Raw genomic sequence first — 142,651 nt, forward strand, 5'->3', positions numbered from 1 at the left:
GGCTGCGTTTTTATGTTGACAAATGAGGGCCTGTGTATAAATGTTGTATTAAAGAGTTGTAAATGCTGTCTTTTCTGTTGCATTTAGAAACAAAATGGTGGAAAGGACGAACTGGAGGCTACGTCATCGCCTCACCTGCGGCTCAAATTTCGATAGGTAAACAAAGGGCCATTAGGCTACACCATCAGGGTGTAAGTGTGTGAGAGCTATGAAATCTACTCTAAACCTACATCACACACACATACATACATACACTCACGGGAGTGAATGGACTGAAGTCAATACAATAGGCCAGTAGGTGTGTGTTGTATAACTGAGATGTCATGTGTGTTATCCTGATAAGAGTCTTAATCTCACATAATTGGCAATTTTCAGCCACTCTGATTACACACACACACACACAGCCCATTTCTAGATAATGTAAGTGTATTTGAGTGTTTCACCCTACATACTCTCTGTGTCTCAACGTTGTCCCGGTGCACTCTGGGTAGTGGCTAGTTTGGATCTCACTACAATTGTGCACAACAAGTGCACAAATGCTGCATCCCAATTCTCCACACTTCTCTGAAAGCATGCACTTGCACACTCCCATCGTGGATTTAAAACCATTGGATTGGTCTAAGTATTGACTGGAGGGAGTTTCCACCATTGATAAATCCATGACGGAGATACACGTGCACACTTTGAGAGAAGGGTAGAGAATCAGGATTTAGCCTACGTAAGGCTATGGTCAGACCAGCGAGGTCAGGGGTTAGGGGTCAGTTAAGCCCATACTCTCTCAGACCAGAGAGATTTTGGGTTTAGGTGTTGTATGTGGTATTATGGCTTGGTCTGTATGTACTGTACAGAGAGCGTGGGGAGACTGGGAGAAGAGGGAGAGAGACTAGAGGAGGAGGGGTGAGAGAAAGAGCGAGAACAAGAGTAAACCTATTTTCCATCATAGAGCTCTTCAAACAAACTTGATTAAATATTGAAAAGTGCATGTGGCTACTGGGGCGTGGATACAATTCACTTCCAACTGAACACTGGAGAAAAACGAGTATAGAGAGGAGGAAAAAGGAGAAGGAGAGGACAGAAGAAGGAATGGAGAGCAGTGGGGAGGAAAACAGGATAGAGGAGAGAGCAGTGGAGAGGAGAGAGCAGTGGAGAGGAGAAGAGAGAGCAGTGGAGAGGAGAATAGGGAGCAGTAGAGAGGAGAGGAAAACAGAGAGGAGGAGAGAGCAGTGGAGAGAATAGAGAGCAGGGTAAAGGAGAGGAGAAGAGCAGTGGAGAAGATAGAGCAGTGGAGAGGAGAAGAGAGAGCAGTGGAGAGGAGGAGAAGAGAGAGCAGTGGAGAGGAGGAGAAGAGAGAGCAGCGGAGAGGAGAAGAGAGAGCAGTGGAGAGGAGGAGAAGAGAGAGCAGCTGAGAGGAGAGGTTAGAGCAGTGGAGAGGAGAAGAGAGGGTAGTGGAGAGGAGAAGAGAGCAGCTGAGAGGAGAGGTTAGAGCAGTGGAGAGGAGAAGAGAGAGCAGTGGAGAGGAGAAGAGAGAGCAGTGGAGAGGAGAAGAGAGAGCAGTGGAGAGGAGAAGAGAGAGCAGTGGAGAGGAGAAGAGAGCAGTGGAGAGGAGAAGAGAGAGCAGTGGAGAGGAAGAAAGAGCAGTGGAGAGGAGAATAGAGAGCAGTGGAGAGGAGAGGTTAGAGCAGTGGAGAGGAGAAGAGAGAGCAGTAGAGAGGAAGAAAGAGCAGTGGAGAGGAGAATAGCGAGCAGTAGAGAGGAGAAGAGAGAGCAGTAGAGAGGAGAAGAGAAATCAGTGGAGAGGAGAAGAGAAAGCAGTGGAGAAGAGAGAGCAGGGGAAAGTAGAGGAGAAGAGCAGTGGAGAGGAGAAGAGCAGTGGGGAGAAGAAGAGAGAGCAGTGGAGAGGAGAGGAGAGGATAGAGCAGTGGAGAGAAGAGAGAGCAGTGGAGAGAAGAGAGAGCAGTGGAGAGGAAGAAAGAGCAGTGGAGAGGAGAAGAGAGAGCAGTGGAGAGGAAGAGAAGAGAGAGCAGCTGAGAGGAGAGGTTAGAGCAGTGGAGAGGAGAAGAGAGAGCAGCTGAGAGGAGAGGTTAGAGCAGTGGAGAGGAGAAGAGAGAGCAGTGGAGAGGAGAATAGAAAGAAGTAGAGAGGAAGAAAGAGCAGTGGAGAGGAGAAGAGAGAGCAGTGGAGAGGAGAAGAGAAAGCAGTGGAGAGGAGAAGAGAGAGCAGTGGAGAGGAGAAGAGAGAGCAGTGGGAGGAGAAGAGAAAGCAGTGGAGAGGAGAAGAGAGATCAGTGGAGAAGAGAAAGCAGTGGAGAGGAGAAGAGAGAGCAGTGGAGAGGAGAAGAGAGAGCAGTGGAGAGGAGAAGAGAGAGCAGTGGAGAGGATAGAGCAGTGGAGAGGAGAAGAGAGATCAGTGGAGAGGAGAAGAGAGAGCAGTGGAGAGGAGAAGAGAGAGCAGTGGAGAGGAGAAGAGAGAGCAGTGGAGAGGATAGAGCAGTGGAGAGGAGAAGAGAGAGCAGTGGAGAGGATAGAGCAGTGGAGAGGAGAAGAGAGAGCAGTGGAGAGGAGAAGAGAGAGCAGTGGAGAGGAGAAGAGAGAGCAGTGGAGAGGAGAAGAGAGAGCAGTGGAGAGGAGAAGAGAAAGCAGTGGAGAGGAGAAGAGAAAGCAGTGGAGAGGATAGAGCAGTGGAGAGGAGACGATAGAGCAGTGGAGAGGAGAAGAGAAAGCAGTGGAGTGGAGAGGATAGAGCAGTGGAGTGGAGAGGATAGAGCAGTGGAGTGGAGAGGATAGAGCAGTGGAGAGGAGAAGAGAGAGCAGTGGAGAGGAGAAGAGAGAGCAGTGGAGAGGAGAAGAGAGAGCAGTGGAGAGGAGAAGAGAGAGCAGTGGAGAGGAGAAGAGAAAGCAGTGGAGAGGAGAAGAGAGAGCAGTGGAGAGGAGAAGAGAGAGCAGTGGAGAGGAGAAGAGAAAGCAGTGGAGAGGAGAAGAGAAAGCAGTGGAGAAGAGAGCAGTGGAGAGGAGAAGAGAAAGCAGTGGAGAGGATAGAGCAGTGGAGAGGAGAAGAGAAAGCAGTGGAGAAGAGAGCAGTGGAGAGGAGAAGAGAAAGCAGTGGAGAGGAGAAAAGAGAGCAGTGAGGAGGAGAAGAGCCTTAAGCTTCTGATGGAACACATGAAGATTCTAAAAATGGAACAGACTGAAATGTTGACCCATTCTAGAAGACACACTATAAACCATTATCTATTAACCATAAATATTTCCCTCATTGTTCCACACACACACACACACACACATCAAAGTTTATTGGTTACATACACAGTTTAGCAGATGTTAAAAGCATGTGCAGCCAAATGCTTGTGTTACTATCTCCACACACACACACTCCTCTCAGGTCTTGGGGTCAGTTCTGCTGTGGTGGGTGCAGAGCTGCAGTCTATCTCTTTGACCAGTAGATGTCCCTGCTCGACTGTAGAGGTTGAGGTCATGTATGGTTATCATTTATTTCGGTGAAATGCTTCATTGCCCTCTAGCGATCACTACTGGAAGACACTTATCTCACCAAATAGTGCAGCAGTGGTATGCACCCAGACAGACCTTTTATGTGTCTGTGACTAGTAGCGTCTCAGAGTAGGAGTGCTGATCTAGGATCAGGTCCCCTCTGTCAATGCAATTGTATTTATTGTGATCTAACAGGCTAAACTGATCCTAGATCACTCCTACTGAGACGCTTCATGAAAACAAGCGCTATGATCTAGCATGGCATCCCTCCTACAGTATCTCTCGCTTCCCTATTAAAGCATTCTTTCTCTGCATCCCTCAATTTCGCCATCTCTCGATCACAGCAACTCCCTCTGATTAACTCTAGTTATTATAAACTGCTGACTATGACAATAGTTTTCCTCTCCTAACTTTTACCCAGTCACACTCACCCTCTACTTACTGAAACAGTGTACTACTAATATTGTATTACAACTAGTCCACCACTAACTACTCTTACTCCTAGTCTACTACTAACTAGTCCTAGTCTACCACTAACTTCTCCTAGTAGGGACTATGGGAAATGCCTAGTGCCTAGGGAAGTGTTAATTGCGTAGGGGCTGTTTCTGGATAAGGGCCTACATCTCCCCTCTGTAGACACAGTCAGTGTTCAACTACTTAGCACAGAATCTCTGAGTTGAGTTTTTACACAGAGTCATGAATTGGAAGAGCAATACAATGGGGGGCAGAGAGGGGGGAAAAACATATTCTGAGAAAGAGATACTGTATAAATCAAAGAGGATTTCATTAAGTGATTACGCAAGCTTCTTGACACAAGCCTAGTAGTTCTGTGGAATCGGAGCCCGTCACAGACTGCCAGAGTTTTCCGAGAATACGTAAATAGAGAGAAAAAAAACTGAGAATAGAGAGTTTGTAAGAGCATGAGAGGACAGGAAATAATGTAGATAAGGAAAGTGCAACTGGCTGACAAAGTTTATCAGAATATGCAGTCATAAATACAATTGCAACTTATGTGATGACTTATATCCCCACCATTACACACATACTTTGATCTAGCAAAATTGGGGCCTTAATTGTTCAGCTCTTCAGGAGAAGTGTCTGCATTCTAGGAGGGGGGGAGACATGTGTTTCACTTTGACTCAGGGTCTCAGCCCCACAAGTAGACACTAACGCTACAATTTAATACAAACAAAACTAACCACAGGAATGCTTTAATAACATAACAAACCTGAACTAATAGTGTTACATTAGTGTGGATATGAATGTGTCCTCGTAATAGGGTCAGTGTCAATTCCATTTAAATTCCAGTCAGTTTGGCATACTTTCTGAATTGACTGGAACTGTGAAATCTAACCAGGGCAGATCCTAATAGTGAATTGTTGCTTTGAGAATGACACTTGAACCCGCAACCCAGCCGATTCCCAGGAAAGAATTCTTCAAACATTTAGCCTGACTAAGTCTCATCCTGAGAGAGAAGATGTCAGGGAAGTCCAATCGTCCCCTCAAACACTGACAAATTGACATCATAGACACTGGACCTTGGACTTTCAATTGCCATGTGCATGGACATTTCTTATAGGACATCATGTTTAGGACAACCAGTGTGTGTGTGTCAAAAGCAGAATACTAGAATCACACAGCAAACCGCCACAGATGCAGGCCAAAGAAGAAACAAAGATTCCATATAAATTCAGCTTTTAAAACTATAGGCCAAATACAAGCACCGTGGCAAACTAACACAGCAGTTGATTCACTCACAGAGCGGTGGCCAATGTTCGTTCGGCTCTACCTGAGCAGGGTTCATTAGGCTCTATACTACCTGCCCTGAGCCTGCCTGCTGTTTTGTACCTTGTCACACCACCCTGGATTACTGACCTCTGCCTGCCCTGAGCCTGCATGCTGTTCTGTACCTTGTCACACCACCCTGGATTACTGACCTCTGCCTGCCCTGAGCCTGCATGCTGTTCTGTACCTTTTGGACTCTGCTCTGGATTTCTGACCTCTGCTTGCCCTGTTGTTTGCCTGCCACCCTGTTTTTGCAATAAACTTTTGTTACTTTGAAATAGTCTGCATCTAGGTCTTCTCATGAGCCTTGACAGTACGAACTGGCCATGACGGACGTAGCAGACTCGGACCAGCTCCGCAATGCCGTGTGAGCGGACCAAGTACTTTGAGGTTGCTCTAAAGCGAAAAGGTGGAATAAACAATTCGAGAGCAGGTTTTCTTACATTGAACAAAGTTCTCTATTGAGGTATTTCTTTCTTCTCAAACAATCCCACACAATCAAGGATTGGAAAACACAAATCTTCTTTACAGGAACAAGGAACACAAGTAACTTTTAACTATAACATAAATTACGGGTGTGTCACCGCCTTAAATATCCGTTTGAGGAGAGCTCCCTTTGGGTGGTGGTGCGGATCCATGGTTGCCATTCCCAAGAGGTAGTTTGTCCTCTTCTCCCTTCTGTCCGGTAAGTCCTCTCCTTTGGAGAAGCAATCATTCTTTTTTTATCCCTTTTCCCCCACTGCCGGTTCCCTCCTCTCTCTTGTAGTGGGAAGAGAATAGGTCATTGGTACCGTCAGCTGTGCTTAATTGCCTCTGATCACCTTGACTCACATGCCGGGCTGGGCTACAATCCGCGGGACCAGCCTGCCCCCTTGTGGTCCTTCCACAGCCGTCTCCTTGCAAGGAGCCACCATTGGAAGGCACGAGGAGTTGCTTCGTGGTCTTACGGAAGGGTTCCAGACCTTGATCGAACGCCATGACCAGGTGTTGAACACATTGCTGGAGCAATTCTGCGGGTTGTCTGTCAGGCAGCCTACCACAACGGTAACCCGGCTGTTAGCAGCGGGGCCACCCCGGTTTCCCGGGAACCCTGCTTACCTCCCCCGGAACGCTTCACTGGAGAGTTGGGAACCTGTCGGCGTTTCTCACGCACCGTTCTCTCATCATCGAGCTGCAGCCCTCCTCCTTCCCCTCGGTCTGCTCGAAGATAGCGTACTTCATCACGCTGATGTCCGGGAGGGCTCTCACGTAGGCTACGGCCGTGTGGGAACAACAGTCTGGATGCTTCAGTCTGGTATGCTTCAGTCTGGAGGAGTTTGTGGCGCAGGTGAAGGTTTTTGATTCTCCATTGTCCGGGAGAGAGGTAAGACTCCCACAGTGTGGCAGACTATGCAGTGGTTTTCCGCCCGTTGGCAGCTCAGAGTGCCTGGAACCCGGAATCACTGTTCGACACGTTCCTGCACGGATTATCAGAGGAAGTGAAGGACGAGCTAGCAGCCCAGGAACTACCCAAGGATCTTGACTCACTCATTGCCTTGACCATCCGGATCGATGGGCGGCTACGGTAACGTAGGAAGGAGAGAGGAGGTCCAATTCCACTCACTCGCCCAAGGATTCCACCTCGCCTCCAAGGCATCCCGGAAGTCCCTGATGTCTCCGTGGCCAAGAGGACCCGAGGCTACCCGAGTTTCCCCAAGAGTCTCCGAAGTCTGCCAGTTCTCCTCTTCCTGAGCCGATGCAACTAGACAGAGCTAGGCTGTCCCCAGCTGAACGTCTACACCGGATTTACACAAAGAGTTGCCTGTGTTGAGGGACTACTGGTAATTTTGTGTCCTCCTGTCCACTAAAGACCAGGCTCACCGGTAGGGACGAGTACTCTGGTGGGCCATACAGAGAACATTTCCTCTCCCCTTACTCGCACCCCTTTCCATGCCATCTTGCTGTGGGGGAACCAGTTGAAATCTCTCTGGGTACTCATCAACTCTGGGGCCGATGAGAGTTTTTTGGACCCTACCCTGGCGTCCGAGCTGGGCATCCCCACTCAGCCCCTCTCCATTCCCATGGACGTTAGAGCGCTGGACGGACGCTCTATAGGTCGGGTCACCCACAATACCACTCCCATCACCCTACCAGTGTCAGGGAACCACAGCGAGGCTATCATATTTATGCTAATTAAGTCTCCTCAGGTTCCCGTGATATAGGGATTCTCTTGGCTCCAGCGACACAATACCCTCATAGATTGGACTGCTGGTGCCATCATGGACTGGAGCCCATTCTGCCACACCCATTGTCTGGGTGTTTCTGCCACACCCATTCCTGTGGCCTCAGAAGTTTCCCCGGATCTCGCCGCCATTCCCGCGGAGTACGAGGAGGTGTCCAGGAGGTGTTCAGTGAGGCCCGGGCCACTTCACTTCCTCTGCACTGATCCTATGACTTTGTGATTGACCTTCTCCCAGGCACCACACCGCCCCGGGGACGACTGTACTCTCTGTCGTGTCCGGAGACCAAGACTATGGAGACCTACATTGAGGACTCCCTAGCTGCAGGGTGTATCCGTCCTTCTCCCTCCCCCGCTGGCGCAGGGTGCTTCTTTGTGGAGAAGAAGGACAAAACCCTGCGCCCATGCATCAACTATCGGGGCCTCAATGACATCATCACCTCAGCCTTCGAGCCGCTCCAGGGGGCCACTGTTTTCTCCAAGTTGGACCTGCGGTACGCCTACCACCTGGTGCGGATACAGGAAGGGGATGAGTGGAAGACTGCCTTCAACACGGCCAGTGGTCACTACGAATACTTGGCATTACCAACGCCCAAGCTGTGTTCCAGGCCCTGGTTAATGACGTTCTCCGCAACATGTTGAACCGGTTTGTCTTCATGTACCTCGACGACATCCTCATTTTCTCCCACTCAGCCCAAGAACACGTTCTCCACGTCTTACAGCGCCTCCTGGAGAACCACCTTTTTGTGAAAGCGAAGAAATGCAAATTCCATCCCCTTCCTTGGTTACATCATTGCTGCAGGGAATGTACAGATGGATCCCGGGACGGTGAGAGCGGCCCCAGCCTACGTCCAGAGTGCAGCTGCAACGTTTCCTGGGATTTGTCAACTTATATTGCCTCTTTATCCGGGGTTACAGCACCCTGGATTCCTCCCTGTCTACTCTCACCTCTCCCAAGGTTCCGTTCACGTGGTCCCCTGCTGCTGACTGGGCGTTCTGGGACCTCAAGCACCGCTTCACCACTGCTCCCATATTGGTTCATCCTGACCCATCCCGTCAATTTGTGATGGAGGTCGATGCTTCGGATGTCGGAGTGGGGGTTGTCCTATCCCAGTGTTCTGCCCTGGACCTCAAGTTACATCCCTGTGCCTTCTCCCATCGCCTCAACACCAAGGAGAGGAATTACGATGTGGGAAATCGTGAGCTTCTCGTGGTGAAGATGGCGTTGGAGGAGTGGAGACACTGGTTGGAGGGGCGGAACATCCGTTCATTGTGTGGACGGATCACAAGAACCTGAAATATCTCCGCACCGCCAAGCGTCTCAATTCCAGGCAAGCTAGGTGGGCCCTGCTTTTCACCCAGTTTAACCTCTCCCTCTCCTACTGACTGGGATCCAAGAATATCAAGCCGGATGTGCTGTCATGCCGCTATAACCCCACTGCTACACCCTCGGACCCTGAGACCATCCTTCCCACCTCGTGCCTGGCAACAGCACTCAGCTGGGGAATAAGGAAGCAGGTCTGTGAGGCACAGCGTTCCCAGCCGAACCCCGGGGGGCACAGATAAATGGATGTTTGTTCCTGACGCTGTCCCCCCCTCGGTCCTGGAGTGGGCCCACTCCTCCAGGCTTACCTTCCACCCGGGCTCCCGACGGACCCTGGCCTTTGTGCGGCAACGCTTTTGGTGGCCTAACATGGTTCCGAATATCTCAGAGTTTGTCGCCGCCTGCATGATCTGTGCACAAAGCAAGACTCCTCTGCAAGCTCCGGCTGGTCTCCTTCAACCACTGCCTGTCCCTCACAGTCCCTGGACTTCTATCCCCCCGTCTGATGGCAACACCACCATCCTGACTGTAGTGGATCGGTTTTCCAAAGCCGCCCATTTCTTCCTTTCCCCAAGCTACCCTCTGCCAAAGAGACAGACCAGCTCATGGTGCAGCACGTCTTGCGGCTCCATGGACTCACGGTGGACATGGTCTCCAACCAGGGTCCTCAGTTCTCGTCCCTGTTCTGGAAGGCGTTCTGCACACTCATTGGGTCGTCAACCAGCCTGTCCACCGGGTTCCACCCTCAGTCCAACGGCCAGTTGGAGCGAGACAATCAAGACCTGGAGACGACTCTTCACTGCCTTGTCTCCGACAACCCCACCACCTGGAGCCAGCAACTCATGTGGGTTGAATACGCCCACAACACCCTCCTCTGTTCTGCCACCGGGCCCTCACCTTTCAAGCATTCCCTGGGTTATCAGCCCCCGTTCTTCCCGGAGCAAGAGGAAGACGTCGGCATATCCTCTGCCCAGATGTTTGTCCACCGCTGTCGCCATACCTGGAAGAGAGCCCGGTCGGCTCTTCTCAAGACTACCTCCAGGTATCGGCAACAAGCGGACTGCCATCCGACCCTGGCTTTGTGTTTGGCTGTCCACTCGAGATCTGCCCCTCTGGGTGGAGTCCCGCAGCTTTTCCCCCGTTTTATCAGCCCTTTCCCCATATCCAAGTTCATTACCCCCCCTGCTGTTCATCTTCTGTTGCCCCGTACCCTCCGTATACATCCCACTTTTCATGTCTAGAATTAAACCTATGTCCCACAGCCCACAGTTTCCTGTTTCCAGGCACACCCCTCTCCCCCGTCTCATCAAGGCCACTCCTGAATGTTCGACCGCGGGGCAGGGGATTCCAGTACCTGGAGGGTTATGGCCTGGAAGAGAGGTGCTGGGTCCCCGCTAGGGACATCCTGGACCCAGGCCTCATCGCTGAGTTCCAACGCCGGTACCCGGGGCAACCAGGTATGATGCCAGGTGTCGCCCCTAGAGGGGGGGTACTGTCACACCCTGATCTGTTTCACCTGTCTTTGTGCTTGTTTCCACCCCCCTCCAGGTGTCGCCCATCTTCCCCATTATCCCCAGTGTATTTATACCTGTGTTCTCTGTTGCCAGTTTGTTTTGTTTCATCAAGCCTAACCAGCGTTTTCCCCGTGCTTCTGTCTTTCTCTAGTTCCTGTTTTCTATTTTTCCCAGTTTTGACCATTCTGCCTGCACTGACCCTGAGCCTGTCTGCCGTTCTGTACCTTGTGACACTTCCCTGGATTACTGACCTCTGCCTGCCCTGACCCTGAGCCTGTCTGCCGTTCTGTACCTTTCGGGCTCTGGTCTGGATTACTGACCTCTGCCTGCCCTTGACCTGTCTTTTGCCTGCCCCCATTTGTGTAATAAACTTTTGTTACTTCGAAACTGTCTGCATCTGGGTCTTCTCCTGAGCCTTGACAACTAGAGAATGTACAGTGCATTCGGAAAGTATTCAAACCTAACATTTAGTTACGTTACAGCCATATTCTAAAATAGATTAAATAGTTTTTTCCCCTCATCCATCTACACACAATACCCCATAATGACAAAACAAAAACAGATTTACATATCACATGTATTCCGACCCTTTACTCAGTACTTTGTTTAAGCACCTTTGGCCATGTCACGATCGTTATATAAATAAATGGACCAAGGCGCAGCGTGAGTAGAGTTCCACATTTTTATTAAAGTGAAACTTCCCAAAACAACAAAGAATTAACGAACGTGCAAATACGTAGCGCACATAGGCACTATACAAAAACAATATCCCACATCGCAGGTGGGAAAAGGAACACACTAAGTATGATCCGCAATTAGAGGCAATGATTATCAGCTGCCTCCAATTGGGAACCATACACACACCAACACAGAAACACAACACCTAGAAAACCCCCCTAGTCACCCTCTGACCTATTACACCATAGACAACCCCGAGGGCTCTCTATGGTCAGGGCGTGACAGTACCCCCCCTGAATGCCGGAGGTGATAGGGAGTTGGCATGCTGTGATAGGGAATTGGCATTTTTTAAAAAGTAAAGAAAGAAAGCAAAGCAGACCTGAGCTTATAACTTTTTTCAAAAAGATGAGAATGTCTACATAGTCTGGTAAAGGGTCGACCTCTTTGCAGTCACTATGGCCCCTGCTGTGGAGAATACCCTCTTGCTTGTGTCCTTGCTCATAAAGGTCTCCCCAAAAAGCTCCTTCATGGCCAAATTATTTTGTGGAGGAGATGCCTCTGAGTCTGCTCCTGTTGGCTCTGTGGCTTGACCCTGCAGAAAAAAATGACTTGATCTATTAAACTAATTATTTATTTTCATATTTCATATAACTATAATTGTATAAATAACTTTTAATATGCCATTGTAATTCCACATTTAAAATGGATGATTCTAATAGCAATAGCATTGACTAAGATTAGACTGCAGTATATTTACTATTAATTCACTCTTATTTATTGTTTTACCTCTTCAGTGGCCACAATCTCAGTGGTGAGCTCACTGTATGTTTTCCAGCGTGGGGCAGGGTCTAGGTGAGACAGGGACTTGAACCTTGGATCCGGTGCAGTAAATCTATGAAGGTAGTCCTGTACATTAGGGGGGTATCTGGGGTTCAGGTCCTCTATAATGGCAGCCTTGGCATCTCTAGTGATGGTGCTGTCTTCCTCACTTGGGGCCATGGATTGTAGAATCCTTGTTTTCAGAGGTAGGATCATAGACACAGACAGTGCCGTTTCAGTGCTCAATTATGATATTTTCCTGTTCATAAAGATCTGGCACGATCTTCATACTGCAGTGGGTGCGCCAGGGGATTTCGTAGCGTGGCTCAAGCACTTTCACCGTATTTTAAGTTTTGTTTTCCACAACATAATATGGATTCATGTCTGCAGCGATAAACATCCCAATAGATTTGGTGATGGCTTTAGTTCGGTCTGATTCTGCAGCAAAGGACTGCTTAAATGTCGCAGTGAGAAGTTGTGTCTCTTGGCTGAGTTGGCTCCCGTCACTGACACACCAGGCTGATGACGCTTTAAATGTGTGGCCATGCTCGTGGCCATGATCATACCGCTTTCTCGTGGCACAATGCCTAAACACCGTAATGGTGTTGTCCACCACCTTTCTTCCGTCATCATATTTGACAGGGAAGCCAAAATGCTCCCATACATGATACTTGAATGAAGCGAGAGGCTTTTCCAGTTCTTCAGCTTCTCCGCTAGCCGTGGCTGTCACTGCTCTTTTTTCTTTGCAACGCGAGCATCCAGGATTGATTCGTTGGGATTCAACATGCCCCGTTCACGTGAACAGTACACGCAACTGCTTTAAAAAAAATATCAAATCAACCTTCAGGCGTCAGAGTAGAACACAGCACGCATCTATCTGTCTTGTCTTTATCTTTTCACTGCAACCCTGCATCGAGATTTAGGGAATTATTACTTTGAAAAGTAACAGCGGCTGTAAAACTGTAAGGATCACCCCCCACGGTTCGGCACCCATGTGAACCGCCGATCAATTGCAAAGTTTAACCATCATAGTGTGAAATACAGTTTTACGTAACGTGGGGGTTGATCCTTACGGATCACGGATCAACTACGGTCCGTTGCACCACTAGTCTGAATACTTATGTAAATGTGATATTTCCATGTTTTATTTTTAATATATTTGCAAAAATTTCGTAAAACCTGTTTTTACTTTCTCATTATGGGGCATTGTGTGTAGATTGATGGGGACAATGTTTTATTTAATCAATTTTAGAATAAAACTGTAACGTAACAAAATGTGGAAAAGGTGAAAGGGTCTGAATACTTTCCAAATGCACTGTATTAATGTCTTTCGAAAAGAGGGACACTTAGAGGGGTTTTCTGGGAATTTTCTTAGTGAAGTGAAACTTCCCCATGATGCTCTCAACCACTAGACAGCACAAAATAGCCCTATTAGATTATGAATAATTTGTGGGGCTGGGGTGCAGCCCCATATTACAAGACAACGGACACACCTTTATTCCTCTCTCCTCACTTCTCCTCTCTTTATCTTGTCTCTTCTTCCCTATCCTCACATCTCTTCTACCTCTCCTTGAGTTGCATAAATATACAGAATACAAGAATGAACGGAACTTAATTCTTGAATTTGATTAAACACATGCATTGAGAGAACTACCCCAACCCTGCATTCTAGATTATTAGGCTTGATTACCTGTCTGAGTGTTCCATGGTGCAGAGTAGAGACCTGGTGACATGTGTAACGTTACAGGTTATATGATGACAGAGTAATATCTCTCCATTAGAGACTTCCTGTAGTAATATTTTTGTAAGTTCTGTCCCAAATGGCACCCTATTCCCTTGTGCACTACTTTTGAACAGAGCCCTAGATAGTGCACTACTTTTGACCAGAGCCCTAGATAGTGCACTACTTTTGACCAAAGTCCTAGCCTTGGTCAAAACTAGTGCACTATGTAGGAGTGGAGTGTCATTTGGGACTAAGACAATATCTCTGACTGATAATGATGGAGTGATGATAAAAAAAGGAGAGGGGAGGGGTGAGGGGAAGGAGATGAGGAAACACTTGCAATGTGTAAGAATATAAATCCTTGCGCATGTAGCATCGGTCAGACAAACAAGTAGCCTACCAACTTCAGCATCTCTCAAGAGTCACTGGACACAGCACCGACAAACAATTAACTGGGACATGACTTCTACATACTGTAAGTCGGACGTCACACTATTCTACCGTTCTACCTGGTCAAATAAACTGGGTTGTGTTTTGTATTTTATCACTAACTCCTCTCTTGCTCTCCTCCTGCATTCAGACCTCTCACTCCTCTCCGTGCTCGTGGTGATGGTAGTTAACGGGAGTCCCGTGCCCAGCGCGCCAGGTTGGACCTCTGGAGAGGAGCTCGCGGTAGAATCGTTCTCCGGTGAACCGGGCGCGCCGCCGATATGGGAGAACGTGATCAAGGTGATCAAGCTGCTCGTTCAGGAAGTGATCAACTTCCGAGACCAACAGGTGAGTTGTTTTACATGTACTTTGTATTATATTGTAAATGGCTCTTCAAACGTTATAATTGAAAACAACAATACTAACTTTGAAAATAATAAATTCAACCAATCTGAAAAGTCTAACTTTTATTCCTCCTTGTGTTGTAGTTTGTGGAGGAGTTTCAGAAGCCAGTGGAAGAGATGTCATCATTCATACAGTACCAGGTCCCTTCCATCCCCACACACCTCTCCAAGACCCCCTGCTCCACCTCAAACTACAACAAGGTATAGATAAAGTTGAATGAATGGCTAAGACCTGTGTCTGGAATTAAGTCCAAATCATGAAGCCAAGCTATTCCTTTTGTGATCTAAATGAAAAATCCTAGAAATGAAACCTTGAGGCAGCATCATTTTGTGTCTGGTTTCTCTCCTTGTTTCTTCCTTCTAGATGAATCTAGGGAGTACTTTTTTATTTTTATTAATTTATTCAAAAGTATTTGTTGTCCCCTCCTATAGGAGGCATGTCTGCAGAAGATCAGTCATGGTCTGCAGGTGTACCATGTTCTTCTCCAGCATGTTAAGGCTGAATACCCACAATCCACCCTGCTCCCCTCTGTCATGCACCAGACTACTGTCTTGATAGGCCTGTTCAAAGACAAGGTATGTAATAGTTATATTATGTTATAGTACTACTTAAATACAATCATTATACTACTTCATTATACTACTTAAAGGTGCAATCTGCAGTTGAAACAATAACAAACCTCCTCACCGCCACTGTTTTGGTAAAGAGCTGAGGGATGGGCCTGGACAAATGTAACTATCAAATTCATAGACAGAGCTATGGATGCAAGGACTGACAATCCATGATATCAAAACTAAATGTAATTTTTATTGGATTTTTTATTTTACAAACATTGGAGTAAGAAATGACTACATATAATTTATTTATAGGTCCTAAAATGGATGTAGCAACTGCAGATTGCCCCTTTAAATACCCTTTAGAAAGTTGACTTTCATTGTGGGCAGATTTTCCCAGACTTGCTTTAGTTCCACCAGATACCTAGGATTTAGCAAAATCTTGTGGCACACAGATGACCTAATGTATCATCTCTTTCTCTAGATGAAGGCTGCTGAGGTAGTAGAGGACCTGTCTGCCAGTGAGAGGGAGCGTGTGCTGGGTGAGGTGTCTACAGGGATAGAGTGGGAGAGGAAGACCAGCGTTCACGCCATCCTTAGGGAACTACGTCACTTCCTGGTCGACACCAAGACAGCCCTCCGCGCATGGGGAAGAGGGGCGAAGGCTGCCAGTAACCATGACATCACGATGGTGGGCAGAGGTGTGTTAGATCAGGCTTGGAGTAAAAACCTGCACTGATGTCTTATTCTCTGAATCAGCTGTTTATTTTTATTTATTGAATGTAATACTTGATGGAACTTCAAAACAAAGTTATTTATATATTTATTCATGTATTTATGGTTGATGAAAAATGTATTGAATTTATTTAATCTGATTAATTTATTTGATCTTGAGCAGCTTTGTGCCTATTGTACCCAACTTTCGAGAAACTTGTAATAAAAATACATATTTATATATTTTTTTATAGCAAATAGTGTTATTTATTTTCACACAAATGGACTCAATGTATTTTTCTAATTATGACATGTTGGTGGATTTCAAGCACAGACTTAAATTTATCTCTAAGTGCCTTTACAGTACATTAGTGACTACATTGATTGTGACTCCTACTAGTTTGATCGTTGTAGCCTTCAATTGTCCAATTAACAACCAACCATATTAGCAAACTTATTTCATTTCAAACTTAACATTTCTCTAGTATAGGTTACTTATCGTAATGAACGACATCAGCAAAATGCCTGCGATAATTGATCAGTATGGTCGGTGTCGATAATTGTCAGTTCATCGTCCCAGCTCTAACTGTGACAAATGTTTTGGATATAAAAAGGAATAATAAATGGTATCTGAGAGAATAGAGAAATGTGTTGCTCATATGTTGCTCACCAAACATTGTTTCAACATGATGGTTATTTTCACATGTGGTCATCACAAAAAAAAAAAATCTATTTCCACTTATCGGTAGGTGTCATTCTGTCAGCAAGACGCATACATTAATTCAGGCGACAAGAATGTGTTGACTCAATGACAATCGCCAAATGTCATTACACTTTTTGGTATTTTTTAACAGATGCTTTTTTCCATTAATCAAACGGCACGAGTGCGTGGAATTATTTGAGCGTACGAACATGCGAAGGTAGCCTATTTTAAGTTATTTGTTTGACAGTAGCTAGGTTTCCATCCAACTGGAGAGATTTCGTTTTCCCACCAGTGGTGTTTTTCACTTAAGTTCTCATATACTGAATAAAAATCTAAAGTTCAATGTGTTTCCATCGCATTTTCAACTCTACCGATAGTTTTGTCACAAAAACTGTTGCGTTAAATAGCAAATGTGCCTACTCTGGTCTGGTGTCATGCGCTCTAGCCAAAAGCTCGCAGATACAGTGCGGGTAGGCTAGTCTACATGAGAAATTGATTACATTATTTAGGGGGGAAACTATCTACACACAATACCCCCATAATGACAGAAAATACAGGTTTTTAGATTTTTTTTCAAAATATTTTTATTTATTTATGCAGTATATCAAATTTACAGAAGTATTCAGACCCTTTACTCAGTACTTTGTTGAAGAACCTTTGGCAGCGATTACAGCCTTGAGACTTCTTGGGTATAACACTACAAGCTTGGCACACCTGTATTTGGGGAGCTTCTCCCATTCTTCTCTGCAAATCCTCTCAGGCTCTGTCAGGTTGGATGGGGAGCGACACTGCACAGCTATTTTCAGGTCTCTCCAGAGATGTTAGATTGGGTTCAAGTCCAGGCTCTGGCTGGCCCACTCAAGTACATTCAGAGACTTGTCCCGAAGTCACTCCTGTGTAGTCTTGGCTGTGTGCTTAGGGTCATTGTCCTGCTAGAAGGTGAACCTTCACCCCAGTGTGAGGTCCAGAGCGCTCTGGAGCAGGTTTTCATCAAGGATCTCTTTGTTCTTTGCTCCGTTCATCTTTCCCTCGATCCTTTCTTATCTCCCAGTCCCTGAAAAACATCCCCACAGCATGATGCTGCCACCACGCTTCACCGTGGGAATGGTGCCAGGTTTCCTCCAGAGGTGACGGTTGGCATTCAGGCCAAAAAGTTCAATCTTCGTTTCATCAGACCAGACAATCTTGTTTCTCATGGTCAGAGTTCTTTAGGTGCCTTTTGGCTAACTCCAAGCAGACTGTTGTGACTTTTACTGTAGAATGGCTTCCATCTGGCCACTTTACCATAAAGGCCTGATTGGTGGATTGCTGCAGAGATGGTTGTCCTTCTGGAAGGTTCTCCCATCTCCAGAGAGGAACTCTGGAGCTCTGTCAGTGACCATCGGGTTCTTGGTCATCTCCCTGACCAAGGCCCTTCTCCCCCGATTGCTCAGTTTGGCCGGACGGCCAGGTATAGGAAGAGTCTTGGTGGTTCCAAACGTCTTCCATTTAAGAATGATGGAAGCCACTGTGTTCTTGGGGACCTTCAATGCTACAGAATTATTTTGGTACCCTCCCCCAGATCTGTGCCTCAAGACAATCATGTCTCGGAGCTCTACGGACAATTCCTTCCACCTCATGGTTTTTGCTCTGACAATGCAGTCAACTGTGGGACCTTAAATAGACAGGCGTGTGCCTTTCGAAATCATGTTTAATCAATTGAATTTACCACAGGTGTTCTCCAATCTAGTTGTTGACACATCTAAAGAACGATCAATGGAAACAGGATGTACCGGAGCTCAAATTTCAAGTCTCATGGCAAAGGGTTTGAAAAATAAAAAATACAATTACATTTGCAAACATTTTTAAAAACTTGTTTTCGCTTGGTCATTATGGGGTAGTGTGTGTAGCTTGATGAGGGAAACAAATTATTTAATACATTTTAGAATAAGGCTGTAACTTAACAAAATGTGAAAAAAGTCAAGGGGTCTGAATACTTTCCAAATGTACTGTAAGTTATTTAATCTGTAGCCTAATAAAAATTCACATTTTCCCAAGTCGTAGTTGGAGGACCACACACCATAACATCCCGTGACTCCAAGTTTACTTCGATATGGGTTATCATATCAATATTTGCGCATAAAGGCGTTTCCACCACCATTTCTCACAAAATTAATTTTACAGACACAAAAAGATCACACTTTGTCTAGCGTAATTTGCTTTGTCGACATTTGGAAAGTTGACCGACAAATGTTCTGTTTCCATAAGGCCAGTCATGACATTTTTTGCCCGACATGTACTTTACCCCCATAAAAAGGTTGGTTGGAAAGATGGTTAATTAATAAGATGAAAACGTCATGACTGGTTGTGTTAATGAGAAATTGAAAAGATAAATGTTTGTTTTTTTACCGTTTAACGGATTGCTTTAGGCTACTATTAGGCCCATAAAAATGTATAAGTTCCATGAAAAAAATAGAATGTCACGGTATAAATCGAAAATCAAACCAAACAGTAATCTTCTCTCAAAAGGTGATTTATAGACCAACTCAGGTCCATTTTCAACCAACAGGCAACATTTTATACAGGATGATTTAAGGTAAATAGACAAACACAGATCCATGACCAAATGAAAAGACTAGGTTTTACATGTTTCCAAACTGACAGGAAACAAAATGAGAGAAAAATGGTCCGTCACCAAGCAGTAAAGGTGCAGTTTCAGAATAAGATGTCCATCCCGCCATTTGGTGTTTCAGAGTGAGAGGGAATTCAGCGCTTCAGGTCTCCGACCCAAACGTGAAGTGACAAAGAAAGTTCCAACCAGCCTAAAATATATGGGCCATATAGAAATTGTTGAGGGAAAGATGGCATCCACTTCTGTGGTGACAGCTGGGAGTCACATGACCATTGTGGGAGGAGGTGATTGGGTGGGTCAGGGTTGTCCTTAGCCCCACAGCAGACTGGAAGAGAGAAAACAAGGTCAGAGGTTACATTTGTCTTAATGGCATGGCCAGAGATGGTAGAGAAAGCAAGACACCCCACTCCCTCCTCTAGGGGGTGCCACAGGGTGAGACATCTCACTGGCAATTTTTTTCTGGCCGGGACAGGTGGGCACAATAAGTAGAGCAGAGCCATCTATTCCCGCTCTCGCGTGAGCATGCCAGATATTACTGAGGAACCATGAGATCAGGCAGGAAAAGCATGCTCACACGTAAGTAGAAATGCCCACTTAGACAGGAACCATGACCATTTCTTTCAATGGAAAACAGCCTGAGTAAACAATCTTATTTATGGTATTGCTACCTATTCCCTATATAAATGCACTACTTTGACCAGAACCATTGGCACACTATTCCTTATGTATTTAACTACTTTGACCAGCGTCATGATACCGTATTCAAATCAAATCAAACTTTGTCACACGCGAATACAACAAGTGTAGACCTTACCGTGAAATGCTTACTTACAAGCCCTTAACCAACAGTGCAGTTCAAGAAGAGTTAAGAAAATATTTACCAAATAAACTAAAGTAAAATAACACAAAGTAGAACAATAACGAGGCGAGCATAAAAGGAATTAAGCTCGTCTGGTAGGCTTGAGTCACTGGGCAGCTCGCGTCTGGGTTTCCCTTTGTAGTCCGTAATAGTTTTCAAGTCCTGCCACATCCAACGAGTGTCGGAGCCGGTGTAATAGGATTCAATCTTAATCGTGCATTGACGCTTTGGTTGTTTGATGGTTTGCAACATTATGTACAAAATAAGTTACAAAAAAAAGTTACAAACAAAAACAAACCAAATAGCACAACTGGTTACGGCATGTAAAACGTCAGCCAACTTAACATTCCCTGTATCAGACGGCCAAACCAAAAACAGACAGACACACACAGATGGACAGACACACACAGAGATGGACCGACAGACACAGCGCACCTCAGGATGTTGGGCTCCGGCATACCAGGATCCCCCCCTCGTGCGAAACCTGTACATCAAAAACAAAAGAGAGCAGAGATGAAGAAAAGCAAATCATTGTAGAAACATTAATTGCACTCCCGAGCTTCGTTTTTCAAAGCCTGCGTAATGTGACGTCTGTTCATATCAGAGCGGTTTCCAATAAAACAATCTCAAACACAAGTGATGTAGTTATCTAGCATCAGTAGCGTGTTCCTGAGAAGAGGTGAACATGCCTGTTGCGTGGCCAGCTCTTGACGTGTCATAACATTCCGAACTGGAGCTTCAGACGGACAGCTTTGGGATTTCCCCACCCACCCACCCCTCTCTCTCTCTCTGTCTCTTCGTCCACCCCAATCTCTCCCTCACGTTTCCCCGCTCTCTTATCCCTTTTAACCAGCAGTTCTCCCTGTGGTCCAATAAAGATGTCCGGGAAGGAAAGTGAATGTTGGAACTGACTACCCTAATAGCTAAGACATATTGCAAAGATGAACGGCTAAAAGCTGTGGGTGTCAACGAATGGTGGCGATTAAACATCTAGAATCTTCTGGAAATTAACTGATTATGACAGCCAATCTTCTGGTCAGAAGCGATAGGACAGCCACCCGCTGCTTCTGACTGTTGAGGGTTGGGTAAATTGTAGGCGTTAGAGACTAAACACGTTGGGGTCAGTTCTAATTTAAGTCAGTCAATTGAGGAAGTAAACTGAAATTCCAATTCAATAATTGAAAAAAATTGGCTTCTCAATAAACCCGAAATTGAGAAAATATTATTCCAATGTTTTTCTATTAGTTAATTTCAAAATTCCAATCACTTCCTGCATTGATCGACTTCAATTCAAACTAACCCCAACCCTAGTGTTGAGTCTCCAACACCTACTATTGGGCCTGAGAGAGGGGGAGGGGAATAAATAGCAGCAATGCTCTATGAATTAACTCATAAGTCACATTTCGGTTTCTGCAACACTTCATTCACTCATGCTAGAACATTGCATCAACGTCCTCATTCCTGACACATGCAGACATTCTGGGTTTCCCCATCACTTTCTCTGAAGATAGTTAGCGTATGTGTGTGTACTGTGTAGCCATGCCAGCTTGTGGCACTCAGGGTTTCCCCAGTGTAATTATCTCCCTCCCAGAGAAGCTGTAACTATTTCCTTCCTACCCTGGAGCTAAATGTAACTACTGATCAGGTACCGAAACTGGCAGGGTCCTCCGTGGCCTACCCTGGGTTAGCTGTGGTTAGCATTAACATTAGCCCAGCCTGTAGCAGGTTGATGACAATAGCAATCTGCACTGGTCTATGAATACATGTCATGATGCACGCACACACTAACCCTCAGTTAGCACATACAGGGACACACACTAACCCTCAGTTAGCACATAGAGGGACACACACTTGGAAAGTAGGGATGCAGTTAGAGGGAGAGGGGTAGAAAGTGAGAAGGCAGTAGGAGAGGTTGAAGAAGGAAAGAAGTAGAGAGAGGTGTTGCTGGACAGAAGGCAGAAAGTCGGGCTCACAGTCTCATGAGGTAGCCCTGCTTGTGATTTAAAAATCAGTCTCACCCTCGACCCAAGAAGGAATTTCCTATTGGGTTAACGAGTGAACATTTTGTTTTCTCCCCTAGCACTACACCACTGATTCAAATAAGGGTAAACCCATTTTAATTCAATCACTTTTTGAAGGCCTCTTTTGAACTTCACCAAACCTTCCATACCCATTGTAGAAGCGCTCATAAAGTGACTTGGGACCTGAATGCCAAAACATTTGAGAGATAAAGGGGCTGAAAGTTGACCCATTTTGCATACCCCACCATACCATAAGATATCCATGTCATCACTGGAAAAGATAGATGGTTGTCAAAGCATTTTATAGGTTCTGGGGAAAAAAAGCATATTTTGTTATATAAAATGGACCTTTCCTCCTTTGACATTCAACATGATTCATTTAAAAGGTCACCGGTGTACCAGCTAAATTGCAGTGGTAAGGTATGTCAATTCTATGAAGTCTATTTTATGATTGAAATGACACCTACCCTGTATTCAAGAGCATGTTGTGTCTCAACTGGCACAACACAAAAACCTCAAATGATGTGAACTAGGGTCTAAGCAACAACAATATGCTAATATGAAAAAAATCTAAGTTAACACGTTTTTACATTGACGTAAAATGTTTAAAAATGACTATAATAAAATAGTTTGACAACACTAAGCTTTTAAATTATATCAAACGCAACCGTTTATATTTTCGAGTGATGAAGACAGATTTCTCATGGTATGGTGGGGTATGAAAAGCGGACACCTTTTTGAGCCCCTTTCATCTCCTGAATGTTTTGCCCTTCACGTCCACCTCTTCAATGGGAACACGTATCGAAAGTTGTTTAAATCTAAAGGGATGCTGTCAAAAAGTTATTGAATTCAAATAGATTTTCCCATAGTCAACTCAAAGTTTCCATTATTTTTATCAGCTCTGTAGTGCTAGTGCAAAAGTTTGGGAAACGCTGGGCTTATGGTTAAGACGTTGGTTTCTCCCGTGGGAGATCTCACCCGAGAAACACGCAAAGCCGCACAAACACACCGACCAACAGCAGGAGTCCCAAACGTGTGTTTTGCCTAATTTTAGTTAGCTAGCTTCCCTTGACAGCTGGGGTGTTCCTGCGGTAGCTAATTCAGGAAATGTCTCACTGGCTTCGTTTTCCCATTCACACCCCTGGCTATGATCACCGACCACTGTGAGCTAGCTGTGGTTTAGCTGTTATATGACAGAGTCCCCGGGCCACAAATCTCCATACATTTTCGGACGTTGTTTAGCTAACTGAAATTGGGAAAAACATAGAGCTGATTATGCAATTCCAAATGCATGCAGTGGTCGCGTTACACAAACGAGGTTCCCCTAACTTGAATTTGTTAATCATAAAAAAATACTGTCACTTGGACATACCCCCCTACCCGAACTGCTATCACTCTAAGCTAACCGACTTGCCACATACTGACCAAGGTAGAGCACCGTGGGGATGAAACCCCAGCGGATGACGAACTGTCCGGCCTGAAACACCGTCTGCAGCCGCTGCTTGGTCTCTTTGCTGAGCTTCGCCATGGTAGCTAGTTGGTTCACTGGTTCTGGTTCTGAAGGACGTGAAAAAGAGGAAGCCGACGCATTGCCGTAAAGCGTGGCATGTGGTTTAGATTTTTTGCGATAGTTGGTTCAATCAGAAATATGACGAGCGCCACTTTGTGGACGCAATAGGAAATGTTCATCTGCGCCTACATTAGCAAACTCATACTTAAATCAACATTACGCCTAAAATGGTCATAAATACACATAAATACATACATACACAGATGGTTGCATACTTTCACTCAGATGTTTTGGATTGAGAGCTTGGCCATCATGTTAGGATGATAGTAAAAGCAAAAACAATCCTTGTGTTCTCACAAGGACAGTAAAACAAGGAAAATTCAGACATGTGTGAAGAGGACAAAGGCTATTTTAGAGTTAAAATTATGGGTAGGTTAAGGAAAATCGGATTTTGAATGGGAATAAATTATTTGGTCCTCACAAGGAGAGTAAAATAAATGTGTGTATGATGAAAAACAGGGTCAGGCATATAATGAAATATAGAACAATTTTATTCTCAGAGTAGCTCTAGCAGAGCGTTATCTTCAGACAGAAAGGCCAAACCAACAACTGAAGTCCAACAACAATATGTACAGATTCATGACATTCCATAAAGCAACAGAATACAGAAACATGATTGTTATTGTTCCACCGTATGAATATAAAAACAGATCTAGAACACAGACTGACAGAACACTGGTTCTAGAACAAAGGTTCCAGTAGGGCAGACGTTATTCTGCATTCAGATGTCCAGTAGTACATGACCTACACCCGACACTCTTCTCTCCGTCTGCACCACAGTGAACTTCATTGCCACCAAATGGAGTGTGACTGTCGTGCAATCGTTGACTTAAAATTATTTGCCAGTGCGCCTCTCCTCAAAGGGAGCGTGTTCTTTGTCTGTATCCTCAATTTCCATTATGTTATAAAGCAGGTGATGATGAACCAGAGAACAGACAAACACAGTCAAGTTCATGTTAACATAAAAAATATATAATAAGTTAAATCAACCAATCACTCAATAAAGATCAACCAAACACAACATTACTGTACTGATACTTCAGAGTAGAAAGGGATTGGAGGAGAGGACAGTTTACAGGCCTAATCCCAAACCAACTCCTATAAACCTATTCCCTAGCTTGTATAAGCATACCAATGTTCCCTAGCCCCTATAACCACTACTCCTAGACCTAGGGGTGTGTTCGGTTTGGTGGTGGTGTGGTTTGGGAGTCAGGCACGTATCGTGCAGGTTTGGGTTGGATTCTTCTTGTTCTTTAACACTGAGGATATTCAATACAGCTCAAACAACAACTGGCTCTCCCTCTCGTAGGAAAATACCACATTCCTAACCACTGTCTGCCGTACATAGAACACCACAGTTAAAGGTAGACGCAGCAATATGACATCAGCATTGACACCCTTGTGACTTCCTGCTTATGCATATCAATACCGTAAGCAGGTAGGCGCCCCACTGCTTTTGATATATTGTTGCATCTATATTTAAAAACCCAAGTCATAGGAAAATTCCACATTTTACATCATACAAACAGTTTATACATTATCATACAATCTTAACAAACCCATCCCCAATCAATTTATTGATGAGAAACATAAATGACCCCAATCAGCTTGTTTGTTGATCAGACCTGGGAGAAAATAACCACAGAGAGATAAATATTGCTTCTAGTAGGATGACATCAATCAATATCCTTCACATGTGAACATGAAAGACTAATGATTATTTTTGGTTTCTATCATTTGTGGTCTGTCATTTAATCATTTTTGTGGAATGCAGAATTATTCAGACTGGATGAATAGATATTTGCTATGGCAATGGGAGTGTGGAGGTCACATTGTGTTAGGGTTCGATCAAACCCTAGTCACTACGGCCTAGTGCATGATGAGTAAGGAGAGGGGAAAGAGGAGGAAAAAAAAAAAGAGTTTCACTAGAGACTATATTTATTATCATTTTATTTTTGGGAGTATCACACCTTGTTCATTGCAGCAATCAGCAACCTTTATTCTAAAAACAGTCGCCAACACTTTATTGCATTCACACTCACATGCAAGCTCCCACACACACACAAGCTCACAAACACCGTACTTGCCCGGTGATGGGGGCGTGGTCGGGAGGGATGTACAGAAAGCCAAACAGGACAAACAAGAGTCTTAAATACTCAATTTCCAAACCCTCTCAGAAAACAGTCTGCAGATCTGTCTGGTGGTTCTGTAGTTCCAGGGCGGAGGGATGGACACAGGCTCCCTGCTCTCACACAAGGCTCTCGCTTTGGAGAGAGAGGAAGGGTAGGAGAGAAGCCAGTTTCTAGAGGGGGCAGCTGTCCTACTGAAGAAGAAGAGAAGGAGATGAAGAATGGTATGTATAGGAAATAAAGGGGGATGGTGAGGAAAGGAGGGGGAGAAGAGGGAATGTGTTCCAGTCCTTCTGGCAGGCTGGGAATACAGGTCACAGGTACAGGGGCATGGGGTTAGAGGATTGAGATGGGGGTGAGAGCTCAAGAGTTAGAGGTCAGGGTTCACAGGTCACTCCTAAAGTGCACGCTGATGCTGGGCGAGCGCTGGTTGTGGTTGGGGGTGGGGCTTAGATAGCCTAACTCCTCCTCCTGCAGGCTGCCACTGCACGAATAGCGGCCAGCCTCGGGGTTGCCACGGTTTCCTCCGGTGTTGTTTCCCTCAAAGGAGCGTGAGAACACAGCGCTGGCTGTACGCGATAGGCTGCTCAGTGCGCTATGGCTCGGACCCTTGGGCACCGATTGGCTGGACGTCAGCGTCAGACGTTTGATTGACAGATCCAGGTTCTCGCCCAGGGTCTGCCCCCCTGGAGGACAAGCCTCCTTCTCCTTATGCGACCGTCCGCCTAGATGCCACTTCCTGCTTCCTGTCTTGGCCCCTCCCACCCCAGGGGTAACGCTGTTGCTGATAGTGATGGTAGGTGGAGTCAGTGAGTCCGGGCCAGCCCCTCCTGTAGGCCACACCCCTTCGTCCACTTCAGAGATATCCATCAACTCATCCGGGGAACCCAAATCCACTGCGTCTAAAGAGATAGAGAGAGGGGTTAGTTATCGTTAAATGACAGACAGAATAGTAGAGCAGGCTACAGGACAGTAAAGTGGGCTGGTGCTGACCCTGGTAGTGAGTAAAGACACCTATTTACATGGTTGCCATTCAGCTGTACTACAGTTAGTGGTGCTATGATTAGTTAACTACTACCCGTTGATACTTGATAAGTTATCTGAGAACAGCAACAGGCAGAGGTCTGGGCAGCAGGAGTTGTAGAAAGCAACACACATACCAACCAACCAACCACACACACACAAAACACACGACTAACAACTCACATCTGACTGCAATCTACAATCTTAAACCAGCAGACAGACAGATAGGCAGGTCCTTCAGACACACTGAACTGATATACATACTGAAATTAAAACAAAATAAATACTGGCGAAGAGACTAATGACCAATCCAGAGCTGCCTATTGTCCTCAGCTGCTGCAACTAACCAATCAGGAGAAAGCAGTCTGTCTCCCCCGGCAACCCAGGGATGTGTTGGAGCTAGGCGTTTTAGAGACCAAAATACCTCCACCCCCCCCCCCCCCCCACACACACACACACACACAGAGAGAGAGAAAATGGATGGAGTGAGTGATGAGGAGGAAGGGATCTCTCAAACTGAGTAAATCGGAGAACATGTCAGGAGGCAACGCAGTGCGGCGAAAGTTAGTCAGCCAACCAATCAACCGTCATGCTTAGAGAAGACCACGCCTCCACACACTGTTACTTAGGTTACCCCGGGGATGGGGAGGGTCTTAGTACTGGGCCCTTCCTGCAGAGGAGGGCCCAGAACTCTCGTCCACCAATCGCCTCACAGACTTCTGCCTCCTGACCTCCTGACCCCTAGGACAGGGGTCGTGGGTGGGGCTGACCTCTGAGGCTGACCCCAGCGGCTCAGGCTCTGACTGGGTTAAAGGTCGGGGGTCGCGGGGTCGTAGAGAGTCTCCGTTGGGCATCGTCACACTGATCTCTGGGATGGATGACCCTTGACCTCCAGGGGTCGCCGGGTCACCATCTACACTGACCTCCTGGGACTCTGGGGTCATGGAGATGGAGACAGATATAAAACACACACACACGAAGACACAGATAAGAGACACACACAGACAGTAAAATAAATGTGATGGAGAAAAAAAAAATCCTAGACAAAATCATGATGATCACACAGTATACAGAATATAGTGACACTGCACATGCATACAGTGACAATGTACAGTTGAAGTCGGAAGTTGACATACACTTAGGTTGGAGTCATTAAAACTCATTTTTCAACCACTCCACAAATTTCTTGTTAACAAACTATAGTTTCGGCAAGACGGTCAGGACTTTGAGCATGATACATTTTCCAACAATTGTTCAGACAGATTATTTCACTGTGTCACAATTCCAGAAGTTTACATACACTAAGTTGACTGTGCATTTAATCAGCTAGGCAAATTCCAAATGATGTCATGGCTTTAGAAGCTTCTGATAGGTTAATTGGCATCATTTGAGTCAATTGGAGGTGTACCTGTGGATGTATTTCAAGGCCTACCTTCAAACTAAGTGCCTCTTTGCTTGACATCATGGGAAAATCAAAAGAAATCAGCCAAGACCACAGAAAAACAATTGTAGACCTCCACAAGTCTGGTTCATCCTTGGGAGCAATTTCCAAACACCTGTAGGTACCACGTTCATCTGTACAAACAATAGTATGCAAGTATAAACACCATGGGACCACGCAGCCATCATACCCCTCAGGAAGGAGATGCGTTCTGTCTCCTAGAGATGAACATACTTTGGTGCGAAAAGTGCAAATCAATCCCAGAACAACAGCAAAGGACCTTGTGAAGATGCTGGAGGAAACAGGAACAAAAATATCTATATCCACAGTAAAACGAGTCCTATATTGACATAACCTGAAAGGCCGCTCTGCAAGGAAGAAGCTACTGCTCCAAAACCGCCAAAAAAAAGCCTGACTACGGTTCGCAACTGCACATGGGGACAAAGATCGTACTTTTTGGAGAAATGTCCTCTGGTCTGATGAAACAATAGAACTGTTTGGCCATAATGACCATCGTTATGTTGAGGAAAAAGGGGAATGCTTGCAAGCTGAAGAACACCATCCCAACCTTGAAGCACGGGGGTGGAAGCATCATGCTGTGGGTTTGCTTTGCTGCAGGAGAAAATGGTGCACTTCACAATATAGATGGCATCATGAGGTAGGAACCTTTTGTGGATATATTGAAGCAATATCTCAAGACATCAGTCAGGAAGCTAAAGCTTGGTCACAAATGGGTCTTACAAATGGACAATGACCCCAAGCGACTTCCAAAGTTGTGACAAAATGGCTTAAGGACAACCAAGTCAAGGTATTGGAGTGGCCATCGCAACACCCTAACCTCAATCCTATAGAAAATGGGTGGGCAGAACTGAAAAACCGTGTGCGAGCAAGGAGGCCTACAAACCTGACTCAGTTACACCAGCTCTGTCAGGAGGAATGGGCCAAAATTCATCCAAATTATTGTGGGAAGCTTGTGGAAGGCCACCCGAAACGTTTGACCCAAGTTAAACAATTTAAAGGCAATGCTACCAAATACTAATTGAGTGTATGTAAACTTCTGACCCACTGGGAATGTGATGAAAGAAATACAAGCTGAAATAAATCACTCTCCTATTATTCTGACATTTCACATTCTTAAAATAAAGTGGTGATCCTTACTAACCTAAGACAGGGAATTTTTACTGGGATTAAATGTCAGGAGTTGTGAAAAACCGAGTTTAAATGTATTTGGTGTATGTAAGGTGTATGTAAACTTCCGACTTAAACTGTACATGCATGAATAATAATGCATACAGTAAACTATTAAAACAGACGAGGCAGTGATCATGTGTAAACATTAAATGTAATAATGTGTCTAGGTAACATGTACAGACAGTGATAATGTCTAGAGAAGACAGATGAGCAGAGCTGTAGTGAATGACAAGAAGCTAAATAAAACGTCCTGATGCGGAGAACCCATGGCATGCTGAACTCCGGCAGAGAGTAGTCCGTAGAGATGGGTGAGTGGGAAGGGTCTGGAACTGAGAACCTCTTATTGCAGACAGACAGCCTAATGTCTATAATCACAACCAGCTACAGATAACAGGCCAGATACCCTACTGACTCTAGGTTAGAGTTTCTAAACCGTCCGTCCATCCGTCAGAGCCTTACCATGTCGTTTCCAGCGGTGTCCTCTGATAGAGAGTGACGTGACCGCATTCCGTGAAATCCTACAGGAGGGAATTCACATTCAATTATTAGTAGTTCAAAAGAGGTAAACAGGAAAATCAATATAAAATGCAGTTTATCAAAATCATCCATAAAAAAACATGAAAATACAAAAGACAATTTTCCACTAAAAAAATAACGATCAATCTATGAACCTATGACTATAGATCAAAATGGATACTGTGTATACTGTATTTTATTGATCTCCTTTGCACCCCAGTATCTCTACATGCATACTCATCTTCTGCACATCAATCACTCCCAGTGTTTAATTGCTGCAATGTAATTATTTCGCGACTAAGGCCTATTTATTGCCTTTACCTCCCTTATCCTACCTCATTTGCACACACTGTATATAGACTATTGACTATATGTTTGTTTATTCCATGTCTAACTCTGTTGTTTGTGTCGCACTGCTTTGCTTTAACTTGACCAGGTCGCAGTTGTAAATGAGAACTTGTTCTCAACTGGCATACCTGGTTAAATAAAGGTGAAATAAATAAAAATGTACCTGGAGGAAGTATACTGTGTAGATATATTTATTATATACACATACAGAGCCTTCAGAAAGTATTCACATCCCTTGACTTATTCCACATTGTTCTGTTAGTCGGAATAAAAAATTTATTAAATAGAAGGGGGAAAAAAAGTCTGTCTCTGACCTACACACAATGGCCGATTTACAGTTTTAACTTAAATCTACTTAAAAAATCTATGGCAAGACCAGAAAATGGCTGTCTAGCAATGATCAACAAACAATTTGATAGAGCTTAAAGAATTATGGACAAATGTTACACAATCCAGGTGTGGAACGCTCTTAAGAGACTTACCCAGAAAGACTCACAGCTGTAATCGCTGCCAAAGGTGTTTCTACAAATGATTGACTCAGAGGTGTGAATACTTACGTACACTGAACAAAAATATAAAAACACAACAAGTGTTGGTCCCATGTCTTATGAGCTGAAATAAAAACAACATTTGTTTTACATCCCTGTTAGTGAGCATTTTCCCTTTGCCAAAAGAATGAATCCACCTGACTGGTGTGGTATGTCAAGAAGTTCATTAAACAGCATGATCATTACAGCACCTTGTGCTGGGAACAATTCCTGCAGTCCATGCAATTGGACTGCAGGAATGCCCACCAGAGCTGTTGCCTGAGAGCATAATGTTTTGTAGTACGTCCAACTACCCTCCCAACCACAGACTGCGTGTACGAGTGCCCCATGGTGGGGGTGGAGTTACGGTATAAGCTATGGGCAACAAACACAATTGCATTTTATTGATGGCAATTTTAACGCACAGAGATACCGTGACAAGATCCTGAGGCCCATTTATTTGTTATGTATCTGTGACCAACAGATGCATATCTGTATTCCCAGTCATGTGTAATGCATGGAGTCGGTCCTAATTAATTTATTCCAACTTACTGATTTCCTTATATGAACTGTAACTCAGTAAAATATTGTAATTTTTTGCATGTTGCGTTTATATTTTTGTTCAGTATAAACTAGATATCTGTATTTCACTTTCACCCCCCAAAAATAACACTTTTTCATTATGTGATATTGTGTGTAGATGCGTGAGAAAAATAAACAATTGAATCCATTTTGAAGGCAGGCTGTAACAACAAATGTGGAACAACTCAAGCGGTATGAATACTTTCTGAAGGCACTGCACATACCTAGAGGAAATATACTGTGTAGATAGAGAGTACATACGTACCTAGAGGAAGTAGGAGTGATCTCCACCTGAATGCTGCGAGCTCCTTCTTTACTAGCGCCAGACTTCAGCGCAGCACACTGTTGGGACGACTTGATGGCATTACCCACCTAAATAACACACACAATGTTAAGTACTGACAACAACCACAGGATGCTCTGTGTGTGTGTGTCTACGGTACTGTTGAAGAACCGCTGCCTGAGGTTTGATGAAGCAGCCTTCAGGATTACAGATTAACATCTCTATGTTTTAACACTGTGGGATTACAGGCACCACACACACACCCTCTGGTGACATGACATGGGAGAGGTCGGTGTCCTGGCACACACCTGTGTGTGTTTGTGTGTGATGTCACCCACCAGTAGAGCTTCAGGGTACAGTTCTAGCTGAGCTCGGTACAGAACATCATCCAGCGCCTTGGAACCCAGGTCCATCTCCCCATTACACCTGGAACACACAAACTAATCAACCCTCTCGTTCACAGGGTAGGGTTTTTTATTTTATTTAACCAGGTAGGCATGTTGCGAACAAGTTCTCATTTACAACTGCGACCTGGCCAAGATAAAGCAAACCAGTGTGTCACAAACAACACAGAGTTACACACATGGAATAAACAAACGTACAGTCAATAATACAATAGAAAAAGTCTATATACATACAGTGTGTGCAAATGAAGTAAGGAGGTAAGGCAATAAAAAGTAATTACAAGTAATTACAATTTAGCAAATTAACACTGGAGTGATTGATGTGCAAGTAGAAATACTGGTGTAAAAGAGCAAAAAAGTCAATAAAAACAAATATGGGATGAGGTAGGTAGTTGGTTGGATGGGCTATTTACAGATGGGCTGTGTAGAGCTGCAGTGAGTTGCTCTGACAGCCGATGCTTAAAGTTGGTGAGGGAGATACAGTGGGGCAAAAAAGTATTTAGTCAGCCACCAATTGTGCAAGTTCTCCCACTTAAAAAGATGAGAGAGGCCTGTAATTTTCGTCATAGGTACACTTCAACTATGACAGACAAAATTAGAAAAAAAATCCAGAAAATCACATTGTAGGATTTTTAATGAATTTATTAGCAAATTATTGTGGAAAATACGTATTTGGTCACCTACAAACAAGCAACATTTCTGGCTCTCACAGACCTGTAACTTCTTCTTTAAGAAGCTCCTCTGTCCTCCACTCGTTACCTGTATTAATGGCACCTGTTTGAACTTGTTATCAGTATAAAAGACACCTGTCCACAACCTCAAACAGTCACACTCCAAACTCCACTATGGACAAGACCAAAGTGCTGTCAAAGGACACCAGAAACAAAATTGTAGACCTGCACCATGCTGGGAAGACTGAATCTGCAATAGGTAAGCAGCATGGTTTGAAGAAATCAACTGTGGGAGCAATTATTAGGAAATGGAAGACATACAAGACCACTGATAATCTCCCTCGATCTGGGGCTCCACGCAAGATCTCACCCCATGGGTCAAAATGATCACAAGAACGGTGAGCAAAAATCCCAGAACCACACGGGGGGACCTAGTGAATGACCTGCAGAGAGCTGGGACCAAAGTAACAAAGCCTACCATCAAGTAACACACTACGCCGCCAGGGACTCAAATCCTGCAGTGCCAGACGTGTCCCCCTGCTTAAGCAAGTACATGTCCAGGCCCGTCTGTTTGTTAGAGAGCATTTGGATGATTCAGAAGAAGACTGGGAGAATGTCATATATTCAGATGAAACCAAAATATAACTTTTTGGTAAAAACTCAACTCGTCATGTTTGGAGGACAAAGAATGCTGAGTTGCATCCAAAGAACACCATATCTACTGTGAAGCATGGGGGTGGAAACATCATGCTTTGGGAATGTTTTTCTGCAAAGGGACCAGGACGACTGATCCGTGTAAAGGAAAGAATGAATGGGGCCATGTATCGTGAGATTTTGAGTGAAAACCTCCTTCCATCAGCAAGGGCATTGAATATGAAATGTGGCTGGGTCTTTCAGCATGACAATGATCCCAAACACACCGCCCGGGCAACGAAGGAGTGGCTTCGTAAGAAGCATTTCAAGGTCCTGGAGTGGCCTAGCCAGTCTCCAGATCTCAACCCCATAGAAAATCTTTGGAGGGAGTTGAAAGTCCGTGTTGCCCAGCAACAGCCTCAAAACATCACTGCTCTAGAGGAGATCTGCACGGAGGAATGGGCCAAAATACCAGCAACAGTGTGTGAAAACCTTGTGAAGCCTTACAGAAAACGTTTGACCTCTGTCATTGCAAACAAAGGGTATATAACAAAGTATTGATATAAACTTTTGTTATTGACCAAATACTTATTTTCCACCATAATTTGCAAATAAATTCATTAAAAATCCTACAATGGGATTTTCTGGATTTTTCTTTCTCATTTTGTCTGTCATAGTTGAAGTGTACCTATGGTGAAAGTTACAGGCCTCTCTCATCTTTTTAAGTGGGAGAACTTGCACAATTGGTGGCTGACTAAATACTTTTTTGCCCCACTGTCCCACTGTATAAGTCTCCAGCTTCAGTGATTTTTGCAATTCGTTCCAGTCATTGGCAGCAGAGAACTGGAAGGAAAGGCATCCAAAGGGGGTGTTGGCTTTGGGGATGACCAGTGAAATATACCTGCTGGAGCGACTGCTACGGGTGTGTATTGTTATGGTGACCAGTGAGCTGAGATAAGGCAGAGCTTTACCTAGCAAACACTTATAGATGACCTGGAGCCAGTGGGTCTGGAGACAAATATGTAGCGAGGGCCAGCCAATGAGAGCATACAGGTCGCAGTGATGGGTAGTATATGGAGCTTTGGTGACAAAAACGGATGGCACTGTGATAGACTGCATCCAGTTTGCTGAGTAGAGTGTTGGAGGCTATTTTGTAAATGACATCGCCGAAGTCAAGGATAGGTAGGATAGCCAGTTTTACGAGGGTATGTTTGGCAGCGTGAGTGAAGGAGGCTGGTTTCATGGTTAGAGGTTAGGGATAGTGTGTGTGTTTTCTCACAGTGCGTAATGTATCCCAGTGATGAGTTGGACCAGGAACTCAGAGGTGACGGTCAGACGAGAGCTGATGCCTTTATACCTCCTTAGCTGTTGCCGCGGGTAACCACAGATACACACCCTGTAGATCAATCAAAGAGCAGAGAATACCGTAATTCAACCAATCACAGTACAGAGAACACAGCCACCAACCAGAACACAAATTACAAGCTTCGAGAGTTTCTTCATAAAAGACCAGGATGATTTGAAAAATCCATGCCATCCATAATATACTGTTGTGTTTCTTCAAGCAGCCAGATTCCTCTAGATCAGTGGTTCAAACGTTTTATAGTCCCGTACCCCTTCAAACATTCAACCTCTAGCTGCAAACCCCCTCTAGCACCAGGGTCTGCGCACTCTCATGTTTTTTTGCCATCATTGTAAGCCTGCCACACACTACACAATACATTTATTAAACATAAGAATGAGTATGAATTGTCACAAGCTGGCTCATGGGAAGTGACAGAGATCTTATAGGACCAGGGCACAAAAAAATAATTCAATAATTGCTCTTTATGTAGCCATCTTACAGATAAAACCTTATTTGTTCATCAAACATTGTGAATAACTCACCACAGGTGAATGAGAAAGGTGTGCTTGAAAGAATGCACATAACTCTGCAATGTTGGGTTGCATTGGAGAGAGTCTCAGTCTTAAATCATTGTCCACACACAGTCTGTGCCTGCATTTAGTTTTAATGCTAGTGAAGGTCGAGAATCCACTCTCACATAGGTACGTGGTTGCAAATGGCATCAGTGTCTTATGAGCGGAAGCGCAGCCCTATCCAAAAATCTGACAGTAGCTTCTGATTAAATTCAATTTTCACAGAACCACTTGTTGCAATTTCAATGAGGCTCTCTTATCCAGATATCGGTAAGTGGACTGGAGGCAGGGCATGAAAGGGATAACGAATCCAGTTGTTCGTTTTGTCCGTTTCGGGAAAGTACCTATGTAATTGCGGACCCATCTCAATCAGGAGCTTCGCTATATCACATTTGACATTGTCCGTAAGCTTGAGTTCATTTGCACACAAAAAAAATCATACAATGATGGAAAGACCTGTGTGTTGTCCTTGTTAATGAAGACAGAAAATAGCTCCAACTTCTTAATCATAGCCTCAATTTGGTCCCTCACATTGCATATAGTTGAGAAGAGTCACTGTAATCCTAGATTCAGATCATTCAGGCAAGAAAAAACATCACCCAGACTGGCCAGTCGTGTGAGAAATTCGTCATCATGCAAACAGTCAGACAAGTGAAAATTATGGACAGTAAAGAAAACTTTAAGATCGTTTCTCAATTCAAAAAAACGTGTCAATACTTTGCCCCTTGATAACCAGCGCACTTCTGTATGTTGTAAAAGCGTTACATGGTTGCTACCCATATCATTGCATTATGCAGAAAATACACAAGAATTCAGGAGCCTTGCTTTAACAAAGTTAACCATTTTCACTGTAGTGTCCAAAATGTATTTCAAGCTGTCAGTCATTCCCTTGGCAGTAAGAGCCGCTCAGTGGATGCTGCAGTGTACCCAAGAGCCTCTCGGTGGATGCTGCAGTGTACCCAAGAGCCTCTCGGTGGATGCTGCAGTGTACCCAAGTAGCGTCGGGAGCAACTGCTTACACGCACGTAACCACTCCACTATGTCTTCCTGTCATGGCTTTTGTGCTATCAGTACAGATACCAACATGAGCAGCAGCTGCGTTTGGCTACATACGGACCGTTAGTGGATTTCCCGCAAGAGAGTAACGGTTAGTGTGATTAGATGTTAATTATTAGGCTACCTGTATTTGACTTTGTGTTGTTATTTTGCTGAACACTAGATAGTTTCATTTTATTGTTGTCAGTGAAACGAGGCTACTCGGGTGACAAACAATTTAAAACTCAACCAAATGTGAATCACATTTTTATTTGCCGTACCCCCGATGGCATTAAACGTACCCCAGTTTTGGAATACCTGCTCTAAGGCAAAGAGTAGAACTGCAGTGAGTTGATCACCTCTGTCTCTCTTTAGCTCAGTGTTCATCACACTAATGCTCAACCACTGCCAGCAGATTAACAACTCCTCAGACAGAGACCTTGTGTGTGTGTGTGTGTGTGTCCTAGGCTCTCAGGGAAAGTGGTAGTATCTTGGCCCAGTTCTCCGCTAAAGTCTTTAAGAGGATCAAATAAGCGGATGCTGGCAGGGGAGCGTGTGTGTGTGTTACCTGGAGCTGAGCTGGCAGAGGGACTGCAGAGATGAGGAGGTCATGTAGCTGAGAGCTGCATTGTAACACAGCAGCAGGAAGGTCAGCACCTCGAACCTACACACACACACACACAGCAACGTTAACACAAACCAAGATCTTAAGCACTTCAGCCAAATTGACATAAAACAAATACATCACACTGCAGCCCAGCTCCAATTCAACCATAACTGTCTGACCTGTTCTGAGCCGTGAAGGTTTCTCTCTGTAGGTGAGGCCCGCTGTACACCACTCTACGCAGCCCATGATTAGCTAGAGCCCCTTCCGTCAACGCCAGGGAGCCAATGGTGGAGGGCTGGGGGAAGGGTTTATTCATATTACTAACTTGATCTATAAAAAGTTATTTAAAGATGGTCATGGATTATAAACTCTCATCTAGGGAGGATTTAATAGTTATCCAACCCCATCCATATACCATGTTCATAGAGAAAGACTGACTTGAAAGGTGTACTTACCTCGTGGTAGACTGAGGGTTTGGAGAGGGAAGGGACAGTGAAAGAAAGGACTTTACTCTGTCCGTCCTTATCTACAATCTCCTACAGAGAGAAAGAGAGAATGTCAGTGTGTGGGCGAGGGAAATAAAAGCTATTTTAAAGAGTACACCTTAAAGCGAAGCAGTGTCTCAGTGGTGTCTGTCTGTGTGTGTGTCTGTGTGTAAAGGCCTGTTAGGCGATGTCAGAGATGTTAATGTCAGGATGAGTAATAGCTGTGACAGGATGCTGAATGACAGCTGACCTACTCTGCTATTCTGAGACAGACAGCGAGAACGAGAGCGAGAAAGCTCTAATTGCTAACCCCCCAACACCCTCCTGAAAGTGTGTGTTAGAATGTGGGTGTGTGTATCTCACCAGATTATATATCCCCAGTAGCAGGGCCTCTATACAGCCAGAGGTATGTGGGTCCCTGGCTGCAGAAGGAGCCAGGAGGAGGGACCAGAGCAGCTCAGGGAGGAACTGGAGAACAAACCGCTGCAGCCGTGGTTCTCCGCTACGATAGAACTCAAACAACTGGTGACACACTGGCTCCAACAACTAGAAGATAGATATAGAGCAGAGGGTTTGAGGGAGAGTTCACTTTTTGACATTTTAGCTTAGTTCTGTTAAATATCTAGGTTGTTAGTGTTTCATTAGCTGGATATTTAGCAAAGTCCAAAAGCTCCTGGTGAGCATTTTTGCAGAATGTAGCAATGCTAGTGGAAACGGATTGTATCAGTGTATGCATTAACGTTGTATGTGCGTGTGTGTAGTACGTACATCACTGTAGTTCTCCCTGATGACTTTGTAGAGCGCTGGGACCAGGGAGCCTTTCTCCTTCAGAGACGCTGCGTAGCTGGACACTGCACTGTCAGGAAGGGTCTGTACACAATCACACAGATCAACACTCTGTACCCGGGGCAACCTGGAAATAACAGGTGTGTACTAAGCCCACACATCTACGTTTGTGTGTGTGTGTGTGTGTGTGTGCTGACAGACAGAGATACAGTGAACACTGATGAGGAGACAGTGATACTGGCACTCCCCTAACACACATAAACAAACACACCAGTGTTTCCGTGAGGAAAATGTGGCGTCAGACAGCGGACAGGCAGAATTGAATTTTCTGGACCCATATTCATTGGGTGCATAACACACTAGGGCGACCACCCACGGTGTTCAGAATGACAGAATTCACACTTAGATTATGGTAATGCATCTTAACAGAACATGCAACTCGAGGATGCAACGGCGTGCTTCCTTCTTACCGAATTCTGATGCATACTTTGAAGATGTACTTTTCCTCAGCCAACAAGACGAGTAACGAACAGCAAAATCACTAGCCTATCCCCCATAGTAGAAAAGTTGACCTATTCTATTGGTCAGCTTGTCGTTCTGTGCGAGAAAGAAATAGCCTATTCCAAACAGATTCTAGGACAGTTGTAGGACGATAGATCCCAAAATTCACACAACCAGTAGGCCTAGACTTCACCAAAACATCTTTAAAAAGAGGCTGACGCAACAGATCAGAACATTTAGCATAAAAATGTTGATTAACTATTATTTCTTCACAGTATAAGCTCAGCAATGCAGACAAGGCAGTATGCTAAGCGCAAATGTTCGTTGCATAATGCAATTAGCGGGACAACAGTTGTCAAAAGCACACCGCACATCAGCAGTTTCATATGACAGACGAAAATATAATTTACAAATGTCGAAAAAGGGAGATCTAAAGATGCAACTAGCATTGGTTGCTAATATGATTAGGATGGAAGTTTGGCTAAAGGACAATGAAAGAAAATTGATTTGAAAACCAATAGCTACTGGTTTCAATGGCATAGGGAAGTCTTTATAAAATACTTTTGTCTAGGCTACTTTGAAGCAAGGTAAGACATGCCTCATAATATGATGTAAAATGTTCAGATTTCAAACAATTAAGAATATGTTTTCAAAATGCATACTGCCTCCAGCTCATTGTAAAGCGGTGTGTGATGGATTAAAGCCTGCCTATCATTGTCTATGTACTTGAATAGCGAATGGGAAGCAAGCTTCAATTACCAGTTGAGGAAAAAAAATAATAATAATTATATATTTTTTAATTGTCGACATCAAAACTATTTTAAATACGCAATGGCTTTTCCAATTGTGGCGTAATGATTGGGCTTATAGAAGCATGCTTTACCCCATTAACAACGAACGAGCTGTGTGATCAGCTGTAGCAGCAGCTCTCGCGCTGATTTTCCGCTCATATACAGGCTCTGTATCCGTTTGCTGTGCGTGTGATAAATAAGACACGTAATGAATGACCAACGAAAATACACACGCACCAATTTAATTCCACAAAATTATGCAAATGAACCAAGAGACCGATAAGACCGGTCAAATGCATTTCCAGCGACTGGTATTTCCATCAATGAATAGGCTAAAAGGCATTATTTTTTTATTTATGGGCTTGGGGGGGGGGGGGGTAAAAGCTTACCGGCTAATGGAAAACCTGACTGACAGACACACACCTTAAACTCTGACAGCCACTCCTCCACCACTCCTTGGTCCATAGCCAACATCTTCCCTCATCTGCTGTTGTGGACACACCTCTACCTGGGAAGCAAAGAGAGACGGTTGTTAGTACACTCTAAGACAGACACACAATACAAAATCCATCTCTCTTTCCCTCACTCTCCCTTAGTTACAGCTTCACACAATCTCTGCTGTTTCACACCTCTCTCACTATCAACAGCACTCTCCCTCACTCTCTCCTTATAATGTTACTTCAGGCTCTCCCGCAGTTACATAAGAGTGTGTGTGAGAGAGATAGGGAGGAAAACAGTGCTAAGCCCCCACTCCCCCATCCATGTCTCCATCACTCCCCTCATGGATTTGATATGTTTGTTCAAGACAATGAAGTACAGCACTGCATCTGTGTGGTGTGTGTGTGTGTCGTGAGAAGTGGGTGCAAGGAGAGGAGATGGACCATGTCCACACACCGTGTGAAAGAGAAGGGAAGAGAGTGAAAAAGAGTGGGGAAGAGAGTGAAAAAGAGAGGGGAAGAGAGTGAAAAAGAGAGGGGAAGAGAGTGAAAAAGAGAGGGGAAGAGAGTGAAAAAGAGAGGGGAAGAGAGTGAGAAAGAGAGGGGAAGAGAGTGAGAAAGAGAGGGGAAGAGAGTGAGAAAGAGAGGGGAAGAGAGTGAGAAAGAGAGGGGAAGAGAGAGAGAAAGAGAGGGGAAGAGTGAGAAAGAAAGAGAGGGGAAGAGTGAGAAAGAGAGGGGAAGAGAGTGAGAAAAAGAGGGGGTGAGAGAGACAACTCTCATGCAGGAACATGTGCTCAGATTGGAATTATTCTTTCTTCAACTACTTCTTAAGATTATTTACATTCACATGATGTCACACAAACACAACGCATTGGTCTGGTTCCACGAGACTACACACAAAGTCACGCACACACACAGCTCCTCGTATGGTATAAACAGAGCTAGATGAATCATGCAAATATCATCCATCTACAGTGTGTTTCCATGAGCTCAGATCTGGCCTACTAGACTAGAAGACATAATGACCAAACGTTGACCATGGTACCGGGGGATCACCGAGCTAAAGCAGCATGTAAAGTGCTGCTCCCATGTTTCATGAGCTGAAATAAATGATCACAGAAATGTTCCATACACACAAAAAGCTTATTTCTCTCAAATGTTGTGAACAAATTTGTTTACATCCCTGTTAGTGAGCATTTCCCCTTTGCCAAGATAAATCCATCCACTTGACAGGTGTGGCATATCAAGAAGCTGATTAAACTGCATGATCATTACAATGTGCAGTTTTGTCACACAACACAATGGAACAGATGTCTCAAGTTAAAGGAGCGTGCAATTGGCATGTTGACTGGAGGAATGTCCACCAGAGCTGTTGTCAAATAATTTTATGTTCATTTCTCTACCATAAGCCGCCTCCAATGTCACTTTAGCAGTATGTCCAACCGACCTCACAACCACAGACCATGTGAACGGCGTCGTGTGGGCGAGCCGTTTGCTGATGTCAACGTTGTAAACAAACAGAGTGCCCCATGGTGGTCGTGGAGTTATGGTTATTGAGAGGACAATGAACACAATTGCATTTTACCAATGGAAATTTTAATGCACAAAAATACTGTAACGAAATCCTGAGGCCCATTGTGAGGCCCATTTTCTATGACAACAGATGCATATCTATATTCCCAGTCATGTGAACTCCATAGATTAGGGCTTAATACATTTATTTAAATTGACTGATTTCCTCATTATGAACTGTAACTCAGTACAAATCTTTGAAATTGTTGCATTTTGCGTTTTTATTTTTGTTAGTATAGGTGGAGACACAGTCGGAGTGTTGCGAGGCGGCTGGTCAATATTGCCCAACACCAAACAGGAACGTGGGCGTGTGTGTGTGTATTCTAATATTCACCTCCATGTTTCACAAAACCTGTTTCAGAGAGCCTGCCAACCGGTTATAACTGCAATCACAAAGACTCCATTCACGGTCTCACACACACACTGACCTCTAGGTTCCTACCACAGAGCTTAAAACAGGCAGCCTTTCCTCATAATCCTCTCTATTTAAACAACACATTCCTCTGCTAGTTTACACTTCTAATCTTCTCTGTGTGTGTGGTCCGAGAGGTACAGTAAGCCCAAACAAGAGTAGCAGCCAAACAAACAACCTTTAACATCAATAGGCCAGCCACACACACTCCAGGTGGATGTCCACAGTAGTAGTTTCTTCTCCATCTATCAATCACAGCACCAATACCATCAAACGTGTCCTATAAACACAGCCTATCAGAAACAAGCTAACAGACAGCACAGCCAATCACATACTCTTATACTGGCTAACTGGAGAACAAGCTATTCTGAATCAATGTTATTACACAACACACTACTTACTGCGCTGTCAGTAGAAGATATTTTATCGCAAGACTGTATACCAACGCACACAGAACAGACACATCCACCCACTCCTCCTAGACAACTCACTCACTATGACATCCCTTTCCAATACATAGGCCTACTCACACTATGATGCGTCCCAATTCTCTGTCCTTTCTCTCAAAGAATGCACTCCTCCCCACGCACTTAAAAACAATGGGTTAGTGTAAGCAAGGGCTAGCCGTGTTCAAAGCAATTTTCCACCATATGTATTACACGTCTTAATCCTTATGAATCAAGGAAGTGAACAAGTGAAAAACGGACAGGGCAAGCCAAGGGCTGCTCTGGCATGTTATCAGACCGGAGCAAAAGCCAGGAAGTGAATGGGCCAATCAGAAAACCCTGTTTTGGAGAGCTTGGAGGATAGAAGAAAAAGCTGCCCGAGCCACTTTTTCCTGTGTTACGGGGTAAAACACACACACACACACACGGCAGTCATAATTGTGCCATGCCCTAGAGGAAACAGAGGAGCGAGAAAGAAAGAGCGCTGTAGCCCAAATGAGGTGAAGGAATGTCCTGAAAATAGTCTACATCATCCTCATACTCACTCACACGAGTACACACACAATCCTAGCAGATCTCCCTCTCCTTTGGAAATAATGCCCCCGCTATCCTAACCTCTTACTTCCTCCAGACTTCCTCTCCTCATCGCTCAATCACCCGATTCTGCAGAATCTGCACCCCCCCTTCCCCCGCAGTAGTTTCTCTGCCAGCAGCAGTAGTGTGCCTAACTCTAATTAGTAGCTGTGTGTGTGGGGTCTGATAGCTGTGGGTTCTGAGAGAGAAAGTGGACAGGCTGGAATCTTCTTATAGCAGCCTACACTCCTGTTCTCTCTCCCTCTCACTCTTTCTTCATCCCCCTCTGTCTCAGGCTCGGCCCTGATCATATTTACAGAGAGCTCCTCATACTGCTGTTTGGCAAACTGTCCTATCATTCTGTATAGCAGAGGGACTGTGTGTGCGTGTGTGTACCATCCTACAGAGGTTCCACTGCATTAGAGCCGTGTTTCTCGCCAGTCTCTAGGGCTTTACTGAGGAAAGCTGCGTCACATGTCAGCTATTGCAAAAATCTGAACAATGCATTACTCAACCTGCCCGACAGGCAGGGCAGAGAGCGCGCGCGCGCGCACACACACACACACACACGTGTGTGTGTAACAGCAACATTGATAATGAAACAAAGGATTTTAATCAAACATGCTTGACAGAGCGAACACAGACAACTGGCTAAAGACTCCGTATAGGGTACACACCCACACCTATGTAGTGCCCACCACTGATCGATCCTACAGGACTATTGATCAGCGTACAGCCACAATATCCACCGGCAGAAACCCTAAGCAGTAGTTAGACCATCACTATAAACATCATCCTTGCCATCATCATTTAGCTACATCATGTGGAGACTAAACCACTGACTGACTGAAAAGGATACTGCTTGAAATTAGACTATGGGTACTTGCTAGCTAGCTAACCAGAAGACGAGCTGAGGGACAAACTTTTTGACAGCCTTCTGGCTAAGGAAGCTGTCCTGGGCTTTTCAGGCCAATGACAGTTAAACCTGATAGCTAGCTTGCTGACCAACGTAGTGACGGAACTAAGTTAGCTGCTAATTGTTAGAGTTTCACTTCACGCCTGTCAGTTGGCTAGCTAGATGCTAGCGGGCAAGATCCTTCACCTTTCACACAGCTTCGCAAGTCTGGTCGACAGCTATACACAAGCTCGCTACATACAAACTGTAGCTATTTAACTATTCTCGCAAATTACTTTGTGTGAGGTCGCTAGCAGATCTAGCTAATTTATATGCTTCCGAGCTCGACATAATCTCTAGCCGAATCCGCCAGGTTTCAAACTGAAAATGTGCATGCAGAAAGCGCTCTCCAAAAAGACGAACTAACTAGCTGGCTGGAAAGTTGTTTGTTTACTTACTATCATGCTATCTCGAGATTTCCTTTGTCTCCAAGTCCACTATTGTTCCGTCCGAGGAAATGGGTAGATATCAATTACTCCATAAAGACACTAGCAAGCTAAATCATTAATCCACATCAAAACCTCCATTTTCATTTACTCCCACCACTCGCCAACACTAGAGTGAACTCGAGAAGGACTAATTCGGAATGGCAGGAATGGTAAGCCAATGGCTAAGCAGTATAAAAAGTAAGAACCGCGCCTTCAGAAATAGCGACCAATTAAATTTGGTGTAGGGGCGGGACATAATAATTTTTACAAATAGGGTAGATTGTCGCTGTCATCGCTGTTTGACAGTCCGGCAATGGTCATAGTTATATGATTTATGACCTTTGTGTTTTAGCCATCATATTTTATAGTTAGTTGTAACTTTTAAATTAAACAGGAAAGTATACTAAAAAGTAAAAAGTAAAAAGTTTTTTTTTTTAAAGTAAAAAGGAAAGTATACTATGTTCCGTATTAAATCAAATCTATTTTTATTTGTCACGAGCGCCGAATACAACCGGTGTAGTAGACCTTACAGTGAAATGCTTACTTTAAGAAAAACACCCAAAAAAGTAATAGATAAGAAAAACAAACAATTAAGGAGCAGCAGTAAATAACAATAGCGGGGCTATATACAGTGGATACCGGTTCAGAGTCAATGTGTGGGCACCAGTGTCAGGGGGTAATTGAGGTAATTATGTACATGCAGGTAGGGTAATTAATGTGGCTATGCATAGATAATAACAGAGAGTAGCAGCTATGTTGTCAACTCTTTAAAGGGTATGTATTTATAATATGCTGGATTATAAATTGTATGTACATGGTTATTACTGCCGGTTCCATTATATAAAAATGAGTTATGGTAGGTCTGTAATAATAATTATAAACTGGGTGGTCGAGCCCTGAATGCTGATTGGCTGACATCCGTGCTATATCAGACCATATACAAAACATTAATTTTTACTGCTCTAATTACGTCACAAATGGGATACCACGGCTAAGGGCTGTGTCCAGGCACTCCATGTTGCGTTGTCGGCAGGTAGCCTAGTGGTTAAGAGCGTTGGGTCAGGGTCACTGGTTTGAATCCCCAAGCCAACTGGGTGAAACATATGTTGAAGTGCCCTTGGCCAAGGTATTTAACCCTAATTGCTCATGTAAATCACTCTGGATAACAGCATCTGCTAAATTACTAAAATGAAAGAGCAGCCCTTAGCTGTGGTATGGGCCTTATTGCTTAATTATATAAGGTTGACATAATAATTCACCTGGGAAAAGCCTGTCTGCCAGTCTCAGTATGAGGTGCATAGCTAATGGCCATGCAAAAGGTTATGGATGCATAAAAACAGTGGGCCTTCAGATAATTGCAGTACTTAACATTTGAGCTAATACATTATGTAAGTTATTGACTGGCATGTCCTAGCCCACACTACAGCAGCAACATATCAGTAGCAAAGCTTTTTCTTCCATCCTCTCATCTCCCTTTATTCCCTCTTAACACACACGCACATCTCTCTCGCTCGCTCGCTCTCTCCAACCCCTAACCCCCCACGCAGTCTCTCCCTCCCTCTCCCTACCCCTTCCTCCATCCCCTTCTCCTGCTGCAGGGTCTAGTCAGTACCAGTAAGGAGTCTCTGTGTGCTAAGTGGTTGTGATGTGTGGAATAAAAATGTTTAATACTCAACTACTGTATGTCACTCAAACATATTCATTCAAACCTTAAGACACTAACAACAGTTTGCAGTTTTTATTTGTTATAAAATACAATAACATACAGTATTAACATAGAAAAAACACTAACATGATATCTAACATTGACAGTGGTTTAATCAACACAGTGTTTGATTAGATTAGGATTTAGATGAGGAATTCCTGTCCAGAATACATTAGGATATATCACAGCTAATTTCTCTAACATGTTTATAGACATACTCACTATATAATACTGAAATACTATCTAGTGTGTTGTGTAACAGTGTAGGTCCATAGTGTGCTTTTACATGATAGTAAAAATAGCCTAAATTAATTCCCATAAGATTTAAATGTGACATTTATAGATTCAGTGTTACCAGAGTGTGTCTGTATGTATGTGTCAGGCCAGCCCTGCTATCTGTGCAGCCTCAGTTTGGATCTCTCTAGCCTGCTGGCAGTACCCTAGCGAAAGCTCCCTCACCCTTCTGACTTCCTGCATGGTCTCAATCAGGTTCTCCTCCAGCCTACAGTGGTCCTGATGAGTTGGTGCCACCTCCCTGACCTGCTCCGCCATTCGCTCCCCCCGACTAAGCAGCCAGTCTATCAGCACCTGGAGCTTGGTCCCGGCAGCGACAATTGCTATGGCGCCCTGGGAAAAGCCCCTGAGCTCATCCTGAGCCAACCGGAGTAGGCGAGGCAGAGACTTCTCTCCCTCATCCACAGACCTCAGCGGAACCACAGAGAGAGAGAAGTCATACCCCTTTATCACCACGGTTACCCTGTAGCTGTCCTCTGGCGAGAGAGAGAGAGAGAGAGAGAAGGAAATATAAAAGTTATATGGCTTCATCTGTAGTAGGAGTGAGAGGGGTAAAAAGAGGACAGGAAGAGGTATCTTTTGAAAAATAACGAAACTAACCAGGTTAAATAAAGGTTAAATAAAAGAGAGAGAAAGAAATAGAAAGGGTGTGTGTGTGTGTGTGTGTGTGTGTGTGTGTGTGTGTGTGTGTGTGTGTGTGTGTGTGTGTGTGTGTGTGTGTGTGTGAGTGAGTGAGTGTGTGTGTGTGTGTGTGTAACGGATGTGAAATAGCTAGCTAGTTAGCGTTTCAATCGGTGACGTCACTTGCTCTGAGACCTTGAAGTAGTGGTTCCCCTTGCTCTGCAAGGGCCGCGGCTTTTGTGGAGCGATGGGTAACGCGATGGGTAATGCTTCGTGGGTGACTGTTGTTGATGTGTGCAGAGGGTCCCTGGTTCGCGCCCGGGTATGGGTGAGGGGACAGTCTAAAGTTATACTGTTACATGTGTGTGTGCGTGCGTCTCACCGTATTCCTCCTTGATCTTCCTCACACACTCGGTTAGAGTCAGGGTGCTGTCGTTGCTACAGTTGTAAGTGCGGCGAAGAGATATGATGCGTTCCTTCATGACATTATAGCTCTCATGTTGTTGGTTGAATGTCTCGGTCACATCAGAGAACCGCTGGTCCAAGTCCTTCACACCCACACGCTTCGGGACCAACTGACCACTCCGACTCACTGAAAAACACACACACACACACAAACACACACACGCACACACACACACGCACACACACACACACACACACACACACAGTCAATAACACACACGCACACACACACGTGCGCGCGCACACACACACACACACAGTCAATAACACACACATACACACTTGTAATATGATGGTAATATGTGTGATTGAACCTGTGGGTGCTGGTCGAGGCTGTCTGGCCGAAACTGGCTTCTCTGATTCTGGAAGCTTGGGGTGCAGTAGGGGCTGTCTCTGTAACGCACAAGTTCCACTATGTGTGAATGAGGTATAGGGCGGGTTATACTAATCCGATCAATGTCTAATACTGTAACAACATACCTATTCTATTCAGTAGTCTGTGTTTCACCCAGTTGGTAATATTGTGGCATAACACTTCCTGATGCAGAAACATGTAGGTTGTGTGTTGTCATACATGCAATAACCTATTGGCTTAACATGATAGGTTTTTAAACAAGCCTATTTGAAAGTAGCATAATGCATGAGTGATTATAATGTGCTTGTATGTATCTTATTCCACAAATGCTTCCCTGGGGTAAAAAAAAATTGGTTGTAGTGTTACTGTAAGCACACCCAGACAATAAATAATGTTTCTTTCCTGTTCCCGTATACAATACCTCGTCGGTGTCTTCGGATGGAAAAACACAGCGGCAACAAAATAGCACAGACATGGCGGCTGAAATAAATGATCCCGACACCCGACAGTTAATCCCCGCAATCAATCTCTCGTTATTGTTTGTCACAGACTTTATTTTTCTCTCTCGTTATCCAGGTCAATCCATCACTGCCCCGCATTCCTGGTGACGTCATCTGTCATGGGACTTGCGGGAAAGTTTTGTAGCTGTACTACAGTAGATAGGACAGGTGCACCCAACTTCTATGCCAGAACTGTACAGGTGAAATGCATAGCTAGCTATACGTTTTAGTATTCAGTAGTGAACAACACAGACATTTGACGTCAGCTCCGTCTTTTTCGGTAGTGCATTTCAGTGGTATAAAGTACTCAAAGAAAAATTAATTAAAGTACTAGTTAAGTATTTTTGGGGGGTATCTGTACTTTACTTTACTATTTATATTTTTGCCAACTTTTACTTTTAATTCACTACATTCCTAAATAAAATAATATAATTTTTACTCCATACATTTTCCCCGACATCCACAAGTACTTGTCACATTTTAAGAGAACATTACTGGTCATCGCTACTCTCTGATCTGTCGGATTCACTAAACACAAATGCTTCGTTTGTAAATTATGTGTGAGTGTTGGATGTGGGCCCCTTGCTATCCGTCAAACTATCTGGTTTGCTTAATATTAGGAATTTGAAATTATTTATACTTTTACTTTTGATACTTTAGTATATTTAAAACCAGATACTTTTAGATTTTTACTTAAGAAGTATTTTACAGGGTGACTTTCACTTTTACTTTACTCGGTGACTTTCCTTTTCTATTAAGTTACCTTTACTTTAAGTCAAGTATGATAATTTAGTACTTTTTCCAACGCTGGTGCCTTTATGAAACGACAAACGGTAGGCTGCCTGTAAGAAAAACACTTTTTTCCATTCAGAAAGACAACAGACAAACGGAGGCGGTCTGTCAACTGACGCTAGAGGGCGATATTTGACAGCCGCTGCTACTGATTCTACCACAACAGGGAGCCGGAAGAAGTGATCAGTGCCAGAGATACTCTGGCAGTGCTAGCCGGCTAGCTAACACATAAAATCAGAACCCACTTTTCTTAACTTCTTCTGTCAGCAAACTAAACTAATATTATAGCCCAGCGGTTTACTCGCAGCGAGTCAACATCAAGATTAGTGTATATACGAGCTGGACATGCCTATGTATGTAGCTAGCTGCTGAACTGCACGCAGTCTATATAGCTAGCTAGCTAAGTTAGCGTAATTACTATCTCCAAAACAAACAGGGTGTGCTGTGCAGTGCAGTGGACTTTGGTAGCAGCAGAGTGGGAGTTCTAGCTACTATTGCAAGCTAGCCAGTTTAGCCATACACATTATTATTGGGGCGTTTTTGAATGTCCTGTCTTATGAGGCTATTGACAACCCTAAATATACACCAAATTTAGTAGCCAGCAGCTATGGCCAGCACCAGCATGGCTTCTGCAGCTGTAACAGGAGACAAACCCTCAGGTTCGGGTTCTAAGAAGAAGAATGAAAAGAAGTTGGCTTCCAAAGAGGAGTCCAGATTCCTGTCCAGTATCATGGGCGTCATGAACAACCTAAGGAAACAGGTGTGTGCGTGCGCGCCGTGTGTGTGTCTCTTACAGTGTATGTCTAACAGTGTGTTTTCTGCAGGGTACCCTATGTGATGTGATCTTGGTGGTTCAGGGGAAACATATTCCTGCTCACAGAGTGGTCTTAGCTGCAGCCAGCCACTTCTTCAGCCTCATGTTTACTAGTGAGTACATTACAAACACACTCGCATGCACACTCAACCTTGTTGTATCCCTATCTCTTTCTCCCTTACCTCTAATTACCCAATTACCCAATGTGACACGTGTGTCTCTATCGCTCCCCCTCCATCTCTCTCTCTCTAGCCAGCATGATGGAGTCTACCAGTCACGAGGTGGAGTTGAGGAGTGCTGAGCCTGAGATCATAGAACTGTTGGTGGAGTTTGTCTACACCGCTCGGTAAGACACACACACACTCAAATGTCCATCCATATGGGACACTTAAGACACAAAACACACCCCAAACCGTGTGTGTGTTTCAGTATCTCAGTGAACAGCAGTAATGTCCAGTCTTTGCTGGATGCAGCCAACCAGTACCAGATAGAACCTGTGAAGAAGATGTGTGTTGACTTCCTAAAAGAGCAAGTCGATGCAACCAACTGTCTGGGTAAGACATGTCTAGATTCTATACATCTATAATAGTGTCTCTCAAATTCACCTCTACACAAACCCACTCCTTAACCTCTGGTCTCTCTCTAGGCATCTCTGCTCTAGCGGAGTGTTTGGACTGTCCAGAATTGAAGCTGTCAGCGGATGACTTTATCCATCAACACTTCACTGAGGTCTATAAATTGGATGAATTCCTCCAACTGAACGTCACCCAGCTCACACAGCTACTGCACCAAGATACACTCACTGTCCGGGCCGAGGACCAGGTAACATACACACACCAAGATACGTTACCATGTTGTCATTAATGTGTGTAGATCAGTGGCTCAAGTATGACATGCCCCCCCCCTATTTCTCTCTCCCTTTCTGTGTGTTTGTGTGTGTAGATCTATGAGTCTGCGGTGCGGTGGCTGAAGTATGATGTGTGTAACAGACAGAGTCACATGGTGGAGGTGTTGGGCTGTGTTCGCTTCCCTCTGGTGTCCAAAGCCTTCCTGTCTAAGACTGTCCAGGCTGAACCCCTCATACAGGACAACCCAGAGTGTCTCAAGATGGTCATCAGTGAGTACACACAGCTGTATATGGGTCTTACTATAAACTGGGGTACCAGTGAGGATTTCCTACACTGGACAACTTGTTACAGCTTTTGATAAGTCATTGATAATAATCTGCAAACCATTTATGTCATTTCATTATGATATAGGTGGGATCATAGCTATGGTTGGTGCCTTGAAGGATTTGTCCAAAATCATGCGACATAAAACATTACTTTTCTGTTCTTGCATTTATGGCAATGTAAGTTGTCTTCATATCATATATTAATCATTAATCAGTTAAATTAGACATTGAACTTGAACCCTGTAAGAATCCTGGATCTACAGTGAGGGGGAAAAGTATTTGATCCCCTGCTGATTTGGTACGTTTGCCCACTGACAAAGAAATGATCAGTCTATAATTTTAATGGTAGGTTTATTTGAACAATGAGAGACAGAATAACAACAAAAAAATCCAGAAAAACGCATGTCAAAAATGTTATAAATTGATTAGCATTTTAACGAGGGAAATAAGTATTTGACACCCTCTCAATCAGAAAGATTTCTGGCTCCCAGGTGTCTTTTATAAGGTAACGTGCTGAGATTAGGAGCACACTCTTATAGGGAGTGCTCGTAATCTCAGTTTGTTACCTGTATGAAAGACACCTGTTCACAGAAGCGATCAATCAGATTCCAAACTCTCCACCATGGCCAAGACCAAAGAGCTCTCCAAGGATGTCAGGGACAAGATTGTAGACCTACACAAGGCTGGAATGGGCTACAAGACCATCGCCAAGCAGCTCGGTGAGAAGGTGACAACAGTTGGTGCGAATATTCGCAAATGGAAGAAACACAAAAAAACTGTCAATCTCCCTCGGCCTGGGGCTCCATGCAAGATCTCACCTCGTGGAGTTGCAATGGTCATGAGAACGGTGAGGAATCAGCCCAGAACTACACAGGAGGTTCTTGTCAATGATCTCAAGGCAGCTGGGACCATAGTCACCAAGAAAACAATTGGTAACACACTACGCCGTGAAGGACTGAAATCCTGCAGCGCACGCAAGGTCCCCCTGCTCAAGAAAGCACATATACATGCCTGTCTGAAGTTTGCCAATGAACATCTGAATGATTCAGAGGACTGGGTGAAAGTGTTGTGGTCAGATGAGACCAAAATGGAGCTCTTTGGCATCAACTCAACTCGCTGTGTTTGGAGGAGGAGGAATGCTGCCTATGACCCCAAGAACACCATCCCCACCGTCAAACATGGAGGTGCAAACATTATGCTTTGGGGGTGTTTTTCTGCTAAGGGGACAGGACAACTTCACCGCATCAAAGGGACGATGGACGGGGCCATGTACCGTCAAATCTTGGGTCAGAACCTCCTTCCCTCAGCCAGGGCATTGAAAATGGGTTGTGGGTGGGTATTCCAGCATGACAATGACCCAAAACACATGGCCAAGGCAACATAGGAGTGGCTCAAGAAGAAGCACATTAAGGTCCTGGAGTGGCCTAGCCAGTCTCCAGACCTTAATCCCATAGAAAATCTGTGGAGGGAGCTGAAGGTTCGAGTTGCCAAACGTCAGCCTCGAAACCTTAATGACTTGGAGAAGATCTGCCAAGAGGAGTGGGACAAAATCCCTCCAGAGATGTGTGCAAACCTGGTGGCCAACTACAAGAAACATCTGACCTCTGTGATTGCCAACAAGGGTTAATAGTTATAGTTATTTCCCTCATTTAAAATGCAAATCAATTAATAACATTTTTGACATGCGTTTTTCTGGATTTTGTTGTTGTTATTCTGTCTCTCACTTTTCAAATAAACCTACCATTAAAATTATAGACTGATCATTTCTTAGTCAGTGGGCAAACGTACAAAATCAGCAGGGGATCAAATCATTTTTTCCCCTCACCGTTGCTGTCAGTTTTTGTATAGAGATCTCAGAAATGCAGTGTAACTACATAACATTTTGTAAATGCTTTAAAAAAGTAAATACTATTGAAAAATCAAATGTCTCTAACCGAGAGGGACCTTACCTTGATACTTAAAACCTAAATACATACTGTCATTAACGTGCTTCTTCAATCATTATGCATAATACTTGTTGTATTTGGTATCCATTTGTTTCATTTTTGATCTGTTTTTGTCAGAGATGTGACCACTTTCATTTGTTTTCCACTGCTTCAATTGAAGGGCCCTGCGCAACTCTGTTGTGGTAAAACCATGTGCGGTTATTATGCTGATGACAACATCTCATGTTGGCTTCAACTTGGCTTTCCATACAAATCCTTCCTGTTTTTTGGTCACTTTCTCATGATAACAGCGATGGTGAGATTAATGCTACTGCTATTCATGGCTTTATATGTGCCTGCGTCAGCCACATAGGCTACAGAAACATTGTCATGCATGCATCCAATCTATGTTGTCAGGCAATGTCCACATTATTCTCACATTTTAGAATGTAATAATCATTTGAATATCAAGGCCTAAAAAATGCATTATTCTTAAAGTGACAAGGGCCTACTTTTCTTTTACACTTTTTGCATGCTTTTTTGGGGAGGGGGTCTATATAAGGCCCAATACTGTATGTGCAGTTATATAAATTATACAATTGTAAAACATTGAGGTCCTTGAAAATTACAATTAAGTGCCTGGAAAAACCCCCCATAAGTCCTTGAATTTGACTTGCAAATGTCTGTATGAACCCTGCTTAAAGATGTGGTCCTCGGCTTAAGGGAGAAGTATAATGGGAGTTATGGGACAATTTGCATATGTGGAACTGCATTTAAACTCATATTTTGTTGTTTCAAACCATTTTGACATGTGGATCCCAATGTCACACATTGGCCCCATTATTTATGTGGGTGTGTGTAACCTCTTGTGTATCTAGGTGGGATGCGGTACCACCTGTTGTGCCCAGAGGATCGTGAGGATTTGGGAGAGAACAGTCACCCGCGACGTAAGAAACACGACTACAGGATTGCTCTGTTTGGAGGCTCGCAACCACAGTCCTGCAGATACTTCAACCCTAAGGTACACAAACACACACACACCTTTGTAATCCTACATGTGCTTTAACGCAAAGAACATTACGTCACTTAGATAAGGCCAGTCTGTAGTCCATCTGCTCTCATTCAAGTATGTGGAGATGTTAATCAAACGGCTGAATCATTTCAAGTACGGGCCGTGTGTGTCCAGGACTACAGCTGGTCAGACATTCGTTGTCCGTTTGAGAAGCGTCGTGATGCCACGGCGGTGTTCTGGGATAATGTTGTTTACATCCTGGGAGGATCTCAGCTGTTCCCCATCAAGAGGATGGACTGTTACAACGTACTGAAGGACAGCTGGTACTCCAAACTAGGTACTGGAAAGTGTGTGTGTGTGTTGTATTAGTGACTGAAATGGGAGTAATGTGACTTGTGTTGTAACATAGAAAAATGTGTGTGTGTTTGGGCTGGGTGATATATTGTGAAAACCAGAATACCCCCGTATGGATATAATACCATCTATAAAGGTATTTTGATACAGTGCTAAATAAATGAAAAGTTCTACAAATTGGACTACTTCACTGTCAGTTTTGTCCTAGTTTGGTTGTGTATAAAACCATCAGGATGAAGAAAGCCCATTAAAACCACTTGGAATAATTTTTTTGCCATTCTAGGGTCATTCCCTATTCATAAAACATGTCTTTTAATACTATTAAATACTCACTCCCATGTGGTCTAAAATGAGAAAAATATTGTGTTTGTTCTTACATTTTCTCTTCTGTAAACCAGGCCCCCCTACACCACGGGACAGTCTGGCTGCTTGCGCCTCTCAGGGCAAGATCTACACCTCTGGAGGGTCGGAAGTAGGTGAGTTTCACACACACACCGGAGAACAGGGAAGTATTGTGCTGATGGCTTATCTATATTAGTATTGTAGCGTACCTTTGTATCTCCTTTGTATTGAAGTGTTTGTGCTCCTTTCTTTGTGTGTCTGTCCGTCTCTCCCTCCAGGCAGCTCAGCGTTGAACCTGTTTGAGTGTTATGACACGCGGTGTGAGTCATGGCAGACCAAAGCCAGTATGTTGATGCCTCGCTGTAGCCACGGCAGCGTGGAGGCCAATGGGCTCATCTACGTCTGTGGAGGGTCCCTAGGCAACAACGTCTCTGGGAGGGTCCTCAGCAACTGTGAGGTCTATGACTCCGTTAAGGAGGAGTGAGTCTAATCACACATACTATGGCAGCCCCCCGCACCTCTCTGATTCAGAGGGGTTGGGTTGAATGTGGAAGACACATTTCAGTTGAAGCCATTCAGTTGTACAACTGACTAGGTATCCTCCTTTCCCTTTCGTACGTACTCGCTCACACACACACACACACTCCTCTAGAAGTTAATAAATGTGTGTATCTTCTGTGTGTGTTTTTAGATGGAGGGAGCTGAGTGGGATGAGGGAAGCCAGGAAGAACCACGGTCTGGTGTTTGTCAACAACAGAATCTATGCTGTGGGAGGAATGAACGGACTGGGTATGGCACACACACACACACACTCTGTTGGGTATGTTTGGGGTATATTTTTATGTGTGAGTGTATAGGTGGGCTGGACTCGGTGGAGTACTATGACATCGGCAGGAATGAGTGGCACGTTGCCGCGGCGATGCCGTGGCGTGGGATGAATGTGAGGTGTGCTGCAGTCAGCGGAGTGATATACGTACTGGCAGGTTTCCAGGGGGTCGGACGACTAGGACACATCCTGGAGTACCACACTGACACTGACAGGTACACACACACACATTTGTGTATGATTTCCTGTGTGTTTTATCTTACTCCTTCGTGTGTATGATTTCCTGTGTGTGTTTTATCTTACTCTTTTGTGTGTGTGTGTAGGTGGGTGACGTGCAGTAAGGTGAGGGCGTTCCCCGTCACCAGCTGTCTGATCTGTGTGGTGGACACCTGTGGGGCCAAGGAAGAGGAGACTGAGTCAACACACACTCACACAGTACCCCCATCATCATCCACAGCATAACCCAGGGTCTTGAAAATGTTTTATTTGGTGGACGAGAGCTGGTCAGTGTGGTATGAAACTGCTGTAGTGGGATCATGTTGAAGCTTCACATTGACAGAAATCATAGAGAACACACTCTTTGAGGCGAGGTGCTGACTAGCAGAACATAGAACTGGGAAAATAGTAACATGAAAGTCACTCAGTAATGATTGTCTTCAGACAGAAGCTCATTGTTAAAGCTACAGATGAACGACTGATCTAAGAGCTCTCAGCTGATACACTTGGTCTCAACTAAAAATGTTTTTATCAGACCTGGGTCAAGTACTTTTAAGTACTTGAAAGTAGATAGCACTTTTGGAACTAATCCATTGGTTGTATTTTACCGTGTAAATGAAATCAAGTGCAGCTCAAGAATTTGAAAATATGATTCTATACTATGTATTTTATGCTATTGTGTGTATTTAATTGTGCTGTTTTATATTGTACTGCAATGAAATGTAATGTCTGAGGTTATAGAAGAAACATTTTTACTACTGTATGTATGTGATGACTGTTACATGAAATTGATAATAAACAAAGCTGGAACTAAACATGTTTTTATTTGGTTACTAATAGTTAGGTTGCTATGTGGACATTGAGACTAATGATAAGAACAATATGCACATCATTGAGTTTACACATTTAATTAAAAACAGTTTAAAGGCTCAATGTTTTGTGTAGACTCATGCTGACAAGGTGACATCAGCTGCTGTAAAGGCCTCATGAAGGCCATATGTATATGTCCTAATTAAAAGGAAGAGTTTCATCAGAAATAGAAATGTTAATCATTTAGAATCGTCATTGAAACGCAGCATTCCCTGAGTGGGTTTAAATCATGGATTAATGCTTCGTAAAATAGTGTACCACAGGCCATCTCTTTCTAAGCTGTGAAAAGAGGAACAACGTTTATTTATTAGCACCACGTTGACTAGAAAGAACCTACAGTCTCCTCACTCTTCATCCTCTTCCTCAGTCATCAGCAGAGCAAACCTGTTGTTGATCTCCTGGGAGGAAGGGGCTCCTCCTTTTTCTCCTCCTCTCCCCCTCTTCCTCCTCCCTGATGATGATGATGAGGGTAGTGTATTTAGCATGCAGTCCTCCAGAGCAGCCAGTAGGGAGCGGTAGATATGCCCAGAGAGAGGAGCTGCAGCCAGAACAGATTCAGGAGAACAACCCCCTCTCAGACGGCCAACCAAACCATGGACCAGACTACCACTGAATAACCTGGGGGACAGAGGGACAGTATGGTTCAAACGGGTAGGGGCAGTTTGTGTGTGTGTGTGTGCTTGCATTACCTACCATGCTGTGTCTGGTTCAGGCAGGGGCAGACACAGTAGCTGGTTCAGAATGAGTACACTCCACAGGCAGGCCTGCCATTGGCTGAGGGAATGAGCCACGCCCACATCGAAACCCCGCCTGTCTCCTGGCCCCAGGCGAAGCTTCATCCACAGGTTCCGTTCTGTGGCTGAGTTAGAGCGATAACTGGTTTAGTGTGTATGTTGGTGTACGAAAGACAAGACTGTACAACCAAATATTTGGGCACTTTGCAATGTGATGTTTTTTTGTGGATCTAACTAAAGTGTTTGTGTGTGTGTTTGTGCACACGTTTATGCGCGTGCCTGTGTGTTTGCATGTGTGTACACTGCCCCTACCTGTGTTCTGGTTCTGTCCAGGATGAGTGTTCCGGGCCATCTCTCCATGGACCATTCCCAGCAGCAAAGCCTGTACCTGGGGAAGAGAGGGAAAAGGTCTGGCCTCTCTCCTCCAGAACCCAGTCACTCCAAGGGCCAGCCTAAGGTGAGGAGGTAGGGGGGACAGAGAAGACTCCTTCACCCCCAGAACATCATACAGCACTCCCAGCCGAACTGACACAGGAGCCTATAGAGAGATGGAGCGAGAGAGAGGGAGGGAGAGAGAGGGAGGGAGAGAGAGGGAGGGGTGGGGATTAGTATAATCAAAAGGAAGATGACACTATGGACAAAAAAGTAACACTCTTGGAAAAAATGTAGACTGAGTGTGTTGTTATGGTTACCAGGCATAGTGTGTTGATATTGTTACCTGCCAGTGTGTTGCTATGATTACCTGCCAGAGAGTTATGGTTACCTGGCAGAGTGTCTCAAGGTGTAGAATGGTTCCAGGGGTCCGTGGCTCCACCTGGCACTTTCTCAGGTTCAGATTGTGTCTGTCGTACTCCTCCACAAACACACTCATACCTCTGTCACTCTCCACAGCGCTAGGGGCAATGTTCTCCCCCTGACCACTGCCTGAGGAAGGCTCTGCACCCGCATGACCCACTCCCTGTTTCTGACCTCTGCCCCTTCCCCTCTTCCCCCACTGCCTTCCTCCCCTCCCCCTTTCTCCCTGTCCCTCTACCTGGGTCTCCTGTCCACCTTGTCTCTGGACCCTGTGACACTCTCCCCACCCCGTCTCTCCCCTCTCCCCCTGCTCCTGATTGGCCAGTAGGATCCCGTAGAGGGCCTGTCGTATGGCCGTGGCACTGCAGTGGCTACTGGGTAGTCGGCTGTTCTCCACCTGAGGGATGAGCAGCACCCTCCTGAGCTCCAGGACATCCAGCACCAGGGGGGCCATCGCCCCGCTCCCTGCGGCCCAGCACAGCCACTCTGGCAGCGGGCAGGGAGTAGCGGTCCACAGCCCCTCTGGCGACCTGGATGAGCCTCCAGAGAACCAGGTAGAGAGACGGCTCTGAGGAGTCAGATGGTACTCTTGCATGCCTGACCAGAGCACAGAACACAGGCCGGACTTCTCTCCTCCACTCCCTGCTCTTCCCCTTCCTCCTCTCCCTCTCCCTCCTCCTCCTCCTCTTTCTACTCCTCCTGTCAGTCTCCCCACCTCCTCCAGAGCCTCCTCAGGTCCAGGGAAGGAGGAGAGCCAGAGAAGGAGGCCCTCTATATGGGATGGGCTCCCTCTGCCCCTGCCTCCCCTCTTCCCTCCCGTGGTTAGCTGAGGGAGGAGTGTGTGTATGTGTTTGTAGGTTTGTTTTGTGGTGTAGTCATTCCCTGCCAGGACAGCACAGAGCGGCAGAAGTTCCCGGTTCATTCCCCTGAAGTGCTGGCACATCCCACTGACCGTGTAGCGTCTGGCTGGGATGTAGTGATGTGGAGGGGAACCGCTAACACTGGCCCATTGGAAGAACCGGAACGGAATATAACCACCTGGAAATAGCGGGGGAGAAAGGGATGAAAGAGAGGAGGGGGAGGGGTAAGATAAAAACTGGAAGGAGACATCACTTCATGATCTGGCTCCACCCACCTGGCAAGTCAAAGATGTAAAAGTCGCTGTCATTGGTCAGAACTGGACAACCCCACTGATTGGCCAGGCAGGCAATCTCCCAGTCTGCCTCGGCGGGGCACTGGACCAATGGGACACCTCGCTGGGAGAGGACCTGAGGGAGGGACAGAAAAAAAAAGAATGTGATGTGAAAAAGGAGAAGAGTGGTGTGTATGAGTTCACCTGTATTTTGTACGTGTGTATGTCTCTGGGTCCGTCTGTGTCTGTCTGTACCTGGATAAAGACGTGTCTTGTGAGGAGGGGGAGGACGGAGCCGTGTCGGCCCCGGGACAGAGACTCAGCCTCTTGGATCTTACTCTGCAGCCGCTGCCTCAGGGTGGACAGCTTCTTATCACTGGGGTCCATGCCTGACACACACACACCAGGGTTTCCGTTAGGAAAATGTGGTGCTGGACGACGTGACCGGGAAGATTCAAATTTTCGGGCCATTTGAGAAATCTATCTGACCCATATGCATTGCGTGCATAAGGGAGGTCCAACCACGGTGCTCAGAATGACAGAAATCCCATTTAGATTTTGGTAATGCAGCTTAACAGAACATGCAACTCACGTAATGAAGCAGACAATAAAACGTCATTTTCAAACATTTGCCAATATACAATTCACAGGAAAACACCATCCTAAACAGCGCACCTGGGAAAACACCATCCTAAACAGCGCACCTGGGAAAACACCATTCTAAAACAGCACACCTGGGAAAACACCATTCTAAAACAGCACACCTGGGAAAACACCATTCTAAAACAGCACACCTGGGAAAACACCATTCTAAAACAGCACACCTGGGAAAACACTATTCTAAAACAGCACACCTGGGAAAACACCATTCTAAAACAGCACACCTGGGAAAACACCATTCTAAAACAGCACACCTGGGAAAACACCATTCTAAAACAGCACACCTGGGAAAACACCATTCTAAAACAGCACACCTGGGAAAACACCATTCTAAAACAGCACACCTGGGAAAACACCATTCTAAAACAGCACACCTGGGAAAACACCATTCTAAAACAGCGCACTTGGGAAAACACCATTCTAAAACAGCGCACTTGGGAAAACACCATTCTAAAACAGCACACCTGGGAAAACACCATTCTAAAACAGCACACCTGGGAAAACACCATTCTAAAACAGCGCACTTGGGAAAACACCATTCTAAAACAGCGCACTTGGGAAAACACCATTCTAAAACAGCACACCTGGGAAAACACCATTCTAAACAGAACACCTGGGAAAACACCATTCTAAAACAGCGCACTTGGGAAAACACCATTCTAAAACAGCACACCTGGGAAAACACCATTCTAAACAGAACACCTGGGAAAACACCATTCTAAAACAGCACACCTGGGAAAACACCATTCTAAAACAGCGCACTTGGGAAAACACCATTCTAAAACAGCGCACTTGGGAAAACACCATTCTAAAACAGCACACCTGGGAAAACACCATTCTAAAACAGCACACCTGGGAAAACACCATTCTAAAACAGCGCACTTGGGAAAACACCATTCTAAAACAGCGCACTTGGGAAAACACCATTCTAAAACAGCACACCTGGGAAAACACCATTCTAAACAGAACACCTGGGAAAACACCATTCTAAAACAGCGCACTTGGGAAAACACCATTCTAAAACAGCACACCTGGGAAAACACCATTCTAAACAGAACACCTGGGAAAACACCATTCTAAAACAGCACACCTGGGAAAACACCATTCTAAAACAGCACACCTGGGAAAACACCACAGCACACCTGATAGCGGTTATAAAGAGGGGGAATTTAAAGATGCAACAACTAGAATGGGTTGCTAATATGACTAGGATTGTGCGGAAAGGAAGTTCATATGAAAACAATTAGAACAGGAGTGAAATTGCATAGCGGTGGATCGAATAGGAAAGTAAATGGAAATACATGTGCCAAATTGCTCCTATAATTGCTCCTGTCTGTACAGAAATAAATAAAATAATTCAAAATACTTCACCAGAAAGTATTATTTAGCCACAGAGGAAACAAGGATTATTAGCTTATTTAAAAAAATAGCTAGCTGTGGATTGTTTCAAATCATAAACTCGTAGGCATATGCCTATTTGCGAAGTCCGCAATTTGGGCAGCACGCGTGGGAATAGGCCAAGCTGGTTATTGAGTTGCGGGTGTCAGTGAAAAACATCTAAAATATGTGTGGAGATAATGTGTCTTGAGTTTAATTTAAAATGTTGAGACATGAAGAAGGGGAGGGATGTGTGGCGAAGATACTGTATAGACGAGTCTCTCTCTTGCGCATTCATTGTTTCATTGTGTGAATTGTTTGCACTTTGATTATATATTTTTTTAATCAATTCCCCATTACATATGTCACAAGTAGTTAATTCCCGTCATTTGGTTACATCAATTTCTGTTAATGCATGTATTAATTACAGTTTTCACCGTTCTCATGCGCGGAGTAGAAACGTTGTTTGCAGAGTTCACAACCTGCTACACTTGCGAGAAACAAGTTTGGGTTTATTTCAAAACCATAATTTACGAGATTTATATATGTTTTCATTGTCTTGTTTGGAGTGCTCCATGTGAGCAATGAGCATGTGTCTAGTTTCTCTGTTCTGATAATGTTGGGGGACGTCGCACGCATAGAAGTACCTGGCCTGCTGCGTGGAAATTTAGGAAAGTGTTGTTGTTGTTTGTTACATCCTTTGCGAATTATAATATATTAAAACTTTACTTCCTCACAGTAAGCTACTTCAAAAATATTTCCAACAATCTACCGCTCGATAATCACCAGTTAGTTATAGGCTACTGCTGCATTGGCCTATAGGCTATGAGTTCCATACGCTCATTTCTTTAGCCGCCAATGGATCACGGTGTATCAATGTGTCCGTATGGCAGAGGCTGGTGATCTCGCATTAGTTGACTTAACTTTTAGAATTTTAATTAGATGTTTATGATTAACCATTTGATAATGATTTTGAGAAATGAAAACTTTATTATTGAAATGAAACGGTTCCACAAAAATGTGCATATGAAAATCATAACTGGCACGCAGAACGGTAGAAATGGTAGGATAAATTGTCATCTTCCCCAAACTTGAAACTCACGCGCCTTTCATAAAATAATTGCCTCCACGTTTCCACGGTCAGATTTTGCCTATAGGCTACATTGAAGCAATGTACGACATGTCTCAATATGTAATAAAACATTTAGGTTTCAAACAATGAAGTATGTTTTCAAAATGCATACTGCCTCCAGCTCACACTGTAAAGTGGTTGGTGACCCACTGATAGCCTGTTGCCTGCACTTGAATGGTGAATGGGTGGCGCACTTCAATTACCAGTTGAGAAATAAAAAAGCTATTTTTAATTTAGAACCAAAACTGTTTTTAACACGAGATTACATTTAGAATTGTTGTGCAATGAATGGGTTTATAAAAGCACGTTTTACTCCAGCACCAACCAGCTGTGAATCTGCAGGAGAAATACCCATCAAAATAGGCTCTAAATCACATATGTCAGAGTCAAGGCCCGCGGGCCACATCCGGCCCGCAAGAAGGTTTTTTACGGCCCCTGGGATGATCTTGATTTATTATTAGAACCGGCCCGCAGCAAGCCGGCAGCCCGCAGATCTTTTACACGCACCAATACTACATTTCCCACAATGCAAAGGTGACGCACCGAGCAGTAGGCTGCTTCATTTCAATATTTATTGGCACAGCAGTCGTCAGCATCACAGTAAAATTAACTTTCAGATACCCATCAAAAATGGCAAAACGGAAGGTGGATACTGAGAACCGGGGGTTTCAAACAAGGTGGGAGTCGGAGTATATGTTCACGAAGGTAGCTGGAAAACCTGTGTGTCTTCTGTGTGGAGAAAGTGTGGCGGTACTGAAAGAGTATAATCTGAGACGACATTATGAAACGAAACACGCGGACAAAAACAAGAATATGGACATGGAACAAAGGCTACAAAAGGCAGAGGAATTAAAACGAGGCCTCAAATCTCGACAGGCTCTGTTCAAAAAAGCCAAATCACAAGGCCAGGCTGCTGTCAAGGCCAGTTTTATTTTGGCAGAAGAGATCGCTAAATCAGCCCGGCCATTTACGGAGGGGGATTTCATCAAAAACTGCATGATTAAAGTTTGTGACGAAGTTTGCCCAGAAAAAAGGCAACTCTTTTTAAATGTGAGTCTGAGCAGAAACACCATTGCCGAGAGAGTAGACCAGTTGTCCATCAATCTAAAAGAGCAGCTTGTGAAAAAGGGAAAAGATTTTATTGCATATTCCTTGGCTGTGGATGAGAGCACCGACATTTCTGACATTGCCCAGTTGTCAATTTTCATCCGCGGAGTGGACTCCAACCTAAGCGTGACAGAGGAGTTTTTGGCTTTACGTCCTATGCATGGCACAACTACGGGGCATGATTTGTATGAAGAGGTGTCAAGATGTGTAAATGAGATGGAGCTGCCTTGGGAAAAACTCGTGGGTTTGACAACCGACGGAGCACCTGCGATGTGTGGACACAGGAGCGGACTGGTGGCGAAGATACGGGAAAAGATGCAAGAGGAAAACGCGACAGGTGAGCTGACAGCTTATCATTGTATCATACACCAGGAAGCGTTGTGCGGTAAAGCCTTGAAAATGGAGCATGTAATGAGCATCATCACGCGCACAGTTAACTTTATCAGAGCCAAAGGTTTGAATCACCGCCAGTTCAAGGCATTTCTGACGGAGTTAGAAACGGAGCATGGTGATTTGCCTTATCACACAGAGGTGCGATGGCTAAGCCAGGGAAAGGTGCTTCAAAGATGTTTCGAGCTTCGTGAGGAGATTTGTCTGTTCTTGGACAGCAAAGGGAAAGACACAACACAACTCCGAGACGAAATGTTTCTGTGTGAAATGGCTTTTCTGTGTGACATTACGAGTCATCTGAATGCAATAAACTTGCAGCTGCAGGGTCGGGATCGTGTCATCTCTGATATGTACAGTACAGTGAAGGCATTTAAAACCAAACTGACTCTGTGGGAGACGCAGATGCGGAAAGAAAATTTGAGCCACTTTCCCAGCTGCCAGACCATGAAAGAGAAGCTCTCTACCAGTGCGTTCCCGAGCACACAGTTGGCTGATAAAATAGGTATGCTTGCCGCTGACTTTCGACGCCGATTTGCTGACTTTGAAGCACAAAAAAGCAGGTTGGAACTGCTCGGTAACCCATTTGCTGTTGACGTGGAAAGCTCACCACCAAACCTCCAAATGGAGTTGATTGACCTCCAATGCAATGATGCACTGAGGGCAAAATATGCGGCAGTGGGTGCTGCGGAGTTCGCCCGTTTCCTCCCCGGCACAATGCCCCAGCTGCGCATCCAGGCTGCTCAAACGTTGTCTATGTTTGGCAGCACATACCTGTGTGAACAACTGTTTTCTTTGATGAACCTGAACAAAACATCACACAGAAGTCGACTTACTGCTGAACACCTCCACTCAATTCTGAGGATTTCTTCAGCTCAGAGCCTTACCCCGAACATTGATGAACTTGTGGAAAAGATGGGACACCACCAAGTATCACCCTCAACCTCAAACAAGTGAACATTACTGTGCAATCACATATTTAGAGTTTTTACTCAGTTCAAGTTTAAAAGTTAAAATTTAATATTTGTTTTCACTGCATGTTACTTCTCCTTAAACAAAGTGTTGTTTTTGATTAATAGATTTTTGCACTTTATTTTTTTGTATTTCAATCCAATTATATTTTAAAAATATTTCAGTTGAGTGGATGATAGAAAATTGCTATTATTGTTTTTTCTTTGAAGTAAATTTAGCCCACTTTTGCTAAAATAGAAAATATAGTCTACTGATGGTGCCTTGAATACCGGTTTCTTTCATTTAATGTTCATGTTATGGGGATATTTATATAAAGGAAATTTGTCTTTTGTGTCTGTTGAAAATTAAAGATTACTGACAGAGCCATAAGAAAATATTGCTTTATTTATCTGATCATATTGTAATATATTTGTTAGGTTTTCAGTAGGTTCAATTAGGTTCACTAGACTATATGCGTCATTTAAAAATTTTTCAATGAACATTCGAACAGTCCGGCCCTCGTCTTGTAGCTGATTTTTTTATTTGGCCCTCCGTCCATTTGACTTTGACACCCCTGCTCTAAATGATAGTTGTGTTGAATAAATAAGATATTAGATGACTAAAAAAAATACACAAAGGCCAATTTAATTCCACTAAATTATGCAAAGTAACCTATAGAATGATAAGCATTTCGGTCAAATGTATTTACATGAATTAATAAAAAAGCGTTATTTTGCAACGGGATTTGTTTTTCTACCGGTCTTTTTGCCCGGCAACAGTTTTATTTATCGCCTTTGAATTTTTGGGGGGTGTGGCCAAAAGCCGGCTAACATAAACCCTGACACACACATCATCATCATCGACGGATTTTATTTAAGGGGCTTCAGAAGTTACTGAAGAGGCCGATTCGTGAGCCACAGATCCTGTTGCACACACACCAGACACACACAAACACCTCCTCCTCCTTACCGCCATCCAGCACCACATAAGGCTGTATATTGCAGGCCTCCAGTGCAGAGATGAAGGTAGACAGTAGGGCAGCGAAGGCATCGTAGTCCCCTCCGTGTGCCTGATCCAGTCCATGGTTTAGATAGAGCCTGAAGAACAGACTACAGCCATCTATCACAAGTCTGCTGTCTCTGAACCTGACGTCCTGGAACAAGCCCCTGTTACCCTCCACATAGCTGGTCAGACCATGGACACCCATCACATCACATCATATATAGACTGCCCTGGAGGGAAAGAGTGAGGGGGAAAGAAAGAGAGGGAAGGAGTGTTGCGAAAGATAGGGGGTGTGGAGAGAGAGATAACGGTTCTTACAACCAATTTTACACGCAAGTATACAGAGTTACAACAAAGGGATTAAAGTATACACTGTGTACTCTTGTCTAAACTACACATTATTGCTATTCTGGAGAATGTGTTCATCCTGATCTTGTTTAGGGGCTGACTGTGGTCAGGGAAAAACATATTTCCTGGAAAACATTAACGTGACGAGGCGCAGACTTTACAAAGCCTATTATTGTATTAACGTGAAATATAAAACGACACAGATATATATGAACTACATTAGATATAATCCAGACGTTGCTGTGCATATTGTATTGACGTGAAATATACAATGAGACAGATAAATGTGCACGTTAATTGTCATAAAACTCACCCGTTTCACTTCAAAAGAACCTCCCCTATCGACATGACAAGTTTACTTCCTGCTACGTCAAAACACGCGCAAAAGGAACCATGGGAGATTGAGTTTCAAAATGTATTTTTGTTTAACTAAGCCATTTAAGAACAAGTTCATATTTGCAATGACAGCCTACCCCCAGCCAAACCCTAACGACGCTGGGCCAAGTGTGCACCGCCCTATGGGACTCCCAATCATAGGTTTTGATACAGCTTGGAATTAAACCAGGGTCTGTAGTGACACCTCCAGCACTGAGATGCAGTGCCTTAGACCGCTGCTCCACTCGGGAGCCCCTAAATCCACTTGCCAAATTCATTGTATAAAAAAACAACCCATTGCAAAATAAAATATCATTTTCTTACTCCCACTGAAGATTTTATGTAAAAGAGTTGTCTCCTTGCAATGTTCACTGTTCAGCTGGCCTTAGGGTGACCACATTTAAAATACCCAAATGTGGGACAACAGGATGATTTTGCGAGTCATTCGCAAGACAATGTAGTCTACATTAATATATTTTGTGTTGAGCACAGTCATTGCTGTTGAGAGAGCACTGCAGCAGACAGACGGCAGCTGAGTATACTTTAGCCAACACAGAAAGGGAGAGAAACTGAGAAATAGTCCTAATCATTCAAATAATTTCGGGAGAGAGGATTGAAAGATGTGCTTTCTTTCTAGGTAGGCTATATAGCTAGCTCATCCATTTCCGGGGGAAGATCAAAATGGGCTATGTCTGGGACCGTTCAAACGGGACCATAGATACACCATTTCAGTGGAGGCTGCTGAGGAGAGTACGGCTCATAATAATGACTGGAACAGAGTGAATGGAATGACATCAAACACATGGAAACCATGTGTTTTATGTATTTGATACCATTCCACCGATTCCGCACCAGACATTACCATGAGCCCGTCCTCCCCAATTAAGGTGCCACCAAGCACCTGTGCAACGTTCATACAACAAGGTATACTTTACGTCAACAAATGTTAAAAAGCAATGAGCCTGATGCAACAGATCAGAATGCTTAAAATGTTGAAAAACTATTATTTCTTCACATTATAAGCGCAGCAATGCACACATGGCAGTAGGCTATGCTCGAATGTTCCTAAATACAATTAGGGGGAACACACCATTCTAAAAAGCGCACCACATATGAGAGTGGTTTCATGTAACAGAGGTGAAACTATCCCTTAGAAATTTAGAGAGGGTAAATCTACAGATGCAATAAACAACACCAGGATTGTGAATGCTGACTGTCTCCACTCAGATTGCAAGGTGGGTGACGTGTGAGGTGCGCAGCTGCAACCTGGTATCAGAGCATTTCGTATTATTCTTTCCGTAAATCAGGGGACTTTTCGTATGATATGTATTACTTTGTGGATATTCAGCACCCATTTCATATGATATGTTATTAGGAATTTGCAAAATTATGTGTTATGAATTCTAGCTAGGTGGCTAGGTGGTTAACGTTAGCTAGCTGGCTAAAGGAAAGGGGGATACCTAGTCAGTTGTACAACTGAATGCCTACAACTGAATGCCTTCAACTTAAATGTATCTTCCGCATTTAACCCAATCCCTCTGAATCAGAGAGGTGTGGGGGGCTGCCACGTCTTCGATGCCCAGGGGAACTAATGTTAGCTACACTAGGGGTTGGGGTTAAGGTTAGGGTTAGGTTAAAGGGTTATGGTTAGGGTTAGTAGAGGCTTAACTAACATGCTAAGTAGTTGAAAAGTTGCTAATATGCTAAAGTTGTCCTTGATGTGATTCAAACTAACAACCTTACGGTTGCTAGATGTTTGTACTATTCGCCCACCCATCCACCCTGACCTTAGTTTTTGCCTTAAGTAAACATCTGTCTTATGTAACCATAACAAACATAACAATACCACACACTAATTTGAGTGTCACTGATTTACTTTTACTATGTTACGTCTAGTATATGAGACCAGGCTGCAAATATACATAGCTTATATAGCCTAAAAGCCCATTTAAGCTTGATCCAAAAATGTGGTTGGAGGCTCAAAATGGACGGTGTGACGCAATTGCGGAGCCTCCGGCAGCTTGCAGAGGCCAAATTGAGCTCTTTACCTCTGTGCCATGCACCTCCCAAATTGTGTAACAATGTTGAGGGCTCTGTGTAGCTCAGCATTGACATGATTGGTTGACTGTAGGGTGGGAGATCTTGTATAAACACAAAATCACTTCCTTGAGAACAACTCTGCACTGCTCTGTGAAGTGCAAGAGGTATGAATGCCCTGACTTCTGCAGAGGCCATATCACCTTAAATGCTGCATGGCCAATGCAGACATCTGTGCCTTTTCAAGCCAGTTCATGCTTGAATCTAAAATGTGGTTGGAGGCGCCACATGGATGGTATGACGCAATTGCGGAACCTCCAGAGGCACTCAGAGGCCAAATTGAGCTCCATACTGCATCGCAATGCACCTCTCAAATGTTTTAACAATGTGGAGGGCTCTGTTTAGCTCTGCATTGACATGATTGGTTCATGGTAGGTGAGGGCGGGAGGTCCTGTATAAACACAAACTCACTTCCTTCACAACAACTCTGCACTGCTCTGTGAAGTGCAAGAGGTATGAATGCCCTGACTTCTGTAAAGGCCATATCACCGTAAATGCTGCACAGCCAAGGCAGATGTCAGATTACCAAGCAGCGCCTTTAACCCAGGCTACAATTTTACATGTAGGCAAATTATTTATGTAGGCTACATTTAGGCAAAATAGATTTAAATATACGATTTAAATGTTGGCCTTTTAGATGCAATTTATTTGTATTTTTTTTTACATGTGAATTTCTAGCTCAGACAGCCCAATTTATCCATTTCAGTTATAGTCTACTCTTATTAGCCTTTTAAATGTGTGAATGACCTAGGTCCAAGAATAGACCCATGTTGCCATATGAAAATATATTGTAATGAAACAGCAGGGAGCAGGTCTCGACCTTCGAGCCCGAGGTCCGGCGCGCTATCGACTGTGCCGCAAAAGCATGCTTGGTGCGGTAGCGACGATTTCCGTGCTTATAAACCCAGGGTCGTTACACTATATTTGAATTTGGGATGGTTCATCTTCAGTTTGGGACAATTTAAATTACACTTAAATTACACTTCTGGATGGGTGATGAAAAAAGTTGAGCCCTGTATGTAGCAGGTTAGCTGGCATTGGCCAGAAAGTTGAAGTCACACTGGAGCTTGGGCTGGAGCTGTCCAGGGCGCCATTCTGGCACCTCCAATTTTTGGGGAATTGCATACTGCCTCCGTTGTAAAACAAAGTGAACTATCGCCGGCCTGGATTCACACACACGAGCAAAAAAAGGTTGATCAAAATGCAGTGAAGGCGGATCTGCATTGAATAGCAATGGAGAGTGCATTCATATCCGCTTTGTTCAATCTTATTTGACACCAGTCTGTGAATCCGGTGTATGCGTGGAGTTTGATAATGCACAGGATGGTTCCTATGGTCATGAAAATTCTGGAAAAGTCATGGAATTGTATTATTGTGTTTTCCTTTTAAATTATATTATCTACATATCAGCCATGATCAAAATTAGGCCTACCCTTCAGGGCGTCTGTGTGTGTGGGTTGTGCAACATCTGCGTGTGTACCACTGAAAGTGGACAGTTGACGGAGGAGAGAGATTTCATCAGCAGGTAGCTTATAAAATAATGATAGACTAACTAAATAGCTAATTCAAAACATAATAAGCCATGCAACAACTAGTTAGTTAACTAGTTTTAGCTAGTTAGCGTTTTAGCTATAGGACTAAGCATTATTGTAATTGACTCGTTGTCGCCTTTCCACTGGCACTGTTGAGAAATACATCGGACACATTATTTGAAAGCTGGGATTCCCCTCTATTAAAAACAGTAGGCTATGTAATTCACACATAAAACATTTAAAAAATTGTCCAATTGACAAATAGCTTCCATGGTGTGCATATATATCTCCCCTAAAGCATTAATATTTTAGCCTTATAAGGTCATAGATAAACATGTCTTAGCTACCTTGCTTTGAATTAATTACTTTGAATTTAACCTTTATTTAACTGAAGTAGCCTACCTTATCCATTTTATCCCTGATTCATTGAATGAGGGAATAATTATATAAAGACATTAAAGTATTTGGTTGTAATGTTGATATTTTATATTAAGGGTGACCAACCATCCTCCAGGAGAGCTACTGGATGTGCAGGCTTTTGTTCGAGCCCACTCTAATACACCACATTGTAGCCCAAACATCAGCTGCTCAACATGACCTTGATTGGCAGACTTGGGTGTGTTTCAGGGCTGAATCAAAAGCTGGCACACCCAGTAGCTCTCCAGATGGAGGGTTGATCATATGTATTTTATGCAGTAGCCTAACAGTGCAGTTATTTTACTTTGTGAGGGGTTAAGTGTCTTGGCAGGAGATAGTAGGATTACATGGGATCAGAGACCAGCAACCTTCTAGTGTCAATTCCACATTCGTGCTGACTTTTTCATATAGGCCACATAGACACCACCAATTGTTGGTCATGGAAATTTGGTTAAAGTCATGGAATTCAATCTGTCAAAAATGTGTATGAACCCTTAACTGTCAATAATCAGGAGTCTCTGTAGCATAATATAATTTGGGAGTTTCTGTGAACATCTTCTAACGGACCGACTTGAACAAAAGCTGAATATCAAATTATAATAGTTTTCTAGTGAGTGATTGATTGATTTATAGTAGAGTAAAACTATCTTAATGTAGCCTACTGGACATAATGGATGATGGATCTCTCTCTTTCCTTTCCATCTTGCTCCAAAGGGATGGATGACTGAGGCATCTGGCTGCCTGCCTGCAGCCACACATGAATTTACATGTTTTATTGAATAAAATAAGCCAAAAAGCAAACTGAAGAAAAAAAGAACAACACGTTTTAACCATTCACTATCAATAGCTCAGATTAAATAATGTGGTGTGATGAACCAATAACAAAGGAGAAAATGCAGAGAACACGGTAAAGCTGTTTTACCAGTTGTATTTAGATTGTTATAATGGTGACACCTATTGGATAAATGTGTCAACTCGTCTCTTGTTGCAGAAAAAAAAAAAATCGGCAAGTTTTCAGGCCTTGTGGGCGGGTTTAAGTGGTTCTTGTGCAAAACCGTTTTTTCTACCCCTGGCAACCCTGCTGATTTACAGCCGTAACAGCTCTTGAGCGGGCTAGTTCTCCACCCGTTATTATGGCGACAACGTCTGGGGGACCCAACATCGGGACTCCCGGGACCAGCCAGAGTCCACACACCACCACGGCACAGCGGAAAAAAGACGGGAATCCATCCGCGAGGTACTGGGAGAGCCACGACTCCCTGGTTCAGCTCGAGACGGTGCGACAGTGGATCGGGAAGCACTACAAAAAGGTGCGTGAGCTAACACTAGCGTAGCGGCTAACTATTTACATTGGTAATCATGGGCTAGTTAGCATAGCGGCTAACTATTGTTGACATGATGAATACTGCTAGCTAGCTAAGCAATTTATCGCTACTTAACTAGCTAACTAAAGTAAGTTATTAAATACATTTGCTGTATGCCTTAGCTAGCTAACTGCCCGAGGTGGGAAGCTACTTCTAACTAACTAGCAAGATTGCAAGTAAGCTAGCAGCTAACATTAGCTAGCTAACTGCGTTTCAATAGCAGGGTTGCGATCAATTTAAATTCAGAAAGTAAACCAAATTCGAATTCCAGTGTACTTCCTGAATTGACCCCACTCATGTACAATAGCAACTGTTTATAATCTGCAAACAGTAACATTGTAACTAGCTTGCTAGGAAACTACGCATGTATGTTTTCAGCTGCTAAGGCTGCTATCTTCGACTCCGTTAAAACACTATATAGCTAGTTTTGTGCTCAGTATTTCATAGAGTAGTGACTGTACAATGTAGCAAGATGTTCAAGCTATACCAGATGTCCTACTGTTAGGCATGTCCTTCTGCATTACTGATGGTGTGTTTGTGTGCGAAGTATGTGCAGGCAGATTCTCCATCCTGCCAGGCTCTAGTCTCCCTCACCCTTCAGATGCTTCAGTTCCAGGAGGAAGTGTTCGGCAGACGGGCTGAAATCCGCACACACACCAAACTACCTGTGAGTATACAAACACACTAGGGTTTCTGTAAGGACAAGTGACCGGGAAGATTTTAATTTACCGGACATATGCATTGTGTGTGTCGTGGAAATTACCACCAGGGACACCTGAAGTCAATCTTAAATGAATCACTCTTTATTTACGGCAAGCTGGAGAGGTCACAGTCAAACTTAGATGCATAAAGTACTGGTCTGAAGTGAGCTCCCTCGGGACGGTCCCATTAGATCTGTTATATACTGCTTAAACAGACAAGTAGGCATGGTTCATAGGGTTGGTTCCTGTGTGTGTCTGGCATAGTATCCTATCTTTTTTTTTTTTTTTTTCACCTTAATTTAACCAGGTAGGCTAGTTGAGAACAAGTTCTCATTTACAACTGCGACTTGGCCAAGATAAAGCATAGCAGTGTGAACAGACAGCAACACAGAGGTACACATGGAGTAAACAATAAACAAGTCAATAACACGGTAGAAAGAAAAAAATAGTCTATTTACATTGTGTGCAAAAGGCATGAGGAGGTAGGTGAATAATTACAATTTAGCAGATTAACACTGGAGTGATAAATGATCAGATGGTCATGTGCAGGTAGAGATACTGGTGTGCAAAACAGCAGAGAAGTAAATAAATAAAAACAGTATGGGGATGAGGTAGGTAAATTGGGTGGGCTATTTACCAATGGACTATGTACAGCTGCAGCGATCGGTTAGCTGCTTAGACAGCAAATGTTTAAAGTTGGTGAGGGAGATAAGTCTCCAACTTCAGTGATTTTTGCAATTCGTTCCAGTCACAGGCAGCAGAGAACTGGAAGGAAAGGCGGCTAAATGAGGTGTTGGCTTTAGGGATGATCAGTGAGATACACCTGCTGGAGCGTGTGGTACGGGTGGGTGTTGCCATCTTGACCAGTGAACTGAGATAAGGCGGAGCTTTACCTAGCATGGACTTGTGGATGACCTGGAGCCAGTGGGTCTGGCGACGAATATGTAGCGAGGACCAGCCGACTAGAGCATACAGGTCGCAGTGGTGGGTGGTATAAGGTTCTTTAGTAGCAAAACGGATAAACTGCATCCAGTTTGCTGAGTAGAGTATTGGAAGCTATTTTGTAGATGACATCGCCGAAGTCGAGGATCGGTAGGATAGTCAGTTTTACTAGGGTAAGTTTGGCGGCGTGAGTGAAGGAGGCTTTGTTGCGGAATAGAAAGCCGACTCTAGATTTGATTAAAGATTGGAAATGTTTGATATGAGTCTGGAAGGAGAGTTTACAGTCTAGTCAGACATCTAGGTACTTATAGATGTCCACATAATCTAGGTCGGAACCATCCAGGGTGGTGATGCTAGACGGGCGTGCAGGTACAGGCAGCGAACGGTTGAAACGCATGCATTTGGTTTTTCTAGCGTTTAAGAGCAGTTGGAGGCCATGGAAGGAGTGTTGTATGGCATTGAAGCTCGTTTGGAGGTTCGTTAGCACAGTGTCCAAGGAAGGGCCAGAAGTATACAGAATGGTGTCGTCTGCGTAGAGGTGGATCAGGGAATCGCCCGCAGCAAGAGCAACATCATTGATATATACAGAGAAAAGAGTCGGCCTGAGAATTGAACCCTGTGGCACCCCCTTAGAGACTGCCAGAGGACCGGACAACATGCCCTCCGATTTGACACTGAACTCTGTCTGCAAAGTAGTTGGTGAACCAGGTATGGCAGTCATTAGAAAAACCGCGACTACTGAGTCTGCCGATAAGAATATGGTGATTGACAGAGTCAAAAATCTTGGCCAGGTCCATGAAGACGGCTGCACAGTACTGTCTTTTATCAATGGCGGTTATATCGTTTAGTACCTTGAGCGTGGCTGAGGTGCACCCGTGACCGGCTCGGAAACCAGATTGCACAGCGGAGAAGGTACGGTGGGATTCGAGATGGTCAGTAGTGATCTGTTTGTTGACTAGGCTTTCGAAGACCTTAGATAGGCAGGGCAGGATGGATATAGGTCTGTAACAGTTTGGGTCCAGGGTGTCTCCCCCTTTGAAGAGGGGGATGACTGCGGCAGCTTTCCAATCCTTGGGGATCTCAGACGATATGAAAGAGATGTCTTAACTTATAGAACATATTCTGGGCGTTCGGCCAGATGGTCCTAAGGATGTCTTCATGTCGCCCCCTCATATATTTACCAAGGATTATTTATGACACGAAAGACAAGATGAACATTTTCTATCAATAAACAAGGGATATTGGCCAAATGCGCCATATTGATGTGTCCTTAAAAACAGCCTATAATATAACAAAATGTAAAAATATTCCTTGTGTTTCGATGTGTGCAAAACTTTAGCCTATTGGTTTTTACTTTGCTAAAACAATAATTGTCCACCTCCACAGTGATTTGAGACCTAAATGCATCAGGGCATAGCATGCATAGGTCTATAGGCTTAGGTGTCCACTGTCTTCATTTTATCTTTATTATTTATTTTAAAATAAATATAAACTAAGAGAAGCTTCGGCCTAGCCCCAGAGAGAGAGAGAGAGATATGCCGGTGGCATGTTATGCCACCAAAATGCATTTCTTTACCCTTGTCAGATAGGCTACTGCATCTGCTATACAGATATAGGTGTACAGAAGGAGGCTAATTCGTTTTTTTTTTATCCACATTTTTTACATGAATCATTATATTGTTAGATTATAGGACTGACTCTGGTAGGCCTAAAACATTCTTCCTCACATCAAGTTCAACTGTCGGAGTCAGTTGGTGCACCAGTGTGTACAACCTTCATATCATAGGCCTGCAGCATAATAGGCTAATAGACACACCACAAACCTTCACAAAAGATTCCAAACGTTATTAGGGTACAGTTTAAGTCGGAAGTTCACATACACCTTAGCCAAGTACATTTAAACTCAGTTTTTCACAATTCCTGATATTTAATCCTAGTAAAAAGTCCCTGTCTTAGGTCAGTTAGGATCACCACTTTATTTTAAGAATGTGAAATGTCAGAATAATAGTAGAGAGAATTATTTCAGCTTTTATTTATTTCATCACATTCCCAATGGGTCATAAGTTTACATACACTCAATTAGTATTTGGTAGAATTGCCTTTAAATTGTTTAACTTGAGTCAAACGTTTCGGGTAGCCTTCCACAAGCTTCCCACAATAAGTTGGGTGAATTTTGGCCCATTCCTCCTGACAGAGCTGGTGTAGCTGAGTCAGGTTTGTAGGCCTCCTTGCTCCCACATGCTTTTTCAGTTCTGCCCACAAATGTTCTATAGGATTGATGTCAGGGCTTTGTGATGGCCACTCCAATACCTTGACTTTGTTGTCCTTAAGCCATTTTGTCACTACTTTGGAAGTATACTTGGGGTCATTGCCCATTTGTAAGACCCATTTGCGACCAAGCTTTAATTTCCTGACTGATGTCTTGAGATGTTGCTTCAATATATCCACATAATTTTCCTTTCCTCATGATACCATCTATTTTGTGAAGTGCACCAGTCCCTCCTACAGCAAAACACCCCCACAATGTGATGCTGCCACCCCGTGCTTCACGGTTGGGATGGTGTTCTTCGGCTTGCAAGCCTCCCCCTTTTTCCTCCAAACATAACAATGGTCATTATGGCCAAACAGTTCTATTTTTGTTTCATCAGACCAGAGGACATTTATCCTAAAAGTACGATCTTTGTCCCCAAAGCTGCAGTTGCAAACCGTAGTCTGGCTTTTTTATGGCGGTTTTGGAGCAGTGGCTTCTTCCTTGCTGAGCAGCCTTTCAGGTTATGTTGATATAGGACTAGTTTTTCTGTGGATATAGATACTTTTGTGAAAGTATTGATTCTGTATTGATTCTGGGATTGATTTGCACTTTTCACACCAAAGTAAGTTCATCTCTAGGAGACAGAACACGTCTCCTTTCTGAGCAGTATGAGGGCTGCTTGGTCCCATGGTGTTTATACTTGCGTACTATTGTTTGTACAGATGAACGTGGTACCTTCAGGCATTTGGACATTTCTCCCAAGGATGAACCAGACTTGTGGATTTCTTTTAATTTCCCATGATTTCAAGCAAAGAGGCACTGAGTTTGAAGGTAGGCCTTGAAATACATCCACAGGTACACCTCCAATTGACTCAAATGATGTCAATTAGCCTATCAGAAGCTTCTAAAGCCATGACATAATTTTCTGGAATTTTCCAAGCTGTTAAAGGCACAGTCAACTTAGTGTATATAAACTTCTGACCCAATAGATTTGATGCAGTGAATTATAAGTGAAATAATCTGTCTGTAAACAATTGTTGGAAAAATTACTTGTCATGCACAGAGTAGATGTCCTAACCGACTTGCAAAACTATTGTTTGTTAACAATCAATTTGTGGAGTGGTTGAAAACCAAGTTTTAATGACTCCAACGTAAGTGTATAAACTTCTGACTTCAACTGTATATCATATCAAATGTATTCATAAATCCCTTCCTACATCAGCTGATATGTCAAAGTGCTGTACAGAAACCCAGCCTAAAACCCCAAACAGCAAGCAATGCAGGTGTAGAAGCACGGCGGCTAGGAAAAACTCCCTAGAAAGGCCAGAACCTAGGAAGAAACCTAGAGGAACCAGGCTATGAGGGGTGGCCAGTCCTCTTCTGGCTGTGCCAGGTGGAGATTATAACAGAACATGGCCAAGATGTTCATAGATGACCAGCAGGGTCAAATAATAATAATCACAGTGGTTGTCAAGGGTGCAACAGGTCAGCCCATCAGGAGTATATGTCAGTTGGCTTTTCATAGCCGATCATTCAGAGTATCTCTACCGCTCCTGCTGTCTCTAGAAAGTTGAAAACAACAGGTCTGGGATAGGTAGCACGTCCGGTGAACGGGTCAGGGTTCCATAGCCGCAGGCAGAACAGTTGAAACTGGAGCAGCAGCACGGCCAGGTGGACTGGGGACAGCAAGGAGTCATCAGGCCAGATAGTCCTGAGGCATGGTCCTGGGGCTCAGGTCCTCCTCAGAGAGATGATTAGAGAGAGCATATTTACATTCACACAGGACACCGGATAAGACAGGAGAAATACTCCAGCTATGACAGACTGACCCTATCCCCCCGACACATAAACTACTGCAGCATAAATACTGGAGGCTGAGACAGGAGGTTGTCAGGAGACACTGTGGCCCCGTCCGACGATACACCCGGACAGGGCCAAACAGGCAGGATATAACCCCACCCACTTTGCCAAAGCACAGCCCCCACACCACTAGAGGGATATCTTCAACCACCTACTTACCATCTTGAGACAAGGCTGAGTATAGCCCACGAAGATCTCCCCCACGGCACAACCCAAGGGGGGGTGCCAACCCGGACAGGAAGATCACGTCATTTCTAAAGTTAGTCAAGCCATTGCTTATAGGGAAAATACGAGTAGGATATTATATTGTGGCAAACACAACATTACATTTGGAACAGAATGAAACAAAACACTTGCGAACTGGTTTAAAACTTCACATTTTTGTAGCAATTCCCTAGAAAGGCTAGTGCCTACCGTACCCAACAAATGACAGCAGTAGGCTAAGGATAAAACAAATAATTATAAATGTGAAAAAAATACACAAAATAAAGTTCCAAAATTGCATCCTACCGTAATAGCTACTTGCACAGTAGCCTGCATTTGGCCAAGCCAACATTCTTCTCATCTTTGTCCAACACAATATTGAAACTTGTCCATACAGAGGACATTCCCCTTGTGGACTTTTCACTATAGGCATGTACTCTAACTTTCGTTTTACTGCAGTGCAAAAGACCTACATCCTCGCAATAAACAGTATCCCAAGGCTCCTCTCTAGCTCTCTTTCTCTCTTCAGCAGCAGGCGCATGCGTGTAAGGCAGAGGGTAATGAGTGAGAGAATGGTGCTGAAGAGTGAAATCGGGATGTATGATAGGCAGCCCTGGACAATTTGGCCGGCTACGATTTAAGTTGTCTTTTAATTGATTTAAGCGGCCAAAAGCCTGCATTTGCCAGCTAGCGGAAAATGTGTGGGTTTCAAATCTTATTTTATTTGTCACATTCGCCGAATACTGTGAAATGCTTACTTACAAGCCCTTAACCAACAATGCAGTTAAGAAAAATAAGAGTTAAGGAAAAAAACATTTACTAAAGAAACTACATTTTAATAAAATAAAAGAGCAACAATAAAACAACAATAACGAGACTATATACAGGAGGTACCGGTACCGAGTTAGTTGGGTTAATTGAGGTAATATGTACATGTAGGTAGGGGTAAATTGACTATGCATAGATATTAAACAGCGAGTAGTAGCAGCAGCATAAAAAGGGGGGGTCAATGCAAATAGTCCAGGTAGCCATTTGATTATCTGTTCAGCAGTCTTATGGCTAAAGGGTAGAAGCCTTCTGGACCAAGACTTGGCACTCTGGTACCGCTTGCCGTGCAGTAGCAGAGAGAACAGTCTATGACTAGGGTGGCTGGAGCCTTAGGCAATTTTTAGGGCCTACCTTTGACACCGCCTGGTATAGAGGTCCTGGATGGCAGGACTCTTGGCCCCAGTGATGTACTGGGCCATACGCACTACCCACTGTTGTGCCTTGTGGTAGGAGGCCGACCAGTTGCCATACTCTCGATGGTGCAGCTGTAGAATTTTTTTGAGGATCTAAGGACCCATGCCAAATCTTTTCAGTCTCCTGAGGAGGACTGGGCATTGTCTTGCCCTCTTCACGACTGTCTTGGTTTGTTTGGACCATAATAGTTTGTTGGTGATGTGGACACCAAGGAACTTGAATCTCTCAACCTGCTCCACTAAAGCCCCGTCGATGAGAAGGGGGCGTGCTCGGCCCTCCTTTTCCTGTAGTCCACGATCATCTCCTTTGTCTTGATCACGTTGAGGGAGAGGTTGTTGGCATGGCAATACACTTCCAGGTATCTGACCTCCTTATTGGCTGTCTCATTGTTGTCGGTGATCATACCTACCACCGTTGTGTCTTCGGAAAACTTCATGATGGTGTTGGAGTCGTGCTACGGGTCGGTAGTCATTTAGGCAGGTTACTTTAGTGTTCTTGGGCACAGGGACTATGTTGGTCTGCTTGAAACATGTAGGTATTACAGACCCGGTCAGGGACACGTTGAAAATGTCAATGAAGACACTTGCCAGTTGGTCAGCGCATGCTCAGAGTGCACGTCCTGGTAATCCGTCTGGCCCTGCGGCCTTGTGAATGTTGATCTGTTTAAAGGTCTTGCTCACATCGGCTACGGCGAGCGTGATCACACAGTCATCCAGAACAGCTGGTACTCTCATGCATGCTTCAGTGTTGCTTGACTTGAAGCGCCTATAGAAGTAATTTAGCTCGACTGGTAGGCTTGTCACTGGGCAGCTCGCGGCTGAGCTTCCATTTGTAGTCTGTAATAGTTTGCAAGCCCTGCCACATCCGACAAGCGTCGGAGCCGGTGTAGTAGGATTCAATCTTAGTCCTGTATTTACGCTTTGCTTGTTTGATGGTTCGTCTGAGGGCATAGCGGGATTTCTTATAAGCTTCTGGGTTAGAGTACTTCTCCTTGAAGCGGCAGCTCTACCCGTTATCTCGGTGCGGATGTTGCCTGTAATCCATGGCTTCTGGTTGGGGTATATACTAGAGGTCGACCTATTAATCGGCATGGCCGATTTCAAGTTATCATAACAATCGGTAATCTGCCTTTTTGGACACCGATTATGGCTGATTACATTGCAATTGTGTCACATCTCTTGCATTCAGTGCAAGCAGAGTCAGGGTATATGCAGCAGTTTTGTCCACTTGGCTCGTTGCCAACTGTGTGAAGACCATTTCTTCCTAACAAAGACTGTATTTAGTTTGCCAGAATTGTACATAGTTATGACATAACATTGAAGGTTGTGCAATGTAACAGCAGTATTTAGTCTTTGGGTTGCCACCTGTTAGTGAAATACGGAACCGTTCCGTATTTTATCGGAAAGAATAAACATTTTGTTTTTTCGAAATTATAGTTTCCGGATTTGACCATATTAATGACCAAAGGCTTGAATTTCTGTTTATTATAATTAAGTATATGATTTGATAGAGCAGTCTGACTGAGCGGTGGTAGGCAGCAGCAGGCTCGTAAGGATTCATTCAAACAGCACTTTACTGCGTTTGCCAGCAGCTTTTGCCAGTGCTTGATTCACTGTGCTGTTTATGACTTCAAGCCTATGAACTCCCGAGATTAGACTGGCAATACTATAGTGCCTATTAGAACATCCAATAGTCAAATACAAATACAAATGGTATAGAGAGAAATAGTCAACACGTCATAATTCCTATAATAACTACAACCTAAAACTTCTTAACTGGGAATATTGACTCATGTTAAAAGGAACCACCAGCTTTCATATGTTGTCATGTTCTGAGCAAGGAATTTAAACGTTACCTTTTTTACACTTGTACTTTCTTCTCCAACACTGTGTTTTTGCATTATTTAATCCAAATTGAATGTTTCATTATTTATTTGAGACTAAATTTATTTTATTTATGTATTATATTAACTTAAAATAAGTGTTCATTGTTCATTCAGTACTGTTATTGTCATTATTTTATATGCTTTTTGGTCCTCCAATAATCGGTATTGGCGTTGAAAAATCATAGTCGGTCGGCCTCTAGTATGTACGTTATTGATGCACTTATTGATGAAGCTGGTGACGGATGTGGTATACTACTCAATTCCATCGGATTAACATATTATAGTCTGTGCAAGGAAAACAGTCCTGTAGCTTAGCATCTGCGTCATCTGACCACTTCTGTATTGAGCGAGTCACTGGTGCTTCCTGCTTTCATTTTAGCTTTGAAGCAGGAAGCAGGAAGATAGAATTATGGTCAGATTTGCCAATTGGAGGGTGGGGGAGAGCTTTGTACGCGTCTTTGTGTGTGGAGTATAGGTGGTCTAGAGTTTAATTTAAAAATGTTTTCTTGTTGCACATGTAACATGCTGGTAGAAATTAGGTAAAAACAGATTTATGTTTCCCTGCATTAAAGTCCCCGGCCACTAGGAGCGCTGCCTCTGGATGAGCATTTTATTGTTTGCTTATGGTTTTGTACAGCTCGTTTAGTGTGGTCTTAGTGCCAGCATTGGTTTGTGGTAAATAGACAGCTACGAAAAATACAAATGAAACCTCTCTTGGTAAGTAGCGTGGTCAACAGCTTATCATAAGATACTTTACCTCAGGCGGGCAAAAATTAGAGGCTTCCTTGATATTAGATTTTGTGCACCAGCTGTTATTCACAAATATACAGACCGCCACCCCTTGTCTTACCGGTGGCAGCTGTTTTTTCTTGCCGGTACACGGAAAACTCAACCAGTTGTATGTTATCCATGTCGTCGTTCAGCCACTTCTCTGTGAAACATAAGAAATTACAGTTTTTAATGTCCCGTTGGTAGGATAGTTTTGAACGGAGCTCCTTCAGTTTATTTTCCAGCTATTGCACGTTGGCCAATAGGACAAATGGTAGAGGAGGGTTACTCACTCGCCGACAAATTCTCACAAGGCACCCGGACCTGCGTCCACTGTATCTGCGTCTTCTCTTCACACGAATGACGTGGATTTGGGCCTTGTCGGGTATCTGGAGTAAATCCTTTGCGTCTGTATTAAAGGGGAGTAATCACTGTTCTGATGTACAGAAGCTCTTTTCATTCATAAGAGACTATGGCAGAAACATTATGTACAAAATAAGTTTCAAATAACACGAAAAAAAACCACACAAAATAGAACAATTGGTTCGGAGCCCGTAAAACAGCACCCAACTCCGGCGCCATTATTGGTATGTTTGTGTGTGTGCTCCTCTCTAGTCTCAGTGCTTCCTGGACCTGCGCCCAGGAGGCGGGCTTTGCCACATCCTTGGCACTGCATACAAGTTCAAGACTGATCAGGGCTGGTGAGTGACAGATCTTATCCCCTATCACTTACCTCCTAGCCCCCATCCCCTGTCTCCTATCTCCTCCCTCTGACAGGGCTGGTGAGTGACACCTTTGGCAACGTCCTGTTTCGGGGCCTGCTTGGTAACCTGCATGGGTACTCTTCCTCCCCCAGGAGAAGGTTTGACCTACAGAACTCCTCCAGGACGGACCGAAACGTAGAGATGTTTACTATTCTGGAGAAGACCCTGGTCCAGAATAGCTGTCTGTCGAGGCCCGTCGTGTATGTGGACCAGGAGGTGGATCAGAACCTGAACAGCAGACTGGCTGACATCATCACCAAACACCAGGTGAGGGAGGAGGTGAGGGAGGGAGGGAGGGAGGGAGGGCAGCAAGAAGGGAAGATAGATGGAGAGCAGGGGGAGGAAGGAAGATTTATGTAATTTTGCCATGGGTGCTGTTTTCTCTCTTGGGCTGTTATCTCTGTTGGGAAACGTAGTTCTTTGTCTCAACTGATGGGTAATGTAGTTCTTGCTCTAAGTGGATGGGTAATGTAGTTCTTTGTCTGTCTCAGGGTTCGTTGACTGAGGACAGAACCCAAGCCTCTCACCACATCTACCCCCGTCCAGCTGTCACAGACCAAGGTCAGTGTGTGTGTGTGTGTGTGTGTGTGTGTGTGGGGTCATCGCATAGAATTACATATCGTAACTAATTTAATAGGATCTTTGTGGGTCATAGCCTGTTGGCAGCTTTGATCCAAATTCACAGTTTTAAGTAATTTTGTGAGTTCTGTTCTTAGTTTTTGACCGTTGGTGTGTGTTTGTGTGTCCTTATTTCCAGATTGGGAGTGGGTGCGCCCTGTTATGCGGAAGGACAACTATGTGTTGGTGCACTGGGGCAGGCACCCTGACAGGTAACACACACACACTAGGGTTGAATGGTGGGAACCCAGTTACCGAGATTTACCAGGATTTACCACCAATACCACTCCCTTTTCCGGGGTTAAATAACTGTGAGAAACCGGTAAACTATAATAAATTATTTATATGAAAGCATTATTTTAATTGTAAAGATTTTTAAAGAGTTTTAAAACAGCCTCACTCGAATATCGTTGCTTTAAATCGATGCACGCGCGAGCACTCTGTTTTTCTCTCTATCAACTCCAATCAAATTGCATCCAAAATAGATCATCCTGTTCTAGATTGATATATATATATATATATATATATAGATGTCCTAGACTGCCTCTTTCAGGTTATACATTCAATGCAGTATTAGCCTTATATTTTTATATTTAGCTAATTAATGATTGGTTATGCATAATAAGCTTCTAACTTATAGCCTCGGTCTCTTGGTGCAATACGCACGCACCTGTGCTCCGCTGACCTCTCACCTTTAAAAAACTCAGCTCTTGGAATCCATGCAGGAAAAGATTCCTACAATACCTTGCTGGACATAATTTCTTATACCAATAGACTATTTGAAGAGGGATGCAAGCTCTTGTTTGCTGAATGTTTTATACAGCAGCCAATAGAACTCACAGGTAGTTTGAAAGAAGAGGGAAGCGCTATGGTGGTAGGCTGTAGCAGTTATTTATTCAGACAAACAACCATTCCATCTTCCTGAAGAGAAGTGAAAGCCTTCTGCATCTAATTCTATATTATTCAAGGATGTCATTAGAATGATGAAGATGAGGACAACCAAACTTATTTCATTTAACTGTTGAAATGGAGGAAGGAATGAAGCAGCAATAGAGAAAGAAAGAGGTAGGCTAATAACATGGGGAAATGTTATCATGGGTATATATGCGTCAGCCTACTAATTATACAACTATTCAAATCAAATTCGCTAGCCTAAACTTGTAACTTTGTAGGCCGCATGTGCTGCACCAGAATCGCATGTTCTCTCCCTGCTCTATCATGGTTTGAACAATTACAGTCCATATAATACAGTCCACAGTCAAAAAGATTAGCCTACTGGAGCGAGTTTAACTTATGTACCCAAGAGAGCATATAGCTAGGTACATCTATGGGCTTTTATGTTTTTCTGTTGTGCGTAATGTGCAGTAGCTTATATCATAGCTGTATTGGATAATGGCACGATCATGTGGGCTTGGTCATTAAATGCCTTTTTAATATAGGGCTCATAAAATGTATGGCTCTAAATGTATTTAATGTTTGGCTCAGGTAGCATCAGGCTTGAATTTCCGATCAAAGCTCTAACCCTGGATTGTATACTGTCATGGTCAAAACATATTGATACAACAGTAGCTAAGTTGGGGAGAAGTCTGTCCCTAATAAAGCGCTGCTCTGCATTCTTAACAGCACTATCAAGAATGCAGGTCCTACAGGCCCTAGTTTTGCTGCACCTGGACCACTGTTCAGTCGTGTGGTCAAGTGCCACAAAGAGGGAATTTGCAGGAAAATTGCAGTTGGCTCAGAACAGGGCAGCCATGCATACCCCACAAGACATGCCACACGTCTCTTCACAGTCCCCAAGTCCAGAACAGACTATGGGAGGGGTACAGTACTACATGGAACCATGACTACATGGAACTCTATTCCACATCAGGTAACTGATGCAGCAGTAGAATCAGATTTTAAGAGCAGGTAAAAATATACCTTATGGAACAACAGGGACTGTGAAGAGACACACACAAAGGTACAGACACATGCATATGCACACATTGTGATATTGTTGTATGGTGGTATTGAACATTTTGTATTGTGGATATGTAGTGGTGTAATAATGTCACATTACGTATAAAACAGTACATCTTATAGGTGCCTTAATGTGTTTGGCCCCCAGGAAGAGTAGCTGCTGTGTGCATGGCAACAGCTAATGGGGATCCCTAAAAAATACAAATCTAATCCAGACATATGCCTATTTATATGCCTTATAATGCTTTTGAATGACACTTCCGGTTTGGTGGAAAATACTGGGTTACATGTGAGAGAAGTGATTTATTCTCAGGATGGAACATGTTGTAAAATACCGTAAACATTTTCAACCCTACCACACGAACACACACCCTCCATAATCATGTGTATGACTGTTTGTTTCCTGTAGCTACGATAGCTGGCTGTCCTCCAGTGACGTAGAGGGAGAGGTGCAGGAACCTCCACACACACACAGACCTTGGAGGGTAAGAAAACACACACACACACACACAGTTCTATGACTATTTCTCACAAGTGATGAATACGTGTGTGTACAGGTGCATGCAGGCTGGGTGTTGGATACGGAGGTGTATAATGAGTGGATGAATGAAGAAGACTACCTGGTAGATGACAGAAACGTTCCTCTCATCCTCCGCCGAAGAGTCCACGTCACAGACCAACAGGTGTGTGTGTATGTGTGAGATCCTGTGGCTCTGGGCTAGTTGTGTGCTTGTGTGTGTGTTGCTCTCCCTCCACTGTCTTTTTTTTTAACAGGCCTGTGTGAGCACTTTCTTAGTTGGTATGTCTACCATCACTTGTCTCTCCCTCCCTCTCTTCCTCCACCAGGACCGTAAGTTTACTCCAGTGAAGAAGAGAAGACGCTCCCCCTCTCCTCCCTCTTCCGATGGCAAAAAGAAAGGAGGAAAGAAGAGGTGAGGTTTCTGTCTCTTCTTCCACCCCTAGCTCAATCTTGATGGAATTTTCATATTTGTTCCTTTTAACCCCTATTCTCTACCTATTGGCCCTCTCTCTATAACCCTGCCTTCCCTCCCTAGTGGTGGGTTTAAGAGGCGTGGGCCAAAGGAGGAAGAGGAAGACGTAGAGGAGGATCTGACTAAAGATATGGAGGATCCAACACCTGTCCCTAATATGGAAGAAATTATACTGCCTAAGAATGGTACACGTGTACACACACAGACACTCAGACAGACAGACACACACACAGACAGATGTTTACTTGTTGTGTCTCTCTGTCTGCAGTGAACCCAAAGAAGGACAGTGAGAACACTCCTGTCAAAGGAGGGATGATGACTGACCTGGGTGAGTGAGAGAGAGTGTGTGTGTGTGTGTGTGTGTGTGTGTGGTTATAACTCATTCTCCACTCGTCCCTCTTTTCTTCAGATGAAATTGAGGATGACTCTCTGCTTCCTGGTGGAAGGGTAACAATTCAATTAGAACTGCAATAATTTTATTGAATTATCTAATTTTGATGAGGAATTTAGTGTGTCCTACACACCGATATACCAATTATGTACTGTATATGTGTGTGTGCAGGAGGATGAGGAGGGCAGAGAGGGGCTGCGTCTGTCAGATGGAGAAGACAACATCACAGAACAAACTCACCACATCATCGTCCCGTCCTACACCGCCTGGTTCAACTATAACTGGTGAGTACACACCAGTTATAGTTGTTTCCACCATAATTTGCAAATAAATTCATTAAAAATCCTACAATGTGATTTTCTGGATTTTTTTCTCTCTCATTTTGTCTGTCATAGTTGAAGTGTACCTATGAAGAAGATTACAGGCCTCATCTTTTTAAGTGGGAGAACTTGCACAATTGGAGGCTGACTAAATATTGTTTTGCCCCACTGTATATTCAAAATGAGTGTTGTCTGTTTTTATCCAAACTTTGTGTACATGTTCCAGTATTCACCAGATCGAGAAACGAGCTCTTCCAGAGTTCTTTAACGGACAGAACAAGTCCAAATCTCCAGAGATGTGAGTAACAATTTCAGGTGTTTCTCAGGGTTCAGTGCTTGGGCCCCTGCTGTTTTCTTCAGACATGATTGTACCCCTTCAGAGACATAATGAGTAAATGAACACAATGTGTGTGTGTAGATACCTGGCATATCGTAACTTCATGATTGACTCGTACCGGCTGAACCCCCAGGAGTACCTCAGCTCCACCTCCTGCAGACGGAACCTGACAGGAGATGTCTGCGCCGTCATGAGGTGTGCTATGAAGTTTAAACCACCACTTAATGTGTTTGTGTTGTGTAACAGTGTTTATTGTAACTGTGTGTGTATTGTAACTGTGTGTGTAGGGTCCATGCGTTGTTGGAGCAGTGGGGGTTAGTGAACTACCAGGTGGATGCAGAAAGCAGACCTCTCCCTATGGGACCCCCTCCCACCCCTCACTTCAACACACTGGCTGATACACCCTCAGGACTGGCCCCGCTGCAGCACAGACCACTACAGGTAACACACACACTTATGTTTTTTGGCTCCTGATTGGCGCAGCGGTCTAAGGCACTGCATCTCTGTGCAAGAGGCGTCACTACAGTCCATGGTTCGAATCCAGGCTATATCACATCCGTGATTGGGAGTCCCATAGGGCAGCGCACAATTTGTTCTTTACTGACTTGCCTTAAATAAAGAAAAAAAAGAAAAAAATATGTATATATAAGCAAACACTAACAGTGAAATTGAGGTACAAATTGATAGCCTGTATGCTTGTTTTGATCCTCTCAAATCTTTCCCTCTCCATCCCTCTCTCTTCCCCTCCATCCCTCACTCTCTCCCCCTCCATCCCTCTCTCTTCCCCTCCACCCCTCACTCTCTCCCTGTCCAGGTGTCGTCCTCCCAGCAGATGTTGTTCTTCCCTGAGAGAAGTGTAGAGAAGCCCTCAGACTCTCAGAACTTTGGCCTCAGAACAGACCTGTATGCCAGGAAACACCCCAAGAGTAAAGGAGCCAGTTCAGGGAGGGATTGGACAGAACAGGAGACCCTCCTACTGTTGGAGGTGAGCCAATCATCTCTCAGTTTATCTTCCCTCTACTCAGTGATGTAGTCAAGTCACTGGTCGGAGTCATCACTGGTCGAGTCTTGAAAATGGTGACTTGATTCCGGGTCAGGTCTGACTCGTGGACTCGAGTACTACAACACTGTCATATCAGAAAGATATTTTCCTCTTTCAGACACTACCTATTCTGGTCCCAGAATCCATTTCTCAACAATTAGACTGTCTAATTTTAATGTTTCTTTGGCAATGTAAAAAACAGAGGGTGAGGTACAAAACACTCCAACTGCCAAGGAATCAGGTGACCTAGGGTTACCAAACTTTATGTGGTGCTACTGGGTTACACGATCGCAACTAATGATTACTTGGATAAAACATTCATCTAGATGGCTCGAAAATAGTACAAATCTATGGTGATCAATACGCAACAGTAGTAAGACCTTTTCTGGGAAAGAAGATCAACAGTAAGAACCTGTAGTCCAATCATCTGCTCCAGATTAGGAGGAAGTACCACGCAGTCTCCATCAGCCTATGGCTCATCACCCCTAACTGGTATTGTATATCTTACTGACTTTGCCCCATTATCACTAGATTCAGGTTTTCAAAGGTGATCATTACTTCATTTGTACCCCAAGTCTATACACCACCCATAGAAAAACACCTAATCAATACTCATAAAAGGACAACTGGTAGTAAACCAATAACACAGCTATAACAATCTATTGCTCTCATGACATAGAATAATACTATGCAAACTAAGTGCAAATGGGAATCTGAATCTGAGAACATTGAAAATGATTATTATTACACACTCATTCATATGGAAAGAGTATCAATGGAATATCATTAGTAGGTACATTCTAACTCGAGACAGAATGGTGAAGACCAGAAACAACCAATGAATGCTGGAGAAAATGTGGGGAATTGTCGACCTACATCGTTTTTTGATCTTGTCATAGAATAATGAAAATGTGGAATGGTGTTTTCGTCTCTGTAAACAATGTATTTAAATGTTTCCTGGCAAAGAATCCAAAACGTGCCATAGTTAGTTATCCCTGAACGGTTTCAAAACCTATTAAATATACTCTTGTCTGCTTCAAAGAAATGTATTACAGCACATCGGTTAAATAAGGACATTCCTACTATGGAAGAATGGACTTGTAGAGTGAAAGAAATGTGTTTAATGGAGAAGATCACCCATAAAATTAAACTGTAAACATATATGTGAAAAAAGAACAGATCCTGTAGACAACTCATTAGTCTCAAGCAACCAACCATATGATCATTTGATTGATTGATTTTTTAAAAATATTGTATTTCCTTTAGTTGTTTAATTGTATAGTTATTTGGTTTGCTGTGTACTTGCCTGTATCTCAGAAGACCAGATCCTTAATGAGAACCACCATATTTACTTCACAAACAATAATTATACTAGTTGACTACACAGTACTGATACGCCGCAATGGTTGGAAACGGGTAGGGGATGACTCAGGGTAGATGAGGTGCTGGATCATAATGATGCTGATAATGTTGTTTCCACTACCTCTATTTTATTATTTATTTAACTAGGCAAGTCAGTTAAGAACAAATTCTTATTTACAATGACGGCCTACCAGAAGGCCTCCTGCGAGGACAGGGGTCTGGGATTAAAATAAATAAATAAATACAATATAAATACAGGACAAAACACATCACGACAAGAGAGAAGACTACATAAAGAGAGACCTAAGACGACAACATAGCAAGGCAGCAACACATGACAACACAGCATGGTAGCAACACAACATAACAGCAACTGATGAATTGCTGTACTGTAAACCTATGCTTGAAAAAAAAAATTGGTACTTATATTTGTATTAGTTATCTGGCCAATAACCTTCTTTTCTCCCTCATGCCTCTCTCTCTTATCATCCTATTTCTCTTCTTCCCCTATCTCTCTTCTCTCTCCCCCTCCATCCCAGGCGTTAGAGGTCTATAGAGACGACTGGAACAAGGTGTCCGAACACGTGGGGTCTCGTACCCAGGACGAGTGCATCCTCCACTTCCTGCGCCTGCCAATAGAAGACCCTTATCTGGAGGACTCCGCCTCCTCTCTTGGCCCATTGGCCTACCAGCCCGTTCCTTTCAGCCAATCAGAGAATCCGGTGATGAGCACCGTGGCGTTCTTGGCATCCGTGGTTGATCCCCGAGTTGCCTCCGCCGCCGCCAAGGCTGCTTTGGGTACGTACGTGTGCGTGTGTGTGTGCATGTGTGTGAGAGAGGGAGAGAGAGCGTTTGTGTTAACCCGGTCTCTGTCTCTCTGTAGAGGAGTTTTGTCGTGTGCGTGAGGAAGCTGACAAGGTTCTGGAGTTCCCTGCACTCAATGAGGCTGAGAAGGCAGGTAGGAGTCTGAAACACGGCAGATATACAGTACCAGTCAAACGTTTGGACACACCAACTCATTGAAGGGTTTTTCTTAATTTGACTATTTTCTACATTGAAGACATCAAAACTATGAAATAACCCACATGGAATCATGTAGTAACCACAAATGTGTTGAACAAATCAAATATATTTTATATTTGAGATTCTTCAAAGTAGCCACCCTTTGCCTTGATGACAGCTTTGCACACTCTTGGCATTCTCTCTACCAGCTTCACCTGGAACACTTTTCCAACAGTCTTCAAGGACTTCCCACATATGCTGAGCACTTGTTGGCTGTTTTTCCTTCACTCTGCGGTCCAACTCATCCCAAACCATTTCAATTAGGTTGAGGTTGAGTGATTGTGGAGGCCAGGTCATCTGATGCATCACTCTCCTTGGTCAAATAGCCCTTACACAGCCTGGAGGTGTGTTGGGTCATTGTCCTGTTGAAAAACAAATGATAGTCCCACTAAGAGCAAACCAGATGGGATGGCATGTCGGTGCAGAATGCTGTGGTAGCCATGCTGGTTAAGTGTGCCTTGAATTCTAAATAGATCACTGACAGTGTCACCAGCAAAGCACCATCACACCTCCATGTTTTACGGTGGGAACCACACATGCAGAGATCATCCGTTTGCCTACTCTGCGTCTCACAAAGTCCGGCAGTGGGAACCAAAAATCTCAAATTTGGACTCATCAGACCAAAGGACAGATTTCCACCAGGTCTAATGTCCATTGCTCTTGTTTTTTGGCCCAAGCAAGTCTCTTCTTACTGGTGTCCTTCAGTAGTGGTTTCCTTGCAGCAATTTGACCATGAAGGCCTGATTCACACAGTCTCCTCTGTACAGTTGATGTATCTGTTACTTGAACTCTGAAGCATTTATTTGGGCTGCAATTTCTGAGGCTGGTAACTAATGAACGTATCCTCTGCAGCAGAGGTAACTCTGGGTCTTCCTTTCCTGAGGTGGTCCTCATGAGAGCCAGTTTCATCATAGCTTTTGATGGTTTTTGCGACTGCACACGTTTTCTGTATTGACTGACCTTCATGTCTAAAGTAATGGACTGTTGTTTTCTCTGCTTATTTGGGCTGTTCTTGCTATAATATGAACTTGGTCTTTAACCAAATAGGGCTGGCTCCTGTATACCCCCCTATCTTGTCACAACACAACTGATTGGCTCAAATGCATTAAGAAGGAAAGAAATTCCACAAATTAACTTTTAACAAGGCACACCTGTTAATTGAAATGCATTCTGGGGTGACTACCTCATGAAGGTGGTTGAGAGAATGCCAAGAGTTTGCAAAGGGTGGCTACTTTGAAGAATATCAAATATATTTGGATTTGTTTAAACATTTTTGGTTACTACATGATTCCTTCCAATGTGTTATTTCGTAGTATTGATATCTTCACTAGTATTGTGCAATGTAGAAAATAGTAAAAATAAAGAAAAAACCCTGGAATGATTAGGTGTCTCCAAACTTTTGACTGGTACTGTACATATTACACACACTCCTCAACCCTCAAACACTGCAGTAGAGAATCCTTCCATCACATTTTCTCTCTCTAGGCCATCATTGTAAATGAGAATTTGTTCTTAACTGACTTGCCTAGTTAAATAAACTCTATCCCTCCCTTCCCTGTAGATGTGATGGATGGTGAGAAGATGGAGACTGACTCTGGCTCCCAGCAGTCTCTGCAGGTGAGACTGGAAGTGACCTGTGGGGTCAGAGGAAGTGAGACAGGAATTTACACTCTGGTGTTTCTGAGAATCTGATTGTCAGTGGGTGATGATTGTGTGTGTGTGTGTGTGTTCCAGGCGGATAGACAGACTGTTCTAGAGCCCAGTGGAGGAGAGAGGTCAGTGGAAGGAGAACGAGTTAAGAGAGAGAATGCTGAAATGACAGTCACAGAGGAAAGAGACTGCGATAGCGGAGGGAACCACGAGACAGGTGTGTGTGTGTGTCTAATTTAGATTTTTACAGACAAGATGGTGTGTAATAATGTAAGTTCTAGATGATCTCCTTCTCCCTTTTAGACCGAGGGGAGAAGGATGAGATTGCTGGACGATGGAGGGAAGTAGAGCAGGATGAAGGGAGGAGACTAGCAGAGCTGGAGTTGGTAGATGGGACCGTTACCACGGCAGCAGCTGCTGCTCTCGGCGCCGCCGCTACTAAGGCCAAGGTAAGCCCCACCCACAACCCTCAAACCACCCTATCGCTGCTCACTTACCCCACCCATCAGCCAATCCCTGTCTACTGTCCATTAAACTGGCCTATCCCCTACTTTTTTCTTTCTACTGGCCTGTCACAACATAACTTATGACCAAGCCAATCAACCACACCACACTCTCTCTCCCCTTTTATGTGATCATATTTTTTGGGAAAGTTTAAACTTATTTGGTAACTCACACACTGAGTTTCCCAAACAACAGGAACACCTTCCTAATATTGAGTTACACCCCCCCTCATTTACCCTCAGAACAGCATCAATTCGTTGGGGCATAGATTCTACAAGGTGTCCAAAGTATCCACAGGGATGCTGGCCCATGTTGACTCCAATGCTTCCCACAGTTGTCAAGTTGGCTGGATGTCATTTGGGTGGTGGACCATTCTTAATACACATTGGAAACTGTTGAGTGTGAAAAACTGTAGAGGGAATTCTAAATTCCTCTGTTTTAATTCCCAATCAAAATTAAACACTCTGTCAATGCATTCGAAGGGTTTGTAAGACCCTATATTTTATAAGAATGGACAGAGCCCCGGTATTAAAAGTCAGGTAACAGCCTTTAATTCAAGAGAGTACTACCTTCATACACATTTTACCACAGGTTATAAACTGAAAATGACGTCAGCGTTTTCTAAATGTTCCGTCTCTTCTTGACACTGGTAGAGAGGCCCTATAGTTCGAGCCTTCCCTCCTCGCCTAAAGCCAAGGTCAATCAGTGTAGATAAGCATTCTAGACAGTCTGGAGATAGTTCATTCATTTGTACCAATGAACAGACTGCCCCGTTCAAAGGCACTTTAATATTTTGTCTTACCCATTCACCCACTGAATGGCACACATACACAATCCAGGTCTCCATTGGCTCAAGGCTTAGTCTATTTTACCCTCTCTCCTGAGTGGTCTAAGGCACTGATTCTCAGTGCTATAGGCGTCACTACAGACACCCTGGTTCAAATCCAGGCTGTATCACAACCGGCCGTGATTGGGAGTTCCATAGGGCGGAGCACAATTGGCCCAGCGTCGTCCATGATTGGCCGGTGTTGGTCGTCATTGTAAATACGAATTTGTTCTTAACTGACTTGCCTAGTTAAATTTAAAACACCTACACTGATTTTTGAAGTGTATTTAACAAGTGATATCAATAAGGGATCATTGCTTTCACCTGGATTTACCTGGTCAGTCTGTGATGGAAATAAATGTTTTGTATTTTGTGTACAGCAAATAGATACAGTAATTCTCTCTCTTGCCCTCTCTCTCTAGCACCTAGCAGCAGTAGAGGAGAGGAAGATCAAGTCTCTGGTGGCTCTGTTGGTGGAGACTCAGATGAAGAAGCTGGAGATCAAACTGAGACACTTTGAGGAGCTGGAGACCATCATGGACCGAGAGAAAGAGGCTGTGAGTATACAGATCTACATCTAGCCAATTGGGCTCTAGTTTGGGGGAGCTACTAAAAATGACTTTGGGTATTTCATAATGGTTTCTTATAAATGTAACATGTATCTGTGTCCCTCTTTCCCTGCCCCTCTCTCACTGTGTGTGTAGTTGGAGCAACAGCGTCAGCAGCTGTTGTCAGAGCGACAGAGTTTCCACTCTGAGCAGCTGAAACATGCAGAGATGAAGATTCTACAGCAGAGAGAGCAGCAAGCACCATACACTCCACAACAACACACAGGTCTGTACTCGCGCAAACACACACGTTGTGTGTGTGTGAATGTCATGGTAAATGACATTCTCTCTAGTCACCCCCAAAACCAATTCTTTCTTTGGCCGCCTCTCCTTCCAGTTCTCTGCTGCCAATGACTGGAACGAACTACAAAAATCTCTGAAACTGGAAACACTTAGCTCCCTCACTAGCTTTAAGCACCAACTGTCAGAGCAGCTCACAGATTACTGCACCTGTACATAGCCCACCTATAATTTAGCCCAAACAACTACCTCTTCCCCTACTGTATTTATTTATTTATTTATTTTGCTCCTTTGCACCCCATTATTTTTATTTCTACTTTGCACATTCTCCCATTGCAAATCTACCATTCCAGTGTTTTACTTGCTATATTGTATTTACTTTGCCACCATGGCCTTTTTGCCTTTACCTCCCTTATCTCACCTCATTTGCTCACATCGTATATAGACTTGTTTATACTGTATTATTGACTGTATGTTTGTTTTACTCCATGTGTAACTCTGTTTCGTTGTATGTGTCGAACTGCTTTGCTTTATCTTGGCCAGGTCGCAATTTGTAAATGAGAACTTGTTCTCAACTTGCCTACCTGGTTAAATAAAGGTGAAATAAATAAATAAATAAATAAATAAAATATGTAACATCCATCTCTCACCTCTCCTTTAGGCCAGTCCATGCCCAGCCAGATGATGTCTACTGGGGGAAACTCTCTCACCATGGCCCCCCGACACCCTGGAGCTCCCAACGGCATGTGTGAGTACCCTCACCCCACACTGCCCCTTACCTCTAGAAAATGTTCACAAAAAATGTACCCATAATTTTAACATATTGATGGTGTTTGACTTTTTCTAAATGTTGTTACGTTGCAGCCTTATTCTAAAATGTATTACATAGTTTTTTTCCCTCCCTCAATCTACACACAATACCACCTAATGACACAGCAAAACAGGTTTTTAGACATTTCTGCAAATGTAAACATTTTTTAAAATCACATTTACATAACTATTCAGACCCTTTACTCAGTACTTTGTTGAAGCACTTTTGACAGCGATTTACAGCCTCGAGTCTTCTTGGGTATGACGCTACAAGCTTGGCACACCTGTATTTGGGGAGTTTCTCCCATTCTTCTCTACAAATCCTCTCAAGCTCTGTCAGGTTGAATGGGGAGCGTTGCTACACAGCTATTTTCAGGTTTCTCCAGAGATGTTCGATTGGGTTCAAGTCCGGGCGCTGGCTGGACCCCGCAAGGCTATTCAGAGACTTGTCCTGAAGCTACTCCTGCGTTGTCTTGGCTGTGTGCTTAGGGTTGTTGTCCTGTTGGAAGGTGAACCTTCGCCCCAGTCTGAGGTCCTGAGAGCTCTGGAGCAGTTTCTCATCAAGGATCTCTCTGTACTTTGCTCTGTTCAACCTCCCAGTCCATGCCGCTGAAAAACATCTCCACCGCATGATGCTGCCACCATGCTTCACTGTAGGCATGGTGCCAGGTTTCCTCCAGACTTGGCATTCAGGCCAGATTTCAATATTGGTTTCATCAGACTAGAGAATCTTGTTTCTCATGGTCTGAGAGTCCTTTAGGTGCCTTTTGGCAAACTCCAAGCGGGCTGTTATGTGACTTTTACTGAGGAGTTGCTACCGTAAGAACACTCTACCATCGAGGCCTGATTGGTGGAGTGCTGCAGAGATTGTTGTCCTTCTGGAATGTTCTGCCATCTCCACAGAGGAACTCTGGAGCTCTGTCAGTAACCATTCTTGGTTACTTCCCTGACCAAGGCGCTTCTCCCCCGATTGCTCAGCTTGGCCGTGTGGCCAGCTCTAGGAAGAGTCTTGGTGGTTTCAAACTTCTTCCAGTTAAGAATGATGGAGGTCACTGTGTTCTTGGGGACATACAATGCTGCACAAATGTTTTGATACCCTTCCCCAGATATTTATCTCGACACAATCCTGTCTCGGAGCTCTATGGACAATTCCTTCAATCTCATGGCTTTGACATGCACTGTTAATTGTCAGGATGTTATATAGACAGCTGTGTGCCTTTCCAAATCATGTCCAAACAATTCAATATACCACAGGTGAACTTCAATCAATTTGTAAAAACATCTCAGGGATGGTCAATGGAAACAGAATGCACCTGAGCTCAATTTCGAGTCTCAGAGCAAAGGTTCGGAATACTCAAATCAAATCAAAGTTTATTTGTTACGTGTGCCGAATACAACAGTGAAATGCTTACTTACAGGCTCTAACCAATGGTGTGGGAAAAAAAGGTGTGTGTGTGTGTGTGTGTGTGTGTGTGGGTAAGTAAAGAAATAAAACAACAGTAAAAAGACATTTGAAAAAAGAGTAGAAAAGCTATATACAGACACCTGTTAGTCAGGCTTATTGAGGTAGTATGTACATGTAGGTATCTTTAGAGTGACTATGCATATATGATGAACAGAGAGTAGCAGCAGCATAGAAGAGGGGTTGGGGGGTGGTGGGACACAATGCAGATAGCCTGGTTAGCCAATGTGCGGGAGCACTGGTTGGTCCGGCCAATTTAGGTAGTATGTACATGAACGTATAGTTAAAGTGACTGTGCATATATGATGAACAGAGAGTAGCAGCAGCATAAAAGAGGGGTTGGGGGGGGGCACACAATGCAAATAGTCCGGGTAGCCGTTTGATTACCTGTTCAGGAGTCTCATGGCTTGGAGGTAAAAACTGTTGAGAAGCCTTTTTGTCCTAGACTTGGCACTCCGGTACCGCTTGCCATGCAGTAGTAGAGAGAACAGTCTATGACTGGGGTGGCTGGGGTCTTTGACAATTTCTAGGGCCTTCCTCTGACACCACCTGGTGTAGAGGTCCTGGATGGCAGGCAGCTTTGCTCCAGTGATGTACTGGGCTGTACGCACTACCCTCTGAAGTGCCTTGTGGTTGGAGGCCAAGCAATTGCCATACCAGGCAGTGATGCAACCAATGCTCTCAATGTTGCAGCTGTAGAACCTTTTGAGGATCTCAGGACCCATGCCAAATCTTTTTAGTTTCCTGAGAGGGGAGTGGCTTTGTCGTGCCCTCTTCACGACTGTCTTGGTGTGTTTGGACTTATTTACATAAGGTATTTCTGTGTTTTATTTGTAAAAAAAAATTGCTACAATTTCTAAAAACCTGTTTTTGCTTTGTCATTATGGGATATTGTTTGATGAAGAAAATTAGTTTTAATCGATTTTAGAATAAAGGCTGTAACGCAACACAATGTGGAAAGGGGACGGGGTCTGGATACTTTCCGAATGCTCTGTATGTTGACTTAGTAATGCAGACGGAAGTTGACGATTGAAGTTTGGGGAGGTGTATCTGCCACAGCCAAAAGTTGGTCATTGTTGTTTTCCAACAGGAAGCCCCAAATCAACATAGCTGCCATTGTTTTATTAAAGTTTCTTATTAATAAGATCAAAATAAACTTGTCTCTACCACCTGTATCACACACTCACGAACTGAAAACATTTGTACAATTCATTGGTTAGAAAGGTTTCAAATATCACATTAATTTGTATCCACTGTCTTTTAAATCTCAGCAAAGTTGGTTCCTGTTTCAGTCATGGCTTTGGTCACGTTCGCGTGGTCAATCAAAAACACCTTAATTGACCATAGTGCCTTCCACAATGCAAGCCTTTGAGCGCATGGATTTTACGACGTTCATGCAGTTGATATGTAGGTGCAAGTCGGACAATTTTTTTATCCCTATAATGCCACCCACTTTTTAAAAGGTGGTGACCAACGCTGGCAACTAACTGCATGAAACTGATCCGCTGGAACGTGCCCGCTCATGTAGTTTCTTCTTCTCTTCTGTCAGACCCACCACCACAGCCTGATGGGATAGCTCCGACCCAGCCTGGTCCTCCAAGCACAGCCATACACAGCCGGGGAGCAGAAACATGAGACCACACCTTGACCCCAGTCACCTTATGAATACACACAGTACATATTTTGGATCCACAGTAAGAAACAGTCAAGGAATCTAATCTTCACATTGGACAGGTCCTCATGTGACTGTCATTTTGATGTCATTCAACCATTGTTACACACATGCTTTATTGACCAGTGCTGAAGAGTATAAGCAAATCATTGTGTTTTATATGAAACTATCGATCTGTGTACGTGTCCTTTTTTAGTGTGTGTGTGTGTGTGTGTGTTCAGAGTTCAATGATGGACGTGATACTCTATTTTACAGGACATTGACATCACACAGATACAGTACTGGATACTGACCAAGTATGAAAGAAATATTGCACCATACTCTAACTAGCTGAAACAGTACTAGTGGCTAGTTTGGGAGAATATCAGTCATCTTGTGTCTGAGGGTGAGTGTTTTAGAGAAAGTATTATAGGTTGGTTTCTTTCATTGACTGTAGAGTTTGATAGGACCAAAACCACAGTATAGCAGCCCTACTGGACCAGCGCTGCACCTCACCCTCATGATGGTCTTTCATAAAAACTAATTGTCATATCCCTTTTTCTTTCATTGATCCCTCCCTCCCACCCACCCAGACATGTAGTTTGAAAACCATTAAAGTCAAACGGAGGATGAGGGATGAATACATTTAATTGCCACACATTACAATTAACTTTTAGGTTGTTTAAATGTCTTGATAGACACGGGAAACAATTGAAAAGGACAATATGAACAGGTGATACAGATTTTTTTTGTTCATCTAATAAACAGCTGGATTCATTGGTCCACTCTATCCATTGTGGGCAGACATGTGCACTGAAATTGAAGTCATATTTATATTTTAGACATTTAGCAGAAGCTCTTGACCCTAAATGCTCTTGTAAGTCACTGGATTAGTGCCTTGCTCAAGAGCATATAGACAATTTCCCTTTACAACTCATTGTAAAAACCCATGTAATGAACAAAGCAGTAAAGAGAGACAGTAAGTCATCGAGTTAATCAACCTCTCTCTGGCTCCTCTCCAGTCGTTAGTCATGTTGCTGAGGTTTAAGCCGCCTTCTGTTTCTCTGTTGAATTATAAACAGTACCAGCCCAATCAGTAGGGTTTTTTATTGCATCAGTGTGATTCAAAGCAAAGGGATTCTTGAATGTATAGGCCAATATGGACAGCATTCATTTTCTCCTTGTTTTGATCAGGACCAAAAAGTGTAGGACAAATCACACACAACCATCGGACAAAAAAATACATCTTTAACTTTTTACAAAATGCATTGTATTGGTCATTGTATACATTTTAAACCTAGCCTTACTCACCATAAAGCGATTTGGCAAGGTAGTATGTTGCAGTTCCTACAACAGCGAAAATTCCAATAACGATGAGAGTTTTAGTTGATACTGCCAGCAGACCGATTTTTAAGCCCCAGAGAGCCAATCCTTGACTGTTGAAATTAAGGGAAATGTCCATTAATAATTTAATGACAAACTCACCATTTGACATTTTCACAGGGTCACAGTGATGAGGGAAATTGTGACAAAGACAATTACACTACTCACAGAACAAAAACCCTCGTTTGAGAGTCAGTATGTATTGGAGATAGGTGCTCAGTTCAGACTCCACACAGGTGAATCACTCCACAGAACACTTTCACTTGTTTAACCTAATGATGATAGCCTGGGAGTGGCAGTGTTGCTTAGACTCAAGTGGCCTCGGTTATGAAATAGGCGAAAATCACAGACATGCATGGATGCACTGCACTCTAGTGATAATTTAGCTTTCAATTATCTTGTCTCGTCTCCCTTCATTTTAGTTAGCTGGCAATATGATCATTTTAATGATGCGTCAATACAGCGCCGACATTCCATTGATTAGAGCAACACAGAGCCATATAGTTTGTCCTAAATATAAGGCTCTGTTGCTTTTATCAATGAAATGTTACACCTAATCTAATATGTCCAGTCGTTTCAACAAATTAAATGTTTGAATTAGTCTCCCATCACATGCATAACTTGAAATGAGTACAAAAACATCTATAACCGCCGTTACACGATGCCGTTTGTACGTAATTTTAGTTGCTTCGTGAAGCACCCCCTCCCGCCAAAAAGCTAGTGGTGACAATCAGCGTTTGGGTCAATTCCCATTTCACCTTCCCCCAATGATTCTTTATGATACAAATTAGGAATTTGAATTCTTAGTTCTTGAATTGACTGAAGTGAAATAATATTGATCCGAACCCTGGTGACAAGTACAGTATAACACATATTTGCTACTCACATAACCAAAGCCATCTTGTCTGAGATAATGAATATGTCCTTCAAGAGCCCAAAGGTGTGTGTTCTGCGTTAATGATCGCTCTGGAAAACACCTACATCGCGACGACATTCACACGGAAACGCCTTAATGCCGCGTTCCAACAACTGGGAACTCTAAAAAAAAAAGATCTTCGAGTCGGAAAATCATTGCTCTAAACTCAGAGCTCTGCGAGTTTCCAGTACTTTTGAACGCTCCGAAGTCTGAGATTTCAGAATCAGTCACTTTCGGTTGTGATGTCACAACCGATTTATAGGAAACTAGGCCCATTTCTTTGAAATGTTTTGTTCACATACACACACACCATATGTATGTATAAAGCCCGTTTTACATCAGCAGGTCTCAAAAAGTGCTATACAGAACCCAGACTAAAACCCCAAAGAGCAAGGATAACTCCCTTGAAAGGCAGAAACCTAGGAATAAACCCAGAGAGAAACCGGCCTCTGAGGGGTGGTCAGTCCTTTTCTAGCTCTGCTGGGTGGAGATTGTAAAAGCAATCCGTTTAGAGTGTTTGGCCTAAACACTGGCTCTGTGTTGCTCTAATCCAGTAACTCTTCATCTTGATCCTGGGAACTGAAAGGGGTGCAACCCCCCCTCCAATTCACACTTTATTAATATAATCAGCTGTGTACTGCTGGGACAATAACTCAAATGTGCACCTCTTTGCGTCCCCAGGACCTGGATTAAGAAATATTACACTAATCAATGAAATATTCTACCTAATATATATGATTTACAGTGATTTACAGAAAGAACACATCTGAATTTAGCATATCTCGGGATTGGTACAACCAGGGCAGTGACCAGTTAACAAAGCTGAAGCTCAATTACTGCATTTCTATACAATTATAATTTTTTTAAATGCTATTTTGAGAACAGCTAAAACAAGCAAAAATGACCCCAGCTAGTATCACTTAGAGGCTGTACGTTCATTCACCTCAGTCAATCTATAAGCACAAAGCTTATTAGCTACAATTGTAATGTCATACAATTATGAGAAATGATTCACGCTGCACGTAAAATCAGTGACAAAACAAAAACTTTACATTTTTACAACTGTATTGTTTGCCTTTTAATGTAGGCCTAAGCCTATGGGGAATATCGACCATGTGTGGAAACATCTACCTTTTATTAAGTTCCTAACTTTTTGGTAAGTTTAGTACCGATTTTCTCAGGGGATCCCACATGGAAACCGATGTACTAATCGCTCTCTCTCTGCTTGCTTCCTCTCTCTCTCGCTCTCTCTCGCTCTCTCTCGCTCTCTCTCGCTCTGTGCTCGCTTCCTCTCTCTCTGTGTGCTCTGGTTCATTGCACCCTGCCTCAGCCTCACCACTGAGCACCACATCACTGTCTGTCTTAGTTGCCTACTCTCTATAAAGCAACGTTAGTTATTATGAGAAGTTAGTAGTATGGCATGTGCAAAGCTGTCATCAAGGCAAAGGGTGGCTACTTTGAAGAATCTCAAATATATTGATTTGTTTAACACTTTTTTGGTTAATACAAAAAAAACTTTCAGAGTGCACTGTATGTATTGATATTGTCCTTGTTATAAAGTATCTTCTCTCCACACAGAGATGTAACCTGGTGACTATACATTGGGAGAGTATAGTTGTATACTTTCACTTTTCACTTTTGCAACACCCAATGGTGCTCATTTACAGGATTATGATTATTTTATAGTATCACACACACACACACACACACACACACACACACAATTTTATCTTAGCACTCTTAGGACTCTGTCCTCTGTGTGTATCTGTCTTATTAGATAAAATACTTATAGCCTACAACAGGCATATATTGTTATATATTAACATGATGAAAAATGGCACATTGATAATCAGGCCTATGTAATGTATTTAGAATCAGGTCTATTTATATAAAGAAGCTACGCTTGTCCCTCAAACAGTACAGACTGTTCTTCGTGCTGTCTGACATAAGACAATGCAACTTGGGTTCAATCAAGAAATAAAGCTAAAAACCTTTTATAGGCCTAAATGTAGAAGCTGCATGGATTCAAAAACATGTTCTTACTGAATTTCCTCAAGTGGTAAAACAAATGTACAGTTCTAGTAGTTGGTAAGGAAGTCTGACTACTCTGCCTACATGGTGCATTCTGTTGAAAATGACGCATGGCTGACTTTTACTGTGTATTTTCATGCATACAGTTGAAGTCAGAAGTTTACATACAGCTTAGCCTAACTACAGCTTAGCCTAACTACAGTTTAGCCTAACTACAGCTTAGCCTAACTACATTTAAACTCAGTTTTTCACAATTCCTGACATTTAATCCTAGTAACAATTCCATGTCTTAGGTCAGTTAGGATCACCACTTTATTTTAAGAATGTGAAATGTCAGAATAATAGAGAGAATTATTTATTTCAGCTTTTATTTATTTCATCACATTCCCAATGGGCCATAAGTTTACATACACTCAATTAGTATTTTGTAGAATTTCCTTTAAATTGTTTAACTTGAGTAAAAAGTTTTGGGTAGCCTTCCACAAGCTTCCCACAATAAGTTGGGTGAATTTTGGCCCATTCCTCCTGACAGAGCTGGTGTAGCTGAGTCAGGTTTGTAGGCCTCCTTGCTCCCACATGCTTTTTCAGTTCTGCCCACACATTTTCTATAGGATTGATGTCAGGGCTTTGTGATGGCCACTCCAATACCTTGACTTTGTTGTCCTTAAGCCATTTTGTCACTACTTTGGAAGTATGCTTGGGGTCATTGTCCATTTGGAAGACCCATTTGTGACCACGCTTTAACTTCCTGACTGATGTCTTGAGATGTTGCTTCAATATATCCACATAATTTTCCTTTCCTCATGATACCATCTATTTTGTGAAGTGCACCAGTCCCTCCTACAGCAAAACACCCCCACAATGTGATGCTGCCACCCCGTGCTTCACGGTTTGGATGGTGTTCTTCGGCTTGCAAGCCTTCCCCTTTTCCTCCAAACATAACAATGGTCATTATGGCCAAACAGTTCTATTTTTGTTTCATCAGACCAGAGGACATTTATCCTAAAAGTACGATCTTTGTCCCCAAAGGTGCAGTTGCAAACCGTAGTCTGGCTTTTTTATAATGGTTTTGGAGCAGTGGCTTCTTCCTTGCTGAGCAGCCTTTCAGGTTATGTCGATATAGGACTCATTTTTCTGTGGATATAGATACTTTTGTGAAGATGCTGGAGGAAACAGGTACAAGGTCTTTTGCTACTGTTCTGGGATTGATTTGCACTTTTCACACCAAAGTACGTTCATCTCTAGGAGATAGAACACGTCTCCTTTCTGAGCGGTATGAGGGCTGCTTGGTCCCATGGTGTTTATACTTGCGTACTATTGTTTGTACAGATGAACGTGGTACCTTCAGGCATTTGGAAAGGCAGGCAGAACAGTTGAAACTGGAGCAGCAGCACGGCCAGGTGGACTGGGGACAGCAAGGAGTCATCAGGCCAGGTAGTCCTGAGGCATGGTCCTGGGGCTCAGGTCCTCCGAGAGAGAGAGAATTAGAGAGAGCATACTTACATTCACACAGGACACCGGATAAGACAGGAGAAATACTCCAGCTATGACAGACTGACCCTAGCCCCCCGACACATAAACTACTGCAGCATAAATACTGGAGGCTGAGACCAGAGGGGTCAGGAGACACTGTGGCCCCGTCCGACGATACACCCGGACAGGGCCAAACAGGCAGGATATAACCCCACCCACTTTGCCAAAGCACAGCCCCCACACCACTAGAGGGATATCTTCAACCACCAACTTACCATCTTGAGACAGGGCTGAGTATAGCCCATGAAGATCTCCCCCACGGCACAACCCAAGGGGGAGTGCCAACCCGGACAGGAAGATCACGTCATTTCTAAAGTTAGTCAAGCCATTGCTTATAGGGAAAACACGAGTAGGATATTATATTGTGGCAAACACAACATTACATTTGGAACAGAATGAAACAAAACACTGGCGAACTGGTTTAAAACTTCACATTTTTGTAGCAATTACCTAGAAAGGCTAGTGCCTACCGTACCCAACAAATGACAGCAGTAGGCTAATGGTATTTATTTTACGACAGGCCTACTTAGAACCTTAAACTAAACACGGATAACACATTTAAAAAGACAGATCGGACTTAATTTAGCCAGTGACAATTTCTCAACCGATGTAACAAAACACGTTTTGCTTATTTAAAGAACTGGTTTAGAGTAATAAATAGGCATACAATGATATACAATAAGGATAAAACAAATAATTATAAATATGAAAAAAATACACAAAATAAAGTTCCAAAATTGCATCCTACCTGAATAGCTACTTGCACAGTAGCCTGCATTTGGCCAAGCCAACGTTCTTCTCATCTTTGTCCAACACACTATTGAAACTTGTCCTTACAGAGGACATTCCCCTTGTGGACTTTTCACTATAAGCATGTACTCTAACTTTCGTTTTACTTCAGTGCAAAAGACCTACATCCTCGCAATAAACAGTATCCCAAGGCTCCTCTCTAGCTCTCTTTCTCTCTTCAGCAGCAGGCGCATGCGTGTAAGGCAGAGGGTAATGAGTGAGAGAATGGTGCTGAAGAGTGAAATCGGGATGTATGATAGGCAGCCCTGGACAATTTGGCCGGCTACGATTTAAGTTGTCTTTTAATTGATTTAAGCGGCCAAAAGCCTGCATTTTCCAGCTAGCGGAAACCACCCATGTGTGGGTTTCAAATCTTATTTTATTTGTCACATTCGCCGAAATACTGTGAAATGCTTACTTACAAGCCCTTAACCAACAATGCAGTTTTAAGAAAAATAAGAGTTAAGGAAAAAAACATTTACTAAAGAAACTACATTTTAATAAAATAAAAGAGCAACAATAAAACAACAATAACGAGACTATATACAGGAGGTACCGGTACCGAGTTAGTTGGGTTAATTGAGGTAATATGTACATTTAGGTAGGGGTAAATTGACTATGCATAGATATTAAACAGCGAGTAGCAGCAGCATAAAAAGGGGGGGGGTCAATGCAAATATTCCGGGTAGCCATTTGATTATCTGTTCTGCAGTCTTATGGCTGAAGGGTAAAGGCCTTCTGGACCAAGACTTGGCACTCTGGTACCGCTTGCCGTGCAGTAGCAGAGAGAACAGTCTATGACTAGGGTGGCTGGAGCCTTAGGCAATTTTTAGGGCCTAACTTTGACACCGCCTGGTATAGAGGTCCTGGATGGCAAGAATCTTGGCCCCAGTGATGTACTGGGCCATACGCACTACCCTCTGTTGTGCCTTGTGGTAGGAGGCCGAGCAGTTGCCATACCAGGTGGTGATGCAACCAGTACTCTCGATGGTGCAGCTGTAGAACTTTTTGAGGATCTAAGGACCCATGCCAAATCTTTTCAGTCTCCTGAGGAGGACTGACACAGACCGCCACCGCCACCCCTTGACCGCCACCCCTTGTGGCAGCTGTTTTGTCTTGCCGGTACACGGAAAACTCAGCCAGTTGTATGTTATCCATGTCGTCGTTCAGCCACGTCTCTGTGAAACATAAGAAATTACACTTTTTAGTGTCCCGTTGGTAGGATAGTCTTGAACGGAGCTCCTTCAGTTTATTCTCCAATTACTGCACGTTGGCCAATAGGACAAATAGTAGAGGAGGGTTACTCACTCGCCGACAAATTCTCACAAGGCACCCGGACCTGCGTCCACTGTATCTGCGTCTTCTCTTCACACGAATGACGGGGATTTGGGCCTTGTCGGGTATCTGGAGTAAATCCTTTGCGTCTGTATAAAAGGGGAGTAATCACTGTTCTGATGTACAGAAGCTCTTTTCAGTCATAAGAGACTATGGCAGAAACATTATGTACAAAAGAAGTTACAAATAACGCGAAAAAAAACACACAAAAAAGAACAATTGGTTCGGAGCCCGTAAAACAGCACCCATCTCCGGCGCCATTATTGGTATGTTTGTGTGTGTGCTCCTCTCTAGTCTCAGTGCTTCCTGGACCTGCGCCCAGGAGGCGGGCTTTGCCACATCCTTGGCACTGCATACAAGTTCAAGACTGATCAGGGTTGGTGAGTGACAGATCTTATCCCCTATCACTTACCTCCTAGCCCCCATCCCCTGTCTCCTATCTCCTCCCTCTGACAGGGCTGGTGAGTGACACCTTTGGCAACGTCCTGTTTCGGGGCCTGCTTGGTAACCTGCATGGGTACTCTTCCTCCCCCAGGAGAAGGTTTGACCTACAGAACTCCAGGACGGACCGAAACGTAGAGATGTTTACTACTCTGGAGAAGACCCTGGTCCAGAATAGCTGTCTGTCGAGGCCCGTCATGTATGTGGACCAGGAGGTGGATCAGAACCTGAACAGCAGACTGGCTGACATCATCACCAAACACCAGGTGAGGCAGGAGGTTAGGGAGAGAGGGCAGCAAGAAGGGAAGATAGATGGAGAGCAGGAAGATTTATGTAATTCTGCCATGGGTGCTGTTGTTTTCTCTCTTGGGCTGTTATCTCTGTTGGGAAATGTAGTTCTTTGTCTCAACTGATGGGTAATGTAGTTCTTTCTCTAAGTGGATGGGTAATGTAGTTATTTGTCTGTCTCAGGGTTCGTTGACTGAGGACAGAACCCAAGCCTCTCACCACATCTACCCCCGTCCAGCTGTCACAGACCAAGGTCAATGTGTGTGTGTGTGTGTGGGGTCATCGCATAGAATTACATATTGTAACTAATTTAATAGGATCTTTGTGGGTCATAGCCTGTTGGCAGCTTTGATCCAAATTCACAGTTTTATGTAATTTTGTGAGTTCTGTTCTTAGTTTTTGACCGTTGGTGTGTGTTTGTGTGTCCTTATTTCCAGATTGGGAGTGGGTGCGCCCTGTTATGCGGAAGGACAACTATGTGTTGGTGCACTGGGGCAGGCACCCTGACAGGTAACACACACACACTAGGGTTGAATGGTGGGAACCCAGTTACCGAGATTTACCAGGATTTACCACCAATACCACTCCCTTTTCCGGGGTTAAATAACTGTGAGAAACCAGTAAACTATAATAAATTATTTAAATGAAAGCATTATTTTAATTGTAAAGATTTTAAAAAAAGATTAAAAAAATATATATATACAGTGCCTTGCGAAAGTATTCGGCCCCCTTGAACTTTGCGACCTTTTGCCACATTTCAGGCTTCAAACATAAAGATATAAAACTGTATTTTTTTGTGAAGAATCAACAACAAGTGGGACACAATCATGAAGTGGAACGACATTTATTGGATATTTCAAACTTTTTTAACAAATCAAAAACTGAAAAATTGGGCGTGCAAAATTATTCAGCCCCCTTAAGTTAATACTTTGTAGCGCCACCATTTGCTGCGATTACAGTTGTAAGTCGCTTGGGGTATGTCTGTTTTGCACATCGAGAGACTGAATTTTTTCCCATTCCTCCTCGCAAAACAGCTCGAGCTCAGTGAGGTTGGATGGAGAGCATTTGTGAACAGCAGTTTTCAGTTCTTTCCACAGATTCTCGATTGGATTCAGGTCTGGACTTTGTCTTGGCCATTCTAACACCTGGATATGTTTATTTTTGAACCATTCCAGTGTAGATTTTGCTTTATGTTTTGGATCATTGTCTTGTTGGAAGACAAATCTCCGTCCCAGTCTCAGGTCTTTTGCAGACTCCATCAGGTTTTCTTCCAGAATGGTCCTGTATTTGGCTCCATCCATCTTCCCATCAATTTTAACCATCTTCCCTGTCCCTGCTGAAGAAAAGCAGGCCCAAACCATGATGCTGCCACCACCATGTTTGACAGTGGGGATGGTGTGTTCAGGGTGATGAGCTGTGTTGCTTTTACGCCAAACATGACGTTTTGCATTGTTGCCAAAAAGTTCAATTTTGGTTTCATCTGACCAGAGCACTTCTTCCACATGTTTGGTGTGTCTCCCAGGTGGCTTGTGGCAAACTTTAAACAACACTTTTTATGGATATCTTTAAGAAATGGCTTTCTTCTTGCCACTCTTCCATAAAGGCCAGATTTGTGCAATATACAACTGATTGTTGTCCTATGGACAGAGTCTCCCACCTCAGCTGTAGATCTCTGCAGTTCATCCAGAGTGATCATGGGCCTCTTGGCTGCATCTCTGATCAGTCTTCTCCTTGTATGAGCTGAAAGTTTAGAGGGACGGCCAGGTCTTGGTAGATTTGCAGTGGTCTGATACTCCTTCCATTTCAATAGTATCGCTTGCACAGTGCTCCTTGGGATGTTTAAAGCTTGGGAAATCTTTTTGTATCCAAATCCGGCTTTAAAATTCTTCACAACAGTATCTCGGACCTGCCTGGTGTGTTCCTTGTTCTTCATGATGCTCTCTGCGCTTTTAACGGACCTCTGAGACTATCACAGTGCAGGTGCATTAGTACGGAGACTTGATTACACACAGGTGGATTATATTTATCATCATTAGTCATTTAGGTCAACATTGGATCATTCAGAGATCCTCACTGAACTTCTGGAGAGAGTTTGCTGCACTGAAAGTAAAGGGGCTGAATAATTTTGCACGCCCAATTTTTCAGTTTTTGATTTGTTAAAAAAGTTTGAAATATCCAATAAATGTCGTTCCACTTCATGATTGTGTCCCACTTGTTGTTGATTCTTCACAAAAAAATACAGTTTTATATCTTTATGTTTGAAGCCTGAAATGTGGCAAAAGGTCGCAAAGTTCAAGGGGGCCGAATACTTTCGCAAGGTACTGTATATGAGATGTGTATATATAGAGATGTCCTAGACTACCTCTTTCAGGTTATATATTCAATGCAGTATTAGCCTTATATTTAGCTAATTAATGATTGGTTATGCATAATAAGCTTCTAACTTATAGCCTCGGTCTCTTGGTGCAATACGCACGCACCTGTGCTCCGCTGGCCTCTCACCTTTAAAAAACTCAGCTCTTGGAATCCCATGCAGGAAAACATTCCTACAATACCTTGCTGGACATAATTTCTTATGCCAATAGACTATTTGAAGAGGGATGCAAGCTCTTGTTTGCTGAATGTTTTATACAGCAGCCAATAGAACTCACAGGTAGTTTGAAAGAAGAGCGAAGCGCTATGCTGGTAGGCTGTAGCAGTTATTTATTCAGACAAACAACCATTCCATCTTCCTGAAGAGAAGTGAAAGCCTTCTGCATCTAATTCTAGTCCTATATTATTCAAGGATGTCATTAGAATGATGAAGATGAGGACAACCAAACTTATTTCATTTAACTGTTGAAATGGAGGAAGGAATGAAGCAGCAATAGAGAAAGAGAGGTAGGCTAATAACATGGGGAAATGTTATCATGGGTATATATGCATCAGCCTACTAATTATACAACTATTCAAATCAAATTCGCTAGCCTAAACTTGTAACTTTGTAGGCCGCATGTGCTGCACCAGAATCGCATGTTCTCTCCCTGCTCTATCATGGTTTGAACAATTACAGTCCATATAATACAGTCCACAGTCAAAAAGATTAGCCTACTGGAGCGAGTTTAACTTATGTACCCAAGAGAGCATATAGCTAGGTACATCTATGGGCTTTTATGTTTTTCTGTTGTGCGTAATGTGCAGTAGCTTATATCATAGCTGTATTGGATAATGGCACGATCATGTGGGCTTGGTCATTTAAATGCCTTTTTAATATAGGGCTCATAAAATGTATGGCTCTAAATGTATTTAATGTTTGGCTCAGGTAGCATCAGGCTTGAATTTCCGATCAAAGCTCTAACCCTGGATTGTATACTGTCATGGTCAAAACATATTGATACAACAGTAGCTAAGTTGGGGAGAAGTCTGTCCCTAATAAAGCGCTGCTCTGCATTCTTAACAGCACTATCAAGAATGCAGGTCCTACAGGCCCTAGTTTTGCTGCACCTGGACCACTGTTCAGTCGTGTGGTCAAGTGCCACAAAGAGGGAATTTGCAGGAAAATTGCAGTTGGCTCAGAACAGGGCAGCCATGCATACCCCACAAGACATGCCACACATCTCTTCACAGTCCCCAAGTCCAGAACAGACTATGGGAGGGGTACAGTACTACATGGAACCATGACTACATGGAACTCTATTCCACATCAGGTAACTGATGCAGCAGTAGAATCAGATTTTAAGAGCAGGTAAAAATATACCTTATGGAACAACAGGGACTGTGAAGAGACACACACAAAGGTACAGACACATGCATATGCACACATTGTGATATTGTTGTATGGTGGTATTGAACATTTTGTGTTGTGGATATGTGGTGGTGTAATAATGTCACATTACGTATAAAACAGTACATCTTATAGGTGCCTTAATGTGTTTGGCCCCCAGGAAGAGTAGCTGCTGTGTGCATGGCAACAGCTAATGGGGATCCCTAAAAAATACAAATCTAATCCAGACATATGCCTATTTATATGCCTTATAATGCTTTTGAATGACACTTCCGGTTGGTGGAAAATACTGGGTTACATGTGAGAGAAGTGATTTATTCTCAGGATGGAACATGTTGTAAAATACCGTAAACATTTTCAACCCTAACACACAAACACACACCCTCCATAATCATGTGTATGACTGTTTGTTTCCTGTAGCTACGATAGCTGGCTGTCCTCCAGTAACGTAGAGGGAGAGGTACAGGAACCTCCACACACACACAGACCTTGGAGGGTAAGAAAACACACACGCACACACACACACACACACAGTTCTATGACTATTTCTCACAAGTGATGAATACGTGTGTGTACAGGTGCATGCAGGCTGGGTGTTGGATACGGAGGTGTATAATGAGTGGATGAATGAAGAAGACTACCTGGTAGATGACAGAAACGTTCCTCTCATCCTCCGCCGGAGAGTCCACGTCACAGACCAACAGGTGTGTGTGTATGTGTGAGATCCTGTGGCTCTGGGCTAGTTGTGTGCTTGTGTGTGTGTTGCTCTCCCTCCACTGTCTTTTTTTTAACAGGCCTGTGTGAGCACTTACTTAGTTGGTATGTCTACCATCACTTGTCTCTCCCTCCCTCTCTTAAGTTTACTCTAGTGAAGAAGAGAAGACGCTCCCCCTCTCCTCCCTCTTAAGTCTCTCCCTCCCTCCCGTAAGTTTACTCTAGTGAAGAAGAGAAGACGCTCCCCCTCTCCTCCCTCTTCCGATGGCAAAAAGAAAGGAGGAAAGAAGAGGTGAGGTTTCTGTCTCTTCTTCCACCCCTAGCTCAATCTTGATGGAATTTTCATATTTGTTCCTTTTAACCCCTATTCTCTACCTATTGGCCCTCTCTATAACCCTGCCTTCCCTCCCTAGTGGTGGGTTTAAGAGGCGTGGGCCAAAGGAGGAAGAGGAAGACGTAGAGGAGGATCTGACTAAAGATATGGAGGATCCAACACCTGTCCCTAATATGGAAGAAATTATACTGCCTAAGAATGGTACATGTGTACACACACAGACACTCAGACAGACAGACACACACACAGACAGATGTTTACTTGTTGTGTCTCTCTGTCTGCAGTGAACCCAAAGAAGGACAGTGAGAACACTCCTGTCAAAGGAGGGATGATGACCGACCTGGGTGAGTGAGAGAGAGGTTTTGTGTGTGTGTGTGTGTGTGTGTGTGTGTGTGTGTGTGTGTGGTTATAACTCATTCTCCACTCGTCCCTCTTTTCTTCAGATGAAATTGAGGATGACTCTCTGCTTCCTGGTGGAAGGGTAACAATTCAATTAGAACTGCAAGAATTTGATTGAATTATCTAATTTTGATGAGGAATTTAGTGTGTCCTACACACCGATATACCAATTATGTACTGTATGTGTGTGTGTGCAGGAGGATGAGGAGGGCAGAGAGGGGCTGCGTCTGTCAGATGGAGAAGACAACATCACAGAACAAACTCACCACATCATCGTCCCGTCCTACACCGCCTGGTTCAACTATAACTGGTTAGTACACACCAGTTATAGTTGTTTCCACCATAATTTGCAAATAAATTCATTACAAATCCTACAATGCGATTTTCTGGATTTTTTTCTCTCTCATTTTGTCTGTCATAGTTGAAGTGTACCTATGAAGAAAATTACAGGCCTCATCTTTTTAAGTGGGAGAACTTGCACAATTGGAGGCTGACTAAATATTTTTTTGCCCCACTGTATATTCAAAATGAGTGTTGTCTGTTTTTATCCAAACTTTGTGTACATGTTCCAGTATTCACCAGATCGAGAAACGAGCTCTTCCAGAGTTCTTTAACGGACAGAACAAGTCCAAATCTCCAGAGATGTGAGTAACAATTTCAGGTGTTTCTCAGGGTTCAGTGCTTGGGCCCCTGCTGTTTTCTTCAGACATGATTGTACCCCTTCAGAGACATAATGAGTAAATGAACACAATGTGTGTGTGTAGATACCTGGCATATCGTAACTTCATGATTGACTCGTACCGGCTGAACCCCCAGGAGTACCTCAGCTCCACCTCCTGCAGACGGAACCTGACAGGAGACCTCTGCGCTGTCATGAGGTGTGCTATGAAGTTTAAACTACCACTTACTGTGTGTGTGTTGTGTAACAGTGTTTATTGTAACTGTGTGTGTATTGTAACTGTGTGTAGGGTCCATGCGTTGTTGGAGCAGTGGGGGTTAGTGAACTACCAGGTGGATGCAGAAAGCAGACCTCTCCCTATGGGACCCCCTCCCACCCCTCACTTCAACACACTGGCTGATACACCCTCAGGACTGGCCCCGCTGCAGCACAGACCACACAGGTAACACACACACTAATGTTTTTTGGCTCCTGATTGGCGCAGCGGTCTAAGGCACTGCATCTCCGTGCAAGAGGCGTCACTACAGTCCATGGTTCGAATCCAGGCTATATCACATCCGTGATTGGGAGTCCCATAGGGCAGCGCACAATTTGTTCTTTACTGACTTGCCTAGTTAAATAAAGGTAAAAAGAAAAAAAATATGTATATATAAGCAAACACTAACAGTGAAATTGAGGTACAAATTGACAGCCTGTATGCTTGTTTTCCCCCTCCATCCCTCACTCTCTCCCTCTCCATCCCTCTCTCTCCCCCTCCATCTCTCTTCCCCTCCATCACTCTCTCCCTCTCCATCCCCCTCTCTCCCCCTCCATCTCTCTCCCCCTCCATCCCTCTCTCTCCCCCTCACTCTCTCCCTCTCCATCCCTCTCTCTCCCCCTCCATCTCTCTTCCTCTCCATCCCTCTCTCTTCCCCTCCATCCCTCACTCTCTCCCCCTCCATCCCTCACTCTCTCCCCCTCCATCCCTCTCTCTTCCCCTCCACCCCTCACTCTCTCCCTGTCCAGGTGTCGTCCTCCCAGCAGATGTTGTTCTTCCCTGAGAGAAGTGTAGAGAAGCCCTCAGACTCTCAGAACTTTGGCCTCAGAACAGACCTGTATGCCAGGAAACACCCCAAGAGTAAAGGAGCCAGTTCAGGGAGGGATTGGACAGAACAGGAGACCCTCCTACTGTTGGAGGTGAGCCAATCATCTCTCAGTTTATCTTCCCTCTACTCAGTGATGTAGTCAAGTCACTGGTCGGAGTCATCACTGGTCGAGTCTTGAAAATGGTGACTTGATTCCGGGTCAGGTCTGACTCGTGGACTCGAGTACTACAACACTGTCATATCAGAAAGATATTTTCCTCTTTCAGACACTACCTATTCTGGTCCCAGAATCCATTTCTCAACAATTAGACTGTCTAATTTTAATGTTTCTTTGGCAATGTAAAAAACAGAGGGTGAGGTACAAAACACTCCAACTGCCAAGGAATCAGGTGACCTAGGGTTACCAAACTTTATGTGGTGCTACTGGGTTACACGATCGCAACTAATGATTACTTGGATAAAACATTCATCTAGATGGCTCGAAAATAGTACAAATCTATGGTGATCAATACGCAACAGTAGTAAGACCTTTTCTGGGAAAGAAGATCAACAGTAAGAACCTGTAGTCCAATCATCTGCTCCATCAGCCTATGGCTCATCACCCCTAACTGGTATTGTATATCTTACTGACTTTGCCCCATTATCACTAGATTCAGGTTTTCAAAGGTGATCATTACTTCATTTGTACCCCAAGTCTATACACCACCCATAGAAAAACACCTAATCAATACTCATAAAAGGACAACTGGTAGTAAACCAATAACACAGCTATAACAATCTATTGCTCTCATGACATAGAATAATACTATGCAAACTAAGTGCAAATGGGAATCTGAATCTGAGAACATTGAAAATGATTATTATTACACACTCATTCATATGGAAAGAGTATCAATGGAATATCATTAGTAGATACATTCTAACTCGAGACAGAATGGTGAAGACCAGAAACAACCAATGAATGCTGGAGAAAATGTGGGGAATTGTCGACCTACATCGTTTTTTGATCTTGTCATAGAATAATGAAAATGTGGAATGGTGTTTTCGTCTCTGTAAACAATGTATTTAAATGTTTCCTGGCAAAGAATCCAAAACGTGCCATAGTTAGTTATCCCTGAACGGTTTCAAAACCTATTAAATATACTCTTGTCTGCTTCAAAGAAATGTATTACAGCACATCGGTTAAATAAGGACATTCCTACTATGGAAGAATGGACTTGTAGAGTGAAAGAAATGTGTTTAATGGAGAAGATCACCCATAAAATTAAACTGTAAACATATATGTGAAAAAAGAACAGATCCTGTAGACAACTCATTAGTCTCAAGCAACCAACCATATGATCATTTGATTGATTGATTTTTTAAAAATATTGTATTTCCTTTAGTTGTTTAATTGTATAGTTATTTGGTTTGCTGTGTACTTGCCTGTATCTCAGAAGACCAGATCCTTAATGAGAACCACCATATTTACTTCACAAACAATAATTATACTAGTTGACTACACAGTACTGATACGCCGCAATGGTTGGAAACGGGTAGGGGATGACTCAGGGTAGATGAGGTGCTGGATCATAATGATGCTGATAATGTTGTTTCCACTACCTCTATTTTATTATTTATTTAACTAGGCAAGTCAGTTAAGAACAAATTCTTATTTACAATGACGGCCTACCAGAAGGCCTCCTGCGAGGACAGGGGTCTGGGATTAAAATAAATAAATAAATACAAAATAAATACAGGACAAAACACATCACGACAAGAGAGAAGACTACATAAAGAGAGACCTAAGACGACAACATAGCAAGGCAGCAACACATGACAACACAGCATGGTAGCAACACAACATAACAGCAACTGATGAATTGCTGTACTGTAAACCTATGCTTGAAAAAAAAAATTGGTACTTATATTTGTATTAGTTATCTGGCCAATAACCTTCTTTTCTCCCTCATGCCTCTCTCTCTTATCATCCTATTTCTCTTCTTCCCCTATCTCTCTTCTCTCTCCCCCTCCATCCCAGGCGTTAGAGGTCTATAGAGACGACTGGAACAAGGTGTCCGAACACGTGGGGTCTCGTACCCAGGACGAGTGCATCCTCCACTTCCTGCGCCTGCCAATAGAAGACCCTTATCTGGAGGACTCCGCCTCCTCTCTTGGCCCATTGGCCTACCAGCCCGTTCCTTTCAGCCAATCAGAGAATCCGGTGATGAGCACCGTGGCGTTCTTGGCATCCGTGGTTGATCCCCGAGTTGCCTCCGCCGCCGCCAAGGCTGCTTTGGGTACGTACGTGTGCATGTGTGTGAGGGAGAGAGAGCGTTTGTGTTAACCCGGTCTCTGTCTCTCTGTAGAGGAGTTTTGTCGTGTGCATGAGGAAGCTGACAAGGTTCTGGAGTTCCCTGCACTCAATGAGGCTGAGAAGGCAGGTAGGAGTCTGAAACACGGCAGATATACAGTACCAGTCAAACGTTTGGACACACCAACTCATTGAAGGGTTTTTCTTCATTTGACTATTTTCTACATTGAAGACATCAAAACTAAATAACAAATCAAAATAACCCACATGGAATAATGTAGTAACCACAAAAGTGTTGAACAAATCAAATATATTTTATATTTGAGATTCTTCAAAGTAGCCACCCTTTGCCTTGATGACAGCTTTGCACACTCTTGGCATTCTCTCTACCAGCTTCACCTGGAACACTTTTCCAACAGTCTTCAAGGACTTCCCACATATGCTGAGCACTTGTTGGCTGTTTTTCCTTCACTCTGCGGTCCAACTCATCCCAAACCATTTCAATTAGGTTGAGGTTGAGTGATTGTGGAGGCCAGGTCATCTGATGCATCACTCTCCTTGGTCAAATAGCCCTTACACAGCCTGGAGGTGTGTTGGGTCATTGTCCTGTTGAAAAACAAATGATAGTCCCACTAAGAGCAAACCAGATGGGATGGCATGTCGGTGCAGAATGCTGTGGTAGCCATGCTGGTTAAGTGTGCCTTGAATTCTAAATAGATCACTGACAGTGTCACCAGCAAAGCACCCCCACACCATCACACCTCCATGTTTTACGGTGGGAACCACACATGCAGAGATCATCCGTTCGCCTACTCTGCGTCTCACAAAGTCCGGCAGTGGGAACCAAAAATCTCAAATTTGGACTCATCAGACCAAAGGACAGATTTCCACCAGGTCTAATGTCCATTGCTCTTGTTTTTTGGCCCAAGCAAGTCTCTTCTTACTGGTGTCCTTCAGTAGTGGTTTCCTTGCAGCAATTTGACCATGAAGGCCTGATTCACACAGTCTCCTCTGTACAGTTGATGTATCTGTTACTTGAACTCTGAAGCATTTATTTGGGCTGCAATTTCTGAGGCTGGTAACTAAAGAACGTATCCTCTGCAGCAGAGGTAACTCTGGGTCTTCCTTTCCTGAGGTGGTCCTCATGAGAGCCAGTTTCATCATAGCTTTTGATGGTTTTTGCGACTGCACACGTTTTCTGTATTGACTGACCTTCATGTCTAAAGTAATGGACTGTTGTTTTCTCTGCTTATTTGGGCTGTTCTTGCTATAATATGAACTTGGTCTTTAACCAAATAGGGCTGGCTCCTGTATACCCCCCTATCTTGTCACAACACAACTGATTGGCTCAAATGCATTAAGAAGGAAAGAAATTCCACAAATTAACTTTTAACAAGGCACACCTGTTAATTGAAATGCATTCTGGGGTGACTACCTCATGAAGGTGGTTGAGAGAATGCCAAGAGTTTGCAAAGGGTGGCTACTTTGAAGAATATCAAATATATTTTGATTTGTTTAAACATTTTTGGTTACTACATGATTCCTTCCAATGTGTTATTTCGTAGTATTGATATCTTCACTAGTATTGTGCAATGTAGAAAATAGTAAAAATAAAGAAAAAACCCTGGAATGATTAGGTGTCTCCAAACTTTTGACTGGTACTGTACATATTACACACACTCCTCAACCCTCAAACACTGCAGTAGAGAATCCTTCCATCACATTTTCTCACTCTAGGCCATCATTGTAAATGAGAATTTGTTCTTAACTGACTTGCCTAGTTAAATAAACTCTATCCCTCCCTTCCCTGTAGATGTGATGGATGGTGAGAAGATGGAGACTGACTCTGGCTCCCAGCAGTCTCTGCAGGTGAGACTGGAAGTGACCTGTGGGGTCAGAGGAAGTGAGACAGGAATTTACACTCTGGTGTTTCTGAGAATCTGATTGTCAGTGGGTGATGATTGTGTGTGTGTGTGTGTGTTCCAGGCGGATAGACAGACTGTTCTAGAGCCCAGTGGAGGAGAGAGGTCAGTGGAAGGAGAACGAGTTAAGAGAGAGAATGCTGAAATGACAGTCACAGAGGAAAGAGACTGCGATAGCGGAGGGAACCACGAGACAGGTGTGTGTGTGTGTCTAATTTAGATTTTTACAGACAAGATGGTGTGTAATAATGTAAGTTCTAGATGATCTCCTTCTCCCTTTTAGACCGAGGGGAGAAGGATGAGATTGCTGGACGATGGAGGGAAGTAGAGCAGGATGAAGGGAGGAGACTAGCAGAGCTGGAGTTGGTAGATGGGACCGTTACCACGGCAGCAGCTGCTGCTCTCGGCGCCGCCGCTACTAAGGCCAAGGTAAGCCCCACCCACAACCCTCAAACCACCCTATCGCTGCTCACTTACCCCACCCATCAGCCAATCCCTGTCTACTGTCCATTAAACTGGCCTATCCCCTACTTTTTTCTTTCTACTGGCCTGTCACAACATAACTTATGACCAAGCCAATCAACCACACCACACTCTCTCTCCCCTTTTATGTGATCATATTTTTTGGGAAAGTTTAAACTTATTTGGTAACTCACACACTGAGTTTCCCAAACAACAGGAACACCTTCCTAATATTGAGTTACACCCCCCCTCATTTATCCTCAGAACAGCATCAATTCGTTGGGGCATAGATTCTACAAGGTGTCCAAAGTATCCACAGGGATGCTGGCCCATGTTGACTCCAATGCTTCCCACAGTTGTCAAGTTGGCTGGATGTCATTTGGGTGGTGGACCATTCTTAATACACATTGGAAACTGTTGAGTGTGAAAAACTGTAGAGGGAATTCTAAATTCCTCTGTTTTAATTCCCAATCAAAATTAAACACTCTGTCAATGCATTCGAAGGGTTTGTAAGACCCTATATTTTATAAGAATGGACAGAGCCCCGGTATTAAAAGTCAGGTAACAGCCTTTAATTCAAGAGAGTACTACCTTCATACACATTTTACCACAGGTTATAAACTGAAAATGACGTCAGCGTTTTCTAAATGTTCCGTCTCTTCTTGACACTGGTAGAGAGGCCCTATAGTTCGAGCCTTCCCTCCTCGCCTAAAGCCAAGGTCAATCAGTGTAGATAAGCATTCTAGACAGTCTGGAGATAGTTCATTCATTTGTACCAATGAACAGACTGCCCCGTTCAAAGGCACTTTAATATTTTGTCTTACCCATTCACCCACTGAATGGCACACATACACAATCCAGGTCTCCATTGGCTCAAGGCTTAGTCTATTTTACCCTCTCTCCTGAGTGGTCTAAGGCACTGATTCTCAGTGCTATAGGCGTCACTACAGACACCCTGGTTCAAATCCAGGCTGTATCACAACCGGCCGTGATTGGGAGTTCCATAGGGCGGAGCACAATTGGCCCAGCGTCGTCCATGATTGGCCGGTGTTGGTCGTCATTGTAAATACGAATTTGTTCTTAACTGACTTGCCTAGTTAAATTTAAAACACCTACACTGATTTTTGAAGTGTATTTAACAAGTGATATCAATAAGGGATCATTGCTTTCACCTGGATTTACCTGGTCAGTCTGTGATGGAAATAAATGTTTTGTATTTTGTGTACAGCAAATAGATACAGTAATTCTCTCTCTTGCCCTCTCTCTCTAGCACCTAGCAGCAGTAGAGGAGAGGAAGATCAAGTCTCTGGTGGCTCTGTTGGTGGAGACTCAGATGAAGAAGCTGGAGATCAAACTGAGACACTTTGAGGAGCTGGAGACCATCATGGACCGAGAGAAAGAGGCTGTGAGTATACAGATCTACATCTAGCCAATTGGGCTCTAGTTTGGGGGAGCTACTAAAAATGACTTTGGGTATTTCATAATGGTTTCTTATAAATGTAACATGTATCTGTGTCCCTCTTTCCCTGCCCCTCTCTCACTGTGTGTGTAGTTGGAGCAACAGCGTCAGCAGCTGTTGTCAGAGCGACAGAGTTTCCACTCTGAGCAGCTGAAACATGCAGAGATGAAGATTCTACAGCAGAGAGAGCAGCAAGCACCATACACTCCACAACAACACACAGGTCTGTACTCGCGCAAACACACACGTTGTGTGTGTGTGAATGTCATGGTAAATGACATTCTCTCTAGTCACCCCCAAAACCAATTCTTTCTTTGGCCGCCTCTCCTTCCAGTTCTCTGCTGCCAATGACTGGAACGAACTACAAAAATCTCTGAAACTGGAAACACTTAGCTCCCTCACTAGCTTTAAGCACCAACTGTCAGAGCAGCTCACAGATTACTGCACCTGTACATAGCCCACCTATAATTTAGCCCAAACAACTACCTCTTCCCCTACTGTATTTATTTATTTATTTATTTTGCTCCTTTGCACCCCATTATTTTTATTTCTACTTTGCACATTCTCCCATTGCAAATCTACCATTCCAGTGTTTTACTTGCTATATTGTATTTACTTTGCCACCATGGCCTTTTTGCCTTTACCTCCCTTATCTCACCTCATTTGCTCACATCGTATATAGACTTGTTTATACTGTATTATTGACTGTGTTTGTTTTACTCCATGTGTAACTCTGTTTCGTTGTATGTGTCGAACTGCTTTGCTTTATCTTGGCCAGGTCGCAATTTGTAAATGAGAACTTGTTCTCAACTTGCCTACCTGGTTAAATAAAGGTGAAATAAATAAATAAATAAATAAATAAATAAAATATGTAACATCCATCTCTCACCTCTCCTTTAGGCCAGTCCATGCCCAGCCAGATGATGTCTACTGGGGGAAACTCTCTCACCATGGCCCCCCGACACCCTGGAGCTCCCAACGGCATGTGTGAGTACCCTCACCCCACACTGCCCCTTACCTCTAGAAAATGTTCACAAAAAATGTACCCATAATTTTAACATATTGATGGTGTTTGACTTTTTCTAAATGTTGTTACGTTGCAGCCTTATTCTAAAATGTATTACATAGTTTTTTTCCCTCCCTCAATCTACACACAATACCACCTAATGACACAGCAAAACAGGTTTTTAGACATTTCTGCAAATGTAAACATTTTTTTAAATCACATTTACATAACTATTCAGACCCTTTACTCAGTACTTTGTTGAAGCACTTTTGACAGCGATTTACAGCCTCGAGTCTTCTTGGGTATGACGCTACAAGCTTGGCACACCTGTATTTGGGGAGTTTCTCCCATTCTTCTCTACAAATCCTCTCAAGCTCTGTCAGGTTGAATGGGGAGCGTTGCTACACAGCTATTTTCAGGTTTCTCCAGAGATGTTCGATTGGGTTCAAGTCCGGGCGCTGGCTGGACCCCGCAAGGCTATTCAGAGACTTGTCCTGAAGCTACTCCTGCGTTGTCTTGGCTGTGTGCTTAGGGTTGTTGTCCTGTTGGAAGGTGAACCTTCGCCCCAGTCTGAGGTCCTGAGAGCTCTGGAGCAGTTTCTCATCAAGGATCTCTCTGTACTTTGCTCTGTTCAACCTCCCAGTCCATGCCGCTGAAAAACATCTCCACCGCATGATGCTGCCACCATGCTTCACTGTAGGCATGGTGCCAGGTTTCCTCCAGACTTGGCATTCAGGCCAGATTTCAATATTGGTTTCATCAGACTAGAGAATCTTGTTTCTCATGGTCTGAGAGTCCTTTAGGTGCCTTTTGGCAAACTCCAAGCGGGCTGTTATGTGACTTTTACTGAGGAGTTGCTACCGTAAGGCCACTCTACCATCAAGGCCTGATTGGTGGAGTGCTGCAGAGATTGTTGTCCTTCTGGAATGTTCTGCCATCTCCACAGAGGAACTCTGGAGCTCTGTCAGTAACCATTCTTGGTTACTTCCCTGACCAAGGCGCTTCTCCCCCGATTGCTCAGCTTGACCGTGTGGCCAGCTCTAGGAAGAGTCTTGGTGGTTTCAAACTTCTTCCAGTTAAGAATGATGGAGGTCACTGTGGTCTTGGGGACATACAATGCTGCACAAATGTTTTGGTACCCTTCCCCAGATATTTATCTCGACACAATCCTGTCTCGGAGCTCTATGGACAATTCCTTCAATCTCATGGCTTTGGCATGCACTGTTAATTGTCAGGATGTTATATAGACAGCTGTGTGCCTTTCCAAATCATGTCCAAACAATTCAATATACCACAGGTGAACTTCAATCAATTTGTAAAAACATCTCAGGGATGGTCAATGGAAACCGAATGCACCTGAGCTCAATTTCGAGTCTCAGAGCAAAGGTTCGGAATACTCAAATCAAATCAAAGTTTATTTGTTACGTGTGCCGAATACAACAGTGAAATGCTTACTTACAGGCTCTAACCAATGGTGTGGGAAAAAAAGGTGTGTGTGTGTGTGTGTGTGTGTGTAAGTAAAGAAATAAAACAACAGTAAAAAGACATTTGAAAAAAGAGTAGAAAAGCTATATACAGACACCTGTTAGTCAGGCTTATTGAGGTAGTATGTACATGTAGGTATCTTTAGAGTGACTATGCATATATGATGAACAGAGAGTAGCAGCAGCATAGAAGAGGGGTTGGGGGGTGGTGGGACACAATGCAGATAGCCCGGTTAGCCAATGTGCGGGAGCACTGGTTGGTCCGGCCAATTTAGGTAGTATGTACATGAACGTATAGTTAAAGTGACTGTGCATATATGATGAACAGAGAGTAGCAGCAGCATAAAAGAGGGGTTGGGGGGGGGCACACAATGCAAATAGTCCGGGTAGCCGTTTGATTACCTGTTCAGGAGTCTCATGGCTTGGAGGTAAAAACTGTTGAGAAGCCTTTTTGTCCTAGACTTGGCACTCCGGTACCGCTTGCCATGCAGTAGTAGAGAGAACAGTCTATGACTGGGGTGGCTGGGGTCTTTGACAATTTCTAGGGCCTTCCTCTGACACCACCTGGTGTAGAGGTCCTGGATGGCAGGCAGCTTTGCTCCAGTGATGTACTGGGCTGTACGCACTACCCTCTGAAGTGCCTTGTGGTTGGAGGCCAAGCAATTGCCATACCAGGCAGTGATGCAACCAATGCTCTCAATGTTGCAGCTGTAGAACCTTTTGAGGATCTCAGGACCCATGCCAAATCTTTTTAGTTTCCTGAGAGGGGAGTGGCTTTGTCGTGCCCTCTTCACGACTGTCTTGGTGTGTTTGGACTTATTTACATAAGGTATTTCTGTGTTTTATTTGTAAAAAAAAATTGCTACAATTTCTAAAAACCTGTTTTTGCTTTGTCATTATGGGATATTGTTTGATGAAGAAAATTAGTTTTAATCGATTTTAGAATAAAGGCTGTAACGCAACACAATGTGGAAAGGGGACGGGGTCTGGATACTTTCCGAATGCTCTGTATGTTGACTTAGTAATGCAGACGGAAGTTGACGATTGAAGTTTGGGGAGGTGTATCTGCCACAGCCAAAAGTTGGTCATTGTTGTTTTCCAACAGGAAGCCCCAAATCAACATAGCTGCCATTGTTTTATTAAAGTTTCTTATTAATAAGATCAAAATAAACTTGTCTCTACCACCTGTATCACACACTCACGAACTGAAAACATTTGTACAATTCATTGGTTAGAAAGGTTTCAAATATCACTTTCATTTGTATCCACTGTCTTTTAAATCTCAGCAAAGTTGGTTCCTGTTTCAGTCATGGATTTGGTCACGTTCGCGTGGTCAATCAAAAACACCTTAATTGACCATAGTGCCTTCCACAATGCAAGCAATGGCCTTTGAGCGCATGGATTTTACGAAGTTCATGCAGTTGATATGTAGGTGCAAGTCGGACATTTTTTTTATCCCTATAATGCCACCCACTTTTTAAAAGGTGGTGACCAACGCTGGTAACTAACTGCATGAAACTGATCCGCTGGAACGTGCCCGCTCATGTAGTTTCTTCTTCTCTTCTGTCAGACCCACCACCACAGCCTGATGGGATAGCTCCGACCCAGCCTGGTCCTCCAAGCACAGCCATACACAGCCGGGGAGCAGAAACATGAGACCACACCCTGACCCCAGTCACCTTATGAATACACACAGTACATATTTTGGATCCACAGTAAGAAACAGTCAAGGAATCTAATCTTCACATTGGACAGGTCCTCATGTGACTGTCATTTTGATGTCATTTAACCATTGTTACACACACTTGCTGTATGCTTTATTGACCAGTGCTGAAGAGTATACGCAAATCATTGTGTTTTATATGAAACTGTCGATCTGTGTACGTGTCTTTTTTTTTAGTGTGTGTTCAGAGTTTAATGATGTTGGACGTGATACTCTATTTTACAGGACATTGACATCACACAGATACAGTACTGGATACTGACCAACAAGTATAAAATAATTACAGCACCATTCTCTAGCTGAAACATTGGAACTTAATGGTACTAGTGGCTAATTTGGGAGAATATCAGTCGTCATCTTGAGTTTGATGGTGAGTGTTTTAGAGGAAAAGTATTATAGGTTGTTTAGACAGATTATTTCACTGTATCACAATTCCAGTGGGTCAGAAGTTTACATACACTAAATTGACTGTGCCTTTAAACAGCTTGGAAAATGGCAGAAAATTACGTCATAGCTTTAGAAGCTTCTGATAGGCTAACTGACATAATTTGAGTCAATTGGAGGTGTGGATGTATTTCAAGGCCTACCTTCAAACTCAGTGCCTCTTTGCTTGACATCATGCGAAAATCAGAAGAAATTAGCCAAGTCCTCCGAAAAAAAATTGTAGACCTCCACAAATCTTGTTCATCATTGGGAGCAATTTCCAAATGCCTGAAGGTACCACGTTCATCTGTCCAAGCAGTAGTACGCAAGTATAAACCCCATGGGACCACGCAGTCGTCATACCGCTCAGGAAGAAGACACATTCTGTCTCCTAGAGATGAACGTACTTTGGTGTGAAAAGTGCAAATCAATCCCAGAACAACAGCAAAGGACCTTGTGAAGATGCTGGAGGAAACAGGAACAAAAGTATCTATATCCACAGTAAAACGAGTCCTATATCGACATAACCTGAAAGGCCGCTCAGCAAGGAAGAAGCCACTGCTCCAAAACCGCCATAAAAAAAGCCAGACTACAGCACATGTGGACAAAACGCTAATGTCCAAAAAGTAAACTTTGGAACAATATTTCTAACATTTGAATGTGAGAAATGGTCAGTGGGCAGATGTAGAAAACTGTCATATTGGTTTTCATTTTGTGATATTATTAAAAACTATCAACCAAATACTTTAACTTAAGAATGATACTCCCTTTATCTGTCAAGTTGTCTATGTGATATGAAAATGGATGAAATTATTTTTGTTAAGATAAGAATGTCATTTTAGGAGTCATAAGAGAACTTCTAATCATGCCCCGAATGAGGTCAGAAGTGTCTGTGTGATGGACTGCCCTTTCCAACTAGAGTGCTTAAAAGGACTAGCTAAGAATTAATATATTAGACCAGAAAAGGTTGGAGCGTTCGCTGTTGGAAATGGAAATGGTTGAAACTCTGAACCTCGAAACGATGTGAAGAAATAAACTCACCTTCCTTTAGACCAGAGAGACAAAGAGCTGGAACTCATGTCCACAACTAAGGACATTGTGACCTCTGGTGGACAATCAGAGCCTTACGCCCATAAGAGAGCCCACCGAAACAACCTTCCGAGGGGGCTTGGTTCTAACCGAGATAGACGAACGAAGGCATTCAACATTTAAATACATCCATTATTTTCTTACCCCAAAACAGGTGGTGGTTCATGTGCAAGGTATATGATTGTGAAACTAGTTATAGAATGTATCCACGATAAACGTCCCTTTTTCCTCTATTTTCCACTTCTCCATCTAAGATGCAACAAGCCATCATATCTTGTCAGTCAACTAGGGACCCTTGTCTCATGTAAGTGTGTATTCTGGAATTATTTAGTAAACCCTTTCTCAATGAAGATTGTGAAGTTATTTGGATTTTTATTAATTATCTTTGAAAGACAGGGTCCTGAAAAAGGGATGTTTCTTTTTTTGCTGAGTTTATTAGAGAGCGGGGGGTGATAATGATATCACCCAAATGGTTTCCTTCTAAACAGCCACAAGCGTTGCAGTTATACATGGTGAACACACAGGTCATGCATGGCCCATGTTCTGCCTGATCTGCTGCAACAAGATAAGATAACTATTTTTCAGGACCCTGTCTTTCAAATATAATTTGTAAAAATCCAAATAACTTCACAGATCTTCATTGTAAAGAGTTTAAACACTGTTTCCCATGATTGTTCAATGAACCATAAACAATTCATGAACATGCACCTGTGTAACGGTCGTTAAGACACTAACAGCTTACAGACGGTAGGCAATTAAGGTCACAGTTATGAAAACTTAGGACACTAGAAGCATTTCTACTGACACTGAAAAACACCAAAAGAGGGGTCCCTGCTCATCTGCGTGAACGTGCCTTAGGCATGTTGAAAGGAGGCATGAGGACTGCAGATGTGGCCAGGGCAATACATTGGGACTGGCACTACAGGGAGACAGGACAGACAGCTGATCATCCTCGCAGTGGCAGACCATGTGTAACAACACCTGCACAGGATCAGTACATCCAAACATCACACCTGCGGGACAGGTACAGGATGACAACAACTGCCAGAGTTACACCAGGAACGCACAATCCCTCCATCAGTGCTCAGACTGTCCGCAATAGGCTGAGAGAGGCTGGATTGAGGGCTTGTAGGCCTGTTGTAAGGCAGGTCCTCACCAGACATCACCAGCAACAACGTCGCCTATGGGCACAAACCCACCGTCGCTGGACCAGACAGGACTGGCAAAAAGTGCTCTTCACTGACGAGTTGCGGTTGTCTCAACAGGGGAGATGGTCGGATTCGCGTTTATTGTTGAAGGAATGAGCGTTACACCAAGGCCTGTACTCTGGAGCGGGATCGATTTGGAGGTGGAGGGTCCGTCGTGGTCTTGGGCGGTGTATCACAGCATCATCGGACTGAGCTTGTTGTCATTGCAGGCAATCTCAACGCTGTGCGTTACAGGGAAGACATCCTCCTCCCTCATGTGGTACCCCTCCTGCAGGCTCATCCTGACATGACCCTCCAGCATGACAGTGCCACCATCCATACTGCTTGTTCTGTGCGTGATTTCCTGCAAGACAGGAATGTCAGTGTTCTGCCATGGCCAGCGAAGAGCTTGGATCTCAATCCCATTGAGCACACCTGGGACCTGTTGGATCGGAGGGTGAGGGCTAGGGCCATTACCCCAAGAAATGTCAGAGAACTTGCAGGTGCCTTGGTGGAAGAGTGGGGTAACATCTCACAGCAATAACTGGAAAATCTGGTGCAGTCCATGAGGAGATGCACTGCAGTATTTAATGCAGCTGGTGGCCAAACCAGATACTGACTGTTACTGTTGATTTTTGAACCCCCTTTGTTCAGGGACACACTGTTCCATTTCTGTTAGTCACATGTCTGTGGAACTTGTTCAGTTTATGTCTCAGTTGTTGAATCTTGTTATGTTCATACAAATATGTACACATGTTAAGTTTGCTGAAAATAAACGCAGTTGACAGTGAGAGGGCGTTTCTTTTTTAGCTGAGTTCATATAATTTGCTTAGGTGGAGCTGTCAAGAAAGTATGAGGATGCTTTGCACTCTTTATTAGATGTTCTGGGAATGTTTTGGTTTTTCTTCCTCATACTCTCGTCTCTTTGTTCAGGCTTGTTTGGTAGATAATGCTGGTCTGTTGGGGAGCTGTAAGTGCAGGGAGAAGCTAGGTCCAGAGCTAGTTTGGGGGCATGAGTCTGAGGCATAATCTGAGGATTGGAAGCCAAATTGGTGTTTGGGGATGTCATCATGAGGTAAAATGGGTGGAGGTGGCTGTGGTCCTGGCCGGATGGGCAGCCATAGTCAATTGACCAGCGGGAGAAGTAGTTTAGTGGAGGAACTTGTGAAACATCACAGCTGAAAAATGTAGAACCAGTCAAAAGTTGACACCTAAACATTCAAGGGTTTTTATTTTTTACCTTTTTCTATGTTGTAGAATAGTGAAGACATCAAAACAATGAAATAGCACATTGAATCAAGTAGTAACCCAAAAACATTATATTCTTCAAAATAGCCACCCATTGCCTTGACAGCTTCGCACACTCTTGGCATTCTCTCAACCAGCTTCATGGGGTAGTCACCTGGAATGCATTTCAATTAACAGGTGTGCCTTGTTCAAAGTAAATTTGTGGAATTTCTTTCCTTAATGTATTTGAGCTAATCAGTTGTGTTGTGACAAGGTATGGATGGTAAACAGAAGAGAGCCCTATTTGGTAAAAGACCAAAGTCCATATTCTGGCAAGAACAGTTCAAATAAGCAAAGAAATGACAGTCCATCATTCCTTTGAGACATGGTCAGTCAAGCCGGAAAATTAAGAACTTGTGCAGTTGCAAAAACTATCAAGTGCTATGATGAAACTGCCTCTCATGAGGACCACCACAGGAAAGGAAGACAGAGTTACCTCTGCTGCAGAGGATAAGTTCATTAGAGTTAACTGCACCTCAGATTGCAGCCCTAATAAATGCTTCAGAGTTAAGGTAACAGACACATCAACTGTTCAGAGGATACTGAGTCAGGCCTTGATGGTCGAATTGTTGCAAAGAAACCACTACTAAAGGACACCAATAATAAGAGGAGACTTGATTGGGCCAAGAAACACGAGCAATGGACATCAGAACGGTGGAGATCTGTCCTTTGGTCTGATCAGTCCAAATGTGCCATTTTTGGTTCCAACCCCCATGTCTTTTTGAGACGCAGAATAGGTGAACGGATGATCTCCGCATGGGCAGTTCCCACAATGAAGCATGGAGGTGCTTTGATGTTGACACCAATTTTTTGGGTTTGAATTCAAGGCACACTTAACCAGCATGTAAGGGCTATTTGACAAAGGAGAGTGATGGAGTGCTGCATCAGATGACCTGGCCCTCACAATCCCCTTACCTCAACCCAATTGAGATGGTTTGGGATGAGTTGGACCGCTGAGTGAAGGAAAAGCTGCCAACAAGTGCTCAGCATATGTGGGAACTCCTTTAAGACTGGTGAAGCTGGTTGAGAGAATGCCAAGAGTGTGCAAAGCTATCAAGGCAAAGGCTACTTTGAAGAATCTAAAATAAACAAAATCCAAAATAACACGTTTGGTTACTAAAATTCTGATCTCCCCATCCCGGATCCGGGATCGTGAATACAGACTCAAGCTCATTACCATAACGCAACGTTAACTATTCATGAAAATCGCAAATGAAATGAAATAAATATGCTAGCTCTCAAGCTTAGCCTTTTGTTAACAACACTGTCATCTCAGATTTTCAAAATATGCTTCTCAACCATTGCAAAACAAGCATTTGTGTAACAGTATTGATGGCTAACGTAGCATTTAGCATTAGCATTCAGCTGGCAACATTTACACAAAAAAACAGAAAAGCATTCAAATAAAATCATTTACCTTTGAAGAACTTCTGATGTTTTCAATGAGGAGACTCTCAGATAGCAAATGTTCAGTTTTTCCTGAAAGATTATTTGTTTAGGACAAATCGCTCCGTTTTCTGCGTCACGTTTAGCTATGAAAAAACCCCTGTATCCAGGATTGTGTAAATCTATCAGCAAGCTCATTAGCATAACACAACGTTAACTATTTATGAAAATCGCAAATGAAATGAAGTAAATATGCCATCTCTCAAGCTTAGCCTTTTGTAAACAACACTGTCATCTCAGATTTTCAAAATATGCTTCTCAACCATAGGAAAACAATCATTTGTGTAAAAGTAGCTAGCTAGCGTTAGCATTTAGCGTTAGCATTAGCGTTAGCATCCAGCACGCAACATTAACAAAAACATAAAAGCCTTCAAATAAAATCATTTACCTTTGAAGAACTTCTGATGTTTTCAATGAGGATACTCTCAGTTAGATAGCAGATGCTCAGTTTTTCCAAAAAGATTCCTTGTGTATTAGAAATAGCTCCGTTTTATACATCACATTTGGCTACCAAAAAAAATCCGAAAATTCAGTCCTCAAAACGCGAACTTTTTTCCAAATTAACTCCATAATATCGACTGAAAACATGGCAAACGTTGTTTAGAATCAATCATCAAGGTGTTTTTCACATATCTCTTCATTGATACATCGTTCTTGGACACATGCTTTCTCCCCTGAATCAAATGGTAAAGTAGAAGCAGCTGGCAATTGCGCACCGAATTCGACGCAGGACACCAGGCGGACACTTGGAAAATGTAGTCTCTTATGGTCAATCTTCCAATGATATGCCTACAAATACGTCACAATGCTGCTAAGACCTTGGGCGAACGACAGAAAGTGTAGGCTCATTCGTTGCGCAATCACAGCCATATAAGGAGAGAATGGAAAACAGAGCTTCAGAAATTCTGCTAATTCCTGGGTGATGCATCATCTTGGTTTCGCCTGTAGAATGAGTTCTGGGGCACTTACAGACAAAATCTTTGCAGATTCTGAAACTTCAGAGTGTTTTCTTTCCAAAACTGTGTGCATAGTCGAGCATCTTTTCGTGACAAAATATCGCGCTTAAAACGGGAACGTTTTTTATCCAAAAATGAAATAGCGCCCCTAGAGCTCTAACAGGTTAATTACCAAATGGAAACAAATAACATACAAGATATATATTTAGTCCCAAGGTCTTTCACAGGTAAAGGGGAAAAAAAGAAACAAGATTAAATATGAACAGTGGTAATTCAGATAACAGTAGCTATAGCAAACTAGAGAAATGCATTGTATTTTTTTCAGTAACTGTTTTTATCTAACAGTCTACTTTCAGATAATGTTTAACTTTTTTTTCCTTGTTTTTGTTGCAATGGCCATTTACCATATTTCAGAATATCAGATAAGTGATAGACAGTACATTTCATGTAATTCTTCTTTTCCTGAACCCTTTTTGGTTCCAGGTCGAACTCTTTTGGGTTCCATGTAGAACTCTCTGTGTAAAAGGTTCTACGTGAAACCAACCGGATTTTACAGTAGCTACACTGAGAATGCTTGGACCATCTTGCCTGAGTATTTCCTTTTAAATGAATATGTCTATAAAGGTTTCGAATACAGGTGCTCTCTTGTCCAGTGTCAGGTTAGGTGCCCTCTATCTCTGTTCTATTTAAATGTGTTTATTTAACCTATATTTAACTAGTTAAGAACAAAGTCTTACTTACAATGACGGCCTGCAGAGGTGAAAGTCAAAGTGAATCGTACACCTAATCTGATGGGTAGCTCCTCCCTAGTGTCATGACATTGCCCTCTTTGGGTACAGCGAGCACCATCCCTCTCTCTCTCTCTCCCCTACACCCAGGCTGCTGTTATCTCAGGTCGTAAGTTCCTGGAGGAGATTCTTCCTCATGGCCAGACAGTATAGAGAGAGAGTGTGTTTTTATAGGGAGAACAAAGGAATTTCTTCCACAACATAGAACTTGAGGACTGAACAATGTACATGTTTTGGAGAAGGTGTACACGGTCGGGGAAGAATCCAGCTATGACCGGTCCAATTCGTTTAATGTTTGTGAAACTCATGAGAGACAATACAGCCACATTACCATAACCCTGTTTATACGAGAGTCTCAGTTATGAGGCTTGCATCTAATTGTTGTGTAAAATGAATGAGTAAAGATTAAACTATTTGTGAACTTATGTAATGTGATTTGAAACTGTTTAATGAAAGGGAACCCAATTCCCTTTAAAGTTAACTAAGTCATTGGCCCTCCCCATGAGTACAGACATTGATCTGGTGTCATGGGACAGCCTTTTTCTGCCCTTCTGAATATAACCCCCACCATGGGAATTTATCTAGAGACCATGCTTCTCTCAATTACGAGAGGGCTAAGGTTTGAGTAGAGACCAGCTTACCTCGATAACCACGAGAGGGCTAAGGCTAAAGAAGACTGACAACCGCCGAAACATCTATTCTATAACAACATTGCTGAATGTTACTCTGAACTAGCCATTCTAACCACCGCAGAGAGCGAGAGGGCGGACAACCAATCCAACAGAAACTAGCTTCTTAACAGAGATCACAACGACACACTGAGCGTAAATATATATATTGATTGCAATTATTCCCGAATGAGTGAGCATTCATGTGTAAAGGATTAGCATTTCAATTGTTATGATAATCAACTTTGTAGTGTCTTTTATCTCGGTCGACCCCCACTTCCCTTTTGTCCACCAATCCGCGATACCGGTTTATCCCACTAGGGAAACTCCGCTATCATTTCCTTGTAACTATATCTGTTTGTTTGTTTATACATTTCTGTGATTATTTAGTTAGTAAATACATTATTTAAGACAATTGATGTATGGATGACTCATAGTAAAGACTGTGTTCATGCAGATAACCAACAATTTACGACGTTTGGAATGAGACTAACTTGAGGTAAAGAATAATTCATTCATTAGAAGACTAATTGATCAGATATTAAAATATCTGAAAGTTATATTAGGAAAATTCGAACTTTGTAATCTGAATATTTTCCTTGGTTCCCCCGACTACCTAGTTAATCACAGTTACATGATTAGTTAGTTTAATCACGTAATAATTACAGAGAATTTATTTGATAAAAATAAGTCTTCAGTTGAATGATGCCAAAGACACGACACTAGTTATAGTTTCACCAGGTAATACATTGTGATGTAACTAGAAGAGAGGCTGAGTTCACGTCAATGAACCAGATATAATGTATTACCCTTGTTTTGTGCTTCCATACACTCAAGCTGTTGAATTAATGTTTTTCATTTATCATTTGTAGAAATAAGTAAAACGTGCCTATTTATTTATCAAACTAAATGATATGTATTAATCCATACTTATGTTCAATTCCATTATTTGTATCTAAGTAGACATTGTGTTTACAGCCCTAAATAGTTGTTTGGGAAATGTAGCTGTATTTAGTAAAAGGAATCATAATAATCACATGTGAAAATGCAACTGCATATTTAATTTTTAACACAGTTCCATGTTCTCAACACAACAACACCTTGAAACACACAAACTATGATTATCTAGCGTTGTGGAGTTCTGCTGTGATGTCTGAATCCTCCAGCAGGGGGCGGGGTCACATCATGCGTTCTTCTGGTTACCCTTTTCTTCTATAACAACAGAAGCAGTACTATTTCAGACTGGGCAGAGCCATCGAGAGCGAGAGTCCAACCCCTATTTTTGCCATAATCACACGTACACAAAAATAGAAGAAGGATGACTTACTCTCATGACCAGTTTTGTAGACGTAATAGTAGCCAACTGTGACAGCAGCTATTACCCCCAGACCCAACAGAGCAGGCGTGGAGACTGTTGCTGCTCCCATTGTAAAGGCATATTGACCAACACTTAACGTGAACCAGTGCCTGGTGAGAAAGAGAACAGTTGCTTTAACTTGAAATGAAACAGTGTTGAAAAGATTTCTTTCAATCACATTGGTGCAATTTTTGCAAGCATGTGGTAGGAGAGAGTGGGGTAAGTTGAGCGAAAGAGGTAAATTGAGCCACACTTGTTTCTAGGAAACCATATACAAATTGAATTAATTTGACCAAATATTTAAGAAGAGGTTATCGTTTCATGGAGTCTGTGAAGGAAGAAGCCTCTGGAAACAGTGGAAAGCAAGTTAGGTCCAAAAAACGGATTTTCACAAAGACAAATTAATTGATTGCGTTAGAGGTGTCATGATGCTTGTATCTAAACTAAAGTATATAATTTTAAGATTGTTCTGTACATCATTTGGGGACTCCATAAGCATAAATATGAGGTCCTAAACCTAGCATGAAAGTGCATCCTTGTAGCTGTGTGGGCTAATATACTCAAAATGTTTGCCTTTGAGGTAAATTGAGCCAATGGTTGACTCAATGGCAAGTTGAGCAAATTGAATTGTTTTCTTCCCAGGTGTAATGCAAGACATTAGTGCTGGCATATGTTTAAAGTGTTTAATAAAGTACAACGTGTTTGTTAGGTGTTAAGCCTGTGTTAAAAGATGCTTAAAATGATTACAAGACAAAAAAGCAATGCGTGATTGTGTTGAATTGTGTTTGGGGAATAATAAAGATAGACATGGTTTTAAAAAGGTAGTGGTCATATTTCATTCAGTACAGACATTTGTAGGCGGTTAAAGAGGTAAAAGGTTAGAGGAAAACTTGCCATAGTCTTCTGAAAACCTAACCATGGGTTACACATTCCAGGCAGCAAAATGTGAAGGCTGCGCAAGGAGTATGTAGACCTTCCCTAGCCACTGTAAAATGATATATTTTTACATCATAAATGTATCAATTGAGAACAATGGGTTGAAAGGTCAAACCAAATCATATATGGATATGGCTGTAAATACTGCAGCATCCTTCTCCATCAGCCAGTGTGCTTCAAAAGGCCAAGGCAAATTGGAAAGTGCTACCATTTGAAATGATTGTGTACAATGTACATAACCAAGCTACACTATTATATTTTTACTGGTAGCTTAGTGGTTAAGAGTATCGGGCCAGTAACTTAAAGGTTGCTGGTTCAAATCTCCAAGCCAAATAGGTGAAAAATCTGTCAATGTGCCCTTGAGCAAGGCATTTGACCCTAATAGCTCCAGCATCAATAATGGTTTATCTCTGGCTGTTACAGCACTCTCTGAGGAGAATAAGCAACAACAACAAAAAATTCACATGTGTATAAAACACACTTGTACATGTGTGAAATAGGATAAATGTAAGCAACCACCTTATTATCTGATGTATTGATGACTAAACAAAATGTTTTTAATGAGAAACTTGGATTTTGCATGAATGATTCAGGGGTGAAAGATGTGTTCAACTCCAATGAATGCTCAATCAAAGGTTCTGAACTTCAGAAAGTGGGCATCACAAGTGTTATCAGTTAAGACTTTTGTACTAAGAGTTTTGAAAAAAATACCACTCTGGCTACATATCTGACTGTTCACTACTAGGCAAGACCTAACTGTGAATAAAGCTACATCAATAAAGCTACACATTTCTGTTACCTTTTAGTAGAAAACTGCAACTCAGAGTAGAAGAAGCAAGCAAGTAGCAGAAAGAAGGTATACTCACGCTGTTAAAACCATAGTTGACTTAAAGATTGTAGATCAAATGCAACTGGTTCGTTGGACTGTTGGTTAGACTCCCCTGATGAGTAGGCTAGAGATGACTGGGGATCAAATCGTTCGACTTCAATTTGACAAAAGTTGTTTACGGTCTATCCCATCCCGTCTCTTGCCGCACCCTAGTGATAAGGAGATGCTCAATTGCATACTCCTCGCGTCCTCTCTCCCCACTCACCGTCTCCTTCTCAAAACCCATTGGATGAGTAAGTTATAGGTCTCTCTCCCTTCTGACTTTCTCCTCATATGGGTTTGGAGAAGGAGACGAGGAGACAGGAGAGATGACTCGAGGAGTATACAATTGAGAAAGGATCATAGTTTGACTTTCGTTTCTCTCGAACCTCAGTCTCCTCCCCTTCCTAACCTCCCTCCACCCCTCCCTCTTTTAGACCCAGCCTACACTGCTACTCCTTGATGGAGAAACAATGAAAAGAAAGTTTGGAATATCAGTTGAATACTAATATAAATTGCATCCTTCATTCCCTCTTTGATGGCAATCATTTTCTGACTAGTTTTAAAGGAAAGCAATAATAGTTCATTCCTTTCATCTTTGATGGAAGGAGTTTTCTGTAGGCTAGTTGCAGTGGCGACCTGTCATTCAGGGCAGTTTTTTTTTTTTTTTTGTGTGGGGGGGGGGGGGGGGGCTTTCCTGTTTTGCATGTTATTTTGGCATTAATACGTGTCACATATAGGGTTTGCAAACAATGTAAAAAATATATTACATATCCTTGATGTAATAAAGCTGCATACAAACATGGTCTCTTTTTTTGTTTTCTTGAGCAAGGCAGCTCCAAAATGCAGGTGTTTCAGCCTAGCTCAGTGAATTCTGTGGTGGTGGGGCAAGTCAGCAGAAAATACGGAGCGTTGTGCCGTGATTGGCTCAGTTTTCTGTCACTCATGGGGACACTACGTCACCGCCAAGTCTAAGGGTAGAGTTAGAAAATTCTAGCCCCTTGGGTGCTGCCACAGAGTTACATTAGATGTGCCCATCCAAGAAGGCTCAAGGTCATTGGCCACAGATAAAATGACTTCAAATAACGTTATATGTACAGTATCTTTGATTGGACTGATCATGTCAACATCATACTTTCAAAATCTGGTTAAATAAAGGTGAAATAAAAATAAATACATTTAAAAAAAAGTGTCAATACAAGACTAAGATCGAATCGTACTACACCGGCTCTGACGCTTGTCGAATGTGGCAGGGCTTGCAAACCATTACAGACTCCAAACGGAAGCACAGCCGAGAGCTGCCCAGTGACACGAGCTTACCAGACGAGCTAAACTACTTCTATGCTCACTTCGAGGCAAATAACACGAAAACATGCATGTGAGCTCCAGCTGTTCCGGAAGACTGTGATCACGCTCTCCTCAGCCGATGTGAGTAAGACCTTTAAACAAGTCAACATTCACAAGGCCGCAAGACCAGATGGATTACCAGGACGTGTACTGCGAGCATCCACTGACCAACTGGGAAGTGTCTTCACTGAAATTTTCAACCTCTCCCTGTCCGAGTCTGTAATACCAACATGTTTTAAGCAGACCACCGTTCTGTGCCCAAGAACACAAAGGTAACCTGAATAAATACTGTAACTATCGACCCGTAGCACTCACGTATGTAGCCATGAAGTGCTTTGAAAGTCTGGTCATGGCTCACATCAACACCATCATCCCAGAAACCCTAGACCCACTCCAATTTGCTTACCACCCCAAAAGATCCACAGATGATGCAATCTCTATTGCACTCCGCACTGCCCTTTTCCACCTGGACAAAAGGAACACCTATGTGTGAATGCTATTCATTGACTACAGCTCAGTGTTCAACACCATAGTGCCCTCAAAACTCATCAATAAGCTAAGGACCCTGGTACTAAACACCTCCCTCTGCAACTGGATCCTGGACTTCCTGATGGGCCGCCCCCAGGTGGTAAGGGTAGGTAACAACACATCCGCCACTCTGATCCTCAACACGGGGGCCCCTCAGGGGTGAGTGCTCAGTCTCCCGTCACTCATGACTGCACAGCCGGGCACGACTCCAACACCATCATTCAATTTGCCGATGACACAACAGTGGTAGGCCTGATCACTGACAACGACGAGACAGCATATAGGGAAGAGGTCAGAGACCTGGCCGTGTGGTGCCAGAACAACAACCTCTCCCTAAAGATTTGATACAATACCTCCAATAGAAGTCCAATGTTTCACAAAATATGGCAGCCGATACTGGATAAATGGTCTAGTCCCGCTTCATAACTGGGTTGACGATCTGCTGCTACTCTGTGCTGTACTCCACTCAATATTTATTTTTGGCTTAACTACACTGCTTGTAATGACTATATGCTGTCTTCTTATACATGTACCACCTAATAGGATTTCTGTTTTATTTTGTGTGTGTGGGAGTTAAGTTTTGTTTTGTCCTCTAAATTGGCCATCCCTGTAACGGTTTTCTATATGAGAAGGAGAGTCGGACCAAAATGCAGCGTGTGGTTTACGATCCATGTTTATTAATAATACGAAACACGAATCTCCAATACAATACTACAAAACAAAACGAAAACCTAAACAGCCTATCTGGTGAAAAACACATAGACAGGAACAATCACCCACAAACACACAGTGAAACCCAGGCTACCTAAATATGGTTCCCAATCAGAGACAATGACGAACACCTGCCTCTGACTGAGAACCATATCAGGCTGAACATAGAAATAGACAAACAAGACATGAAACATAGAATACCCACTCAGATCACACCCTGACCAATCAAAACATAGAAAATACAAAGTAAACTATGGTCAGGGCGTGACAGTACCCCCCCCCCAAGGTGCGGACTCCGGACGCAAAACCTGAACCTATAGGGGAGGGTCTGGGTGGGCATCTGTCCGCGGTGGCGGCTCTGGCGCTGGACGTGGACCCCACTCCATGACAGTTTTAATCCCCCTCCTAAACGTCCCTAAATAGGTTACCCACCACAATGATAACATGGGACAGAGGGACAGCTCGGGACAGAGGTAACTCGGGACAGATAGGTAGCTCAGCACTGAGAGGAAGCTCAGCACTGAGAAGAAGCTCAGCACTGAGAAGAAGCTCAGCACTGAGAAGAAGCTCAGCACTGAGAAGAAGCCCAGGCAGGTAGTAGAAACTACCAGAACCTGGCTGGCTGGCGGTTTCAGCAGATCCTGGTCGACTAGCAGATCTGGGAGAATCTGGTCGACTGGCGGATCTGGGAGAATCTGGTCGACTGGCGGATCTGGGAGAATCTGGTCGACTGGCGGATCTGGGAGAATCTGGTCGACTGGCGGATCTGGGAGAATCTGGTCGACTGGCGGATCTGGGAGAATCTGGTCGACTGGCGGATCTGGGAGAATCTGGTCGACTGGCGGATCTGGGAGAATCTGGTCGACTGGCGGATCTGGGAGAATCTGGTCGACTGGCGGATCTGGGAGAATCTGGTCGACTGGCGGATCTGGGAGAATCTGGTCGACTGGCGGATCTGGGAGAATCTGGTCGACTGGCGGATCTGGGAGAATCTGGTCGACTGGCGGATCTGGGAGAATCTGGACGACTGGCAGATCTGAGAGAGTCTGGACGACTGGCAGATCTGGAAGAGTCTGGACGACTGGCAGATCTGGAAGAGTCTGGACGACTGGCAGATCTGGAAGAGTCTGGACGACTGGCAGATCTGGAAGAGTCTGGACGACTGGCAGATCTGGAAGAGTCTGGTCGACTGGCAGCTCTGTCTGCTCCATGCTGACTGGCTGCTCCATGCTGACTGGCAGCTCTGGCTGCTCCATGCTGACTGGCTGCTCCATGCTGACTGGCAGCTCTGGCTGCTCCATGCTGACTGGCTGCTCTGGCTGCTCCATGCTGACTGGCTGCTCTGGCTGCTCCATGCTGACTGGCTGCTCTGGCTGCTCCATGCTGACTGGCTGCTCCATGCTGACTGGCTGCTCCATGCTGACTGGCGGCCCTGGCTGCTCCATGCTGACTGGCGGCCCTGGCTGCTCCATGCTGACTGGCGGCCCTGGCTGCTCCATGCTAACTGGCAGCTCTGGCGGCTCCTTGCAGACTGGCAGCTCTGGCGGCTCCTTGCAGACTGGCAGCTTTGGCGGCATCCTGCAGACAGGCAGCTCTGGCGGCTCCTTGCAGACTGGCAGCTCCATGCAGACTGGCAGCTCTATGCAGACTGGCAGCTCCTTGCAGACTGGCAGCTCCTTGCAGACTGGCAGCTCCTTGCTGACTGGCAGCTCCTTGCTAACTGGCAGCTCTAAGCTAACTGGCAGCTCTATGCTAACTGGCAGCTCTATGCTAACTGGCAGTTCTGAACAGGCGGGAGACTCCGGCAGCGCTGTAGAGGCGGAAAGCTCTGACAGCGCTAAACAGGCGGGACGCACTGTAGGCCTGATGCGTGGTGCTGGCACTGGTGGTACTGGGCCGAGGACACGCACAGGAAGCCTGGTGCGGGGAGCTGCTACCGGAGGGCTGGGGTGTGGAGGTGGTACTGGAAAAACCGGACAGTGCAGGCGCACTGGAGCTCTTGAGCACCGAGCCTGCCCAACCTTACCTGGTTGAATGCTCACGGTCGCCCTGCCAGTGCGGCGAGGTGGAATAGCCCGCACTGGGCTATGCAGGCGAACCGGAGACACCGAGCGCAAGGCTGGTGCCATGTAAGCCGGCCCAAGGAGACGCACTGGGGACCAGCTGCGTAGAGCCGGCTTCATGGCATTAGGCTCGACGCTCAATCTAGCCCGGCCGACACGCGGAGCTGGAATATACCGCACCGGGCTATGCACCCGCACTGGAGACACCGTGCGCACCACTGCATAACACGGTGCCTGTCCGGTCTCTCTAGCCCCCCGGTAAGCACAGGGAGTCTGCTCAGGTCTCCTACCTGGCATAGCCATACTCCCTGTTAGCCCCCCCCCAAGAAATTTTTGGGGCTGCCTCTCAGGCTTCCATCCGCTACGTCGTGCTGCCTCCTCATATCTACGCCTCTCAGCTTTCGCCGCCTCCAGTTCTTCTTTGGGGCGGCGATATTCTCCTGGCTGAGCCCAGGGTCCTCTTCCTTCTAATTCGTCCTCCCATGTCCATACCTCCTCTTTGGGCTGCTCCTGTTGCCTCTTCTCCTGCTGCACCTTTGGGCGGCTACACTCCCCTGGTTTAGCCCAGGGTCCTCTCCCGTCGAGGATTTCCTCCCATGTCCAGAAATCCTTATTGCGCGTCTCCTCGCGCTGCTCCTGCCTGTTGACACGCTGCTTGGTCCTTTGGTGGTGGGTGATTCTGTAACGGTTTTCTATATGAGAAGGAGAGTCGGACCAAAATGCAGCGTGTGGTTTACGATCCATGTTTATTAATAATACGAAACACGAATCTCCAATACAATACTACAAAACAAAACGTAACGAAAACCTAAACAGCCTATCTGGTGAAAAACACATAGACAGGAACAATCACCCACAAACACACAGTGAAACCCAGGCTACCTAAATATGGTTCCCAATCAGAGACAATGACGAACACCTGCCTCTGACTGAGAACCATATCAGGCTGAACATAGAAATAGACAAACAAGACATGAAACATAGAATACCCACTCAGATCACACCCTGACCAATCAAAACATAGAAAATACAAAGTAAACTATGGTCAGGGCGTGACAATCCCATTCAACAGTACAATGAATGTCATTGTTAGTATTGCTGTCTTTTTTATTTGATTTTTTATTGTAAAATAATAAACATATTATAAAAAATATTTTAAAACCTCTCCCTCAACGGGATCAAGACAAAGGAGATGATTGTCGACTACTGGAAAAAGATGACAGAGCACGCCCCCATTCTCATCGACCGGGCTGCAGTGGAACAGGTTGAGAGCTTCAAGTTCCTTGGTGTCCATCACCAACAAACTAACATGGTCCAAGTACACCAAGACAGTCGTGAAGAGGGCACTAACCGGTGCCCCTGCACATTGACTCTGTATTGGTACCCCCCTGTATATTGTCTCGCTATTGTTATTTTACTGCTGCTCTTTAATTACTTAATTATTTTTTTAACTGCATTGTTGGTTAAGGGCTTGTAAGTAAGCATTTCACTGTAAGGTTACCTGTTTCATTCAGCGCATGTGACTAATAACATTTGATTTGATGTTCTGAATTCTGTCACCGTACATTTCAAAAGTGCTAAACCAATAGTTATATTGACTAGGTACATCCTAGCTCGCTCATTGATGTCTTAATCAAAATTACAGATTGCCTCTCATCCGTTTGTCGTCCCCTTATGCCACAGTTTGTACATCGCAATTGTCAGTAGAAACCACATTTGTTTAACCTGGTCAGCCATATCAGCTTTGCTTTTTTTAAAGGCAGTAAATGAGGCTGAATGAACAGTTTCGCTGCCAGACAAGGCTTCCCTGATAGCCAGGTGTGTGGTAAGGTGTTGGGACTGCTGTTGGGACAGCTTTATGTAGGCCCTAACAGTTTGTGGGCAACGTTTGTCACCGTTATAGTAAAATGAATGTTATGTTGTGTATTGGCATTTATTTTTTCCAAAAATGATGCAGAAAAATTAATCCATGCTTTTGTTACTTCTAGGTTAGACTACTGCAATGCTCTACTTTCCGTCTACCCGGATAAGGCACTAAATAAACTTCAGTTAGTGCTAAATACGGCTGCTAGAATCCTGACTAGAACCAAAAAATGTGATCATATAACTCCAGTGCTAGCCTCCCTACACTGGCTTCTTGTCAAGGCAAGGGCTGATTTCAAGGTTTTACTGCTAACCTACAAAGCATTACATGGGCTTGCTCCTACCTATCTCTCTGATTTGGTCCTGCCGTACATACCTACACGTACGCTACGGTCACAACACGCAGGCCTCCTAATTGTCCCTAGAATTTCTAAGCAAACAGCTGGAGGCAGGGCTTTCTCCTACAGAGGTCCATTTTTATGGAATGGTCTGCCTACCCATGTGAGAGACGCAGACTCGGTCTCAACTTTTAAGTCTTTACTGAAGACTCATCTCTTCAGTGGGTCATATGATTGAGTGTAGTCTGGCCCAGGAGTGGGAAGGTGAACGGAAAGGCTCTGGAGCAACGAACCGGCCTTGCTGTCTCTGCCTGGCCGGTTCCCCTCTTTCCACTGGGATTCTCTGCCTCTAACCCTATTACAGGGGCTGAGTCACTGGCTTACTGGTGCTCTTTCATGCCGTCCCTAGGAGGGGTGTGTCACTTGAGTGGGTTGAGTCACTGATGTGATTTCCTGTCTGGGTTGGCGCCCCCCCTTGGGTTGTGCCGTGGTGGAGATTTTTGTGGGCTATACTCGGCCTTGTCTC

At 43.7% G+C, this 142,651-nt stretch overlaps 7 protein-coding genes, 2 long non-coding RNA genes and 1 pseudogene across 17 annotated transcripts; 4 read left to right on the forward strand and 6 right to left on the reverse strand.

Moving 5' to 3' along the window:
- The first annotated feature begins 14,005 nt into the window (after positions 1-14,005).
- Positions 14,006-15,609, forward strand: LOC139372712 (interleukin-6-like; annotated as a pseudogene).
- A 2,726-nt stretch (positions 15,610-18,335) lies between these two features.
- LOC139373673 (translocase of outer mitochondrial membrane 7 homolog (yeast)) lies at positions 18,336-23,499 on the reverse strand. Its single transcript, XM_071114508.1, has 3 exons — positions 23,268-23,499; positions 20,257-20,305; positions 18,336-19,287 (listed from the first exon to the last, which is right to left on the reverse strand). Exons 1-3 carry the CDS (start codon positions 23,368-23,370, stop codon positions 19,272-19,274), a joined length of 168 nt encoding a protein of 55 aa, XP_070970609.1. The 5' UTR covers positions 23,371-23,499; the 3' UTR covers positions 18,336-19,271.
- Positions 23,500-23,885: 386 nt separating this feature from the next.
- On the reverse strand, positions 23,886-44,265 carry LOC139373674 (hyccin PI4KA lipid kinase complex subunit 1). Of its 8 annotated transcripts, none has more exons than XM_071114513.1 (13): positions 44,076-44,265; positions 39,706-39,790; positions 37,973-38,074; positions 37,568-37,750; positions 37,175-37,255; positions 36,899-37,014; positions 36,681-36,776; positions 34,440-34,556; positions 31,791-31,878; positions 31,435-31,541; positions 29,656-29,714; positions 27,199-27,498; positions 23,886-26,443 (listed from the first exon to the last, which is right to left on the reverse strand). In XM_071114513.1, the coding sequence occupies exons 2-12, from the start codon at positions 39,754-39,756 to the stop codon at positions 27,218-27,220; spliced, it is 1,281 nt and encodes a 426-aa protein (XP_070970614.1). In that variant the 5' UTR covers positions 39,757-39,790; positions 44,076-44,265; the 3' UTR covers positions 23,886-26,443; positions 27,199-27,217. The 8 variants fall into 8 exon arrangements, with proteins under 8 accessions (XP_070970614.1, XP_070970617.1, XP_070970613.1 ...); XM_071114516.1 differs by having other exon boundaries at positions 27,184-27,498; XM_071114512.1 differs by having other exon boundaries at positions 27,190-27,498; positions 44,076-44,248.
- A 1,563-nt stretch (positions 44,266-45,828) lies between these two features.
- Positions 45,829-48,166, reverse strand: LOC139372713 (uncharacterized). The gene is made up of 4 exons (XM_071112505.1): positions 47,967-48,166; positions 47,505-47,583; positions 47,108-47,317; positions 45,829-46,580 (listed from the first exon to the last, which is right to left on the reverse strand). Exons 1-4 carry the CDS (start codon positions 48,018-48,020, stop codon positions 46,189-46,191), a joined length of 735 nt encoding a protein of 244 aa, XP_070968606.1. The 5' UTR covers positions 48,021-48,166; the 3' UTR covers positions 45,829-46,188.
- An 830-nt stretch (positions 48,167-48,996) lies between these two features.
- Positions 48,997-56,315, forward strand: LOC139373676 (kelch-like family member 7). Its single transcript, XM_071114520.1, has 13 exons — positions 48,997-49,597; positions 49,662-49,764; positions 49,904-49,997; positions 50,081-50,205; positions 50,298-50,473; positions 50,594-50,768; positions 53,629-53,771; positions 53,937-54,099; positions 54,515-54,592; positions 54,737-54,938; positions 55,150-55,247; positions 55,316-55,499; positions 55,608-56,315. Exons 1-13 carry the CDS (start codon positions 49,445-49,447, stop codon positions 55,744-55,746), a joined length of 1,833 nt encoding a protein of 610 aa, XP_070970621.1. The 5' UTR covers positions 48,997-49,444; the 3' UTR covers positions 55,747-56,315.
- LOC139373675 (asteroid homolog 1b) lies at positions 56,303-66,364 on the reverse strand. Of its 2 annotated transcripts, none has more exons than XM_071114519.1 (8): positions 66,309-66,364; positions 65,615-65,872; positions 59,287-59,420; positions 59,035-59,167; positions 57,868-58,937; positions 57,417-57,642; positions 57,064-57,229; positions 56,303-56,988 (listed from the first exon to the last, which is right to left on the reverse strand). In XM_071114519.1, exons 2-8 carry the CDS (start codon positions 65,850-65,852, stop codon positions 56,715-56,717), a joined length of 2,241 nt encoding a protein of 746 aa, XP_070970620.1. In that variant the 5' UTR covers positions 65,853-65,872; positions 66,309-66,364; the 3' UTR covers positions 56,303-56,714. The 2 variants fall into 2 exon arrangements, with proteins under 2 accessions (XP_070970620.1, XP_070970619.1); XM_071114518.1 differs by having other exon boundaries at positions 65,615-65,877; positions 66,309-66,352.
- A 5,051-nt stretch (positions 66,365-71,415) lies between these two features.
- LOC139373677 (SWI/SNF complex subunit SMARCC1-like) lies at positions 71,416-98,423 on the forward strand. Its single transcript, XM_071114521.1, has 26 exons — positions 71,416-71,726; positions 72,328-72,447; positions 82,249-82,334; positions 82,490-82,664; positions 82,889-82,958; positions 83,155-83,227; positions 85,384-85,459; positions 85,532-85,657; positions 85,821-85,906; positions 86,030-86,151; positions 86,235-86,294; positions 86,376-86,413; positions 86,529-86,641; positions 86,904-86,975; positions 87,096-87,209; positions 87,302-87,455; positions 87,829-87,999; positions 89,958-90,216; positions 90,302-90,376; positions 92,042-92,097; positions 92,215-92,347; positions 92,434-92,579; positions 93,883-94,017; positions 94,165-94,294; positions 94,970-95,056; positions 98,130-98,423. The coding sequence occupies exons 1-26, from the start codon at positions 71,550-71,552 to the stop codon at positions 98,213-98,215; spliced, it is 2,940 nt and encodes a 979-aa protein (XP_070970622.1). The 5' UTR covers positions 71,416-71,549; the 3' UTR covers positions 98,216-98,423.
- A 438-nt stretch (positions 98,424-98,861) lies between these two features.
- Positions 98,862-100,662, reverse strand: LOC139373678 (uncharacterized). The gene is made up of 3 exons (XR_011627597.1): positions 100,501-100,662; positions 99,543-99,667; positions 98,862-99,295 (listed from the first exon to the last, which is right to left on the reverse strand). It is a non-coding gene; the product is annotated as an uncharacterized lncRNA (long non-coding RNA).
- Positions 100,663-105,909: 5,247 nt separating this feature from the next.
- On the forward strand, positions 105,910-124,420 carry LOC139372369 (SWI/SNF complex subunit SMARCC1-like). The gene is made up of 25 exons (XM_071112081.1): positions 105,910-106,005; positions 106,513-106,594; positions 106,675-106,925; positions 107,131-107,200; positions 107,385-107,457; positions 111,131-111,206; positions 111,289-111,414; positions 111,619-111,716; positions 111,838-111,959; positions 112,043-112,102; positions 112,202-112,239; positions 112,355-112,467; positions 112,730-112,801; positions 112,922-113,035; positions 113,126-113,274; positions 113,837-114,012; positions 115,942-116,200; positions 116,270-116,344; positions 118,028-118,083; positions 118,201-118,333; positions 118,420-118,565; positions 119,869-120,003; positions 120,151-120,280; positions 120,958-121,044; positions 124,118-124,420. The coding sequence occupies exons 1-25, from the start codon at positions 105,910-105,912 to the stop codon at positions 124,201-124,203; spliced, it is 2,823 nt and encodes a 940-aa protein (XP_070968182.1). The 3' UTR covers positions 124,204-124,420.
- Positions 124,421-133,147: 8,727 nt separating this feature from the next.
- On the reverse strand, positions 133,148-135,609 carry LOC139373679 (uncharacterized). The gene is made up of 3 exons (XR_011627598.1): positions 135,274-135,609; positions 133,442-133,581; positions 133,148-133,326 (listed from the first exon to the last, which is right to left on the reverse strand). It is a non-coding gene; the product is annotated as an uncharacterized lncRNA (long non-coding RNA).
- Between the last annotated feature and the right edge of the window lie 7,042 nt (positions 135,610-142,651).

Source organism: Oncorhynchus clarkii, chromosome 18, assembly GCF_045791955.1.
Source record: "Oncorhynchus clarkii lewisi isolate Uvic-CL-2024 chromosome 18, UVic_Ocla_1.0, whole genome shotgun sequence".
Lineage (NCBI taxonomy): Eukaryota > Metazoa > Chordata > Actinopteri > Salmoniformes > Salmonidae > Oncorhynchus > Oncorhynchus clarkii.

Excerpts from the sequence above, each read along its gene's own strand:
- LOC139373673 (XM_071114508.1), bottom strand. The coding sequence starts at position 23,370 with ATGGCGAAGCTCAGCAAAGAGACCAAGCAGCGGCTGCAGACGGTGTTT. Across the intron at positions 20,306-23,267 it reads CCCCACGGTGCTCTACCTTG|GTTTCGCACGAGGGGGGGAT; the intron begins GTCAGTATGTGG and ends TTTGATGTACAG.
- LOC139373674 (XM_071114510.1), bottom strand. The coding sequence starts at position 39,756 with ATGTTGGCTATGGACCAAGGAGTGGTGGAGGAGTGGCTGTCAGAGTTT. Across the intron at positions 31,879-34,439 it reads ACTGGGATACATTACGCACT|GTGTAATGGGGAGATGGACC; the intron begins GTGAGAAAACAC and ends TGTGTGTTCCAG. Across the intron at positions 31,542-31,790 it reads TGTACCCTGAAGCTCTACTG|GTGGGTAATGCCATCAAGTC; the intron begins GTGGGTGACATC and ends TGTGTTATTTAG.
- LOC139372713 (XM_071112505.1), bottom strand. The coding sequence starts at position 48,020 with ATGTCTGTGCTATTTTGTTGCCGCTGTGTTTTTCCATCCGAAGACACC. Across the intron at positions 47,318-47,504 it reads GCCTCGACCAGCACCCACAG|TGAGTCGGAGTGGTCAGTTG; the intron begins GTTCAATCACAC and ends TGTGTTTTTCAG. Across the intron at positions 46,581-47,107 it reads GAAGATCAAGGAGGAATACG|AGGACAGCTACAGGGTAACC; the intron begins GTGAGACGCACG and ends CTCTCTCGCCAG.
- LOC139373676 (XM_071114520.1), top strand. The coding sequence starts at position 49,445 with ATGGCCAGCACCAGCATGGCTTCTGCAGCTGTAACAGGAGACAAACCC. Across the intron at positions 50,206-50,297 it reads CGATGCAACCAACTGTCTGG|GCATCTCTGCTCTAGCGGAG; the intron begins GTAAGACATGTC and ends GTCTCTCTCTAG. Across the intron at positions 55,248-55,315 it reads GGGAGGAATGAACGGACTGG|GTGGGCTGGACTCGGTGGAG; the intron begins GTATGGCACACA and ends GTGAGTGTATAG.
- LOC139373675 (XM_071114519.1), bottom strand. The coding sequence starts at position 65,852 with ATGGGTGTCCATGGTCTGACCAGCTATGTGGAGGGTAACAGGGGCTTG. Across the intron at positions 57,643-57,867 it reads ACCTTGAGACACTCTGCCAG|GCTCCTGTGTCAGTTCGGCT; the intron begins GTAACCATAACT and ends ATCTCTCTATAG. Across the intron at positions 56,989-57,063 it reads CCTGAACCAGACACAGCATG|GTTATTCAGTGGTAGTCTGG; the intron begins GTAGGTAATGCA and ends TCTGTCCCCCAG.
- LOC139373677 (XM_071114521.1), top strand. The coding sequence starts at position 71,550 with ATGGCGACAACGTCTGGGGGACCCAACATCGGGACTCCCGGGACCAGC. Across the intron at positions 86,642-86,903 it reads GCCTGGTTCAACTATAACTG|TATTCACCAGATCGAGAAAC; the intron begins GTGAGTACACAC and ends TACATGTTCCAG. Across the intron at positions 88,000-89,957 it reads AGACCCTCCTACTGTTGGAG|GCGTTAGAGGTCTATAGAGA; the intron begins GTGAGCCAATCA and ends CCTCCATCCCAG.
- LOC139372369 (XM_071112081.1), top strand. The coding sequence starts at position 105,910 with ATGCCAAATCTTTTCAGTCTCCTGAGGAGGACTGACACAGACCGCCAC. Across the intron at positions 106,926-107,130 it reads ACATCATCACCAAACACCAG|GGTTCGTTGACTGAGGACAG; the intron begins GTGAGGCAGGAG and ends TGTCTGTCTCAG. Across the intron at positions 107,201-107,384 it reads TCCAGCTGTCACAGACCAAG|ATTGGGAGTGGGTGCGCCCT; the intron begins GTCAATGTGTGT and ends CCTTATTTCCAG.